The following is a 144,179-nucleotide window of genomic DNA, read 5'->3' as shown; positions in this document are numbered from 1 at the left end:
ATTAGAAAAGGCTGGGGAGAAGCAAGAATGGGCAGACTTCCAGAAAGAAGAGCAGCGTACAGGAGACAGAGAAGCATCTCTTATTACGTACTCATGAAGGGTCCCACCCACACATATGTAAGTGTGTTTATTTGCAGATGAGTGTGTGTCTGGGCTCAAGTCTGTGATACCAAGATGGCGCACGTGCCAGAATGTGCCCTGGATGCTGGGTCTCACGCTAGTTCGTCTCCCCAGGCCAGATTTCCACAGTCAGTGATTGGTTTTCTCAGGTCCTGTCCTCATGCTCTTATTCATTTAATTAACTACCAACTTTTTTCTGCTGTGGGCACTAGTTAAATCACAAATAAATTTGAACTGTTCATCCAAAAGCTGGGCAAGAGGACGCCGATTCTCCCACACTGCAAGTGGATTTCATTAAATGCAAACATGGAGGCCAATGCAGCCAGTGTGCAAGGAGGGGGATTCCTCATTCCGGTCTAGTGCTTTTCCAGAAGGAATTCACCTTTCAGCTTGGCAGCTAACTGCATGTATCTGGCAATACCTCCACACCAGGACACCCAGGCCAGGTGACCCCACTCTGGCCACAACAGCCTGGTTCTGGGCTGGCACCTAACTAAAGCATAGCCCATCGTCCCCATGACATATGACTCAATGATAAAAGAACTGGGACAATTTGATTAATTTCTTAGGAATCTGGAAATGAGAAATTGAGACAGTTTCTAAAGAAGAAGGGTCAAGATGAATATATTGTATTAGAGGACCGGACCTAAGAACCATGAGCGATGTGCTTTTCACAATATGAGAGGGAACAAGTTAAGTGTGAGCTAAGGCGGCGCCATCAGGGAGAGGAGAAGCCAGCAGGCAGACAGAGAGACAGCAATGGCCATCTGGCCTCCGCGAGGGAGTAGCTACTGCCTGGACCCCTGGCCACCTCTCCACTCCAGTTCCCACGTGGCCTGGCTGCGGAGTTCTCATTCACAGGACCTGCAACTTTACAGAACCTCCCCCACCTCCCTTCTTAACCTGAACTAGCTTGAGAGTATTTCTGTTCATCCTGGCGGGGGAACTCCACTGGGAGGTGAAATCGCCTAGGGATGGGGGGGGGGGAGGGACTTGCTGTCGAGGTTTCTCGTTTCCTTTGAAGGATATTTCTGCGTTTATCATAGACTTAGTCATTGGCAGCCCAAGAAAATTCATCTTTCCTTATTTCCCAAGGCTAACAGGAAACAGACTCTTACTAAATTGACACAGGAAGGTGGATTTCTTTAGCTCCAAAGCAAGAATTTATTTCCTATAAGTATTAGGAGCAGAACCGTTGAACTTGAAAAAGCCTCATTCCTAATAAACGAGCAGTTCTTAATAAAACATCTCAAAAGGAACCATGAGGACTTTGGATACAAAAGCAGGACGCACAGAGGGTAACATCTGGAAATAGGCAGTGAGGCCAGAGGGAGAAATACGGCCAAAGACTCAGGCATCCGAAGTAGCTTGAGAGCCTTATGAGAACGATTGTAATGAAATCCTTTCTCTATCAAAAGACAGTATGAAACAGATGACTAGCTATTATCGTTTTAAACTGGAAAAACAAAAAAGTATACTCAACAAACCGACAAAGAAAAAACAAAACAGAAAGCAGTATAAAAAAGAATGGAGAAGACCTGATGGGCACTTACTCTTTTCATTGAGCTTCTGAACGCCCGAAACAGATATGGACTCAAGGACCGGGAATTCACTTTCGCCACAGAGGCGCTGAGGGCTTCTGTCAAGGAGGACTGGTCGTAGTCGTACACGGGGAAACCTAGACACAAGGAAGTGAGGACACGGTGAGACAAGACACACGGGCCAGGGCAGCGCCAATCGTTACGTGCATTGAGTTCCTTACCTGCACAAGACCAGTAGTTCATTCCAAGAGCAAACACAATCAGCATCTTCATTGCCATCTTCTCCATTCTGGGAAGAATAACTTTAATTCAGAGCCAGGGAGGTTGTCTCTATGCATTCGGGGGTGACCAGTCCTCCTGAGAGCAGCTGTTTGTTGATCATGACCTGGTTTGCTCTCTCTGACTGCAGCAGTCTGTAGCTTAAACAGAAACGATTGATCCTGGGGTGAATGTTGACTGCTGGCCTTTCCCATGGAAAGGTGCCAGTTTGAAGCCACTTTTGAAGTTTTGACCTCAGCTTGGGACTTTAGCCCAAGGCTCGGGGCTCAGGCGCTCAGTGTGGGCTGTTTGTTTTTCTCTGTTAATTTCATCCACATGTACTGCTTATTTCTCTTTATTTTAATTTCATTTTTGGGCAGAAGGGGTGTAATCTCATTTTCCACACAATGGCCCATTTTCAATTGTCTGTTTAGTTCCCTCTCATGTTCCTAAAGATTTTGCAGTCGACTGTTTATGAAAATTGTGTGGTTATTTCAAGATTGTTCTGGGAATTATGACTGTAAAGGAGGTGATTTAATCTTTAGGACCTAAAAATGCCAAGCAAGTAAAAGGCTGTGCAGTGAAAGGCTGTGACACACCTTCTCGTCCACCATCCTTCTCCACTAATGGACATTTTTGTGCTTCACCTGGATAATAAGGTGTTTGTATATTGATGATTCTCATGTACTATAAGATCGCAAGTTGGCTTGTGAATCATTAAAAAGGGGGGAAACTTTATAGTAAATAGAATTTGTGTTACGTGCAGGTCATTGTGTTCTCATTCTTGCAATTCACGCATAAGAAGCTGTGCTGTGCTGTGGCTCCGAGAGACCTGGGCTGGACTCTTGGTGCCACACTTGTCAGGCCTGTACCCTTGGCCATGGTACTCAATGCCTCTGAACTTCGACTTCCTCATCTATAAAATGGGCATAAATGGTCAGATGTAGGGTGTATGATTGGCCAGGTATGGAGAGGGAAAGAGAGAGAGAGATTTATTTTAAGGAATTGGCCCGTGCAACGGTGGAGGCTGGCAAGTCCAAAATCTGCAAGGTGGACCCGCAGGCTGCAGACTCAAGGAAGAGCTGCAGTTAGAGTCCAAAGGCCGCCTGCTGGCACAATTCCTCCCTCCTCAAGGGAGGACAATCTTTGTTTATTTAGACCTTCAACTGATTGCATGAGGCCCACCCACATGATAGAGAGTAATCCGCTTTACTCAAAGTCTACTGATTTAAATGTTAATCTCATCTAAAAATTGTCTTCACAGAAACACCCAGAATAATATTTGACCAAACATCTGGGCACCATGGCCAAGTTGATTCATAAAATTAACCATCACATAAGGATTAAAGCACAAACTCTTGGAAACATGCTTGGCAAATTAATCACTCAATAAATGGTAACTGCTAGTAAGAATTCAATAAATATTTTTTAGTATCTGCTATGTATAGGCAACAGGTGCAGAGAATATCTAAGTGAACTAATAATCTGGCTCACCCTGCTTAAACAAGGCAAAGGTAAGTGCCAACAAGGGAAGCATAAATTGCTATAGGAATTCCTGGAGATGGTGGGGACATTGGCAGTTCACTCACTCCTCCTGACCTCGGTTCCCGGGTGGTCGTGTGTCTCTTTGAACTGGGCCTCAACAGCTGCAGAAGCATCTGACAGGAGAGAAGGAGACTCAGGCCAGGAAGAAAGAGTAGAAAGGAAATCCTGGGGAGGGGACTGTAGTCGTTTCACAGAGGATGTGGTGTGTGGAGGTGATGCTTGCCAGAGGCAGGCCAGGCGCTGTTACCCACAAGAAGGAGGAGGAGGAGGAGATGCTGGGTTGATTTAACACGACAGATATGCCCTACAGGAAGTGCAGTAGTGGAAATTTTAAATTACTCCTACTACGTAAAGCGACTTTATTAATCAAAAGATTGCCTCTGTTTCACTTGCCCTCTGCACAAAGGTTTAAAATCATGCTCTGACTTACATGTTGCCCAGATCATGAATATTGACTGTCCTGACCCGAAAAGCCTTCTTTCTACAAGTCTTATTCATGAGCACATTTGCACAAAGGTATATGAAAAATCCCTGGACAATCTCAGCGTCTAACTGCCCATGCGCCCCATGGAGCAGCATCTCTGGGTCCAGCAGCTTCTGGGCTCATCCTGAGTCACCCTATTTCCTTCACTACGTTCCAGCCATACAGTGTCCTTGCAATTCCTCGGGGACACAAAGTGACTTCCATTCCATGGCCTTTGCACATGCTATTCCTTCCAGAAAACAATAATGACATTCCTCTTGCTTTCCCCTAGTCAGCTCTGTTGATGCACATAATCCATAATCAATCTATAAATCAAAATTAGGACGAGTTTATTATGAGCCAAATTTGAGGACCATATAGCCCAGGGCCTTCCTTCCCCAAGGAAGGAAGGGCACCAAAGAAGTGGAGTGTACAGAGAGGTTATATACCATCAAAGAGCATGTATCACATATGATTGCAATGTCCCTTTTACAATAGTCACAAGATCACCCTGCTGGCACAGCGATTGATGGGCACAGCAGGTAGCAGTTCTGTGGTCTGGAGTTGGGTGGTCACAGGATGAGCGCAGCAATCAAATCCTAGCCTAGAGAGAAATGCTTATCCTTAAGGAAATGCCAATGTGGGGCAAGTTGCATCCTTATCTTAAGGGCATTTGTTCTTGTCTTTGGGACGTGGTAAATGCTTAAAGCAGATACACAATGCATGTTCAAATGCCACAAGCACTTTTGGAAAAACAAGATCAGGCAGAATTAGTTTTACACCAAATGGCTTCCTCATATGCTCCAATATATCCTATTGCTTGCCATTTATTTATCAGTTCCTTCCCCATCTCCTCAGAGAGCTTCCATGGCCACCTTCCTAAACTTCTTTCTCCTCTCCCCCTCCTCGTCAGCTCTCTGCTTCCTCCTTCCTAGCACTTATGGTGATGCAGAACAATCTGGCTTGTTTGTTTGATATTGTCCTTCTCTCCTAGTAGACTACAAGCTTCATGAGGCAGGGCGCATGCTTGTCTTGTTTGTGCTATACCGCAGCACCCGGATAGGAACACGATTAAATATTTGTTGAACGAATGAGTGAATGAATGAGTGAGCACACTTGGTGTCTCTGAACCTTAATCCAAGTCTTTCTGTTTGAAGCCTGCACTGATTTCTGGTGTGTAAAAGGTACACAGAGCAGTGTGCTCTGAGATGATACCACCAAGATTTGTAATTCTATTACTCTTAACCTGGTTTGAACTCAAATTCCATTAGAGTCTTTCAGATTTAACTAACTGCACCATCTGGCTCCAAACTCCAGGGTCTCATTAAACGAGCAGTAATAATAAAAGTAATTGCAAAAGAGTAGAGGAGATTAAGGAGACAACAATAAAAGAATGTTGCCAGCACAGGGCTATTGATTTTGCTTGCAGCTTGCTGGTGCGAGAATAGATCATTTTATTTCTCGGATTCACTTGGCTACAATACACATCAGCACCAGGCATGCAGAACAGACCCTGATTAGTGCTAAAAAGCAATGATCTAAAAATGCCTCTGCAGAGTTCCGTCATGTCTGGTAAATCCAGAAGATTAAATATAAGCCATCCCCTGAAATTCAGGCCATAACGATTTCTTTCATTATTCTTTCTCCAATCAGCATTCATTCCAGCAGTTTTCTGCTGTTCCAACAAACATTGTTTAGTTAAGGTATTAAAAATTATGTGGCACTAAGTGAAGAGGGTTGTACAGATTTTCTTATATAGCCCCTGGAAGTTTATATAAAATTCATCACAGGAAGCTTAAGGAGCAATTGGGAAAACACTGAATAAAGATGGTGGATGTCCATCTCATAGACCAATAAGATTCAATCCTATCATCTTTAGTGTTTCTCTTGAGATTGTTTCTTTTCAATTTGGTCATCTCTATAATAATATTATTTGAGAAAAATCACTAAATGTAGAGCAAATGTAAACCAAACCTTCATCTGATCCATAAACCACAAATTTTACAGCTGTTTTCCAATTTCTTGTAAGAGAGTGGTTTCTAAACTCCTGAACTCCATTCTCAAGAGGATTGCCTCAAGTCGCACCTTTCCATGTTCTGGAAATGTCGATATTGTTGTTACTTTTGTTTTATAGGGGATGACATGTTTAGTGGCCAGCAAAGTAGCATAGATCAGAGGTTCTCAGTGTGGTCCCCACAACAGCAGCTTCAGAACCACCTGGGAACTTACTGAAAATGCAGATTCTCAAACCCCACCTCAGACCCACATCAGACACTCTGGGGAGAAGACGCAGCCGCGTGTGTTTACGAGTCCTCCAGGAGACTCTGATGCACACTCTGATTCTGCTTCTAAGCAGTGGTTCTCAGTCGCGGGTGAATTTGCCCCTCAGGACATATGGCGATGTCTGGACATATTTTCAGTTGTCAACAACTGGGAGAGAGAGTGCTAATGGCCTCTAGTGGGTAGAAGCCAGAGATGATGCTGAACATCCTACAGTGCATGGGATAGTGCCCATAACAAGCAGTCATCCAGTTCAAAACATCAATAGGGCCGAGGTTGAGACACCCTGGCCAAAGGAAAGAACATCTGATCAGCAGCCCTCAGTTTTAATCATAGTTTCCTGTTCATTTTGTCTTTGGTGTTTTATGTCTTATAAATGATTTTATTTTTGTTTTAAAGCCACTCCACTCGTTATTGGTTTCTACTAGTGTCATCTTTAGAAGGTCTTCTTCCAGCTCAGAATCATATAAATGTTTACCTGTATGTTACGATTTCCCTTTTTACATTTAATTATTTAATCCATTTGGAATTAATTTTGATAAAATGTGTGAAGTAATGATCTAACAATTTCTTTGTTGTATTAAAACCTGGAATATATAGAGTTGTTTCTATTTCCCGACCAAACCATGGCTAAGAGGATGTGCTTCATCAAAACAAGGGAATTAGCTAAGCAAAAGGAAGGATCAGTTTGAATTAGCTTCATCCTCATGTGACCAAAAATTTAATATTAGGTCAAATAAGACAGAAGTTTATTTCTCACATTTAAAAAAATAAAAGTGTGGTGATAAGCAGTCCAGTGTTTGTTTGGTGACTCCACAATTATCAGGGACCTAGACTCCTTCAAGATACCCTTGTTGTTATGGCCCAAAATGGTGGCTGGACCTCCAGCCATCACATTCTATTCCATGTAGCTTGATAAAGGACAGGACAGAGAAAGGTGAGCCTCTTCTCTTTAAGGACACTTTCCAAAAGTCATGCACAACATTACTGCTTACATCTCATTGGCCAAAAATAAGTTACAGAGCCAATCTACTACAAGGGAGGCTAGAAAATGTGATCCACAAACTGGGAGACTAGATGTTGGGGTAGGAACTAATAATCTTTGCCAGCTTGAGTTGCAGGAACCAGGGGATTTATGCTCCACAGTAGAGACATGAAGGGGATCTCCAGGAAGACTGGAGGGCAACTCTTGAATGGAGAGTCCCAAAGAAAAGACAAAATTAATAGAGTCCCTAGTAAAGAATACTGAGAAGAGATTTATGCTTTTAGTAGAGAGTTCGGAGTTATATATCTGATGGATATAGAGAAAAGTAAGCAAGCTTTTTAAAAGAGGCATTGTTATTTCCAGGAAAAATAAACATTTGTTCAAGAAAGAATTATCAGTTAGGAAAACTTTGGTTACAGTGTGGTAACAAACATCCCCCAAAATGCAGTAGCTTAAAACAACAAAATTTTATCTTTTGCTTATGCTGCTCACTGCTGGTTGAAAATGGGGCTGTGTTCATCATAGTCACAGAACGATCCAGGCTGGTAGAGCACCCATCTTCTTGAACGCTGGTGGTTAGCAGTGCCAGATGCGAAGAGAGCCCTGGAGAATTTCACACCAGCAATTAAACACTCTGGAGGTTATTGACAGATCTAGTCATATGACTCCGTCTAAGTTCAAAGGGAGCAGGAAAAAAGGCATGCCATGTACCCTGAAGGTAGAAACCCAAATATGTGACACAGAGCACGGGTGACAATCGCAGAAGGAAAAGAGCTGTTGCTGTGACCAGCATTTACATGGTCACAATCATATAAACACCCAACAATAACAGTTGGGAGGACGGAGGGTCAGAGGAGTGTTTATTGCCTGGAGGTGGGGAGGGGGAGGTCATAAAAGAACTGGGTCCTCATCTCCCACAGCAGGAAGCCACGAGAATTGAAAAATCAATAACAGTAAAAGCCTGTTATTTAGAAACAGGAAAATAAAAAAGCAGAACAAATGAGCAGAAGACTTTCCAGTGTTTGCCTCTGTTCTTGGTTAGGGCAAGGATTGCTATTTTTCACTGCAAGCCTTGTGGTGTTTTCTGGCTTTTTAAAATCTGTCGAATATTATTTTGGAAAGGAAAGAAATTAAATTTAAAATTTCAAGGCTAGGAGAAAATGCCTCAAATATTTAACAGCGATGACCTCTTTATCTTTTGAATGCACAACACCACCACGTGTCATCCTTTTATGAAGAGAAGGGGGAGATGAAATGACATGCCTTATCGGCATCTTTGCCACTCAGCTCAAACCCTGTGTCTGTTTCCATTTTCACAACCAGCAAGTAAGTACCACTTAAGAGCAAAGAAAACAAAAGAACTCAATCACCCCCAATTGAAGGATAACTGGCAGACTTTTACACTTCCAATAACCACATCCAACCCTGTGCTAACCCCTTGTAAGCACAATAGCATTTCCATGAGAGTGGAATCCAGATAATTGAAAACAATCCACTTTCCTTTTAAAAATGTAAACCAGTGGGCATGTTTGCAGGCTCAGCCCTTGAATGAACTCCAAAGATTTATGTAAAAGCTTCTGTGATGATTCCAAATCCTTGGGGTTGCTTTGTACCTCTCTGAAATTAATAAGAAATACTAAATACGTTTTCTGGATATTTCCAGAACCGTCATTTTCCAAGCATATGCTTGTTTGAAGAACATGGGGAGTAGGGGCTGTCTGGGGCCAGCACGGCTCTGTCTTCCTGCAGGCTTCTGGATAGAACAGGCAACTCCTACTGACTGAGGCTGTTAAACTCTTTTTATTTAATCACATAGATGTACATAATGAAGACAGTCTTGTATCTTCTCACCAGATGCCCTGAATTGCCCTTGTCTTCCTTCTCAAGACTGTGATGAAGGTATTGGTAGGAGAAGACTCAAGATAGAATGAAGAACTTGTAATGCCACCTCAAGACGATGTCCTGCCTTTCAAGGCTAACCTCCTGCTGCCTAATCCTATTACACACATTAGAAACTGAGAATTACTCCGCCTCTCTGCATGATTCTGAGATGTTTCTAATCTCTATTCCCTCCTCCCATCCCCAGGCAGATGGAGATCCTGGGCCAACTGGGGAGATGCTCATGTTCTCAAAGAGGCACAAAAGAAAGTGCATGAATAATTTCCAAAGTAGTCCTCTGATTTTGATGCAGTCACGTGGATGTTTGCCATGTGCCAAGGGCTGTGCCGAGCATTCACATCCCACAACCACCCCGTGAGGGATCGTAATGTGACCCCCTTTGGCAGACAAGAAGGCTGGGCCCAGACTGTATGGCTAACGGTGGAGATGGGTCCATGGGCTCTTCACGGTGTTGTTATACTGCCTTCTGCAAGGTCCACTTGCTGTGGCCCTAAGGTTGATAAAGACTCTCCCCTAGGAACACCACTGTAGGTTTGGGGGAATTGATTGCAGTCGTGGAGCCTGGTAGGTAAGGAAAAGGCTCAACAGGAATTGTAGGGATTTTCTCCTTCCTTTGACTAAAGCCCCCTTCCTGGCTTCTTCATGGCCAATCACTTGCCTGCAGACCCAGCGGAGGCCCCGGTCATCTGCAGGGCTTACTCTGACCCTCTCTTGCTCCTCTGCCCACCCCCATGGGCCCTGCAGTGGCTCTCCAGGATTTCCTCCATTATTGCACCTTTCACACGTGTTAGGAGCTTGACTTCTCTTGTCTGTCTCCCTCATTAGAATGTGAGTCCTTTGAAGGCAGCAATGATGTCATTTATTTCAAACAATTCAGTAAGTGATCGTTGAATGAATGAGTGAGTGAATGAGTGAGTTCAGATGAGAAAACCGGAGTTCCCTGACCTGCCCAGTGTCACATAACTAGTTATGCCCGAATGGATCTAAAAGCATATCTCCTAACTTCTGATCCGGGGCTTTTCCTACCATACTTAACTAAACCTTGAATATTTTTCCTCTTTAAGAGTCCCCTATAAAATTCAACTAACACTGGGGAGAAATTAGTTTAACCATCTAAAACAGAATACAACATAGATTAAAGACCTAAGGGGGAAAAATTACAAAATTAGGAGAAAAAAGAGAACATACAAAAAGAGAGAAAATAAGAGAGATGGTCAACAAAACCATTGCTTACTTGAGATTATCACGTGGAGCGATGGCACGGATGCTGTTTGTCTATGTGGAAGAAAGAGCAGGGCTTTGTACCCAAGGCATCCCCAGGTTTCATTTCTTCACATCTTGATACTGAAATCCAAGAAATATGCAAAATGAATAAATTATAATTACTCTAATTAGTGTTAAGAACTGGGAAAGCTCTGGGATTTCACGAACATGCGACCGCTGTGGATGCTGGGAGAAGACTCAAGACTCCTGTGTCGGAGAAGAAGGACAGCTTATTACTCACAGCAGTGGCCAGAGTAGCAGCATGTTTTCCATTGGTTTCCTGAGCCCCGGTTCCCATAGGCGGCATGAGAAGAACCCGATTGTACCTGCACATGAAGCCAATTATGTCGCAGAAGAAGAACACTGATCTTAGAGAACCCGAATTTTTTCTAAGGGGCAGTAGGCATGTCTGTCATTCTCCCTAGAGGAAGACGTTATCTTTCTTAATGTTGGAAAGGTAGCACACTTGTCCTTTGTTCTGAAGGGAGACATCGTCTTTGTCTTCCAAGGCTGCTCATCATCTGAAAATCCTTGAATCCTGGTGAGAAACAAAGGCAGATGTGCAGAAACATGAGAAACCAATGGATAATCATTTCCCAGGAATCACCTGATTTATTCATTCACCCACCTACTGAACAATATTTAGCAATTACATGCCAGGCACTGAGCTGCTTGCTGGATACACGGCAGTGGACCAACCCTGACATGGTTCCTGACTTCAGGGAGCTTACTTTAGTGGGGAAGATAAGTGTTCATCCATGATCACATAACTGCATGCAAAACAGTGATGAAGAACCTCAATGGAGGGCTGAATGGCACCGTGCAGGTATATCATAGGGGGTGCTACAAAAGTGTGTCACAGGAGAATTTCAGGTAGGGAGTCAAGAAAATCTTTCCCGAAAAGTGAAGCTTGGGATGAGAGTTGAAGAGTGAGCTGGAGTTGATGAGGGAAAGAAGAGCCCCAGGCAGATGGGATAGAATGAGCAAAGGCCCTGGGGCAGGAGGAAGTATGCCATCCCCTGATGGGAGAGGCATAGTTTTCCCAAGACAGTCCTGTTTCATGCCTGTTGTCCCAGACTAATCATTAATAGTACCCCTTTTCCATCTCAATAGTGCCCTAGGAGGAATTGTGGGGGTCAGAGTTCAGGGAGGGGGAACGTGTATCAGATAAGGCTAGAACAGTGAACAGGACCAGAGTAGGCTGAGCCGTGCAGTCTCTGCTAACAACCTCCATCGTTATCCCAGAAGCAAGGGGAAGCTACTTAAGGGTTTTAAACTACAGTGTCACACAATCAGCTTCTCATTTTGAGGAGACCACTTTGACCTAGATGTGGAGAAGAGTTTAAAGGAAGTGAACAGGTGAACAGGGAGGAGGTGGAATCTATTACCGTGGTTTAGGCAAAGCAAACAGTGGCTTAGACAAGGGCAGGAGCAGTAGAGAAGGAGAGAATTGGTGGGATTTAAGAGATATTTAGAGAATACAATCTACAGGATGTGAAGTGAGAGGAAAGAGGGCACCAGTGATGACTCCAGGATGTCTGGCTGGCACAGTTGGTAGAATGGTAGAGTGTAAGTAGAGATGCCAGCCAATTGGATAAGCAGGTGTGGGGCTCAGGTGGGAAGTCTGGATGGAGTTGTACGTCTGGGAATCAACCTCATCTAGACGGTCCCTGAAGCAATGAGTGTGAGCCCGAGGACCACGGGTGGTAGGAGGAGAGAGCCTGGGATGGAGCCCTGAGAAAGCCAACGTTAATAGACCAGTAGAGTAGAATGAGTTGCAAAGATGACTGAGAAGGTGCCATCAAAGATAGGAAGAAAACCCATAGACAGTGTTTTCCTGAAAGCCGAGAGACGAGAGGAAGAAGGAAGGAGGAGGCCATCAACAGTGTCAAATGTGCAGAGAAGTCAGAGGAAGACTGAAAAATGTCATTGGATGCAAAGACACTGAACTCATTGGCAATCCTAGGAAGAGGAGTTTTGTGGGGAATGAGGGCTGAAGCCGACTGCAGAACGCTAAGCTGTGAGTGAGAGGGAAAGAGACGGAGACCATGATTACACGGACAACATCTGTGAGAACTCAGACTATGAAAGGGAGGAGGCAGGGAAGTGGAAAGAAGGAGGCAGAGGTTTTGTATTTGAGGATGGGAAAGGTTTGAGCAAATGGAAATACTTCCAATGGGAAGTACTCAGTTGAGATGGGAAGAGGTTAAAGGAAAGTGGGGAGGAGTAACCAATCCTAGAAGCTTCCTGAGAAGCATGGAGGGGATGAAGGAATTGACTTGGAGAAGACAAGGGGCAGTGCCTCAGTTGCAATGAGAAGGAAGGAGCAAAGTAGGGGTCCAGGTGTAGGGAGGTCCTTAAATCTGGAAGAGGAAGGTTGAGTGAGCACCTGTGGGAATGGCGAGGCAGAAAGTAAGGCTATTTGCCAAGAGTAAAGAAGGAGAAGGTGCCACAGGGGGAGCCAGAGGTTTCGAGGATAGTGGAGGTCTAAAATGGCCACTGCATTTCAGAGTAGGACAGAGGAAAACAAGGAGGGCTGCAGGCAGAGTTTGTGTGTGCACGCACACGCAGGTGCATGTACACACACACACACACACACACACGCAGGGCAGGACCCAGTCTCTCCACGCCTCCTCCACTCCACGCTCCATAAATTCTCTCTCAAATCCAGCCAGCCAGGCCTCCTTTCTCCTTTCGATTGCCTGCCTGGTGTCCGTTCTCTCATTATCCCATTATCAGGATCATTCCCAAAACAAGAGATGGCCAGATGAACCAAGCAAGAATCTCCACTCATCCAAAGGCTGGGGCAGAAGGCAAGGAAGAGGAAAATTGCTAACAATTATCCTTCCATATCTATCCTTCATCCCAGCCCCATGCACAGAAATAAATTCAAAGCAGCCAAATGACCAAGAAGAGAAGGTCCGCCGGTGTTCTCACCAAAGCCGAGTTCCGCTTCCATTTATTCAGGGAGTGGCAAAATCTGAGTGTTTCAGAAAAGAGAGAGCCTGGGTGAGGATTTAGTTCAACTTTTCTTTTTTCTAATGAGGAAGCTGAAGTGAAGGGAGGTTTGGAGATCCATCTCCCCCATGGGGTTTCCGCGTTCTTCAAGATCGTGAAATAATTGCATTAATCTGGGGAGGTTGGATACAGAGGCAGGCAGTGGGTGTTTGAGGGAAGTGAATTTATCTTCCCTTCTCTAGGCTCAAAAATGCTTCCATCGGAGTCAAATGCACTTGAAGTCTGAAGAGGAAAGCCTCCTCTCTTTTTAATAGGCGGAGAAACTGTGTCACTTAATTACAGAGGGATCCAAAGAGGAAAGCTCATAAAGAAGGGATCTGAATCCAGGATTCTGGAAACGCAGAGTGCTCTCAGGGGTGGAAGGAAAATTGTCCCTTGACCTGGAAACAACCCCCATTTGGAATGAGAGTTGCCTGCTTCCAGACCCTCCAAGGCCAGTAGGGGGTCGAAGCCTGCGGCTTTGATGGGCTTGCTGAGTGCATGGGTACAGAGGTGGGAGTTCTGCAGGAAGCAGAGGCTGCTGGTTGGTGTGGGCGCCTGGGCTCTCCCTGGGGAGGTGGGCTGTTAGGGAACCCCGCAGGGGGTGCTGAAGCCCCCGTGCCTCCTTGCTACAGGAGCCAAGAACTAGCGAGTGTCTTCAGTTCTGGGTCACTGAAGGCACACGGCTCGGAGTAAAGCATCCGTAAATCGCCTGATCCGCCTGAAAGAAACTGACAGTGCGGCTTGAAAAGAAATCCATTTCTGGAATAATCCGAGAGCACTGAAGCTTCTGCCAAGCAGATTCAAGGCAAAGCAGAGGGAGCCCGGGGGGATTTTCATTTTGCCGTCATATTGCTCACATCAGGAGGTTTATCCGGAGGACATGAGAGGTGAAATTGGAGGCAAAAGCCCTCTCCATCAACCTAGAAGGGCAGTTTCTCTTTTATTCTTCACTCATCTCCGAGAAAAATTAACTTGACATCAGAGCCATTTGCCAGCACTGAAATGAAAGAAGGGAGACAATGAGGAAGAAAGAAGATGGAGGAAGCTTCAGGGTAGAGTAAAGGGAGGCAGGAAACCCGAACAGAGACGCCTCGCCATTCACTGTCAAGCGAGCTGGAGTTAGTTCTCAAGCCCTAGAAAGCCAGGGCTTGGAAGCATTATTCGTTCTTTCGTGCTTGCATAAAAGCAGTAAGGCAAAATGAGTACATGGAATTTCACTTTCATCCACACAAAATTATTTCAGACACTATTCCCCTACCTCGTGTCAAAAAAAGAAAAAAAAAAAAAGCTATTAAAGTTTTGCATGTAGGAGCTACTTTTTTTGCTTATTTTTAAGATAAAAACAAGCCCTCTACTGTGTGAAGAGTGCACTTTGGGGGTGAGGGTGGGAAGGAGCCAATGAAGATGTGCCTCAATGCCCCCTGCCCATGCCCGGGTCCCCTGCGCCCTTGCAGGACATCCCCCCCCACCCTCTGCCATCATCCTCTTTATACAAGGATGGCTCCGTGGAGGTATTTGGCTTTTTTTCATTTTTCCCTGGCAAAATCATTCCTGACATGTGAGGGGGAATTTCATAGGATAATCACATGCTGAAACATTTTGCCCAGAACAGGGAATTTAAACAAAGTTACAAATTGACCTACAGATACAATAGCTGACATTGTGTGGGATGGACTGCTCTCCAGGCAGGGGTCCAGGCATATTACTTCAGGACTTGACCCCAGGTGAGCCGGTTCAAGACTGTGCTCTCAACTGCTCGCCAGCGTTGAGGATGCCTTCCTGCCCCCTCCCCCAGAGCTAGGCTGGGAGCCCCTCCTACCTGCTGCCCTGGAGCCTTATGTCCCCATCATAGCTCGGGATCTGGGACTTGCTTCTCCCTGTAGACAGTAAGGTCCATGAGGACAGGGTTAGGGTTATATCCAGACACAGTAAGGCACTCAATTTATGCGTCTGAATGTATGAATTAATGAAATAATGGAAAAGAACAGGTCTTTGTCCCACAAGAGCTCCCAATCCAGTGGGGAACAGACTCCTATGCAATGACCATGATACCTTGTAGACAGGCTACGAGGGCTGCAGTCAAGTTTATAAATCGAGTTCCAAACTCACATGGGGAAAGGTGGGTGACCTCTGCCTGGAGGTGCAAGGAAAGGACCGGATGGTGCTTAACTGGGGATGAGTAATATTTTAACCAGCCAAGAAGGGAGGAGAAACAACATGAATGAAGAAAGCACAGGGCACGTTGGAGAATGGTGAAGAATAGTTCCATTCAACCACACACATACCTGCATGAGCTCCTGGAACAGACCAGGTGTTGTCTAGGTCCAGTGAGTCAGATAAACCTGTAAGACACAGGCCCTTCCCTCAAGAACTTCACGGTGCAGTGAGGGAGGGAGACACGTGTACAGACCTTGATGAGAATTGAGAACCACAACTTCTCGTCCAGGATGCCCAACCAGGAATGGGGTACAAGTGTGCCCAGGTGCTGATCCTTCAGTGCCGGCCAGCTAGGTGGGGGTCTGGCCAGGGCCTGTGGTCTCCAGAAGTCCTCATCTAGCACCCAGGTGACCCACAGACGCTTCTGTTTTGTACATGTGCCATGAAGTAGAAGAGTCAGGAAGCTCTCAAGGGACAGAGCTGCCAGAGGCTGCCCTGGGAGTGGAGGATCAAGGCAGGCTTTCTGGAGGAGGCGATGCCCAAGTTGGGCCCTGACAGTAGAGTAAGAGTTCACCAGCAAGAAAGGAGGAAGAGACTTTGGACAACGGAAGAGCTGACAGTGGTGACAATAGAGACAGCTAACATTGACTGAGCAGTTAGGAAGTGCCAGCCCAGACCTAAGAACCTCTCAAGTTATCTCATTTAGTCCTCTCAATCCTCTGAGAGAGGGGTCATTTTACAGATGAGAGAATTAAGGCACAGAGAATTTAAGTACCCTTCCCAAAGTCACACAGCCAGCAAACAGTGAAGCTGGGATTCACACGGAGCAAATTTGTCCCATAGTTCTGAACTACGGCACTACACTGCCACCTATTAGAAAATCCATTGAGGCATAAAAGGGAGGAAAAGAGGGAAAAAATGCAGGAGGAAGGGAGGACAATACGAGCAGTGTGGTTTTCTTGGGACGTGGGATGCTGGGCAGTCAGTGGTGAGAAATGGGTGGGGAGGAGGACACAGCATCTGGCTCAGGCTGGGGGGGCCACACGGGCAGTTGGCATGTAGTCTGTGCCAGGCAGCTGTTTCTGGAGTTTGGGAACTAGGCAGAGAGGCCATACCATGTGTCTGCAGAGGTGGGTAAGGGCCAGTTTGTCAATGTCTCACATGCCATATTAGGGAGTTGGGCAGGATTGAGTAAATAGGGAGCCATTGAATACTCATGAGCAGGGCATGGTATACTCCTTCCTGAGCTTCGGGAAGATAACTCTCAGAGCAGTGTCGAGAATCAAGAGGAGAGATGAGAGCTTTGATGGAAACGTCTTGGAAGGAGATTGCTGTAATCCAGGGTGGCGGGAGGCTGTGGGGGCTCGCAGACATGGCGTGGTCCATGGTCTAGAAGATCACACGTGATCTGCTGCCATGATTGCTTCATGGTTTGTAAATTTCTTTTCTGATGATTTGCACCGTGTCAGGGAGGGGGTCCCAAGAAGAGTGCACTGCTCTCCCCTTAACACACCCCTCCTCGCCTACCCTTTTTGCTGTCCCCCCTTCTCAATGAATCCTCCTCAATCTTCTCCAGCAACTTCAAATGCTTCAGCCCTGCCTGTGCAGAGCAATGAGTGACCATCTTTAGCTACTTGGGCCCCACTCTCTAACCAAGGAGCTTCAGGGCGTTTCTGCCGTACAAATAGGAAAGTGGTCTCCTTGAGAGGAATTCAGGGGAGGCTAATTTCCTCCATCTACAGCACAAGCAGTTGCTTCTCGAATCCTTTCACCCCACCCAGGTATGTCTGTAATCTGCATCCCACTGCCCTTGCAACTGATTCTGTATCTGGGCTACTGCCTTGTGGTGTTAACGTCCTGTTTCTTAGATCAACCTTGTCTCCTCTAATAGGCTATAAGACGGTGGAGGGCAAAGGCCTCCTATTCCTTTCACTTATTTCAAACCATCCTCATTACCCAAGAAGGGCTCATGGTGGACATTAAATCATGACACTTTGCACTTAAAAAAGAATGAGGGAAATTTCTCCTTGTCTAACAAGACTGCTGTAGGGGAGAAAAAACTGATTTTGAAAAGTTGATGTTATAAACATATCTGCACAGCCCCCAAAGCCCCAGCTTGATCCTATACTATGGTTCAGAAATGTCTGCTCAGGTCTGATCCACAAAAGGGGCAGGCCACCAAAGGTTGCTTTTCCCCCAACGACTTCCATCTCCAGGAGAATAAAGGCCCGTCCACTAGTGCCTGGGTTGGGGGGTCAGAGAGGGCAGTGGGTTGTTTGTCTCCAAAATCCAGCTCCAACTTGGCCGAGGTCCTCACTTCTGAGCCTTTTATTTTTGAGACAGAGGCTGTAGGCACAGCCTGTCTCCCTGATGACCACACAGTTTAGTCCCCATGTGGACCGAGAGGAAGCAGTGTGGGGGGAGACACACTCTCCCTGTTCTCCTGGAACAAATGTGGCTTTGGAGCAGCATGACCCCACCTTCAGCAAGAAAAGCGTGTCCCGGGCCGGGCCTGAGCCTCCATCATCATGTGGGTTTGCGGAAGCTGGCCTCAGGAAGACCTTGGGCACCTGTTTATGAGCCCACAGGAGACCCCTGTGGCCTCAGAAACAGCTAGGCATATCTGAGGGTGGTGACATACGGGACTGGCTCTGAGTCAGTGAAGCTGGGGACCCTTAGGCTACGGATGGGTGCCTAACTGGGGGGACCGAAAGATGGGCCATGGGCAAATCTGGCCATGCTGGCAAGAAGCAGAACCACAGGGGACATTCTTCTACTTGCATTCAATCAGAGTGTTCTAGTCACCTGCTAGAGAAGTCAGCTCATGTAACTCTGGGAACCCAGTCTCTACAGAAACGAATCTGACTGAACTAAGGAATTTTCTTTTTTCACTCTCAATAGAATGACAAAAGCAACACAGGACAGTTCCTCTTCATTATTTAATTCGTTGACACACTCATTGGAACCAAGTTGCAGGATCATCAGGGGTTGTGTACAGGTACACAGGACACACTTGGTACCCCACACAAAGACAGCACCTTCGATTAGAGGTACCTTCAATCCAGGTGCTATTTTCATGAGCAACACCTAAAAGAATAACTGCACACACAAAAACCGTGTAGAGTAACCATACAAACACATCGACCAGAAAAGCTGAGCTGAAAACACCAAATAGTTCCTTCTCTAATACAAGTGAACTCGAGTATCATTCAACTTCTCAGTTTTTAGTTTCACTTCTTTTGCTGCTGATACTGCTGTACATATGAACCTATTTCTTTAACAAAAACAGGGTCAGTGGAAATATGAATATATAGACAAACACATTTAAGGGGATCAGCAAATAGTTATGCTAAATTTTGTCTTCTGGGAGGTATTCTTTTTTTTCCCTCTTTTTAAAAATTTTATTGAGGTCATATTGGCTTATAACATTGTGTAAATTTCAGGTGGATGTTATTATATGTCAGTTTCTGTATAGACTGCATCGTGCTCACCATAAATAGTCTAGTTTTTATCTGTTCACCATACATGTGTGCCCCTTTACCCCTTTTGCCCTTCCTCCACCCCCTTCCCCTCTGGTAACCACTAATCTGTTCTCCTTATCTATGTGTTTGTTTATCTTCCACATACAAGTGAAATCTATCTGACTTATTTCGCTTAGCATAATACTCTCAAGGTTCATCCATGTTATTGCAAATGACGCGATTCTGTCTTTCTTTATGGCTGAGTAGTATTCCATTGTATATATATACCACATCTTCTTTATCCATTCATCCATTGATGGGCACTTGGGTTGCTTCCACATCTTGGCTATTGTGAATAATGCTATGATGATGTTTTCAATTTTATTTACTAATTTTCTTCAAATTCACTACTTGAATTTAGGGTGAGAGGTTGGGCTGTTGTTTCTCTCTGCACTATCTAATGTACAATGACATAAACTTCATTTTTTCCAGTCAATATGGAGTTGACATAAGACTCCTCTTAGTGGCCTCAGAAAAGGCAGATATTCTAGTTGCCATGGTGAAATGAAAGTGACATTCTCTCACTAACAGGGAAATTTTAAAAATTCCATTCATTGATAATTTTTGTCATGTAAATTTTCTCCCATCTACTTTCAACATCCAAAACCATGAATTCATCAGCCCTATTGAATAAGATTCCCTTTGAGGCCATTAATGAGATTCGAGTAAAAAGACACCTTTCATTTGTGTTCATTCCCTGCAAACATTGTGAATGCTGTGATCAGTCATTTTAACTACTGCCCAGACAAAATGAAAAAAAAAAAATCCTTTTTTGGTTCATGCCTTTGTAGTTTTTCTAATTAGATGATCTTTTAACAGCTTCCTTCTAAGGATTTCCTTCTTCAGCCACTGAGTTTACAGGTGAGTCAAAGCTGAAAAACCTAACTATGGACACTTAAATTACCTAATGTGCTTCCAGCATATCCCTTTTGGGCAAAGATACCACCACTTTCAGAGAAAGCTGGGACCGGAGTGTTCAATAAGATAATCTTTGTGATTCTATACCAATACCTTCACCATCTGTAACATTTAAATAAGTATATTGGCTTCTTCCTAAACTAAGGATTAAATATCATATTTTATGTTAAGAGTTCTAAGTTCATGTATCGCATATCTTATACTCAAGTTAATAATTCCTATTTGCTATACATTTATGAAAAAGCCTTGTAAATGGTTTGATAATCAGTACATATTCCTGGGAATCCAGCCATGAGAAATTTTCCCAAATGCAGAAAAAGATTCATGCACAAAGACGCTCAACTCATGGACCAACCAGAAACAGCCTTCAATGACCAACATTATAGAAATCATTAGAGGCTGAATATTATGCAATTATTAATATAATGTTTAAGAAGATCACGAATATAAAGAAAACATCTTTCATTAAATATTAAGGGAAAAATCTTATATAAAATTGTATATGAGGTGTGATGACTGTATGTAAAATTTTAAAAGAAATAAAACACGTCAAAAAAAGACACTTGGAAAAACATTCACAAATGTTAGCAGTGATTAGGTAGTGGGACTATTTATAGTCTTTCTACTTTTCCATGTGGTCTAAATTTTCTGGAATATTCATGAATTACTTTTAATCAGAAAATAATAAATAAGAGGGGAGAGAGGAACACCCAGTGAAAACAGGGTCAGTGCTGCCTCTCCAGGTTCCATTTTTCGGTGGTGATTTTTCACGTTATTAGGAATAGGGATATTTCTTTCAGTTGGAGTTCTTAGCGAGTGTTGAGAGGGAAGGATGCTGCTTTATCATCTCCTTTGATAGATAAAAAGCATAAAGAGAAATGAAAATAGTTTCTTCTGAAAAGAGCAGGGTCCTCTTGCTCCAGCATGTTTTAGAACCTGGCCTGATTTGGGAGACTTTTAACAACATGCCAACTAATGAGTCACATAATACAAAAAAAGGAAATAACGGGGAATCAATCAGAGATAAATAACAACACAGGAGGGAAAGTATGACCAGGTTCTCATTCCTAGGAGAGATGTTCTATAAGAGGCATGGGGTAAAAGTAAGAAAAGTGAAGGAAAAAGGAGGATGCAGGAACACACTTTAAAACAATCAACAGCAAGTACTAGTCACTGAGCCTCAAGGTAACAGGGCAGCTTTCAGGGGGATCCTATTGTAGGAAATGTCCTTCCTTTATGTCCATCTTCACGTGTGAAATCAATCACACGTTTTGTTCTCAGATTTGAGCATGCTAGAGTGATTAAAACCATCCGCTGTGTACCCAGGGCCTGAACAATCTCAGTTAGCGGTCAATAACAAATTGTTCATCCATCAGCATTCCTTAAAACTTTCCCATTTAAGATGTCTGAGATGACCTGTGAAAACAGAGAAAGAACATAGTGTTAAGAATTGATTTCCCACTTTCATTCTCAGGATATGATTTGCTTCAAAATATATTGGTGATATACTGGCCATGGGTCCAAATATACTACCAAAAATTGAGAGATTTTCTTTTGGTATTGAACTGGCTACAAGACCATTTTTTTCTCTTAAAGATGTGAGTTCTGTTCAACTTGCTAGTATGAATGGAATGACTACAGTTGAGTGGTCGAGGCACAACTCATTCAGTCTAGATTAAGACCCAAAATGTTTCTAAGGGCTTTATTTGCTGAGTGGCTTCTGCATAAATAAAAGGGTGAGTTGATTATAATAAAGTTAAGAACTGCAATAATTTATCTAAATAGTTTTATGATGACTCCCAAAGGAACCTCAAATTCTTTCACTGAACAAGAATTTAAGAGCAACAAATACAAGAATCAATGGATTATTCTGTAGGTATCAAACAATTTCCAGTTACCTTACTTCCCCCATGGTCCTCAGGGAAGGTGCCCACTCCTAAGTATAAACGTATGAAAAAACAAATGGCTATACTCTCTTCCTGGTTCTTATTTCCTTTCCACCTTAGTGTGGAAGAAAGAAAAATATATGTACAATCATTTATTTATTTCATCCCAAGTTACTGGATCAAAGGCTGACGCAGGGATGGAGAGTCCAGATGGGCACATTGGTAAAGACTTGTCCCAGAGTGTCAGTTCCCTGACTTACCTCCACTGGTGCCAGTTCACTCCCATCTGGGTGTCACTCTCTTCCCTTGGCCCTACCTCAAGGAAAGATTACCCTCACCCCTCTAGACAAAGAAGTATCAAGGAATAACTAGAAGAATAATGTTTTAGCAGCATGTAGCTGGTTGCCACTAAAATTACATTTTCAGAGAACTTCTTAAGGATATGCCAGACAGACAACACCAAAAAAAGAAAGTGGATCTTATATCCAGAAGAAAGTATACAAAAAAAAAAAAAAAATGGACATGCCAAGTTCATTGTGTCTAAAGATATCAGTGCTTAAGAATTTACGTGGTTTGGGGCCGGCCCGGTGGCGCAAGCGGTTAAGTGTGCACGCTCTGGTGCGGCGGCCCGGGGTTCGCAGGTTCGGATCCCGGGCGCGCACCGACACACCACTCGTCAAGCCATGCTGTGGCGGCGTCCCATATAAAGTGGTGGAAGATGGGCACAGATGTTAGCCCAGGGCCAGTCTTCCTAAGCTAAAAAAGAGGAGGATTGGCAGATGTTAGCACAGGGCTGATCTTCCTCACGAAAAAAAAAAAAAGATGAAGAATTTATGGGGCATCTGTTTCCTCAGAGGCTCTTCCTCTCATCCTCTTTCACTCATTGATGGCCCACAGAGAAATGGGCCCTTCTCCCAACACATGTTCATTCACCAATTAATTAACTCTCCATATATTCATAAAAATTTCAGTTTAAGCAAAGGGCAAGTTGATAAGAAGCCAGTCTGTCTGCTCATTTTACTCACAGTCAACACATTTGAAAGAGAACGAGAGGTGAGATTAGAGCTTGAAAAGGTGGATGTTCACATCTCATTTTGAATCTTTTCTGATTATTACACCTTTCTGGTTTTTAAAAATAATTTTTAATTGTTTTGTCTCTTCTTGATTGCTTTTTCTATATTTCAGCTCCTAAATTAAAGAAAATGGCAAATGTTTCAAAACTCAGATTATAATTTATTGTAAGGTATAATATTATTTTCATTAAATACCATTATGAAAGAGTTGAAATACATTCTTCCTAAATATGTGGAGGTTTATTTTCTTGAGCAACTCGGGAGCTATACCCATCTTTCAGATTATATAAAGTATGCATCAGTCTTGCTCTAACAAAGTCCTCCATAATAGAGAGATTTTTAATATGATCTATAATTTTCAGAACCCAAGGAAAAGTACTAAGTGAGCAGAAATACTGAAAGGGACCTGATGCAACATGATCACCCCTATAACACGATCACTCTGTGGAGAGAAATTCTGCAGTTGAGTATTTCGTGCACAGGCTGTAATCAGTGTCTGAGCCCCAGCACAGGTCCCAGCACAGTTCTTGGTAGGAAGGAAGGAAGGAAGGAATAAAGGAAGGATGGAAGGAAGGACGGAAGGAGAGAAGGAAGGAAGTCTTACTTGTGTTTCCATTCCTTGCAATTCACTTTCTCAAAAAATCCTAGTCAAACGGAAGGCCCATTCTGTTTTCTCCTAGCTCCACGTGTCTCTAACAACATTTTTAACATTTGGTTTCAGAATGGAGACAGGTAATGGGACACAATTAAAGCAAATGGTAAGATCATGGAGCCATGTCTTGGGTTCCATTTTGCCGGTTAATTGAATTACATTTTTATTTTTATTTATTTATTTATTTATTTATTTATTTATTTTGTGAGGAAGATCAGCCCTGAGCTAACATCTGCCAATCCTCCTCTTTTTGCTGAGGAAGACTGGCCCTGGGCTAACATCCGTGCCCATCTTCCTCCACTTTATGTGGGACGCCGCCACAGCATGGCTTGACAAGCAGTGCGTCAGTGCACGCCCAGGATCCGAACCCGGTCCGCCACAGCAGAGCGCGCGCACTTAACCGCTATGCCACCGGGCTGGCTCTGAATTACATTTTTATTGTGCAAATGAGCTATTGCTAAAAACTTTGAATGCCTTACTAAAACATTTTGGTAGTAAAAATGTGATCAACATACATTTGTATATTCCATAGTAATAAACATAAATTATGTACCTCGTGAGAACGAGGTACGTGTTTTAGGCACTGATCCGTAAAGATATCCATAACAGAGAGTTAAAGTAAGGAAAAAAAAAAACAAATCTTAGATCAGTGTGACCTTGATTCCATTAATGCCAAAACAGTTGCATAGTTTGCGAGTGCTTTTAAAAGATCCGAAAGGATACTTGGACCCTACTGCTAGCTGTGCTAACCTCTGGCAGGGAGCAAAATTTGGTGGGGAAATTAATGTGAGAAGAGGCTTCCACCTCTTCCTTCCTATATCCCTGTATTGTTTGCATTTTTTACATAATGCATTGTTTTCAAATCTGATAATATGTGAAAATAAAATAACTAATAAAAATACCATGATTTTGAATTAGCCTTAAAATATGTAACTTTTCAGAGAAAAAAAAAAGACATTAAAATAACTTACCTTGCTATAATTAGATTTTTCTCCATCAGAGTCCATGCAGTTTTATTTGATTTTACTAGCAATCTCTTTCAGAAGACCCTTGAGATCATTCAGCTTGGAAAGGGAAAAAAATAGACCTGATCTTAAGATCAATTTTCCAACTTTAAATTTTAAATTACTACTCCATGACTTTTTCATTGGTCTTAAGATCAATTTTCCAACTTTAAATTTTAAATTACTACTCTATGACTTTTCCACTGGTCTTAAGATCAATTTTCCGATTTTAAATTTTAAATTATTACTCCATGACTTTTCCATTACTCTATGACTTTTAAATTATTACTCTATGAAACAGATGCATATATTAAACAGCAAGTATGAGAGATGCCCGGAATAGGGTAGAATGAGTGACATGTGATATTAGATCGTGATGTGATCAGACCATGCCTACGGCTTACTTTCTGAAATTATTTCACTAGCAAATAATCATTAGTACCAATTAGTATTAGCTTTACTCAAAGGCAAATCACTAATGTTTCCACCAAGAAATTATAGATTTTAACAACGCAGAGAAATAATATATAGAAATAATAATGTTACATGTAACTAATACTAATAAAATTATAAGATAAAGTTTTGCTTTGATAGTATACTAATAAAATTAAAATGATATAATACTAATAAATCAAGTTTTTGCAAATAAAGTGTCTCCCCTCACAACAAAGCAGTATAAATAGTAAAACAATTTAAATAAAAGGCATAATAAAATTATTTTTGATACATGCGTATTTCACAAGTTTATTACACAAGATGCATGCAGCTCATTTTAAATGACACGCCATATTGGCACTTTTGATAGAAGCTATGGACATAACGCAATTTCTGTACAGTTGGTCTCTAACTTGCTATGTCACTCAAGGAAAAATCTGTGTTTAACTCGGGCTTACTTCCAGTAATAACCTCTTCATTTAACTCTTTTTAAAAAAGAGCAAAAAGAAGCCAATAAGGGCAAACCACTGCCCAAAATAAAGAGGCATGTAAGATTCCCTACTTACAGACTTAAGGTCAACTGTGAATGAGTCTGTTTTCCGGTATGAGATGGAGAAAGTTTTTATTCACTGGAGGAGCTTTTGGGAGAGCCCTGTGTTTGGCGGCGGTAAAATGACTTAAACAAGCTCTTTAGAGTGGGGTGGAAGACTCCGAGAGCTTGCTCAAGAAACAACGATGATCCCTAAAGCTCCCTGCGGATGGAAAGGACAGACTTCTCTGTTGCTCAGAAGAGGACGGGGAGAGGATGGAGGAGGGAATAAGGAGAGAGAGGGGCAGGGGAGCAGGATGAGAAGGGGCTGGGATCAGGAGAGAAAGGGGAAAGAAGCAGGAAATCCCGTGGGGGACAGCCGGCGGCTCTGTGCTGCGCGGCTTGAGGCTTCCCTGGGATCCGCCCAAATTCTAACACCTACCCAATGTGTGATGTAGGTGTGCTTCTAGGGGGAACCGGCAAAGGGGCTGAGCTCCACAGCCAGGAGGATGCCAAGGGGATTGGACCTGCAAGCACTTCTCAGAGGTCCCCGAGACCCCTGGCTTGCACACATGAGTGGACAGCCTTCAACTATGATTTCCTCAATGGTCGGGACTCCCTCAGCCCCCCTCTCCCACAACCCCACTGCTCAGGCCCACTGTCCCCACCGACGGTGTCGCCCCACTCAGCCCCTCAGTGGTTGGGAGGTCTCCCTGGCCCCTGGGAGTCAGGTCAGCTGTGCAGTGCCCCAGCTCTCTCAATGACCTCTGACCCAGGCCTTACACGTGTCCAGAGGGCCCAGGCTCCTGCCCCGTCCCTCTCTGCCCCATCCCTCTCTGCCCCGCCCATGGTTGCTGCCATCCTGCCCATTGTCTGCAGGCCCCAGAGCAGGGTCAGCGCCAAGGCGTGGCTTGCAGAAGCTCCAGCCCAACCCCTAAATTGACTTTCCATCAGCTGCCTCCAAAGCCACCCCAAGTGAACTCACAGTAAAACAACACAACAAAACAAACAAAAATTGTGTTCTACAAACACAACAACCTAGACAAGTCCTTAGCACCTCTATTCCCCAAACCAAACTGTTTAAGCCCCTCTTATGTGGCCACTCTGATCGCTCAGAGGGTTCTTTGAAAGGAGCATGCCAGATATGTCCCTCACGGGCTAAAACTCCCCAGAGGCTGCCCCTGCACGGGAATAAAATCCAGCTCTAAAGAGGCAGCAAGTTCCCGCACAGGATGACCCAGCCTCCCCACTTCCTCCCACTCAGCACTCCCTGGTTCACATGGCCCCTCCTTAGCTGCCTGGAACACGCCATGCTTCTCTGGACTCAGAGCCTTCACAGCTGCTGACCCCGCTCCCAGTACTGCAGACTCGGGCAATCTGGAATTCGTGCCCGATACTGCAGAGGAAATCCTTATTGCTGTTCAATCCTACATAATTCAGCTTGAAAATGCTCCTATACCCAAACCATTTAACAAAGGATCCATTCATGAAATTTGGGGGCCACGTCTGCTTTGATGGCACTTAGCCCAATGCCTGGCATGTGACTGGTGCTCACTAGATATTATTGCTATGTGGCCGAGGCACAGTTGCAGCAGACAATATATTTAAATATAAATATATGTCATGGAAAAAGTGAATAATCAGGTAAGGTTTTACATATATTATACATTACATATTATATATGTCTAATATAAATACTCAGTCTTACAGTACTACACCTTATTGTTCCTTTTATACATTCTCTTAATATTCTTTAAATTTTCTCTAGTCTTTAAAAATATCCAGCACTTTTCTTTTCCCTCTCCACTGATTGCAATCACGATATACATCCTAGCACGATCGTTCATGAACAGATACTCAACTCTAATAACATAGGAGTCTTCCCAGCCCCTCAATTAAAAATCAGCAACAGTACATCTGAATGAGAGTAGCCGTAACAAGATCTACTATTGTGTGACAGCGTGTCTCCAAAGACGGCTGCCACCAGTTCCTTTCTCCCCGTACACACGTGTCACTCCCACATCACGAGAGGGGTTACTCTTCCCCCACCTCAGTTGGGCTGGTCGGGGACGGCTTTGATCAATAGACTGTGGAAATGACATCATGCCAGGTCCAGGCCGAGACTTGAAGAGCGCTGGCAGTGTCTGCTTCCTCACTCTTGGAAGCCAGCCACTATGTAAGAAGGGGGACTTCCCTGAGACCACCACACTGTGACAAGCTCAAGCCATGTGGATCAGACATCACACGTGAGAGAGAAGCCACTTTGCCAGACCCTGGCCTCACCACCAGCTGAATCCAGGCCAGGAAACCCAGCTGAGAAAACGCGAAGCAGAACTATCCAGCTGAACGCTTCCCAAACTCTGATCCACAAAACAAGAAGAAAATAAAACGGCTGTTCGAAGCCACTAAAGTGTAGGGCTGTTTGCTATGCAGCAACAGGTAACTAAAGCAAATTGTGACTGAAATATTCGATTGTCAGTGCAGAATGGACCATCAGGCTGAGTAGTTGACGCCAATGTATACAGCCCGCAGTTCCAGGGGAAGGGAAGGAGAGGAAGACTGGGGAAGGAAGAACAGAGCTACTCGGCGGGGCAGGGGGAGGCAGGAAGGCACCAGGCATCGACCCACCAGAATTCAGGAGGTGAAGCCCATGAAAACAGCCTTGGTTTTCAAAAATGCTGATGGTAAATAACACATAAATAAATCAACAAGAAATTGTGAACTGTATAAATTCTTATGTTGGAGCTCCATGAAGGGCACCTTTTGTTCATTTATTCATTCAACAAACATTCATTGAGACCCTCCTATGGGCAAGTACTGGGTGCTGGAGATGCTGCCACACCAGACAGGGTATTATCCGGCAGTCAAATTCATAGCACTGGGAGGGAATACGAATGCCACCATCCAGAATACCATTCTCAAAATACCGTGATAAAACAGCAGCTATCATCTCCTCTTCACAACCTAACAGGGATCCAGCATTTATGAATCGATTATAATTTTTGCTGAATCTAATCATAATTTCTGGCTTCCCAGCTCGGGGTGGAGGTGAGCACGTTCTCCCTATGCCTAACGCCCAAATGTGTGTTCATGTATTTGCAATGCCCTTTAAATTAAATAGGTTACGAATTAGAGTGGTACTGAAGACTAGCATAGAGGCTCCCAGGCTCCCACACTGCTCCTCTGAACCTCGCTAGTGTTCCCTATATTTGCAAGCATCTGACACCTGCCTCTACAGCCAAGCGAAAGAGAAGAGGGGTCCTGGGTTAGAGAGAGACAGAAAAGATTCTAGAGTTCATGGAATTGGGACTTCAGCACTATTCCCCGTGTGGGCTGGGAGCATCTGAGAAGCAGTTCCGTTCCAGCACCCAGACCTTACGCACTGAATGAAGAAAGCTAAGTGTGGAACAAGGTCACACCTATTTTTTTTTTTAATAATTAAATTTTTTTATTGTCAGACCATAATCACTGGCCTCTAGCTGAGAGCTCAAAGATAACAGAGATAAAAAGTATATTTCCCAAACTATTAACAGGACTATACCTTTGTATCCAGCTGTCTAAATCGATGCCTCATTCTTCAAGGAAATTAAAAAAAGAGAACAAGAGACCAAGAGAGAGATTGAGAAAGAGCTATTAGTCATTTTACAGTCTTTTAAAGAACAAAATACAGATCATTTTCACTTTCAACTAAACCTCAGCTGCATTTGTCTTTTTTACTTTCTTCCTAATACCCAAACGAGGCAGAATTCGCCCTCTCGCCAGTTAGAAGTGCAGCAAACGGATGTTACCTTGGCTGATGAGGTGGTGGGAGATGACCTGTAAGGTCCATCCTTCCCCTCCAAAATCTAGATCTCCGAGTCTAGGAACGGAGAAGAGTTTAGGGCATCTGCTTTGTTACTCAAGGAGAAAAAGTATGCCATGCGTCCCATGGGTCCCAATAGCTGTGTTGAACCTAACGAAGGGATTTGTTGTGCTTACATTTACTCTTTTTTTGTTAGAGTGAATTTTGAGGTTTGTTTGGAGCTCTGACTGTTAACCATGTTAACCGCACAATAAGAAGGGCATGCTCCAAGACTCCCTGCATAACACATTCCTTGTGGACCATCCATGGATTTAGAGACTTATCTAGTTCTATGGGATGTTTATAACAACTCCATGTGATTCATAAATGACGCTCAGGACTTCTCAGGGACAGTCTGCAACAGATCCACCAGTTTTACCATCTTCCGATCTCTCTTCATCTTCATCACAGAGATACATGTGCGGCACTTGCGAGATGGTGCCCATTGCCCAGGATCTGTGGGTCTTCCCAAATCCACCTCTGCAGCCATGGCAGAGGGACCCATGCCCTTGTTACCTGGTTCCAAGGCCCTGCCCTGCAGACTCCAAATACCTCTTTCTTCCCGAGGGCCTTAAAGGACAATCAGGATGGTAGGTGGGTGGCTTTGCCCTTCTTGAAAGGCTAATACACGCTTATGTGTTTGTCATCTTCAACTCCCTGGGTAATGTCTTTTTGGTCTATTGCTCTCTGCTGTAAATTCTCTTTATAGAGTTTGCTCAAATAAGCTGCCTACGTTCTGCTGGCTTACATATACAAGGGGAGCCTTGCAAAGCAGAAATGAACGACTGACATACTCCTCTGACGTGTCATTGGCTTTGGTGTTGATCTTGACGAGGTAATTTTCTTTCATGACACCCTCCCATGCCAGAGTCTCGTTGTCTTCATTTTTGAAACCTTGAATAATGAGACAAAGAAAAACATTCAAATCATTTCATTTGCCCCCATCTCCTCAATCGACACCTGCCAGGCATTTTGTGATACTCCGAAACCAGGAGAATTCGATTCGTCTTGCACAGGCTGATCTGACCAATGTTACTTTGTTACTTACTAGTGACAGCAGCAGAGCGATGGAATATTAATGAATTTCTCGGTAACAATGAGGAATTGCAGCTGCCTGCACGAAATAGGAATGCAATCTTTACTCTAAGTGGAGATCAATCTACAGCCTGTCTGTGTGTTCCGTGACTTAGCAAAATCGTTTCACTAATGAATTTGGTTCTTACATTTCATACGTGCTCCTCATCCATTTTAATGATAAAAAATGCTAAACCGATCATTCAGATAGATAATCACTGATGGATTGCCTGCTCTCAACCTAAAACTGGGGTAGGAACTTCGGAGGAGAGGCAAATAAGCCCTGGACTTCGTTCCCCCCTTCTTGAAATACGCAATCTGGGTGTGGAACTCAAGGAAATTTCTCACGTCTAGTTTTCTCCTTTCACCTAAGCCAGGGCACGCCGTAAAACTGGACTAGGGCATGTTCCAGCAAGATTCTTAGTTCTATTTCTTACAGTTGCCTGGGCCTTTCCAGTGGCAGAGCAAACAAAAGAACAGATCAACAAGACACCTGCGTTGCAGGTCCTAGTGCAATGGACAGCAGCCCTCCATATGAATTCACGGGGAAAAGAAAGCATGTACGTTCATGCAGGTGTCCACTTGGAATCAATTTATCTAGTTTCATTTTTAAATTATCTTTTAAATTTGTTCATCGACATGTTAGAGTTTAGGAACAATTATAAGATCTTGCTGGATTTAAAAAGAATTAATTGGGAATCAAAGACAGAGCCATATGCTAGTGACAGGATTGAAGCAAATCCTACATAGCAAATACGGATTTATTTTTAAATGGTGATTATTCACTTTAGAAAATAATTCCTAACTGAATTTCTTTCCGCTGTATTTTTCCTAGCAAAGTTGTTTCCAACGTCTTTTCCTCAAACTAAAATGTACGTAGAAGCCCAATAAGAATATTTAAAAATCAACACAGAAAGGACAGACGTTCCTGAACACAGATGGCCAAAGAGAAAGAATGACAACGACCAAGAAAAAATAGCCAACGTCTTTAGCAGCCAAGGAAATGCTGGTTGAAAAGGTAACATAGCATTTTCAACAATCAAATTGGAAAATTAGCAGGGTCTACAGTAATGACTATACCCTGTGTTGGCAAAGAAAACTCTATAAATTGTTACAGCCTTGGAAGATGGGGGATAAGAAGGTGGAGAAGGGGGTGGCAGACAGTATCAAAAGACTTAAACGTGTACATACCCTTTATCTAGAAATTTCTCTTCTAGAAATAACTCAAAGGAAAAAAATCACTGATGTGCTCAAAAATGAATGCATACAACTGTTTATCATAGTGTTATATGATAACAAAAAAGTCAAAACAATCTACATGTTTAACAACAAGGGATTAGTTAAGTTAATTATGGTACATCCACACGATACGGAATACGGAATATTCCGTATTTTAATACAGAATATTCTACCGTATTAAAAATTGTCATGTAGATTACTATTTATGGTTATGGAAGATGGTCACAGTGTATTATTATTAGTTAAATGAACAAATTAGATTATGAATGTGTATGCACAGAACAATCACATTATTATACACCCATACAAGAATGATAGAATAAATACCAGCACGTTAACAGTATTTATCTCTGGATGGTGGGTTATATATGCTCCTGCTCTTTCTTATTTGTGCTTTTCTATATTTTTCAAATGTTCTATTAACGAATATAGATTACATTTTCAATCAGGAAAAACACAAAATTTTATGAAAATGCAATTACTGGGTAGCATACTTTTTTCTTATTTGAAGATGTCACCAAAAAGTACCAAAAGTGGAAGCTTGGATTCTACCTTTTCTGAAAGTTATTTGAAAAATCTTGCATTTTTCTCCAAAGAGGGGCAATTTCAAGCTTAAATTCCATGACTTCCCCATTGTCGGAGGCCAATGCAAAGTAAATTTAAGAAATGAATTATCGTGAGAGGCTCTGGCAACCACAGAGTGCTGTGGTTTCTTGAATTAGAGGTCTCCAAGGAGAAACATATGTGCGGGCGGTGACCAGGCACCTTGGGATGTGTCCAGTGAGTAAAGTGGACTCTCAGCTTCCTCTCTCCTGTCATTACTGCACATTGGGTGGAGAAGGAGCCTGTCCCTCTGTGGTCTCCCATTTCCCCCTCTTCTTGGTTTCTTCCTGAGAATAAGAACTGTTTGAAGAGGGAGAATGTTGACGGCTCACACTGTCTGTTTCTCCACTTGTTGTAAGATCATCACTCTCCCACGGCCCTCTGGGGGAGATGGGTCGAAACTAAGATCATTCATTTCTGACCTGTTTACTTCTTCAAGCTGAAGCTCCTGTCCATTTGCTGGCCAAATTGGGGGATTTATTTCCATTTTTACGTTCATATTGTGCCTAAGTATTAAATAAGTTTTGGGGCAATGTAATCCTGAATCTGGAGGACTGATTTGTCCTTACTTATACACTGAGTTTCCCGGTTCCACTGATCCTGGACTGAGCACAATGTACCCTTGGAGAGCGGACCTTCATCCCACATAGCCCCTCCATCTGTCCATCCCCAACTGGAACCTGACTAGTGATGGAGAATTCACTACCTCACAGGACTATGCAGTTTTTTCCCAGATAGTATTAATTGTTAGACATTGTTTTTAATTTATATTGAGTCAAAATCTTCCTCCCTGCAACTTTTATCCATTGTTTGTTTTTCTCTGGAACCACTCAGGAAAATATATACAACTTGTTGCCAGAGCCTTTAGTTGCCAATTCATTTCCTTAATTTACTTTGCATTTGCCTTCAAAACTGAAGGCACAGATTGTCCCCTGAGCCTTCGCCACAGGTCCTATAGGCACTCATCTATGACAACGCCCAGGACAGTCAAAGACAGTTCTGAGACGCGTCATTAAGTGCCTCTGATCTTTGGGCATGGTCTTTGAGTACAGTTAAATTCCAGGTCTCAACTTCCAATTCCCTTCTCTGCTACAAAGAATTTTCATTAAAAATGACTCACTTTGTCTTCTAAGGCAAAATGATGGGGAGAAAGACAGCAACTTATCCAAATTGTCAAAACACTTTTCCTTATTAAGAAAGGCAATTACACATGTGTGATAGCTAATGACATCCCAGAAGTGATATTTAATGTCTTGAAATAACGTTGTTAAAAGAGTTGACTATGAGGATTCTTTAAACTGTGACAAGAGTTGGGGGTCGTTGGCACACTTAGATTCTGAAAAACCAGACATTATGGGATAGCACAGAAGTTTGTTATGACCAATACTGAAGGTCACATTCGTGAGTATCTTGTCTCCATCTCTATGTAGTTAAGGAATTCCACAAAAATTGATGGTTCTTGGCAAGTTAAATTTTTCTTAATTACCAGTGATTATCATGTCTATGTTAGTAAAATTCGCATTTTTACTTTCTGAACCATCAAAATATTTGGGATACACTAAAGGGACAGGAATGATTGGCCCAATATGGAATGTGAATCCAATGATGACAGTCAGTAACCATTCTATCAGGTTCAATAAAGAAAAGACCCAAAAGCAACACATAAGAACACACCCAGTAGCCACTGGGAGACACACCACCTGTGAATAGTAGGAACAAGGCACAAACAAAGGAAAAAATCTCTAACTCATCCTGGCAAAAATCAATATGGAAACAAGAACATATTCCTTTAATTATTTGTACTAGATTCTTCCTTAGATTATCCTCTTCTCAAATTGCCCTCAACACTCATTTTTTCCGTTTAACAGAGACTTTTTACCAGTAGTGCTCCAGTGGGGGGACACATGTCAAGACCCTGCCCCACCCCCAAACCCTAAACTGACTGCTCTTCCCCAAGTCACGAGAATGAGCGTCAGGATTTGAAAGGCATCATTTTACATGGTGATCTGAGGATCTCCAAAATGGGCCCTGGGAGTTTCTTTGTTCACTCCCGCCTTGAGGGAAACAAGTTCATTGGCAAAGGGGTATAGTAATGTATGCTTCGTGATGTATGTCACCATTTCTTGCACTATCATGTCTTTGGTCTACATTTTGTCCTTCTCCTGAGATTCAGGATGGTACATTGTCACCATCTGGGGCTGGGGGCAGGAGACAGGGGGACTGTGTGGAGCTAGAATCTGGCTGTGGGACATGGCCCAGGGTCTTTCATTAGTCCCTCTGCAGCCCTCCACCCCCTTGACCCCTTTCTCCTCTCATCTGACCTCTATAACTTCCTCCTGTCTCTGACCACTCCTCACTCTGTGGTCCCCTCCCAGCCCCTGCCCCTTTGCCTGGCTAATTCCAACTCATCTTCTGGGGCTCAGCTTAAAGATCCCCTTCCTCCAGGAAGTCTTCCCTGACTCACTCTAGTATACAGTTTAAGTGTCCACTGCACATGTGACTATCATGGCGCCCTGCACATTCTCTAAATTAGCCCTTCCCACACTTCTTAATGAAGGCTTTTTCATTTTTCTTCTTTTCCTCTAGATTATGAGCTCTGTTCGAGGTTAAGTATAGCTTCTATCTTATTTAGCATGGTATCCACAGTGCCTGGCTGCCCCATGGTGGGTGCTTGACATGTATTTGTTGAATTAATGCTCCCAGGCGCCCTTCCTTCCTCGCACAGCAGGCTCCGCCTGACGCTAACTGCCTCATCCCAGGTCTGGCTCCCCACCAGGCTGTGGCCCATGAGCCCAGCCTCGTAGCTGCAGCCTCAGAATGGAGAGTTAATATTCGTATCCATTCTGAGCCCAGCCTCAGACTGGATACGTCTGCTTTTATAGCATTTCTTTCCTACGTGCTAATGTAAGGTCTAGCCCTTTCATGCTTCACTTTTCTTGCCTATGTACAATGTCCACCCACTCTGGCTCTCCCTCTATTTTTAAGCCCAGATCTGCAGTAAATGTGAGGTGGGTTCTACAAAACTCTTCCAAAGAGGATCATGGCAAGAAGTGAGGTGGGTGGGCTCTTGCTTCTGGAACTTATAAGAATTCAGTGATTTTCCTTTCTAACTTTTATCCTGCTATTTAGACATTTTATGAGAATTTTTTCACTGGTTCTTGGTGGCTGTCTAGAATATAAGTGATAAGACTTGTTGAAGAATTCAACCCATTTCTATCCCAAATTGCTAAAGTTTATTTTCTGGAACCAACTTTGTGCATTTCTATAACAACCACATCAATCACAGAAAAGGTCTTTTCAAGACACGAAAACCTAGACAGTATTCAAATGACTCATGAAAATATATCAGTTTTAGAAGAATGGAAAAGGAAAATCAGCTAAGTACTGAGAAAGATGAAGAAGCTATTTCCTAAAGATCTGTGTTCATCTGCCTAAGCTTGGTGAGGATCAAGAAAGTTACAGCAAATAGGATCATAAATGTACAGCACGTCAGCCAATGTACTGAGCGTTTCCTGATGGTAAATGCAGTCTTAGCTGTTATAGTGTAGAAAATTTTATTTTAAATTAAGGCATCAAGGATGATTTTGGACTGCTCAGAACTATCCAGCTAGAGAAATGTTTTCATTTCTAGCATGTCGAATCTAAATTGAATACGGCGGGTGAGTTCATGAGAGAGAAGCTCCCGTCCTCACTGCTCATTTCAGCTGTGAATGCAGGGGTGGGGAGGGCTGTGAGCAGTTTGCCTTCTTCTGACAGGCCAGCGCTGGGGGGGGGCGGGGAGGGGAGGTGCTCCCAGGGGATCAGCACCCACAGCCTGTTCTGGGGAAACCTGGTGTGGTAGATGGCAAAATAGGGCCACAGATTCTTCCCACCCCTGTGTCCTGGCTGCTCTCCCATTGAGAAGTGGGGCCTCCTTCTCCCCTCCCTTGATTTGGGTGGGCCTGTGACTCGCTCTGACCAACAGAACCTGGCAGAAGTGATGTCATCTGATTTTCTGAGCCCAGGCCTCAGAGGCTGTGCAGCATCTGCCTGTCGTGGGAACCCAGCCACCCTGTGTGGAAGCCTGAGCTGGGGGACACTGAGGCTCCCCGCGACAGCCCAGTCGACCCCACACATGTGAGGGCATGTGGACATCGGGACCATTCAGCCCGTGGCCCACCTGCCAACTGCCAGACGCCACGAGGAGCAGAGACCAGCCATCCCAGCGGATCCCTGACCAAGGACTGATCCACAGAATCATGAGCACATAAATGGTTGTTTCAGGCAACCAGGTTTGGGGTCGTTTGTTACACAACAATATATAACAGATCTGCTCAGGGACCTAATGTGACCCATCTTTGCTTTTTCCATAAGAAGGAGACTGAGAATGGAAATCCTGCAGCTACCCAGGCTGGGCCCAGCCTGAGCCACTAACTCTACATCCCTTGTCAACACACGGGGCCATTTCCTGTCTTTTGTGGGCCAGGAGGGTGACCTGCAGCCCCTGAACTGACGGGGTTCCTGGGATGCGTGACATGCAATTTTACAATTGAGACAGTCCCTGGCCAACTGAGACAAGTTGGTCACCCTAACTGGATGTCCAGAAGCAGGACCTTCAGAATAAGAAGGGGACGTCCTGGGCAAACCAGGGCAAGTTGGCCACCCTGGGCCCTCGGCACTTTCGCCATGGCGGGCCCCTCCCGAATAAAAAAAATATTAAAAACATTTTATGACTGGGTTGGTATAAAGACATTTCTTCTGATTTTTAAAAGAAATTAAAAGATTTTCGTGGACCCTGGAGCACACGGGCCCCGGCGCTGTGCCTCATGAAGTCGGCCCTGCAGCTGCTCCCCCACCCTACCTCAGAGATGGATCCCCTGGCTTAAGTCTGAGGTTAGAGGGCAAGGTGAACTGGCTGGTGGTGCCTTTCTATCTTTTCCTTTGTGTCCAAACATCCAGGTGAATAAAAATAGGCCTGTCCCTCCTTTTGTGCTGAGTTTGGTTGAAACATATCTATGGGCTAGGAAAACTTGTCTGGGTTAGTGGCTCTGGGATCAGGTGTTAAGTAAACCGAGCCTGACGCAGAGAAGAGAGCTGGATGTGCACTCCCCGCAGTCAAAGGAGACGGTGGACCCGGGTGTGACTGAGAATCCAACCGTGAGAGGTTCTGGCTCCCAGAGCAGGCAAGGAGAGGGCTGGGTGGGGACCCGCGTGCCCAGAGTTGTCAGGGCTAAGAAGGCAGATGACCACATGAGAGAGAGAACAAACTGACCTGCAGGCACGTTGACTCCTGCCTTCTAGAAGGAAGTGGTCCCCATCAGGAACAGTCTGGAAACCAGAGGCTCCCAAGGAGCAGCCACCAGGGAAACCATTGCCAAGTCCCAGGTGTTGTGGGTGGAGGGGCCCACCAGGGAACTGCTGACCACCCACCAAACACCCGCACAGTAAAGGCTCAGTTTTAAACACGTGTCGGGCCAGAGAGCATGGAGCCAGCCTCGAACAACACCACTGTTTCTAGAAAGGACTTCCTGCTCATTCCCCTCCTTCCTCACTGTGCTCCAACCCACAGAGGGTCTCTAACGCAGCTGGTAAGTGGGAAAGAGGGAGTAAGAAAGAGAAGGAAAGCCCATGGCCCACCCTTCCTGACAAGTCTACCAGCTGAGAGGGGGTGCAGTATAAGGTGGGGGTCTCCCCTCTGAATGGTCATTAACGGGCTGGTTAATATACTGGACCGTACGTTCTAATTTCTAAATTGAAAATGTTTTACCAAGTAAAGATTTTCTATTTTCCGAAGGGCAACCAGAAAACTCATGAGCCGTGCTGGAGTCAAGGCTCAACATTTCCCAGGGAATAAATTCACAGAAGCAATGGAGAGCAAAAACAAAGGCATGTTTTGACACTTTCTCCTGAATTACGTTTGCTCAATGTACTATTTGCATTATTATTACGTCCATCCAGAAGTTAGTCCCCCACAATAAGGCTATCCTGGCAGATCTACAACACTCTCTTAGTCTGCTCTCCCTCTTGAGTAATCCATTGGCTGGCCTGATGCCTGATCTTTACAGATATACAGATGTGAGTGGTGAAATAACTGAACAATTCCTTCCCGTTGAGATAGGGACCGGGCATGCTTCCCTGAAATTAAGCACCGCGTTGACCCCCAGCACAAACGGATAAGGCACTCACAGCAGGCGGAAGATCCCACGTGTTTCTCTTTGCAGCAGCACTTGAAGCACTTCTTCAGCACCCTGTAGAAGTAAGCGAAGACGACGAAGGGGAAGGGGATGTTGAGGCGGCTGCAGTACTCGTGCACCAGGAAGTACCTCTGGAACTTCCAGACCTGGTCGTTGTTCTCCTGGACGGTGCCCACCGTGTAGCTGGGGGAGGGGGGAGAAGGTCAAGCCTTAGCCTTCCACACGCCTAGTCACTTCATTGCCAAATACGGTAATATTGCTCCTCAGCAATCACTGTAATAGCTTAAGTCCAGATGGAAAAGAAGAATCCATACTGGTGTCAGGCCCAGGACAACTCAGCACCAGGCACTCTTCAATTCATGCTGGGCCAAGACCGTGTCTGGCTTATGTTTTTTGTTGTCTTCTTTTTAATTACCAAAAAACTGTCCAATGAACTTCAAAATGACTTTTATTTCAAGACCTTTCAAGGAGTCTCTTTTTTCGTTAGTCTGTTATTGTGTTGATGCATAGAGGCCCCAGGTGACGACTGTCTTAGGAATAATTTCCCCCTCATACATGGTTTATGGGAGTTTAATTGTAAACAATCCAGGAAAGCGGTCTGTTAATATTTATCAAGGGCCTTACAAATGTTCATCCCTTTGACCCAGTGACTTACATCTGAAAATTTAACCTAAGACTAAGGAGACATTAAGAAAAGAAAATATATGAATGGATATACACACATGGCCGTTTGCCACAGCACTGTAAGTAACAGTTGTCCCCGCCTGCCACTCCAACAGAGTGGAACAACCAAAATGTCCAACACTAAGACAATGTGTCACATGTTATGCTGAAACAATAGGATTACATTATGCGGCCATGCTGTGGTGGCGACCCACATACAAAATATGTGTGCCATTATGCAGTCATTAAAAATTATGTTGATGACTAATGTTTATACTTTAGGAAAATGCTTATCATACATGCTAAGTGAAAATAATTAGGCTCACAGTTGCACTTACAACATAATCTCACTATGTAAATCACACTTCACAGGGAGCAGTAGACCCCTCGTGAATGGTGGTCGTCTCTAGTATCACATTATGGGTGCTCTTGGTTCTCTTTCTGTTTGCTTTCCGAGCACTGCACAATGAGCATGAAGTACTTACATCATTAGAAAAATGTCTGTTTATTGGGAAAATGTCTGATTAGATCATTGATTTCTCAGTTACAAGTTAAACCAAGACTATAAAATAGCTAACACTTATTATGTACCAGACTCTGTTCTAAGCAGCCTACTTAGATAAATGATTTAATCTGCAAACAACTCTCTGTAGGATGTAAGTCCTATTTTCATCTATGATTAACAGATCAGGAAACTGAGGCACAGCAAGGGTAGGTACCTTGTCTGAGTTGCCAACTAGGAAGTGATGAAGCCAGGATTTGGACTCTGCAATCCAGCCCAACATCTATTTGCTTCACCACTACACGATACTACTTCACAGAATGGAGCGTGAAATCTTTTGAGCTATGCTCTATTTCAAAAGGATTTCCTTGAACTACTTAGTAAAAGATAACTGTGAAGTATTTTACCATTTGCAAATTTCAACCATCCAAGACCCTTTTATCGCTAATATCAAATCACCCCTTCGAGAGCCAAAGAAGCAGCATGAACCCTTTGAAATCTCCTATAAGCCAATCCTGAGTGGCGAGGCATTCAATTCTCCAAATTCTGGGTAAAAACTTCAGACCCAAAGTAAATGAGGTGACCAGGCAGAGAAACTGGATATGTTGTTGCAAGACCTCATTCTTCCCCCTTGGCACATTACAATCCAAGACTTCAATATCCTTAGCTATGAGAAGATCATGCACACATGGAAAACCTACACAGATAATGGTTATGGCTTTGGTTATGAGCTTGGCTCTGCTTATGTTGGAGTTTACTGATAAACTGCACACCTCTGAGGTCTACACCAGGTCCTGGATTTGTGCAGGGCAGGCTTTTGCAGCAAGTGCTCCTGCCATACCATGTGGTCTTTAAAGGGAAGAGAATTAATGTTTATTGAACATCTAATTTTTTTTTTTTTTTTTTTTGCTGAGGAAGATTCTCCCTGAACTAACATCTGTACCAATCTTCCTCTATTTTGTATGTGGGTCGCCACCACAGCATGGCCACCAACAAGTGGTGTAGGTCCGTGCCCAGGACCCAAACCCGGGCCGCTGAAGTGGAGAGCGCCGAACTTAACCACTAGGCCACGGGGCTGGCCCCCATATTGAACATCTGTTATAGGTAAGCTCCTATGCTAAGCATGTAAAATGGTCACTTGACTGATTCTCACGTCAACCCCACGTGGTAGATTTGTTAGGTGAAAAATAGACAGGACTGTGATGTATGAAAGTGCAGCAAACTGAAGCCAGCAGTTAGCCTGGCATTTCTTCCAAATGTAGGTCAGGTTGCTTTGAGACTAATACTAAGCATCATTGTCCATCCTGGCTAGTCCCTGCTGGTTCTACGTCTGCCAAGGGCACTGCAGACTTCTGTCGCTGCAGTAAGAGAAGGCAGTGGACACACCCAGGTTGACGGAGTCCAGGCTAAGAACTTGCCAGAAATCAGTTTACTATTTTGTGCCAGAACAAGGATCACCATTCAACGTATTGTCCCTAGGAGTGTCTTAAAATCTTATGTATCTAGTCAAAAATGGATTCTACTGACTGCTCCTTCCATGCATAAAACTCAACACGCCAACACAAAGAAGCAACAGCATCCGTTTTAATGTAGCAAGTGTCGTACTCTGAGGTGTTATCCAAAAGGAATTAATAACGCCTAGTGAAAGGAGGAATATTTATGATGCTGAGAGCAGAGGAAGGCATTCTTTCCGGCAGGTGGGCCTCCCTCCCTTCCTCCGCAGCTCAGAGTGGAACTGGAGCTGAGAAGGGTCCAAGTAGGAAGAGATTCACATCTTGGCTTAACTGGTCACTCAGAGACAGTAAGAACATCTCATATCTTCTGGGTCATCTAGGAAAAGGATTGGCAAATTGCAACCTAGGGGCCAAATCCAACCCCTCATCTGTTTTGTAGGGCCCACAAGCTAAGATGGTTTTTAAAAGCAGAGAGGTGGGAATGGGTGCCTCTGGCCCAAGTGAAGACCCTGGCTGGCCCTTACAGAAAAAGTTGCTGATCCCTGGTCTAGAATGTATTTAGGCCAGTGCCCATAAGGCTTTGCATTTGTGTCATGCTTTATTTTGAAGAACTCTGCCTGGTATCACTGTTTCATTTGTTCCTCAGAACAACCTAGTTGGCTGCAAGGAGCCTCCTGTTGGAATCTCCACTTCCTCTGCACAGCAGGGCACAGGTAGATCCAGCAAGCAGTGCTCCTTTCCTGGGCACACAGTAAAAACTCTATCTACATCCCAGGGGGTGTGGGTGAGATAGCCGATTACTGGGCATTAACACCCAAAGCCACTTCGCACAAATAATGCATTTCCGGGGCTGACCATGCTGAGGTTTATTTACTGAGGTCCACCTTCCCATATGGCAGCAGCTTCCAGATTGTTCTTTTTCTCTCAAGTCAGTTCCAGACTCAGACAAAGACACATGAGGGTTCCCCAGGGAAGGGTGATAACTGAGCACAGCTTCAAACTGCTTTGCTAAAGTAATTTTCACGTTCTTTAGACATTGGTTTCCATTTCTATAGGGGATAGGCTGAGTGCTGGTGCCAACATGTGCATACCACACTCAGCAAACTCCAACGTCCAGAGCAGCCTAGAAACTGTCTCTCCCATCCAGGCTCTCATCCACCACAACTCAGGTGGTTCTCAGAGTCTCCCTGCCGACCACTGACCATCCAGGGTCTTCCCCAAGAGGAATTCTGCTCTGTTCCCTTTGATGCTACATCTCCAATGATATCTCATGCCCTGAGCTACCCAGCTGGTGGGAGATTTGTAGTGATAACTGAGCTCTGTCTCTTAAGAACACCTAAGCAGTGGAGCAGGCAAGGAGGAGGAAGCAAGGGCCCCCCCAGAGACAAACTTTCAAGTTCACTGAACTTGAAAATGTTACCAAGAGATAATAAATGTTTGGGATTCAGATAGCCTCATACACAAATGAAATCCAGCAGTGTGTTAAAAGAGTAAGATGCCATAACCAAAGAATAGAAGAATGACTAAAAATTAAGATCATTTATATAATTCATCGTTTTTACAATACATCATAGATCAAAAGGAAAAAGTATCATTTCAATAGCTGCTAGAAAGTCTTCTGGCCACATTCAACATCCATTTCTGATTAGGAAAAAAAAAAAGAAGAAGAAAAAGAAAGGAGCTTAATAAATAAGAAATAGGAGGACCCTTCCATGACATGACAAAAAGAAAAACAGAAAAGAAAGAATTCAGCAAGGAGACTTGCTCCAAAATAAATAAGCAAAACTTTAATAGCCTTCCTACATATCAAAAAGTGGTTATTAAAAAAACGTAATAGAAAAAATATCTCGCTCATAACAACAAATGGCTAGAAAAAATGTAACAAAAAATCTGCCAGGTCTATATAAATAAAACCATAAAACTTCACTGAGAAACTATATATATATTTGAAAAAATAAAGAATCACATCATTTTTTGTGGATGGTAAGATATACGATACCATTTTTTTAAAGATGTCAGCTTTCCCTGAATGATTCTACAAAGTTAACATCATCACAATAAAATTCACAAGATATTTTTTTTTTTTTGGAAAGGGAAAGAAAAAAGGATTTCAGAAGATAAGCCCTGGGATCCCCCATATGATTAAATTTACAAGAAAAGCCAGGAAAGTTTTGAATAAGAATAATGAAGGGGACTTGTACAACAGATGTTAAAATGATTTTTAAAAAATCAGTAATTAAAGCCATTTGGGAATAAAAACTAAAATAGAAAGACTGATCCACAGAACAGAATGAAAAATCTGCAAAAAATTCACGAAGAAAAGGTAGATGCTAAAACAATGGCAGAATTTCAGAATAAATGGAAATACAAGAAACTTGCCAGCTAGATTTCAATCAAACACCTCCTCCAAGCTTTTCACAGATTTCACACATTTTCTGTTTGTTATTCCTTCCCCAGCACACCAGCAATATCTAACCAGTGCCACCCCATGACCCCGGGTCACCTTGACTTTTTCCACCCTCGCAGCTCCCCAGCATACATGTTACAATGTGCTGCACATCCCTGTTCCCCTCTACTTCCGCAGCATCAGAAAAGCAGGTTCAAAGCCAACAGAAGCCAACACAAGAGACAACCAGCGATTTCACTGCACTGATTTCTGAACTGATCTCTCAATATCGCTATCAGAATAGCACACTGAGACTGTGCCATACGCCTGTGTAAAGACCCATGAATCTCCCTTCACCTATAGGAAAATGTCCAAACTCTTCAACATGGGTAAAAGACCCTCCATAACCTAACCCCTGCCTACTCTCCCATCCTCTGAGGCTGCTGACTCTCCCGACTGGTTTCATCTCCTCTGCTCCTCCCTCTCTGGCCAGGCTCTGGGCTCCCCACCCCCAACATCTGTCACAATTCATAACCCCCCCGGGGAACCACAGCCCTTTGTAAATAGCCTTTTAAGCTGCTTATATTATATTATATTGTATTATATTATACCATGTTATATTATATTGCATTACATTGTTATATTATATTAATATATTTATGTGCCCATTAACTTCCTTAAGAGCAGGTTAAGTTAGAGGTTACTGCCTCCAACTCCTCATTTGTAAAATGATAATAAAGCCACACCTACCCCAAAATGATTAATAATTGAATAAGGTAGCACATCTAAAGCACGTGGATGTGCTCAGCACTGAAAAATATCAATAAATATTAGCTATTATTATTATTGCAATTATCTACTCTTTTTTTTTTTCTTTTCACCCCATTTCAACAGCCTTCCTCATACTGCTCAAGTAGCACCCAAAACTTTAGTTGGTACCAGGGGATTATTATCATTTTTCTACTTTTCTGCGTATTCATAATGAACATATATTAGTCCTAAAAATATTTTATTCTTAGAAATTATCCTAGATCTGCGCATGTTTGCTGAGTCCTCTTCAGAAGAATGCACAGGGTGGCTTTATCTTCAGGACACGGCGCCTGGAAGCGTTACAGCCCCGTGTGAAGATGACCCAGAGTCATCTACTGGTTTTAAGTTCACTTCGTGCCCCTGATAAGCCACACAGGGCCTGTGAGCAATCATATGAATGTAGAATAATCGCAGATGTTTGCATGCATTTCCTTTCCCTGTGAACACCATCTAGAGAGCACTCCAATACTGCTCTAAAGTTCCCAAGTGTGCGTTTCCGTTACATCATGAGGAGGCCGTTGAATATGGTTAAGCTTTCACATGAATATTTTGATATGGTGTCAGACAGGGGTCACAGCCTGGGGCCGTGGGCTCACAGAGCAGGCCCAGAACAACTGTGACAACCATTAGAAAGAGTGTCTGAGGATTTAGCCCAAGGATGGCAAGGGGGCCATGCTAGCTGCCCTCAACGCCCCAGACAGGTGTCAACAAAGAAAAGGCCTCTGGTTTAACTCAGGGACTGATCCAGGAGGTCCCCCAAGGCAAGGGATGTCCCCAGGTTGTCACACTTAAGCACTGTAGGGGGCGACAGTGGGGTGCGGTGCAAGGGCTCTGGACTCATGGTGGGGAGACCTGCGTCCCAGCCTCGAGTGGACACAGGCAAGCCGGCAGTGGTGTGGCCAGGGCCACAGACGCTGCGTTGCCCGACTTTCATCTCCTCAACCTGAACATTACAGGCTGGGCTCCAGTCCCTCCCGGCTCCAAATTCTGTCGCTTCAGGATTGTAATGCATACAATAGGTTACAAACATGACATGGGCCTCGAGAACAGGTCCTTTTGTGAACAGCTCAGAGCACACAGTCTCAGGAAAGCTCTGAGTAATATTCTACTCCGCGCCTCCCTGAGACTGACTGAACTAGGGTAGCGCAAAGGTTATGGCATTGGGAGCTGTCGGCCCTTTGGTTTAATTTCTGTAGTAATTATGTTCACGGTCGGTTTTCACAGGGATTATCCAGTGTTCGAGGTGAAGGTTGATAGGATATGTCACTGTAAAATAGGACCCTAAACCATCCCATTTCCGCCCAACTCTTGCTTCAAGTTTGGAAATTGGTCCTCCTGTCCCTGCCCTGGAGTGGACACATAATCACCCTTCACCTGCCACCTCTCTCTGCAAGCTCAGACTTGGGGACCTCTGGCAGCAGGACATTGTCTAGCTTCCTGTGAGTGACACAGGCTTCCTGACTCCTGAGACCTTCCCTGGTCAGCAGTTAGGGGTGGTGATGGGGAGGTTGCACAGTCCCTCTTTAAGGCCGCCAGGGACCAATGACCACATGATCTTCGTGGCCTAGGCACCTGGCACAGGACAGATTTTAGGCATCTATGACATGAATCCCTTACTGGTCTGTTATTCACCATTGACACTTCTCCATAAATAACAGACCTGGAAGCTAAGCTCATAACTGATGGCTGAATAATGAACTAAACATGGGAAAGAGCCCTGTTCTCTTCATTCATCCAACAAACCCACAAAGTGCTAGGTGCTGAGACAGGCACAGTCTCCATCCTCCAGAGCTTACTGTCCAGCAGGAGAGAAAGTTGTCACTGTGCAAGGGTCCTAAGGAGCCTCTATGCAAAGTGGACAGGGCATCAGGGACCACTGATGATGCTTGACTCATCAAACGGCAAACAGAAATGGGGCAGAAGACCATCGAGATGGAACAGGTAAGCCAGCAGAAGGACCAGCATTTGCAAAAGCATCAGGCATGACAGATCACCCTGTGTAGAGACAAACACTTAAGTGCCTGCCAGGGACAGACAGCAGGGGTCAAGTTTGAAGATATGCTCAAAGACCAGGTCACGGACGGCCTGGAGGGGAAGTGGAGGAACCTGGAATTTACCCTGAAAGCTGTGGGGAAATACTGAAATGCTTCCAGAATTTTAAGCAGAGCAGTGACATTTTAGAAACATCCCTGTGGCCACAGCGTAGACGTTGGACTGGAGGAGGACTTCTCTGAACACCGGAAGACCAGATGGCCACTTACTGCTCAGCCCCGTAGATGAGTGACGTCCGCAGGGCACGTGCCCCCACCCTGTCCCCACAAAGGGAGGCCACTGACCCTCATCTACAATCCTTGTGTCTCTTGGAACCTCAGGGCTCCATATGACAACTGTCTGTTTCTTTTTTTCTTTTCTAAATTACAAAAGTAATATGTGGTCATTGTAACTAGTAGAATATAGACTTAATATTTTTAAATTTCTTCTTTCTTATTGTAAGAAAACAAGATCATACCACAAAAACTAAGTGTGCAATTCATTTTTTATATTTAACAAAATATCATCCTTCCAAGTCAATAAATATAGATCTAACTTTTTCTTTTTAAGAGCTGCATGAGATTCTGTAGTCTATGACATGCTGTATTCGGTCATTCTCCTATTAATAGGCATCAAACAATGATCTAATAAACATCTTTGTACCTATATCCTTAGGATAGATTCCCAGATGTGAGGGAGCTGTGTCAATGGTTTGCGTATTTTTTCTTTTAATAGCTATTTTCATATCACTTTCCAAAGAGCTAGAGGCAATTCACACTCCCAGTAGCAACGCCCACTTCCCAACACCATCCTCAACACAGGGTCCTTTTCATTTTTGCTCTTCTAAAGGGTCCTAAACCGGCATCTCAGTGCTGGTTCCATCTGACCTTTTCTATCCACAAGGTTGAGCCATTTTTCGTATGATTACTGGCCATTTGGATTTTCCTTCTCTGAACTGCATTTCTTCTGTCAATTTTCTACTGGGTCAGCTTTCTCTTATCAATTTGCAGGAGCTCTTTCTAGATTAGAAATTAAAAGTCTCCACTCACCATATGCCAACATCTCCTCCCGTCTCCTTCACTAGGAGACTTCATCTGAGGCATCCTTTATCTTCAACACTTGTGTTATGAAATCAAATGTGCTTATCTTATCTTTCATAGCTACTCGGTTTCTGGTTTTGACTAAGGGTTTGTCTTCCACCCCAAGGTTTAACAAATAATTTTTTTTAATTTGTATTTTGTTGCTAATTTGTCTGTCTGTCTATGTGTGCCAGGATTTATATGCTCAAAATGACCACCTACCATAAAGCAACAGCATAAAACTAAAGTAATCCCACTGAAACTATCCCATGGGACTCTTGGTAACCCTCCTAAGGAAGATGAAGGAGAAACGAAAAACATGATTTTCTAAAAGTATTAAGGAGAACGGCCAAAGGCAATAAAAATATTTTAGAATCAACATCATAGTCTCACTCAGCTTCATTAGACATGAGCCCCAAAGGAGAGTCAGTCTCCTGACTCTGCTCTTTTTATTTGTAGTGAAACTAAAAAATATAAAGGACTAACCAACTAAAGTCTGAGTCCTTTAAGCCCTAGGATCCATCCCACTGAGTCCATAGAAAATAAGAACCTTGGAGATGAGTCGAACTGTACTGCAGTCACCGTCATGTCAACGTCATGGCGCTCCAGGGAGACTGTGAAACGGATGCTCAGTGTACAGCATTTGAACGGCTGTTACAAGGGCTTGTCTCGGTGTCAAATAAACTTACGGCACAGCTCACAGGGACACACTGTGCTTTTAACATAGTCCCTTTAAGGCCCCACCCAGTCTCGCCACGGGTCCCCCAATCTCTGCCACGACCTCCTCGAGGGCAGACCATCGCTGCTTTGCTCCCGGTTCCCCCGCGCCCCCTGGCGCAGCGCAGACGCGGTGAGCGGACCCAGCACGCACCCAAACATGGCGACCAGCAGGTTGACCAGCAGGATGTTGGTGGAGAGCATGTAGATGCACACCAGCGGGATGGTGATCCACTCGGGGAACCGGGGCAGGTTGTGCTCGTCCAGCTCCACACACAGCGGCTTTGACTCGTTCCCGGTAAAGGTGCAGTGGGAAAAGTCGTACGTGGTGCCTGAGGATGAGAAACCAACAGACACAGTGAGGGCCCTCTGGAGGGGACAGTGCCATGGCACCTGATGACCATGGGATGTGCTGGGCACTGTTCTAGGGTGCTTTATACAAACTAGGTAGAATCACCTGTTCACCCACTCAGCAAGTATTTACCGAGCAGATACTAGGAGCCAGGGACTTCACTAGATCAGAGATAAAAGGAAGGGCACGGTCTTTGCCCTCAGGGGGCTTCCAGCCTCTCTGGGTAGGCAGATAATCAACCACATACATTGAAATTTTCAGCCCATGAGAAGTGCTAAGAAGGACATGCACAGTGTGGTCTGTGGGTGTAAACTGAGGCAGCTCATCCAGGAACAGCTTCCGCAGGAAGGAAGGGTCTCTGAACTGAGAGCAGAAGGACAAGCAGGAGCCAATTACATGAAGGGGAGAGACGGGTGACTAGAGCATCCAGAGAAGGAACAGCACATGCAAAAGCCCTGTGGTAGGGCGTTGGAAACTTCTGTGGCAATGACAGAATAAGATGTGCAGTGACCAGATATGTTAACTTTTTATGTTTTACTAAAAACAACGGGTAGACATTAGACTGCTATAAGCGGAAGAATGACATATCAGATTCTCTCTATTAAAAGATCATTCTGGCTGAAGCACAGATCGCAAAGAGCCAGAGGGGAACATGAAGAGGTTACACTAAGAGCCACACAGGCAGGCGATGAAGATGGCTTAGGGTGGTGGTGGTGCAAATAGTAAAAAGCGGTTAGATTTCAAAGACATCTAGGAGATAAAATCAACTAAAAGTAGCTGATAAATTGGATGTGGGGGATGAAATCATAGGAGGTGTCAAGAACGTGACATCGAGGCTTCTGATTGCACAACTGTGAACAATGGCAATAGAACATCAATTGGGGGCCTTGGAGGAAGTCGAGTCTGGCAGGGAGGATGGAGAGCGTTCCTTTGTGCGTGCTGAGCTGCACCTGAGACATCTCAGAGAAGGCAGCGGAATAAGTGGCTGGCCCTCTGAGAGTTGCTCTGGGCTAGAGATCCTCCTCTGACTGTGTGAGTGAGGTCGTGCGGTCAGTGAGACGCCCTGCAGGGAAGATGGTGCTACGCTGATTTTACCCACAATGGAACTGAGAGTCAGAGAGGTCAAGTCGCTTCCCAAGCACATAGCGCATTCACGGCTGACCAGGATTTGAAACTTTGTCTGCCACTTGCTCTTTAGGTTACCATGAGCTGCCTTACATAGGACTAAAACCCCTGATGTGTAGGGTTGTCACGCGGATGAAATGAGCTCACTTATGCAAAACAGCATGTGCAGATGGGGAATAATAATAACAAGGTGCCTTTCCATTGCCGCGTGGAAAAAGCTGTTTCTAAGATCTTGGAAGAGGCTGCAGCGGAAGAGGCCAGAAAGACTGCGTGAGGCCACAGGGATAATTGAGAAAACACCAGGGAGCTGAGAAATACGACCAGTAGGGCAGGGTAGACATCGGGATCATTTTATCGTGGCAGGATAGAACATGACAAGTCCGGAATATTGTCAGCATCGCAAAGATGCTTTAAACAGCTCATTCAAAACACACACCAGTTTGCACACGCCCCACGCCTTCCTCAGGTAAGGTAGGTGTGGACAAATTAATGCCATCTGTGTCACCATTAGCCTGTCCCCACAAGATAGCCAGCAGGGGGTGAATGCTGGAAGTTTAAATTCCAGGTTCCAATGCAAAATTTTCAATATTGCCTTTTTTGAAATAAATGGATGCCCGGTTACATAGGAGAGTACAACTCACAACTCTCATTTCTAAACTAGTGAGGCTTGTTGCTGTCAATTGCTCAACTGCTGTTGAAAATATGAGAAACAATATTTTTAAAAGATTAAAAACTGCAGGCCGAATTTTGGGCACCATCCGCAAGGAAATAAAATCCTGCTCAGGCACAAAGCAAAGGTTTTGAGAGTTAGGGTTCACCATGTACTTCTGAGACACCCCAAAAGATCAGAGCAGGGAGCGCTGGAGGCTGGTTCTGGAAGCGACTGCCTCCTGCCCCCTGTCCCCACATGGGCCACGTCAGGCTCACCGTCCACATCACTGGGCACTTGGCCAAACATGGCCAGGTAGGGCTCATAGATGACGGAGCGGAATATCCACCTCCAGCGATGCTCGTTTTGCCTGAGGATCCCTTGCCTGGCCACCCCGAAGGCCACCATCCACACGGCGAAGAGAAACAGGAAGAAGAAGACGTCGATCAGCTGTCGAGGGAGGACACGGGAACGGAGTCAGGACCGCACCACGGGCGGCTCGGCCGCTCAGCCGGCCACAGAGAAGGGCAGCAGTTCCGGGGCCCGGGGCACCTAAGTCACCCAGCGTTCCCTCCCTAACTTTAAAAAACGGCCATCATCACCTTTGGGTCTTGGGACATCTGTTTTCCAGAATCAAAACTAACTGATGCATTTTTGCTGAGCTGGTCTCCAAACCAGCTCAGCAACAGCAGCTTTCTGAAGGAGAGACCGGCTTGAGAGCAAGAGGGGGACCTAGCTTTGGAGAACTTCTCCTTCTCTACATCTCATGGTGCTCACCTTGTTTAAATCCCTAAACTATTTCCTTTTTTTTTTTTTTTTACAGAAAATAAAATCTATCCTTATTAGACAAGAATACACAGTTGAATTCTTTTTAACTTTCTGCACACACAGCATGACTTCATGGTGACTGGATGCCTCAGATATGCTTTGAATTAAAACCACAAACTCAAAGAACCTCAGCGTTGGAAGGGAACCTCCAGATGAGCTAATGCAGATGCCCATCTGATTTACAGACAGAAGCACGGGAGGCTCGGGTCATCTGGAAAACAAGCTCAGTAAGGCAACTTCATCAGTGTGTAATTCTCTTTCCGTTATTTGTTTTAGTGCCATCGAGTGGATTCCGATTCATAGTGACCCTGTGGACGGCAGAACAGAATCCTGCCCAGTCTTTTTGCGCCATCCTCTCACCTTCTGGCGCCCTATCAGATAACACTCTGCTGCTATTCACAGGGTTTTCATGGACAATTTTTTCTGAAGTGGGTGGCCAGGTCCTTCTTCCTAGTCTGTCTAGTCTGGAAGCTCTGCTGAAACCTGGGTGGACCTGCTGGTATTTGAAATCCCAGTGGCACAGCTTTCAGCATCACAGCAACACGCAGCCGCCACAGTATGACAACCGACAGATGGTTAGTGTGGTTCCCTCACCGGGAAACGAACCTGGGCTGCAGTGGTGAGAATGCCAAATCTTAACCACTAGATCCCATCTTTCTGTTGTACGTCCCTATAAAATGGGTCTGGTAACGCTCATTATATGGTTTTAAGGTTGACGTCAAAGCCTCGCTATGCTTCTAGCTCACTGCGTGTCTCTAGACAAACATATTAACCTCCTTGGATCCGACTGTCCACATCTATAAAATGGGTATAAAAGCCCCCATCCTGCCTATGGTCTTAGTGACTTGTTAAGACTCAAATGAAAGCACTTGGTAAAGTGTAAAATCTAAATAGACATAAGGATTGAGGTTCTTTATTGGCAACGCACTGAGTTACACCATTTGCTTCTCACGGTCATCTTTTGTTAAATTTTAACCCGGGAGAGGCCCCTGATGAAAACACATTGAAGAAAGCAAAGCTTACTGATTGCGAAATGCAACAGTCACTCTGTGGCCAAAACCCCCCCATCAACAATTAAAGGAACTCTGGATACAGCAAGAAGAATGCCGGCTACAAATATTCTTCGTTCTTACCATCCTCTGCAACATGATGATCTTCGGTCCTAAATTTCTGCTTACGGTGAAAATGTGGATCAACCTTAGCGTGAATATAATGTAATCCAGGCAAAAGATGACTCGGCCGGAATACAAAGAGGTTTTATTAGAAGCGTGGAGCCTATGGAAAGAAGGAGAACAGAATTTGTGAGATACTGACAAAACTTCCAAGTTTTGTTTTAAAAATGACCAACGTGAAGCAACAGCTGAGAGCTGGGGGACTGAGTGAGTGGAAACAGGCCAGGGACACCACCCATCTGTCAGTCACTGAAGACCAGAGGCTACGGTCTTCTGCCCTCGTGGAGTCCAGTGGAGGCGAGGACGCCACATAAAACAGAGCTTTCAGAGGTGCCTGCCACTTTCGTCCTTCATCCTCAAATACTACTGCAGGAACCCAATCACGTCAGCGCTAACTTCCTGGCCTGCAGGCTTCTACAGCAATCCCAACGCCCACCCACCCCAACCCCCGGGACTTAACCCTGCCAGGTTCCCTCTAATGAAACTTACCTTGTTCGCACCAGATCATTTGATTAGCTGACCACCTGCTAATGTGTTAATTGAAAGCCATATGTGCTTTCTAACTGGAATGCGCTAGAAATCACGGCCAACCAACTGTGATTCAAAGGCTGGGCCTTTAACCCAAGCAGAAAGGGAGGTTATTGAAGGAGGAAATTGAGTTCTTCCTCCCTTCAAATTGTGAAGTGAGCGCTCATGATAAACCATCTCATTCTGGGTAGGTACAAATATGAACCGTCAGGCTTCTCTGCAAGCGACTCCACGTGGACTGCTCAGATTTAACCACAAGCTCTACCTTGAAGCTACTGGGGGAAGGCAGGCCTGGAGAGAGGCAGCATAGGCAATGGAGCTATAGTTGGGGCGCACCTCAATTTCTCTATCACGTGGAGTGCACACTGCCTTTTGCCTTCAACCGTAATTTTAGGTTGGTTTTTGTAATCATAAGCTCTGGCTCTGGGATTGAAGAAATATGGTTGTAACTGGGAGGGCAGGCTCCACAGCCAGCATTCATTTTGAAATTAAGTTCATTTTAAAAGATTATATGTCCCAAAATGAAAAGGCTAGGCAATATTTAACATTCTCATTATTGTCTACTTTCCTCAATTTCTAATGATCTCTCCCCAAATTCTATAAGCATGAAGAGAAACACAGGGAAGCAACCCTTTTCAATTACAGATCACCAGGAGGGGGGAAGAGAAGAGACACACGTTATGCCAAGCAAGCTGTGTGCTGTGTCTCCAACAGGCAGAGACAATGGTCTTTTGTAATAATCTCTAAATGGAGAGGGCAGGGGCAAAGGGGGACAGGCTTATCTTGGGCTCGAAACACCAAAGATCTTTCCTTCACCTTTTCACCCAAGAGAATCCAGAAACACCCGAAACTGGGAGAAGTGGTGCAGGCTACTTACCGAAATGCAATTCCTGCTATGAAGTAAAAAAGACCAAGAGTGTCCATAACATTCCACAAGTCAGTAAAATAATTCATCCCATTAACGTACCACTGCAGCACAGAAAGGGACAAAGAGACAACATGAGCAGCTTGGAAACATCGACCGCTTTCAGATTTCTAATGTGCACACATTTTTTTCCAGATCCTTTTTGAGACAATGATCTGCCAAGTGAGCCCTACCACATGCCCCATGTTATTCCAGGGGGATTGGAAAGGAGGTTGCACGTGTTGCGACAAAGTCAAGAAAAATGACTCACGTATCCTTACTGGTTTTTACAGATGAACCAGCAGAGAATGAGTACAACCTGTGTGGGCAAATGTTGAACACCCCAGCCACCATGTACGATGGCTTAGGCTGTGCACTGCACAATTCCAGAGGATATTATCCATACCATCGTCATAATAGATTTGTGTATTTATTGTAAAAATTTTCTGGCACGTGGCAATAAAACATCTTGATAAAAGGAACCTTCTTTGTTTTTCTTAATTTGCACAGAGGTGCTATATGTGGCACCCACGAGGACAGATGTGGTCACAGAAATAACTGACGGGAACAGTGTGCCTCAGAGATCCTTTCTTCATGATTTGTATATATTGGTCATGATTTCTCGGAAGAAAGCATATCAGGAAAACACTGAGATGAAGAGGAAAAGGATTATCCATTTAGAAGACTGTATCTGGACAGCCTCACTGGCGATCCATGTGCTGGATTTGGGTTCCCTAACATTCAGTCATCCATCTATTCAAAACATGTTTACTAAGAGTCCACGGGATCCCAAACACCTGTGCCGGGCTCCTGGGACACACAGACACGGGATTAGGTGCGATGCTGATTCTCAAGGAGTCCACTGGCCCACGGGAAAGACAGACATTGAACATGTTTCAAATGAAGCATGATGAGGGTTGGAGGGGAGGTGAGACCAAAGGCCCCAGTGAGCTCAGACAAGGAGACCACCAGACCCACTCATGCAAGGCAGGAAAACAGCAGCTGAGAAGTGTCATCGAAGGAACACGGGACTTTTCAGCCTTACTAAATGAACTCGCCAATATGGCTCCGTTTGATATTCAGATGGTATATTTCCTATTTTGCACCTGAAACCAAGGCCTAGAAAAAGAAGCTAAGGAGTTTGTCCAAGGGCAGACAGCCAGCAAGTGGAGGCCTCAGGGTTCTGGATCTCAGCTTCCTCTCTCCAGTGTCACGTTGATTCTTTAGGGCCCACAGAGCTCCTACAACTTTAAACTTGGAAGGGAGTCAAGAAACATCATTGGTTTCTCAAGAAGTACTTCCTTTCATTCACTTAAAAACGCAAATAGCAATTTTAGTGGACAAAGGGGGAGAGGACGTTACAAAATCAAGCACCAAAGAAATACTAAAAGCTCCAGACTTGAACAGCCCCGTTTTTACCACATTCCACTGTAGGATGGCTGAACTTGTGGGCTCAGAAATGGAGTCATTTGGGTGGTCCCAGTGACAATGGTTGCCACCAACAAGAACCATTTGCAAGACAAGGTGGTTGGGAGAGGCCCCATCTACCACCCGCTCCCCCTTCGAAACCCTGGTCTGGGAGGTGAGTAGGCACAGGGCAACCCATCAGCCCCAGCCTGGCTCAGCTCTGCCCACAGACCTTTCAGAATCCTGGGCTGAGTGACGGGAAACACCCTGAGTAGATCAGTTCCAGGGCTCAGGGGCACCACTGGAACGAGAAAACATTTTTTTCAAATGAATAGAGGCCTCTTTTCTGAATGGAACGTCAGAGATGGGCTATATTCACAAAACAGCAGGACCATATTTCGTCATATCTTTCAGGACTTGGGGACTCAATGGGCCTCAAGATTGAGCAGTGCTTTCCATAAGGGATGATTGGATTTATCTCATTTTACAGAAGCATCCACAATCTGTTTAACAGACATTGGCACTTACTGACTGTCATGGTTAAAAATGCCAATTTAGCAAATCAACATCTGCCCCCAAGGAAGGAGACATGGGGAGACACTGAAGGGCACACTTTTTGACACCCAGACACAATCTAAAATAGGCAACGTCCTGTTTTGTTTTGTTTTTTTCTAACAAGTGTGAATTAGATTAATTAAGACAGCACCAGGCCAGCAGAACTGAGTGTTAGAGGAAATCAAATTGAGGATTCCAAACGCAGGAGTCTGCAGATAAGAAGAGAAACAGCGACCCCGAGTGTCGGCTTCCTTTAATGACAAGGATCTTCAAGGCCGTGTTCTGCAGACTCGCTCAGAGACCGCAGAAGCAGAGCTGTGAGCTGGCAAAGATCTCGATGGCAGAGCTGGACTTGAACCCACGATCCTAACCCTAAGCAAGCACAGGGCTTCCCATATCATCGCCTTAATACACAGCACTGCTGAACTAAAACTGGCCCACTCAAACCTAATATGTAAAATGAAAGAGAAGAAACACTTGGACAAAGCTATACATGCTCATTATCACCCTCCGTATCAAACACCACCCACTATGAAGGCAGGCATGATAGCTGGAACTCGGTCTGACCCTGTGGGCATCACTTCCTTCAGGCAGGCCCCGGGAATGACTAGCACCTCCACAGCCCACTTCCCTCCCCCGAGGTTCCTGCCCACCATCCACTCCCACTCAGAGTCCTGCTCTGTGTCCCTCCTGGAAAACACCTCACCCTACACCTGCCCAGGGCCCGTCCTTCTCCAAGCACAATGCACCTGCCCTGAGTCTCCTTCCTGAGTGACCCAAATAAGTGACTTAGTACTAAATGTACATCCGAATTTGTGCGTGGAGACGTTTTGTGACTTAAGGACTTCAAGTCCTCTGGGCCACCCTCCAAGTAAATGTGAGACTTGCTGATTCAGTGCCGCTCTCCCGTCCTTGAAAGCTCAGGAATGACCCTGCCCGTCATCGCTGACTGGTAGCAAGCTCCATCAGGACCGAGATATTTGCCTGTTTGGGTCAGTGCTGAATCCCAAGTGGCTAGAACAGTGCCTGGTACTAGTAGATACTTAATAAATATTTACTGAAAGAAAGAATGCGTGAATGAAGTATTTGGCTTAAGCCAAGCTGTGTTTCCCTGCACCTTCCATCCACACCAGGCTCTGCTTTCCAAAGCAACCCAGAATAATCCGTTCTCTAGGCCTTCTGGCTTCCTTAGATGCCTGGAGGAAACAAATAATGTTTGGCCTGGAACCGCAGCTTCTGCGTCTTAATGCAACGGGGGAAGAAGGGGCAGAGACGTCACTGGTGGAGAAATGGTATGGAGCATGAGTGAGGAGCGGGAGGAAGCAGGAAGAGGACGTTTTACTTTCTACCAACCATCCCAAGAAGTAGCCACCACCAGCAGCCTCTGCCCAGGAAGGATACCCCCGGACCCCTCCCCTTCTGCCCAGTTCTGGCCCCATGAGCCCCTCTCTTGACCCCCCACTCACTCTCAGTCACGGCCCAGCTCTGGGGTTGAATCATGAAGACCCTGTCTCATCAATTCATTTCTTAAAAAACACACACATGCTTCCCAGAAACCCACAGACCCCAGCTCCTGTGCTTGCCCCTGAAGACCAAATATGGATAAGAAACAGACATGTGAATCAGGTCATTTCCATGTCACCCAATTCTGGGCCACAACAGAGTATGTGAGAGGAGCTGGAGAAGCAAAAGGAATTCCCCAGGGGAAGTGAAGCTGGATGAGATGTACGAGGCCACCGAGTCAGGCCTCTTAGCCTCTCGTTCTTCTCAATAACCTCTTGCAGTAGGAATGATGCCCATTTAAGGATGAGGATCTAGATGATTATAGAAATTAAGTTACCACTCTCTATTTGCAATTCCTGCTGGTTTTTCCCTCTTCCCTCCTCTTCTCTCTGTCTCTGCTTATTCACGCTAATGACTTTTCTCCCCACTGGGCTATGAATTCACTGTGACTTGATTCTATTTAGTGACTTCATTTAAGATGTCAGGCTGGTCACCTGAGGTGAAGAAAACAGAGCCGTGATGTGTGTTGCTCAAGTTCGCACAAAACCCATGCCTTTTCTGATGCCCTCCACTGCTCCCCTGTGATATCCACTAAAGCCCACAGAGCTCAGGTCCCTGTGTGTGACTCAAACCACCAGGAGCCCCTCAGAGTCCTGTGTGACCTGCCGGGTGGCCTCGCTGCCCCTGCCCGGAGCAGGAGAGCTGTCCACTGACTTCCACAGACCAGTCAAGATCCTTAGGCACAGAGCCCACTACTGGGAGGATACTGGAGGCTAAAAGGGCCTCCCCTGCCCACAGAGGACGAGAGGTCTGCCGGCCTCTCAGACAGGATGAGATTCGGGGCCCTCCCTCCTCCAGTGTGGCAAAGCCCTCCAACCTCACCCTTTAGCCCCTTCCTCTGCAAAAGCTAAACTGAGAATGCTGTCTCTTCCTCTTGGATGTCCCTTTGAAAGGTGGTCAGCTGCACCTAGGAGGGAAGGAAAGGGAGGAAGCCAGGGCCCTGGAACCAACCACACCATTTGAGGAGAAGGGAACACGTGACCTCGTGCAGAGCCAGCTCCTGCAGCGACGGAACTCAGGAGGTTCTTAGTCAAAGGGTTCCCAGTTAACTTTCTCATGTTGGCCTGGGCCCATTCCTGTTTGAAATGCTGGCTCTCCTTCCATCTTTCTCTGCTCTCCTCAAACAGGATATTTTCACCCCTTGCTGCTGACACACAGTAGGTCAAAAAGAGAACTAGCAAGTGAAAGATGACAACTGAGAGACAGAGACTATACGAGAGGTGTTGTGGCTGAATTGTGTCTCCCCCAAATTCATCCATGAAGTCCTAGCCCCCGGGACCTCAGAATGTGACCTTGTTTGGAAATAGGGTCTTTGCAGACGTAATTAGTTAAGATGAGGTCACACTGGAGTAGGGTGGGCCTCTGATCCAATATGGCTGGTGTCCTTACGACACTGGGAAATCTGGACACAGACAGGCACACAGGGAGAATGTCATCTGGACATGAGGACAGGGATCCAGTGATGCATCCTCAAGCCAAGGAATGGCAAAGATGGCCAGCAAATCTACAGAAGCTGGGGGAAAGGCCTGGAAGAGATTTTCCCTCATGGCCCTGAGAAGGAGCCAACCCTGTTGACAACTTGGTCTCGGACTTCAGGCCTCCAGAACTATGAGACAAGGAATTTCTGTTGTTTAAGCCACCCAGCTGGTGGTGCTTGGTCACAGCCACCCTTGCAGACTAATACAGAAGGCGTGACCTGGACTGAGCTGTGACTGTATGAGCCAGTGCATGGGGCTCCCACGAGGCTGATCTGAAGTCACAGACATCCTGTGCACATCAGCACGATGCTGTCCTGGGGAGAGTTGCTGGTAGACAGAAAGCCTGACAATCTTGCCATGCTCAACACTGACTTCAGTCATTTATGTATCTCTTCCTCCACCTCCACCCCATCTCCATCCACATCTGTCCCTCCCACCTACTAGGTAAAGGAAGGCAGATCCAGGGCCCTGGTGACAAGACTCCTCCTACCACTCGCACCCATGGCAGACATCACTAATTGATCAAGACGCTCTCCTGCTGAGAACAAACAGAGCCTCAGAATCTTTCTCAACTCAGGACTCCTGGAAGCCACAAAAAAAGTCTCAGAGTTGACATGGTAGTTGAAACCAATTTAGGATTCCTATCCTAGGCAGCCACTCTGTGGAGTCAAGAACAGCACTCTTTGCCCCTCCAAATCTCTTGTTGCACTTGACATAGTATCTTATAAACTAGAAGCACTTTGGCCACACTTGTTGAATGGATATGGTGTTGGATTTGGGCTCAGAAGGGACAACAGAAGTGACAGCAACAGTAGTTCTCAAATAATTTATAAACTATTAAGTCTGAAAGGATTTTCTGGTGTGACCTTCCATAACGGTTTAGGGACAGCACCGTCCTTCACCATCAATATCTGTTTATTCAACAATCACTAACTGAGCGCCAGCTATGTGCCAGACCTGGGTAAAGTTTTGGATTCGGTGGTAGAGAGTGGATGCCAAAAAATGAAGATCCCAAGAAACTGCTGAAAAGCGCTATGTATAATTCACATGCACTCCCTGAAATCCACAGGGACTTGTATGACTTTCCAACACCGTCACTCTGACACACTGGGCATTAAGATGCTCTTATCTGTAAAGTCCTCCCAATCCCCCTGCCACTCATGGTGCTGCCTCCCCTGGTGACGGTAACGTCACCAGAACACAAATGGCTCCCGATGACGGGAGTGGGTTTACAGTCCAAGGTCAATTTGCTCTTTGAACACATCCCTGGTCCGGAATAATTCATCTCCATCAATTAACATTAACCAGAGAGCAAAGAGTGTGCTTGGTGCTAAGAGATCTCACTGTAGTGTTGAGATGCTGAAAATGCATCTTCATGGGCTACCACCTAACAAGAACATTTATTTTGGGAAAATAATGACTTTGGAACTTCAGAAGCAACTTCTGCTCCTCCTTGGCGTTAGGAAGATGCCACCCACTGAGGAAAGAAGGAGGTGCCTTCCGTGGGGGCTGTCCTACCTGTCTCATTTCATCACAGAACAGAACAAAGACCAGCGCGTAGAGGACCAGCTCAGGGGCGTGGGGCACAGAGTGAAAATCCATGAGCAGCACGTAGGCGAAGAGCAGGAGGAAGGCGATATAGAAGACCACGTTCCACGAGAAGACCACAAAAGGGGAGGTGAAGAACGCCACGAAGTACCACAGGAGCTTTTTGTGCCTGTCAATGGGCTTCTTCTTGGACCTAGAGGTAAGAGCATCGTCACCATCCTTGGAAACATCACTGCATGGACTACAACTCTCCTTCTGAACATAAATGAAAATAGACCCACAACTGTGGTGGCGGGGATTCGGGGGGAGGTGGTGTCAAAATTGTGCTCTAAGATCCACCTGGCCAAAATTCAGCCCTTGGCATTTCATGATGAAAAAATCCAAATTCTGCCTCGAGATTGAAGACACGACCCTACCTCTACCTGTTTGAAATCAAACCCAAGGAAAGCCAGAGGCGGTCTCAGACCTAATGTGTAGGCACTAGAGCAAACATCATAAGTTCTAGGCCTTAGCATCCTGTACAGGAGGGCACACACACACGCAGGTGGATGCATACACACACACACACTCACAAACATGATTATGTGCCTTGGTTTCATACCTAAATGATACAAAGCCACAGCCAACCAAGGGTAAAATGAACAGACACAGGATAATCTTCCAGTTCTTGGTGTCTCGGGAAATCTCTCCATACCACTGCTTGGAGAGAAAATTCTACAGGAAAACAGAGACAAAGGACACGGGTCCTTATTAATGCAATGAAATACGGGATGGTATGCACCCTTCCTTTCCAGCCCTCAAACCTCCCCAAAATAAAGAACTCTCTGAATTAAGGTCCTTATTCTTTTATATTAGTTACCTGGATTCTAAGGGTTCTGATAAAACAATTTAAAATTCTGTTTGATTTTCAGTCCTTTCCTAAGTTGGGTTCTGTAAACTTTACAAGAGAGGTTGTATGAGTCCACATTCACTAAACCTATAAATTTTAACCAACTCTAATTCTTATTACGTAAGTTTAAACAAGCGTCCTTCTAGCTCCTTTCTCCTCAACAATTGCAAATTCACACACACGTCCAGTGCCACCTGCGGTCCCCAAGGATTCATTTCTGGAGACAGACAGGTGGGAAGGTAGAGACCACTGGTGTCTCAACATCGATTCGAGCTGGAATACATGAAAAAGCTTTTCCCAGACTGTACTGACCCCTGACAGGTGGGGCGGGGGCCTCCCATGAAGGTGGGAGTTAGAGAACTGAGGCTGCCTCTGAGAGCTGCATTTTCAGTCAACAGGAAAGGGGGAGCATAGACTGGATCACATCAAAGGAACACACAGGTCTCAAAAAAGAACACGTTGGAATGAGATTGGTGTGTCTCGTGGCGGAGCAAGGGGAAGCCTGAGGCCTTCCCAGCACTGGCCGGTGGGGCTAGGACCAGCGCAGCCCACCCACACCCTGGGCACTTCTTTCTAAGAGAAGACAGCTTCTCCTTGGAGCCCTGCCATGCTCTGCCTGGGCTGCCGTGGCCGGGCGTGCGCTTGGCCCATGAGGGACAGCCCCCAACAAACGGCAAACTGCAGTTGGTGGGTAAATGCCAGCTTCTCTGTGTCAGATGGGGAACACTGGGGTAGGCTCCGTGCAGCCCTCCAAAGTCTCCAGTGGGGTTGAGCCCTAGTTGTGCACAGTGGCAACTGCGTCCTTAGGACGCCGTATCTGGTTCCTTCCCTTCCCCATCTCACTGCCCCCACTCTGCTCATGTGCTTCCTGGGCTCACCTCCAGAACAAACTACTTGCATTCAAATCCTTGCTTTGCAGTCTGCTTCAGGGGTGGGGGACAGGGGACAAACAAAGACAGGTAATGTCCAGCCTTCCTCACTCTCATAGTCCTGCCAGGGTGATGAGCACAGCAGGCCATCACCACTAGGCCCCCGGTCACAGAAAGCTCTCTGCTAGCTTGGGTTCCACAGCCATCAGCAACATCTGACCCCACACGGCAGCCTGCCTACAGGAAGCAAACTCCCCAGTCCCATGGGCCTGGCGTTCTGTGAACATCAATAAACTGGCATCTGGTTGAAACTCTTGGGACTGGTGAACTTGGACAGGAACATGAGGCAGTCTTCCCAGGGCCCACAGCTCTGGGACACCAATAAGGTGGGGTTTGGGGCCTAAGATGCTGTGAGCAGAGCATGGCCACCCTGGCAGCCAGCCAAGTCTCCTAGGCAACCCTGACCACAAGGGTGGGCTCACTCCAGCCCACAATGGTGCAGGGGATAAAACAGAGCAATAGCAAGACTCCTTCTTTGTGTGTTCCTTGTCGTAGATGACCACACTCATTTAATCCATCCTAGCTGCAGTAGCAAAACGGATTTTTCCATAAACACTGAGCTAATTATTGGCTGCCTGGTATAATGGAAAGTCTATAAGATGGACAATCACCATGGGATCAAATCCCAGCACTGCTACTTCCTAGCAACCTGAAGAACATTCCAGAACCTCTCTGAGCTACTGAGTCCTCATCAGTAAAATGGGATGACATCCACCTCCGTCCATGCTGTAAAGATGAAACATGATCACATGTGTAATGGGTGTGGCAGACAGGTGTGAGTCCGTCCATCTCTTCCCTACCCCACTTCACACCCAGACCCCTCCCACTGGGATTCTGGGTGCAAAATCTCCCCTCTGAAACCTGAGACACCGAGTGCAAACCGCTATTAATTTAATTCAGTGCAGAAAACCTCTACCCTGGCTTTACCCATTCCGTACGAGTTTCTTTAGTTCATTTCTACTAATAATAGCTGTAATAGTCACGGCTAACATACAGGGCTTGCACCTTTCACATATGATCTCATTGAATCCTCATAGGAGCCTTTCCTTTAACCCCTATTATGCCCATTTCACTGATGAGGAAACTGAGGCTCAGAGAGCTTGTGAAACCTGCCCCACCTAGTTAGAGATATAGTGAATGGAGACCCAGGCAGTGGGATCCAGAGACCGAGCTCATAAGTACGGTGCTGTACTGTTTGCTTTGAGAAAACTCAAAGAATATTCTCTCTCCTGCACCATCTCCTGAAGCAAGGATTTCTACAGATGTCTATACACTGCCATCTCCCGTAACATCACCCAACTTCTCCCGCTATGGCTTTCATATTGGAGGAGGAGGTTTGTTTTTACTATTATATTTTTTTTATGCTGCTAACGGCATCTGATGTAAAAGGCCCATTTCTGGACGTGATGTTGGTGACCGCACGTTGTTTACCTGGACCCCAGGCTGGGCAATGAAATGCTGGTCTGTTGCCTCCACCGCCAGCTCCAAACAGTTGCTTCCACCCCAGGCTTCGCAGGAATAGACCAGCAGTTGTTCGGCCAAGTCTTCATCGTTGCTGTAACACTCTGTGAACAGCTCTACAGTGACATGATCACCAGAGAGGGGGAAGCTGGAGGCAGGGCTGGCAAATACACAACACTGTCCTGCCCCCACCGCCCCCCCAACCAAGCCCTGACTTCAAGAAAAATCTGGGAGTGAGCGTCCTGGTTTATAAAAGGCATAGAGAGCGCCAGCACAAGGTAATTCTTTACTGAACAAAGGCATTTTCTTTAGGCACACCATACCCAGCAGATGTCAATAAACACTCATTAAATTCAACTGCATTGAACACTGGGGGCCCCCCATCTTTGGCGGGGCTCAGCCACTGGGGAGGGGATCCAGACCCTCTGCCTCCCCTTAACCAGAGCAGCCCTTCTCCATCTCATTAACATTCTGTGCTTTCTTGGTGAGGTTTCTTTGCAGATAAGGCACAATAAAAAAAAAAAAAAAAGGTGTAAGAAACGCTGACCTGTTGCACCAAGGGTGTGCTTACGTTTCAACACCTAATGACAAAGAGATTGGAGTGTAGATCCTCAGAGGAAGTTTTTTAAAAGTCAAAATATTAGGAGCCATTGCCTCGTTGAAGTCAATCAGAAATGAACATAATATCTTCAAAATTTTAATATATTAAAAGAAATAATTGGACATCTTTTTTACAACACAGAGAAGTTAAATTCATGAGCATTTTTTCATTTGCTAAGACAACAGACAGATATGCGTGCATTATGCAATGGACCACACTGCAAACTTAAAACGACCAAGTGAAAACGGGAAAACCTGAGCAAGCCCAAAACTCTCTGTTGTTGGGAGCCAACTGTTCCTGGATTTCTTACATTCTCACACGGTCCGGGCCTTCTGAGCAAAGGACACTACAGCTTTGTTCAAGGACCGTTGAGTAGCAGAGGAGAGACATTCCAGGAGGATAACACTTAGCAATGCTTTTCCCATCTTCCATTCCAGGTAATGAATAATCTTGCCCTGGAGGGGAGCATGTGCAGGTCACCTGCAGCCCCATAGAAGCTCCGAGTCTCCTAACGCCGGGGAGCTGCAAGGCAGCAACACCAGCCCTTATTCACATCACCTCGTGGGGAATCCAGATATGGGGAACCAACCCAAGATGCTGCCTGGCTGCTGCCTTTGCCGTTAGTAACAAACCTTCAGGGTCCCTGACCCAGAGGGCTGGGGTCTTCTCATGTATGTGAAACTGGCAGGCTAACTTATTAGCTTGCAAGTCAGATAAAACCTCAGACCTGTCACAGTTTCTTAACAGCATCCCAAAACCAAACACTCTAAAGCTCCTTGTGGCACTGGGTTACTTAGGCCTGGCCTGGGTGTGGCCATGGGTGTCTGTGGGACTAGAGGGCCCACATTTTCCCACTTGTGTTCTTGGAACATCAGTAAGTGCCAGGACCAAGGGGCCTCTGGCTTCTGCCACGGCATGTGTACCCTTGACCTCATGATCTGCAGCACTCGAATCAGGCCAGAGGGGGGAGCCTGGACATGCCACTGACCTCCACCACCTGGCCTGAGAGCGCCACGGGGGCACGTAATGTGGCATGTGGCATCCCACCCATGGAGACTTACCCACTGCGCGGGTCTCATACTCATTTGCCAGCTCCTCCGACTCCCCGGCAGCATTGATGTCATTCTTCACCTTGGCCAGAGTCTTCAGAAGCTTGCTGGCTCCCAGGGCTGCCAGAGTACAGCCCCTGGTCTTTCGGAGGAGTGGAGAATGTTAAGGTTAATTCATAATCCCTTGAAGTGGTCGAGTCCACATTAATGTCAGACCAGGACGAACTCATAGCAAAAGCAGGAAATGGTAAAACCTGAATTGTTCGTAACAATTCAAAGTAAAAGATGCAATGTGCACAAGATAGTCTTGAACCTGAACATACTCACAGTCTTGAACATGAAATTAGCACATAAAAAGAAAACATCAAGATAAATGCCAGGAGGAACTGATAGGAAGACTATGACCATGCGGGCCTGACTCCCCACTGTCATACCACATCAGCTCAGAGGGAAAAAGTGGACAAGGGCGTGGAAGACCTGACAAGCTAGATAGTAAGACTGTCTGTGTGACTATCTGTGTCAATACTCAACACCCAATTTTGTACTCTAAAAATGGAGAATGTAGCTTCTTTGCAACTGTCCATAAATCATTTACAAAAGTCATTATGTGCTAAACCACAAAGAAAAATCTCAATGAGTTTCCCAAAGCAGAATTTGTATAGGCCCTACTTCCTGTCCATAATGCAGTAAAGCTAGAAATTAATTTTTAAAATTAAACTGAAAAACCTCATCCACTTGGAAAACAATCACACAGGCACACATGGCTGCGAAGCAGGTGTCTACCAGATTGCCCACCCAGCACAGCTACGTTCCAGGGACCTCCTCTTTCAAACACACCTCGGTCAACGTGGAAACAGACACAACCGTATTCACCTGACAGCAGACATTCCATTTTATCAGTGAGAGTTTAGATTAGGCACGTGAGTTTCGAGAAGGTCAGAACAACCACAACAAAGCGGACGTTTACCTGTTCCCAAATGACTTTGGAGAGCTCCTTCTTGTTCTGAAGAATGGCCCAGATGAAGAGCGCCTGCAGAGGGTGCCGAGTAATAGGAGACACGTCCTGGGCGGGGTTAAGAGAGCATGAGGTCAGCGTGTGCAAATGGTACATCACTGTAGTAGACGCAGCACTCTGAGAATGGAAACTGGGGTCAGGATGCCCTAGGAGAGCACCCCATGTTTGGAGGGCTCCCTAACTTAGCGTATGAATCCATTTTCACAGCACCGTGATGTGATTTTCACCTCCGCCACTCACCGGGTGGTATAATTTGACACAAAACCTTTTATCTATCATGAAAGACAACGCGCAACTAGATGGAAAGGTACAAAGAGTGAAAAAATGTGCTGACAGCAATTTAAAAACTGAATGACATCTCGCAGGTTGAAGAGAAAGCAATTCCTTCTCATGACCTGAGTCTGTTTCTTATATAGAAAAATTGTTCAGGCTAAATTCTAACTTTCCTATAGTTTAAGTTCAATTATCACAATGTAAATCTATGCTTATTTCTTTGGAGCGTTATTGAAAGTTTCGATTCCTAATACATCAATTGGAATCCCAGCTCATAGTGAGCATTGCGTGTCTTCCAGTGGAACCTTTTCAGACAGAAAACAACTAAATGTATATATTCTTTTTAAACTTCCTTAGAGGTTTTGCTAAGATCCAAACTTCTTAAGGCGTGGTTACAGATACTGCAGAGGGTTTTAACATAAAGTCAAACAGAAGTTTTCTATACACTTCCAATTCCTTCAAATACCTAGTTTGTTTAGATTTTTGCTACACACACACATATTAAAATCCTAGAACTACAAAAGATAATGACCTAGTTTGAGTTTCCCCAGAAGTGATCAAGGATTTGAGACAAATAGTTTATCTGAAAGGTGATCCCAGAAAAACCAATAGAAGAGTGAGAAAATATGATCAGAAAAGAAAGAACCAATAAAGGTGCATTATCAGCAAGTTGTCATGGTAGGTAACTAGAGATTAATCCCACTAGGCAATCCCAGGAGCCAGTGTAGAACACATGTCTCAGAATTATCTCCCCCAAGCAGGGAGGGAGCTGGGGTATTTATACACCAACATCTGGCAGTCATGGGTCCCCAACCAGAGCAAACCTTCAGCAAAGAGTTGCAGGTGCTGGTAGTTAGATCTGAGCCTGCCTGTACTTAAAATAGCAAAGCTTGAGAGAATAGAGGTGGTACATCCACAACATCCTCTCAAATGGAAACCTGGATTATTCCTTTGGAAATATTTACCACCCCTCTAATTCACAAAAGAATACTTGGCAGGTCTTCAGTCCGCTACGTGGGCAGCAGAGAACTGTTTTAGGCAGATCATGTCCAAAAGGCTAAGACAGGAGCAGGCAGCCATTCCATTGTCTCTGTTCCCTGTTAGATACCTTCAGAAAGTGTGTGTGCCACACCAAGTTTTGCAATTAAGAAAAACTGCAACAACTAGTTTGAAATATAGCATGAAGCTTAAAGCAAGACATCAGAAAACTCACCAGGTAGGCTCATTATCTTAAGTAAAGGCAGTAGCAAAAATTAACAATGCCAACACATTACCTATGTTATGGCAATGAGGTAGGGAATGGGAAAGATGGAGGTAGAGAAATTTTTTGGAGAGAGACTCAAAAACCCAGAGAATTCAAGCAGACAACTGTCCCAGTACATACGTGAAGTTCTATGTCTATCTCATCCCTGCTATTTCTGTCTTCCTTCCGGAAGCCTCTTCGGAAGTTAGCCACCAGTTTCCAGACGAATGTGAGGAGGGCGTCATTATAGGAATTCTTGGCAATCTGCAGATTCCGATACACGAGGGTGCTGAAGTGATTGGAGAAGAGCTCGGTGAGGACGTCGTTGGTGAGAAACTTCTGCAGGTTCAAGCCATTCTCCAGAAAAAGGCGGACGAACTTGGGTCTGTCCTTTATGAGAGCAGTAAACATGACTTCTTGAAGGTCAGCGGACTAAAGAGAAACAGCAGAGAGAAAACTCACACCCTAAGTCCAATAAAGGAAACCCAAGTTGTTTTCCTTCTCAGCCACACTGAATTTCCAGACACAGAGTAATAGTATCTTCAACTTGTCCTTCAATTCTGCTTTGGGAATAAAATTTATCTTTTCAATTGTACACAATATTGGATTCTAGTTCAAAGATCTAGGCAGGAGAAGCTGCACAATGGAATCTTTGAAATCAGCCAGATGTGGGCTCGAAACTGACTTGGCCTCTTGCTATTGTAAAGTGCAGATAATTACATCATGTAGGGATGATGTTGGTCAAGAAGGAGCATTCAGTTAGGGGGCAGGGGGCTAGCCGTATAGCTTCCACCATTTCTCTGGAGTCTACAGTAGACACCGATTGTGAGCCAACCACCAGCCACCTTCACTCTGTGCCACAGAATCCTCCTGCTGCCCTTCACACACCACCAAGCAAATGCCTGTTATGTTATGTCATGTTACATAACAGTAAGTCATTGGAACACTTGGTTATTATTCATTTTTATCTCTACTTTCTGGGATCCTGATAAAACTTATCCCACAGAAGCTTATTGAGAATCTTAATAAAGATAATTCATGTTGACTTCAGACACAAACCAGTGGTCTACAGGCCACACCAGCTCTCAGATATGTCCTGTCTGTCCTCTATAGTATTTCTTACAATGTGATTCAGTTGCCAACATTAAAAATTAGAAGGTTCATAAAAATCCACATTTCCAGCATTAAAATCTAGATTTACGAGTGAAGACCAGAAGCTCTGACAAGATGGGGAACCATCAGCTGGAGCCAAGTGGCAGATGCTCCTGGAGCCTGGGCTCTCCCGTTCCCAAAGTCCCCTCCACTCCTCACTGCTATCCAACTCAGTGGGCAACTTGCCTGACCCCTGGTTCAGGGGAGTACTCCTCGCCAAGGGCAGCATTAGTGGTTTCTGTTTCTAATATTGATCTCATGGGGATCACACATTGCCTGGAGAGGGAACTGTCAAGGGTCCCTTGAGCCCCCACGCTGTGCCTCCAGGCGGGATAGGGAGGGGAAGAGGTGGCTGCGCTGGGGAGGGCGGCAGCTGCCCTTTCTCCTCTGTCCTCACAGCAAGTGTTCCTCGTGCCCAGTGTTTCAAGTTTCCTTCTACATCCATTTGCCTTGTCCTTGGTCACACATTTGGTAGCACACGGCAGTGGTTCTCAAACTTAAATTAAAATCACCTGGAGGGCTTACTAAAACAGGCTGCTGGAGGTAAGCTCAGAATTTCCGCTTTAGCAAATCTGAGGTAGAGTCTGATCGTTTGCATTGCTAACAAGCTTCCAGGCTACGTCCATGCTGTCACCGACCCAGGGACCACACTTTGAGAACCACTGGCATACGAGAAAGAGAAAGGCTTTGCAGCCAGACATATCTTTGTTTCCAAACCTTGGTTCTACCATTAGCTAGACGTGTGACCTAGAACAAAACTGTCTCTGAGCCTCGGTTTGCTCTTCTATAAATAGGTGCTGGGGGGGATGAGATGAGATAACACAGGTCAAGATGCTTTCAGAGGTTCAAGCTCAGAGCAGGCCCTCAAAAAACCATCAGTAACTCCCCCTCCTGTGGTACCCATGGAGCCCTGGCTTATTAAGCAGCAAAATGATGTAATCCCTGCTATGGGTTGGTGTGAGGGCCAAGTAAACTAACACAATGAACCTGCTTTGTGCACTATAGAAGGTTACACAAATACTGCCATTATTCCAAAGATTTGTATTTATTTTTAAACAAAGACTTATATAGTGCTTAATATGTGTTAATGTTCTAAGCACTTTAGAAACATTATCTGATTTAATCATCATAACAATCCAATGAGGTAGGCCCTGCTATTATGATCATCTCCACCTTCAGATGAGCAGTGGTGTGCTGGTAAATGTTCAATAACCAAGTCTCTGGAAGAAAATAATAAGCCCTAATTTGTAGTATTTGCCAATTCCTATGGCGTGTAAAAAACAAACAAACAAAAAAAAAAAAACAGAAGACTGAGATTTGGAAGGGCAGCAATGAAAGAATTAGAAAGATCATCAAGTATAAGGAAGTATCGTTAGAGACCAAGGCCAAGATTATCCACAGCCTCATATTCCCAGTTACTATGTACGGGTGTGAAAGTTGGGCAGTGAAGAAGGCTGAGAGTAAAAAAATGGATTCATTTGAAAAATGCTGTTGGAGGAGAGCTCTACGGATACCCTGGACTGCCAGAAAGATGAACAAGTGGGTCCTAGAGCAAATTAAGCTTGACCTATCGCTGGAGGCAAAAATGACAAAACTGAGGCTGTCCTACTTTGGGCACATCATGAGAAGGCAGGATTCTTTGGAAAAGACAACAATGCTGGGAAAAGTAGAAGGTAGCAGGAAAAGAGGAAGACCAAATATGAGATCGGTTGACTCCATAAAGGAAGCCATAGGCATGACTCTACAGAGGTTGAGTAGGGCTGTTTAGGGGACAGGACATTGTGGACATCACTCATTCATAGGGTCGCCAGGAGTCAGAGCCGACTTGACAGTACATAACAATAACAACATGGTGTAAATGCTCCCACTATGGCCAATTTTCAGCTACCAATGTGACATCACTGAACGCAGAACTGGGAATAGACATGAGGCAGCACACCACTGTGTAGTATTTCCAGCATGCAGATACAATAGACATGAATAACTTCCAGAGTATAGATCATAGTAAATGTAGTAAAATAATTAGAAAATGATGAGTTTTGATTATTTACTACCTTTGTTTTTAATACAATTTATTTAGTTCTAAGTTTACTTATCCAATTTTTAATAATGACTGTATTTAACAACCAACTCACAAAACCCCTAACAATTTAGCAGTCTGCTCTTGCTAAGGCCAGTATGAACTGGCTGCAACACACCACTCACTGTATGAGGAAATTGAGGCATAGAGAGATTAAGTAACTGGCAGAGGTTAAGTCATGCAGATGAGCTGGCTCCAGAGTCCATTCTCTTAACCATTACGCCCTCGCCTTTAACTATCTTTAGCTGAATTAATAAATCTAAATGTACCATTCAATATGTGCCTGGGTTTATGTTTATTTGCACCATCTGACCTTACTTAAATAGGACATTTCACACACAGGGATTCATTTATGAATCAATTAACTAGATCTACTTAGAATTCTATGTTCCCTTGGCTAACTAAAGGCTTGCAATGTGTGATAGGGTTCATTACACTGCAAAGACCAAACACAAGATAATGTTTGCTAAAGGAATGAATAATTTAAAAATCCATAAGCCATTACTTTATTTGCATTCCATTATTAAAATTGACCACATGTTAACATAAATTAAGTCTTCGTCTTTGATTATATAAGTGGCCTAAAAGTGTTTTCTGAACCTGACTGCAAAGGATGAAAGTTATGAAACATCTACACCTTCAAATCTATACATACATGTATAAAATGACATAGATTTTCACTGCCCAACAACAACTTAAGTTAATTCAGAAGAGCTGAAAACAAAGAAGCACACGGCCTTGCAGATTCAAGTGTGACGGCTTGTAATTGTCCCTACCAAACAGAGATCCTAAGGCTGATTTAATTTTAGTTGTACACAGAGGGATACTACTGGAAAATGTGGTCCCACAACTCAGATCAGATTGAAAGTGAGAAAAGTCAGTCCACTGGGAAAAAATACAGTTTTTGTTGGAAATACACTTCCATACTGGAGGTGCTCATTTGACTGGGGGAGTCCTGATTTGCTAGCTCTAAGACATTCATTGCATGTCTTCAATCTACTTATTCCATTTTTCCCTTACGCATCTCACTGCTGACAATTCTTTCATCAGAACTTGGCCAGGCAGGTGAGGCAGGATGCAAAATGAGTACTGCTGTCTTGATTTTTAGTCAAACTACTTCTGAGAAACTCCTTTCAATCATTCTGCACATATTTTCCTTATATACTTCTGCCCATCTGCTCCCAGGAGGATATCTGCACCTCTACACCCAGACAAAGAATCACCTCTCGCATCATGGCTGAAGAGCTATAAACTTTGGATGGTGTTGACGGACTGATCTTATCTCACTTTAGTGCATTTGTTTTCATTATCTCTTCACAACAAACCTATTAGGTCAATGTTATTATCCCACACTACAATGAAGAAAGTGAGAGATGGCAACACTCATATATTAGAAGATAGTAATCTTTTACAAGATTCACCACTGAAGACTTTGTCAGAAACGGACCAGATGTGACAGTGGAATAACCCAGGAGGGCTTCTTACTTACCTCCCATCGGCGATCATTGGTGAAAATCTCATCGTTGGCTAGGTCCAGCTGGTTCCATTCCAGCAGAAGCTTCAGCTGCCCATTCCAGTTATCCTTATCTTGTTCATTGGTGCTAAAGGCTGTCAGAGGACAAGATAACAATCAATTCACCAAAGGCCCAGAAATAAGACAGTCAGAACCATTTCATATGGCCAATTATCAAAGCCATTTATCAAAGGAGATTCTAAGCATCTCTCTTACAATCAGACAATCAGAACCATCATTTCACTGTATTTTCACTCATTCTCATCCATATTCTGCATGTCTCAAAGTATATAATGAGGATCAGTTCAGGTGTTAACAATATCTTTCCATTTCATATCCTAACAGTGTAACTATGCTATATGGATATTTTTCCATAGATTCAGATTCCATAAACGTTACATTTCAAGGACCACATCTGATTTATCCTATATCTAAATCTGTGAAATAATGAGCCATATTATAACAATGCTCTACTTGTCTTTTCCAGAGCTAATATTTTCTGGATCGACGTATCTCTACAGATATAATCCCATTTTAATAAATATCCTTACAACCAAATTTCTGACAAGCACAATAAGAATGATTCTAATAAATAGCTAATGCTTAAATCGCACTTCCTAAGTCCCTTGCCCTACTCTGCACAACTTACATATATTAATCAGGAGGCTCAACTCTAGATGAATCTTTGCCAAGGATCTATTTACTTCAGGTAATATCCACCTTGATGGAATTCTAAGACAGCAGAGATCACAGACAAGAATTTTAAAACTGAGGTTCATTCATAAGCTTCAGGAGATCTGTAAACCCCTGAAACTGAATGCAAAATTATTTCTTCATGTGAAGCGTGTGTGCGCACGGGCGTACATATATGTGGAACCTTAGGACAAAGGCCCATAGCTTTTATCACATTCTCAAAGGAATCTGAGACTCAGATAAAGATTTTAAACCACTATTAAAGACAGCTCTTTGGAGAGTGCCGTGATTGTATTTGACCAGTACTTTAATGACATAAAAATTCTTGTTCTATTAAATTCATTCAACCAAGGAGATTTAACTCAGCGGGTCAATAATAGTTATTCTAGCTTCCAATCTATGATCATCAAAATTAAGTGCAAGATTATATTTCAATAAAGCTGTTTAAAAAAAATTAATGCAAGCCATTAAAAGCCATGGAAAGCAACACAAAGCTGAAACTTCTAAAGGAGCTGTTTTTACTCACCTTTGTACAAAGCATAGGAAATAGCGTTGCTCACAATTTCGTCCCCAGCTTCTTCCATTTTAATAACTGTTAATAGGTGAGAACTTTCAAGAATTTCTTTGAGCTGGCAAGATTTAAAGAGCAGAGTTGTTAGCCAACTGATTTTAGGCATGAGGAGCCGAAACTTCTCTCTTCAGGTGAGGAATCTTTTATTCCTTTTTTTCCCCCCCAAGCTGCAGTAGATAGTTGTGTGTCCTAGCTGTACGTCTTTCTAGTTCTTCTATGTGGGATGCTGCTTCAGCGTGGCTTGATGAGTGGTGTATAGGTCCGCGCCTGGGATATGAACTGGCGAACCCTGGGCCACCGAAGTGGAATGCACAGACTTAACCACTACACCACCTGTCGGCCCCAACCGCCATTTTTTTTAAGGAGCCCCTATTGGTTGTTCCAGATCTCCTTTGCTCACCTATGGCACCTGTGCTTCTCACGTCTAATTTCTAAATTGGGATAATGAGTCCTTGGCCACAATGAGAATAAAGTACTGATTATACAAGGACACACATACCAAAAAGATGAGAGATTCATTGACTAAGGGTGAGTGTGCGTGTGCATGTGTGTGTTTGTGTGTGTGACAAACTCTGGCACATGGTAGGCACTCAATTGTTGAATGAGTGAATAAATGAGGAAAGGGCACCAGAAAACCACAGAAATGGTCCAAGTCTGGTCATAAGAGCTTAAAACATAGAAGACAAGTTCAACGTGAACAAGATCCAAGAGGACTTGGTGATTAGACAAAAAGATAAGGAATTTTCTATACTATCCTTTGTGATTTTCTGTAATGTTTAATTTTAAAACATTTTGTAAAATTAAAGAGCTGGGATGGGCAGAGCCCCTGATTCCAAGGTTTCGGGCATTGGTGCCCTTGGTGGGGGCTTGGTGAGGAAGCGCACCTTCTAGGGGAGGAAGCGAGTCTGGTTTCGGTTAGACTACATCCGAGGTGTTGGTGGCTTTTCCTGGCAACATTTGGAAATGAGGATCTGGAAGTACAGAGACAGATCCAGCCCAGACAGAGAGTCTCTGCTGGGCAGGAGAGGGACGTCTGAGGTCAGGTGGGAAGGGTGAAAGATACGGACCAAGAAGCGCCCTCGGATTTGGACATGAGGAGGTGACCTTCAAGGCTGTGATTTCCTGGGAAAGGTGGTGCTGGAGGCCTTAGTTCAAAGGCATCTAATGGCGATGAGGAAATACATGAAAACTGCAGGAAAACGCTAGTGGGTTTGATGGAGAGAGTGGGAGGGGCGTAGCATGAAGGGAAAGGCCCTCTCCCCATGCTGGCAGCCTTTGTTCGAGCAGAAGGAAAGGGGTCCAACTAGAAATAACAGGTGGGGAGGGGTCCAGGTCCCAAGATTCCAGGCACAAGTAGGAGTGGGCAGTACAGAGGGGCTGAGACATCTTTTCCTTTGAAATGAAAAGGAAGGAGGAAGTGAATATGGATACAGGGCAAACAGATGGGACCCAGAGACGGCTACAGGGGCTCCTGAACTGGTCTCTCCTCCTCCACTCGTGTACTCTGGCCTCCTCCAGTCCTGTCCCCCCACCGCAACCAGCGTGAGCTTTCCTGAAAGCAACACTGATCACATTCTCACCCTGCTTCAAACCTTTCAGTGACTTCCCATTACACTTGAACAAGACTAGAACCTCAAAACGATGTTCAAGGAGTTCCCTGGTGTGGGATCTTATAAGCTTTCCAGCTTATACTCACAATATTTGCTCTCATTGCCATCTTTTGGCTCCTCAGGTAGGCCATGCTTACCTCACACCTCAGGACCTTTGCACTTGCTGTTCCCACCACCACAATCCCAGCCCTCACCCCTTTAACTCTACCCATCCTTCAGGTCACAGCTTCCACATCACTTCCTCTGAGAAGCCTTCCCCTGAAAGGCCTTCCATACCAGGCCATGCTCTCTTGGCTCAAGCTCTTCTGAATCTATGTTACCTTTCTTCAGAACACCAATTTCAGTTTGAAATTATACAATGCATTCTATTGTAGTCACTCAACATGAACTTTTTTTCAATTTCTGTTTCCTCTATGAGGACAAGGACTCTTTCTGCTGTGTATACTATTCTTTCTGAAGTGCCTATTCCAGAACCTGGCTTATAGTATGTGCTCACCTAATAAATATCAATTGAATAAATGAATAGAGGAAAGAGTTTGAAATGAATGAATGAATGGTATCTGGGTTGGCTGATGGAGTGGAAGATTGAAGGGTCAAGTTCTTGAGAAGGTGAGGAGTAGACATAGGGGAACAACTCTGAGAGAACCGGTAGGAGAGAAAGGCATGACCTCAGGGAGAAGTATATGGAGTCTCTTGAAAAGGTTGAGAAACTGTCAGTCCAGACAACATGGGGCTAGTTGTCCTCATGATCAGTGAGGTCACCCACGATTACCCTGGGAGGTTGCTCAGTTAATATTTGACAGAATGTATGCAGTCATTAATTAATAATTCTACTCTCGAGCTCGGTCTTTTGGGAAATCTGTATCAATTGCAAAACCTCATATGAGCACATAATTAAAATGCTAGACTAATTTTTATTAGTGATGTATGTCTTCTGACTGGCATGATTATAATTATGATATATCATTAACATATTAGATATGAATATGAATTAAATATGAATCCCAGAAAGGATAATATATTCACAGAAAGCGAAATGTGTCTGATTTTAGCCTGCTTCAGATGAGTTACCCGTAATGGTTTTCTTGAAGCAGAAATCAAAACTCTTCATAAAGGGTATGGGGACCCATTAGGTAGTATGGCCCTTTGGACATGACCTGGTCCTGACTCTACAAGCCAACATGCGCAAGGAGTAAGAGGAAAGTCCTGGAACAGACCCAGGGCCATCTTTAGTGGGTAAGTTAAGAGGTGTCAATTTCTTCCTCTATGAGCATACTTGAACTGGCCACTACATTTCCTCCATCCATGACAGGAAATCACCTTGAGTACAGAGCTCAACACACAACGTCTTACACTGATATTTACACTTGGGGGTTGCTCCGTTGATATGTCTGGAATTGACTCAGACGGTTAGGTCTTTATATCTGGAGAATTGAAACTACATAACCACTCTGGGGAAGGAGGACTCCTTTTCCTCACCCACATATTTCCATGCAGAGTGAGCTCCGTCCCTGTTAGGCTCCTGGATGTTCTCCACCCCTTCGCTTACTGCTACTCAGGGCAAGGAAGTGACATATCAAATTGGTGACTTTGGCCTTGCCCGGACAGTTCTTTCCTGCTTCTTTCCTTCTTTCATTGGGATCTGCTCCTTGCAGAGTGCTAGTGCTCGAGTCTGCCATCAGCCACATGCCTAGCCTGGCGGGGAGGCCAGCAGTTATCCAGGGCCGCCTCTGTCTGGGTTGGCTCATCTGTCTCATTCTGGGGCTCAGCATAAGAAGGCCCATTGTGGCTACAACCCCTAAGCCACATCTTTCAACTTTCCTCCATCATCAATGAAGCTGATATTTTGATCTCCATTCCCCTGATTCTTGTGTGTGTCTCTCAACTGGACTTGGCCAAGATACAAGAAAATCCCAGCACAAACTTGCATATAAAACCAACAGCTTTACATTTTTTAGTAAAATCTGCAAAATGTAACATCTCAAATAGGAATATCATATAAGCATTTGCTGGGCAGGGCATCATTTAGCACCAACATTGACTCTCTGTCCCGGGAAGAGGATGCATCCATGTTTTTAAATTCTGAATCTTAGGTAACGAGGCTTAACCCAGAAGGGACTTGCTTTCTGATCACTTCGATCCCTCTGCACCTCATCAGATTATCAGCTAACTGCTCACTCATCTGAAATTAAATAAGATCAATAGTGTCCCAGGGTGTGTTAATTTACCACCGAGTACCTGGCAGCCTAGAAGTCTGGGTTGATTTTTCTCATTATTTACAAGAATTTGGTTTGTCCGGGCTTGACTTAAATAATGACAAAGGATACCATGAGCAAGAAGATGATCTTCACTATTCCAGGATTTCAGTTTCCTATATTAGGTATTTTGAGGTTCTTCTACAACTAAATGCCGTTGTAATGCCCATCTAGTTAAAGAATTTTTTTTTAATTTATACTAAATCCAACCTTCAACTCTCATGATGAAATGGGCTCTATGACTAAAATAACTCTGATTGTCTACAGCCTGTTATTTCCTTTACGGAAAAATTTCCAAGTGGCAGTACATGCTCCTAAAAATATCCAAATATCGAAGGTCATTTTTGAATGAGCTGATGGGAATGCACCTGCTAATATTAACGTGAGCTTTCAAACGAACCGAGAAGTCAAGAAAATAAAAGTCGTTTTAAGTCAACAGCAGTCATGAAACAGAGAGAAAAATGAGAAAGCATAGCATTATGTTAAAATAAGAAGCATAATAGATATTCTGATAAGTACACATTTCTTACATGATCTAATGAGCAAGGTGAGAGATTCTGAATTGAGTCACAGGCCAGTTAATTTTGAAAGGCAATTATTCTGTAGTAACAACTTCTCCAACAGATGTAGACCCAATTTAGAATCTGCATTACTAAAGCATCATTATCAGGGATTTCTTTCCTCCCCACTGCTGATACATACAAACCACAGAAGCTCAACATTTGTGGACGTCATGGCGTAAAAGAAGGAGCACCAGCTTTGCAAACAGACAGACTTGTGTGTAAACCCCATATGCTGCCCCTTATGCGATATGGAGACCTGGCGAGTCATTTAACTCCTGTGAGCTTCAATTTCCAGCAAGAAACATGGTTTGGGCCAGAGTACAGTTTCAAAGTCACTAAGAATGTTTAAAACACCCTCAGCTGCTGGGGGAGTCGGACATTCAGGGTTTCTCCCTTCCCATGAACTTGGCTCCCCTGCAACTCACCCATTTGATCCAACTCTCAGTCTCCTCCTCAGGCAGCCGAGACACTGTGCGGGGTAAGAAGCGCACCAGCTTTTCCTTGACAATAGAAGATGTCAGGGCATCCTCCGCCTCTACCAAGCTTGCGATCACGTCAGCAATCTGCCCCGAGCCTTCCACCACCACACAGGGAATTTTACTTTTGATGGAGGTATTGATGGCCTGGGAGAGAGGAGAGACAGTGGGCCTGATGGGAGACACTGATGATCCACAGAACCCAGCTCGGGACCAAGTTCTAAATCAAGTTGGTTAACCGAACATATGGACACATCCTGCATTTTTTCCTTTGGGGTTTTATTTTCAATCAGAAGCAAACCAAAAGTTTGCAATTGCTTTATGAATGGGAAATGTAAGCCAGTTGTATTGCATCCTGTGCTAATGCCAAATTCCATAGTAAGAACATATATGACTACCTTAAGTTTTCCATAAATAAGTGCTTTAAAATATCCCTATATACAAAATCAATCACTCCAAATACTGACATCATAGGTTGGAGTGACAACTCTTAAGATGGTATTCAATGTTATTGTTGATAGCTTATCTGATACAGGTTAACAATATTCATCCTTTTAAGATATGAAAATACCTTCAAAGCAGCAGCCACATATTTTGTATTATGTTGACTCACATATTTCCTCCTCAAATAATTTCCCTTGCCCCTTTTATTGAAAGAGAATAAAAATATATTTGCTTCCTGGATAAACACCTACCACATTTTTATCTCCTTTATGAAAACCACAAAGGCCAGCATAGGGGCATCAGGTTTTAAGAATTTAATCACTTGACAGCAAGACAGCAATCTACACACAGAGACAGAAGAAACTGTGAAGCCCCTTCCTCCTGCCAAGAGCAAATGTCTTCCTTAGAGAAGACATTGCCCATAAAGTGTGTGGTCCCCTCATCAGGGCAGGCAGAGGGCTGGGATTCCGTCTGCACCTCACTGCCTCCACTAAAGGTGGGTGTCCGGGCTGTGCTGTGGTGGCGGGGAGGGGGGATGATAAGAGAGGGAACTGAAAGATGAGAGGATAGAGAGATGAAGACATGCTCAGCTGGTAGCTTCTCCTCCTTTCCCTCCTCTCTCCTATCCCCTCTTCTGTGAGTTGTGAATTGGCTGAGCAGACACTTGTGAAAAATGCTGTAGAAATTCAGCACCCTACGCCTGCTGGAGCTCTCTAGAAATCTAAATTCTAAATCTAAAATTTGAGAGAGAGAAAATAAATGTAACCATCTTTTAATTATGTTCTCTCCATCTCTCTTCCTCTTTTATGTGGCTGCTACCTCAAGCATTCACATCCTGACAATTTCACATTGAAAAAAATCTCTATTTTAGGGGCTGGCCCGGTGGTGCAAGCAGTTAAGTAAGTACGCGCGCTCCGCTTCAGCAGCCCGGGGTTCTCAGGTTCGGATTCCAGGCGCGCACCGATGCACCGCTTGCCAGGCGTTACTGTGGCAGCGTCCCATATAAAGTAGAGGAGGATGGGCATGGATGTTAGCCCAGCGCCAGTCTTCCTCAGCAAAAAGAGGAGGATTGGCAGCAGATGTTAGCTCAGGGCTGATCTTCCTCACAAAAAAAAAAAAAAATCTCTATTTTAATTTTTCCCTGAAAAATCTTTCCCTGAAAGACTTTTACCTAATAATGGTCTCAGTAGTCGATCTCATAGCAGGTACTCAATAAACACCTCTTGATGGATAAATAAATAAATGAAAAGATCACTGTTATATGAAAGAAGAAACACAGGGAAGTGCTAGATTATGATTCCAAATAACTTTGCCAGAAATTACGTGTAACTCCAGGAGTGTACTCTGGTAAAGAGAGAGGAGAAGATCAAGAATCTTGGATATGTATGCTCTAAGTGCTGTGTTAGAGTTAAAACAATATAGGAAAAATGGGGAGAAAGGCAAATCAACACAGAAATTAATTATAAGGAGTTAAAAATTACTTTCTTGTAATGTCCTATTCCTAGAAAAATAAGATCTTGAAAATGATGCTATGCCTTCAATAAATGACTAAAATGCAGTCACAGGGATGGTTTTTAAAAAGTCAGACAGAAGCCTGGCTGCAGGCAAGATGAACCCAGTAACAGCAGAATCTACACGCATGGGGTGGGAAGCAGAATTCTTGCTCAGTTGCTCAATGTTGCAGGTGTAGAACCATTCAAGATTTCCATGGTCTTAGAATCACCTAGGGTTTGAGATTCCTTCATGTGGGTGGTGCCCTTGCAGGCTGAGGAAGCACATGGATGAGCTTTAGGTGGTCTGGGAACACCGATTTGGGGGCAATCTGTGTGTACATGATCACAGCTCATCTCCATGCAGATGGGGCGGCCATGGTTTTCCAATATACTTACATCCTTAATTCTCATGAGTTAATGTCAACCCTTCTCTTTGGCAGGTTGACGGCCAAAGCCAACACTAAGTATACAGGCTATTCATGTTGCTTCAAAGTCTCTTCCTAAATCTTCTCGGCTGAAGAAACAAACTAAGACAATTAGGGGAACATTCTGTGGTGGGAAAAATGCTACCTACTTGCTGCAGTAAAAGAAATTAGTCAGGTTAGATTAGTTGAGCCCCAAAGCCCTACAAATATACATTTGTTGAGTAAGCTTATTGACCGATCTTCTAGAAAACCAAACCAAGACTCACTTTCAAAGTCTCTTTTCCACCTCCTTGGGCAAAACACACAATGGGGATCTTGCCACCATAATTGGAATCTGTAAAACATAAGACGTAAAACTTATTTTGGGCTCATTAGAAATACTCGCTTACCTCAAGGAAGAGGTGGACCAGGAGCTTCTGCCCCATGAGCCCAGGGTGTGGGGTGATGGCTGCAGATCTCAGACTTGACTATCTACCCACTGGTCACGATGGATGCATCTCTGTGCCCCAAACCAGTAAGAGCATGACACTGGTCATGTTGAAATTTGTTACTGATATTTAAAGGGCTAAAGTCTGTGAATGATTTATTTTTGCTAATAGATATTGACCAGGTTCAAGTTTATCCTTATAATAATTACACTTTCACTCATTTGCATAATGCTGTGATTTCGTGAGTGGGTGAAAAATTTGCATAACTGTGTGATCTCTCAAGGGAGAGTATTGCATATATAAACATCTTCTTTCATGTACATCTCACTGAGAAAGGAAAAAGGCCGTGAACTTCCCCAGCAAGTCCCTGTTACAGAGTCTATCACTACATCATGAGGTAATCTGGTTACACAACAGGACACATCTCAACACCAACATCTCAACAACAGGAAGAGAGTGTCACTTTCCACAGCAAATAATGGCTCTCACTCAACTGCTGCATTCTCCCCTTGAAATCAATGTTTTAGTTGGTTCTATTGCACAAAAGTAGCCAAGATTCAAAGAAGTAAACCATCCAACTATTCAACTAGTGGGTTGGTTTTTATCATTTCTACCCTAGCTAATTGCATCGCTTCATAAGCTCATATTTGCCATCATGGATTTTACTTGTTCTTAAGTGTTGTCTAGCAGAAGAGACAGCAGATGTTCTATGCTGACAAACCATGGTAGGACAAGCCAGCATGTGCCATTGCTCCAGCACGTTGAAGGGTACATATCACAGTGACTCAGGCAGAGGCACTCCTAGTGTGTTAAAGAAAGAAGAGAAATAACAGCTCTTCTTTGGGAATAGGACCTAATCACATGGGTTCATCATGCTTCACTCAATAATTGGGAGCTAGTGTTGTTGCTGCTGCTGCTCATGTTATTGTGTGTGTCTGATGTCCTGCTTCCTAAATACAGACCTTGAATAGTGCGCTCGGAGATGTACTTCTCTAGCTGGTTCCGGAGCTTTGCTTCGACTGTGGGGTGTCCATGGCAGCCGTTGTCCACCAGCAACAGGTGCGTGTGATTGCTGTCCAGGGTGTACAGAGGGTCTCTCTTGAAGTCATCCATAATGTACTGAGCTGAAAAATACTCCTGAAAAGCACAAAGAAACTTGTCCTTGAGATTTTATTTGTTGGCCAAGATACATGATGACATTTTTATATGTTCATATGAAGGCTAACCCTTTGGGTTCGACTATATTGATGTCTCCTCCCAGATTCCTAAGTTCAGAGGGGTCTTAGAGAGCCTACAGAGCAGGCTTTAATTTTAAAGCTGAAGAAACGAAGGTTCAAAATGGTTGGGTCACTTGCCTATTGTCACATAAACGGCTAGTGACTGTGTAAGGATCAGATCCCCAATCCAGTTCTTGTTCCTTCTCCCGGTGCTCTTTTGTATAAATTTATTGAAACAGCATTCAGGAAAGTGTGTAGGGACATGTATATATGGATATATATATCCAGACACACAAATATATGTGTATACACATACACACATATTATATATATGTACGTATATACACATATATATGCACACACACACATATATTTGAGTGTGTGTGTCTGGATACAGGTAAAGGAAGACGTTGATATACACACATATATATTTGTCTGGGCTCTGTCATATGCCAAGAACTGTGCCAGGGTCTGTGGATTAAAAAATGAATAAAATAGAACCTTCACCCTTGCAAAGCGCATAGTTACAGGACCACAAAAAGAAGTAACTAAATAGGTACCTTGTCCTAACACTTAATAGCAGAGAATAAAAAACTGCTGTGGGAATATAAAGAAAGGAGTTCATGACCCATGTCATGTGGGGTCATTTTCCATTGAAAGTGTTTAGTTTTTAAAATATCAGGGTTGTATTAAAAGGTGTTTCAACCTGAACTCCAAGAGTATAAGTTAAGTTGAAAACTCAGTGAGGAGAGGAAGGTTATTGACTCTCTTAATGACGTGTCTATATGATCAGAACAGAGGCAGAATGAAAAGTAAAATTCAGATGTTATAATTCTATTCTCTAGGTGGCCCTTGCCCAGTCAGGAGCTCCAATCAGGAGAGTCCTGGATATGGCAGATGAGATAATATTTGTAACACAGGCATCCAGTCGTTTGATGGAAGAACGTGACAAACTTTTCTGGAACAAATAATTCCTATTTCATTTACACCCTTCCAGAACACAACACTGATTCAAAAACCGTAACAAGGAAAGAATCACAAAAGGAAAAGCCAAAGACCAGGCTCTCTAACGAACAAGGACACAAAAGTCCTGAGACACCATTGGCTAATTAAACTCAGTAGGATTATTAAGGAACAATTAGTGTTGTTTCCAGGAGTTAGTCCATTAGGCTACGGTTTAAAGGAGAAAAATAACCCAACAGAAGCAAAAAGATAGTTTGTACTCAACATTCATTGTCAATTTAAAAAATCACAAACTAGAAATAAAAGGATGCTGCCTTATGATACTTCTTAAAAATATATATATATTTAGCTAAATCCTATTTACTGGTGAAATACTAGTCTCATTCTCACCAACTACCTACCTGCTGCCTTCACTGTTATTTGGACATTTTAGCCAAGTCAACAAGATGAGCAAAAAATGCAAGGTATAATTAAATGGAAGTGTTATTTTAAAAAGTAACGATATTTACCAATAATATGGTTGCAAGCATAAAACAGCCAGAGAATCTACTGGAAAACTATTAGAACAAAGACAAGAGTTCATAAAATGTCTGATTCAAAACAACAAACAGGGGGCCGGCCCGGTGGCGCAAGCGGTTAAGTGCGCACGCTCCGCTGCGGCAGCCCGGGGTTCGCTGGTTCGGATCCCGGGCGCGCACCAACGGACTGCTTGGCAAGCCATGCTGTGGCGGCGTCCCATATAAAGTGGAGGAAGATGGGCACAGATGTTAGCCCAGGGCCGTCTTCCTCAGCAAAAAAAGAGGAGGATTGGCGGATGTTAGCACAGGGCTGATCTCCTCACAAAAAAAAAAAAATTACTATTTTTATAGGTACCAGCAAAAATCAATCACTTCAAAAATTACATCAAATAAAGACCCCATTCACAACAATAATAAAAATATAAACTCTCTAGAAATAACATTAAGAAGAATTAGGTAGGAACTAATGAGGAAAATTGTAAGTTTTCCTGAAAGACACAGACTTGCATAAATTGAGAGACATGGCATGTTACTGGACGAGGACTTGATATTATAACAATTTCAATTTTTCCTGCAGCAGCTTACAGGTTTAATACGATTCCACTCAGTGAGGGTGAAATTGTACTGTGTTGTTTGCCTTGTGGTTGTATCTTCACAAAGGGATTTTAAAGTTCAAATAAGAATAATGAGTAGAGACTTGAGCTATCTTTTTTAATGCATGGGTACTGCAACAATAAATTTTAAAGTGTAGTACTGACTCAAGAAAAAACACCTGATAGAAGATGAGAAAAAATCTTGCAAGAGAGCCTCAAAATCATGTAAAACTGTAGTGTTTGTGAAATACAGGACTGTTTCAAGCTAGCTAAATCTAGGTCCTAGCATAGCCCCATGGTAGGGTTTGTAATGAAGCTGTGAGTGGAAACTACATAGGAAGAGATCACCAACAAAGTTATCATGAACAATTATTAGATTCATCTTATGAAAAGACCAAACACTGTTGTTCAGGGAAGAAAAAAAACAAGGAAGTTGACCACAAGATCATATGAGTTTGCTACAAAATTACTCTAAGTCACTCAAGAGTATCATTAACAGAAACATAAAAGGAATAATAACTAGCTCTATAATTTGAGTATCCAAAAATAATCCATGCTTATTGTAAAAAACATGGAAAATGCAGAAAAGCATGAGGAAAATTAAAATCATGCTCAATTCCACAACTCAGTGTTAGTCACCGTCAAGAGTTGAGGGCATTTGTGTCTTTTCCAGGCATTGATTGATTGACATACATTTCATAATTTTCTATTTAAAATTGTAAACATTTTACATGCTATCAGAAAATCTTTGGAAATAGTATTCTAATGGCTCCACAATTTTCCCTCATGTTTGTACAGTAATCTACCTGAAGATTCTCCCGTTATTCATATTGCTAGATACTTAGGTTTATGTAAATTCCTGCTACTATAAGAAATATTTTAATGATATGGTTGTCCAAATATTAAATTTCCTAGTCATGTATTTATAAGTGTGATTACTGGATATATGTTAGGAAGCTTTCATGCTCTTGATATGTATTTCCACATGCTTTTCCAGAAAGAGCACAAACTTGTTCTTTCTCCAGCAATTTATAAAGATCTCATGCTTCTTCATGTGTTGGAGACTATAAACATTTTTGAAATTAGCAATTAATAGACTTTTTAATTGCTAGGTGAAACCATCTGGCCCAGAACAATTTTGGAGGTAATTTTCTATTTCCCTTTAAGCTCATTCATTGATAATTCATCTAGTCATATTTTCATATTCAAGTTCTTCTTGAATCAGGTTTTTGCTTTTGTTTTTTTGAGGAAGATCAGCCCTGAGCTAACATCCGAGGCCAATCTTCCTCCTTTTGCCAAGGAAGAGTGGCCCTGGGCTACCAACCGTGCCCATCTTCCTCTACTTTATATAGGACGCCGCCACCGCATGGCTTGACAAGCAGTGCATCTGTGCGTGCCCGGGATCAGAACCTGCCAACCCTCGGGCCACTGAAGCGGAGTGAGCACACTTAACCACTACGCCACCAGGGCGGCCCCTTGAATCAGTTTTTTTGTTGCTTTATTTATTTATTTTTTTTTTTTTTGAGGATAATTAGCTCTGAGCTGACATCTGTTGCCAATCCTCCTCTTTTTTTGCAGAGGAAGATTGGCCCTGGGCTAACATCCATGCCCATCTTCCTCTACTTTATATGGGACGCCACCACAGCATGGCTTGACAAGCAGTGCCTCGGTGTGCACCCAGGATCCGAACCTGCGAACCCTCGGGCCATTGAAGTGGAGCGCGTGCACTTAACCACTACTCCACTGAGCTGGACTCTTGAATTAGTTTTTTAAAAGTTATAGTTTTACAGAAAAATATAAATTCTAACAAGATTTGCAGATTTATTGACATACAGTTGTATGTTGCATCCATATTTTTCTCAATATTTATTATTATATTTGATTTCTTGGTTTTATTTATTCCTTAAATTAAATTGTTAAAACTATTTCAGAGAATAAAGAATATTTTTATTCTTTCTTTTCTAATTATTTCTGATTGAATATTATTTTTTCCTCTTGCTCTTTTTAAGTTTTGTTCGAGTCATTATTTTTCAAATCTATTAATTTGCATACTTGAGTGGTTAAAGGACTATGAACCATGTCTCTGCCACTTACTAGCCATGTGAGTTAAGGAAGTTTCTTACTTTCTCTATGTCACAGTTTTCTCATCTATAATGAGAGGTAATAGTAGTACTGAACTCATAGGACTGTTGTGAAGGTTAAATGAGTTAATGTACGTAAAACACTTAGAATGGAACCTAATATATAGTAAGTGTTAGTAAACAAATGTTAATTACTATTGCTATTATTATTATTGAATTTTTTTTATTTTTAGTAATAAAGGTATAGGACTATGCATTTCACTCTGAGTGCAGCTTTGGCCACATATCATTAGTCTTAATATGTAATGTTTTCATTTCCATTGCTTTCTAAGTGACCTGCAACTACAGTCATCCCTCGGTATCCCTGGGGGATGGGTTTTAGGATTCCTCTCAGGTAGCAAAATCCACAGACGCTTGAGTCCCTTAGTTGGCCCTTTTCATCCTCAGATTCAACCAACCATGGACAGTAAACACAGTGTGTAAACCACTGGCAGTTGGTTGAGTCTTCTGCAGGTGCAGACTCTGCGGGTGCTGTGGTTACAGAGGGCCAACCATATATTTTTGAAAGCTCATTTTTGACCCAAAGTTATTTAACAAGAAGGTTGTTTGATTGTTTGGTTCTTAATTTCCAAGTGATTGGGGTTTTCTGTTTAATCTTCATAGATTCATTTCAAGTTTTATTTCATGACAGAGAATGGGTCCTCTAAACTGCCGCCAGGGAAATACTAAAGTCTTTTTGTTCTTGTTGTTCCAATTCAAAGGTAAAAATACATACTTTACAGGGTTGTTTTTGTGATGCTATGAATAATATACGTAACGTATCCACACGGGGGTCATGATTATACAGCACAAGGTTAACTCCCACGTCCATGACAAACATCACTAACAGATACCAGCATTCTTTCCTGCTCAGCTTGCCACTGTCCTCAGAATCCTCCCCCAGGCCACTCTCACCTCTGAAGTTGGCATTTGATGTGAGACCATTTTGCCCTCCCTAACTGAGCATCTAGTAATAACAATAAAAGCTACCATTCACTCTGCACAATTAATTTATCCCATAACAATACAAGGTTATTATTATAAAAACTCAGAGAAGGGATCGCGCTCAGACTCTGCACTTATCAAGGGAGCAGTTACTCACACCCACACTTCCCTGTCTCCAAAGCCCATCCTCCAACCACTCCACCGTGCTGCCTCCTGGGAGACACTCAGGAAATGCCTCCCCACTCCCCTCTGCCCCTTATGAACCCAAAAAATGGTAACAGACACAAAAGTAAAATAATTTAAAAAATAAAAATAACCACAGTGATTCCCAGAATCCTGAACATTTACTGCCTAAACTTCTAAGGAGGACCAGGTGGAAGACAGTGTGGAATAAATTGGGATTTCTGAGCATCTGGCCCAAAGCTTCTGGGTAGAGAGCACGTGTTGCTTAAGGAGGTCCTCATCTCACTAGAAATGCTGTTTTCAACATTCCACACATGATGCAAAACCCCATCTGTCTACCTTGTATTTTAACAATGAAATGCGTGTTTACTATCTAAATATGTTCACAGGAAACTTTGGAGGCAAGGGTGTCTTAGAGCCCTCTTGGTGCCGAATTAACCAGTGGCCTAGGCATTAATTTCAATTCCCATGAGTGTGGCCAAGCAATAAAGGCGTGGGAGCCAGGGCTTGAGCCCTCTGGGGATGGAATCAGGTCATTGTTATAAAGAATAAAAAACCTGATTCTAACACAATTTGCTGGGAAAAATTTTTAATGAACAAAACACATCCATTGGCAACTCCAGTGGATGTTCTTCGATTATGTCATCCTTGTCTTTAATGCCTGAGGTTCCAAAGGTGCTCCTTGCAAGGCTGACTTCCCTATGAGCTGACTGCATCACAAAGCCCCATGCCATAGGCTTTCTCCCACGTGACCCCGCAGAGCTCCTCCTGACCCGCCCTACCTCAACATCGCAATTCCTGATGAGGGTGTCCCTGTTGGAGACCATGCCCCAAGCTGCGATGCCAATGGCCACGATGTTCTCCTCTGAGTTTCTGCTGATGGTGTTGTCTCTCACCACCTCCCCGATGTACTTCATCAGGCCATAGTGGGTGCCTCCAGTGAGAATCCAAGCGCCTGTCAATGAGGGAGAAGAGCACATGTTCAGCTGGCTCGGATTCCTGTCCTGTGCTCAAAGACCCCTAAAGAAGACCCCACTCCGGGAGCAACAGGACACTGCACTGCCACCACACTTCAGAACGGACCTCACCTGTGACCGTATGAAAAGGAAGGAAAAGAGGCTCTCAGCGTTTCTAAGCGATGCTGGATAAAAAAGAATACAAATTCTCGGCCCCTCTCTAGATCTACATCATCAGACTCTCTGGCAGGTGGACCAGGGAGCCTGCATCTTTAGCCAGCCTCTCAGGTGAATCTTTTTATGGGTAATAAGTGCCTGGTCTGAGCCTCTGAGCAAGTTAGGCAGCACCTCCATGGAGAGTGGAGCACTTGCCCTGTGCTCCCAGGCCCCCACCTCGGTGGATCTGTGTGACCTTCCTGGCATGATCCTGGTGCCTACAATTTAACTTTACTTTATAATTACACAATTTTGCAAACTAGTATTTTAAGGTTTGCATTTGATGATCTTCACAATGTCAAGGGTTTTGTATGGTTTTTTATTTTGTTTTTGTTTTTGTTTTTCAAAATTGAAGTAAATAAAATACCTACAAAATATTATTTAGTATAATAATAGAATCTAAAGTTGAAAATGACTCTGGTCTAATATGCTTCCCACGCAGGAATCCAGCCTGAGGGATGGTCCCAGCCTCCCTTGATTAGCTCTGGTCGTGGAGGCTCAGGAGTCTGGAGGCAGAGCCCACTCCTCCAATGGTCAGAAAGTCCTTCTGTCCACTATTTGTCTCCGTTCTCTAATTTTACTACTGTTTTCAGCAGTGAGGAACAAGTTTAGTCAGCTCCCACATAAAAGTACTTCCAAGATTTTACTTCCAATATTTTAAGGTAAATGTGATGTAGTCCTTAGAATTTTCATACCTGATTCCTTCGCCAGTTCTCACAGGATGTGACTTCCAGACCCCTCCATACCCAGTGTCCTTCCTCTAGACAGATTTCAGTTGTCAACATCCCCCTTCAAACTGAGGCACTGGAAAATGAAGTAGCTCTCCCTCTCCCATGGCCAACGCAGAGCACAACAAGATTATTGACTTCCCAGCTCTGGCCCCTCACTTCATCTAAGAAGATATTCCAGGCCAGGGACTTCTGTCTGTTTTGTTCTGCCATACTCCCAGCACCTAAAACAATTCCTGACACATAGTAGGCATTTAATAAGTGTGTTCAATGAGTAAATGATGTGTGTTCAGGATTTAGTAGTAAGGAAGCTGAGTTACTCTGTTTCGTTACAAAGTTACTACCCACAGTGGGCCCCCTCTGGTTGGTCAGGAAATGAGAAGAATAAGTGGGGTGAAAAAAAATCTCAATTTCTTCTTGACATTAAGGAAAAACTCATATCTAAACTAAGACACTAAATTCCTTAGTGCTGTCAATCAACTAATATTCCTAATAAAAAAGTTTTTAAATATTAGGCTTAGATCAACTGATTCCAATCATGAGGAAACACCAATCAAACTCAGACAGAGACAGTCTGCAAAAATAATTTGCCTATAGTGTTCAAAAATGTCCTGAAAGACCAAGAAAGGCAAAGAACAGTTCCAGATGAAGGAAAGCTTTTTAGTTTGCTATGATATAAAAAGCTAAATGTCTTGGAGTCCAGATGGAGGAAAAAAAAAAAACTTTTTTTTTTGCTCTAAAGGACATTGTCAGGATAATTAGCAAAATTAAAATAGGACTCTTTTTTAGGTAACAGTACTGGTCAATGTTAACTTTGGCGGGTTTGAAAAATGTCTTGGGTTATGTGAGAGAACACCTCTGTTCTTAGGAGATGCGTGCTGACATACTTAGGGGCTACGGTTGTGATGCCTGCAATTTACTCTCAAAAGATTCAAAAAAAAATATCACAATATGTGGATACGGAAAGAGATGACAAATGTGGGAAAATGTTAACAATTGGTGAATCTAAATGAAGGGTGGACAGATGTTCATTGTAGTATTCTTATAACTCTTCTGTAGGTTTGAAATTTTTCACAGTAAAAAGTTAAAAAGAAAAAAAGGTTAAGCTGAATATTTCAAGTAACAGAGCCACGGTTATTTATTTTGATCTCTATCAAACACTACCGTTGTCCTTACAAACTGTCAGGCACTGTCCCTATTTCCAAAAGCGCATCACTGACCTCAAAATTAAAGAGCAAATTCAACTTTCCTTTTTGATTCACCAGAAGATTAAAAGAAACATAAAATTACCCGCAAGGAAGCACCTTAACGCTGATTTTAAAGCTACTTCGTGAAACGCCCCCCGATCCGCCAGAGCTCCCTGGCTGTCCATTCATTCAAGGATCTTGCTTCTAATAAGATAATGATTAATCATCTAGTTGCAGAGCGTCTGGATTGTGCGCAGGACTTGCATACGGGAATTTCTGTCTCGGAAGAGGCTGCGCAGCCAGGATGGCCTGACCCGCCGCGGGTGCAATTCCCGGGGACCGCGGGGACCGCGGGGACCGCGCGCACCTTTCGACTGCGCGATGTAGATCAGGCGGCTGAAGATCTTGCGCATGCGCGGCTTCAGGGCGAAGTTCTTGGCGCCGCCGGTGACAGAAATGACGAGGTTGGGCGTTTTCAGGTGCCAGTGCTGGGTCAGCAGCTCGTAGAGGGTTTCCGCGTCGGTGTCACAGGACAATCGGATGTACTGTGGGGAAGAGGGAAAGCATAGGGTCGGCACTGTTCACCTGACCATCGGATTTAGCCCCTGCCTCACCTGCCCCTGTGGGAGGGCGTGAGGAGAGCGCATCGCAGCTAAGGAGGGTCCCAGGAAGGGGTGGTGCCGAGGTCCCACGGGGAAGTGGAAGAGAAGCAGTAGACTAAGGGGATGTGGATGCCACTGAAGGGTCTTCCCAGCCAGCGGGAGAGCTTGGGACTTGATCCTGCAGGCAGTGGGGCACCTGTGAGGGATGGGATTTACATCTGAGGGAGTCCTCCAGCGGTAGTGTTGACTACAGTTTGCGGGACCAGACAGGTAGAGAGAGCTGTGGAAAGGCAAGGGATAGTGGTGGCCCATCTTGGGGCAGGGACCCTCGGAAGAGACAGCAGTGGACCAGCAGGGTCACCTTCCAGGGCCACAACCACTGGGCTTCAGGACAGAAGGAGTCAAGGCCCAGGCTTCCAGTTAGCTGTGGATAGTTCAGCCATTGAGATGGAGCACAGAGGAGGATTTAAGGATATGCACTTCCAGTCATTAAACTTTGTTGTAAAACCCCGTGTAAAAGCCGGCTATGTGGGTGTGTAGAGGGAAATGCCACCTTATTCAGGGCCATATGTATTCTCAAGAATGCCATATGCCAAGCTAAACGGGACAATTCACAAAAGTGTTCATCGGGCCTTTTGTAGCAGTGGGCATCAACGTGGATGTTACATGAATGCCGCAGTGTGTGCGGAGAAAGGCCGTTGGGTGATCATCCAGTCACCATCTGTGGAGTTCTCCAGATGCACGTAATCCAATCACAGCTTTTGACTTTTACAAGGTTTATCTTTTTCTGCAATAGTTTTTGCATTGACTGCCCATCTCTCCCGCCTCCACACTATTAGACAATTCAAAGTAGCCCAAGTTGTGTTGGTATATGAATTAGCTAGTTAAAGTGGAAAACCACTGGTTACCTTCCCTTTCTTCCCCAGGGTCTCAAACTGAATATCCCCAAAGGCGTCAGTTGGAAATTCCTTGGTGTGTTTCTTGTAATTCCATTTCTCGTTTTGGTTGATCTGAGTGCCTTCGATGTGCTGGCTCTGGGCATAGCCACACTTGCACACGTTTTCCCTGAGCAGAATAATATTCACAGGAAGGAACAGGTTTCATTAAACCTACTTAAATAGTCTGTCACATTTTTAGAATAAGTCACACATCATTAGCTTAAATAAACACAAAAAGAGATTTGACCATCAGGTGTTATTTTCAGACTATTTTCATCATCTCAGTTGGCTGTTCACAAACTATCCTGGTGTTCTATCCCTGTTGTCTGTTGTCCGTCTGCCAGCAAGCTGGCTCTGTGCTGAGACATAAGATATAAGGAGAGCAGACTCTGCCCTCGTGGAGTCTATCATCTGCGCAAGTAGCCATGAGGTTATTGTGGGATTGGGTCTTAGAAATCTGGAAACTGTTTATTCAGCTTCCTGCGTGATTCGTGACACACAGGAGCCCTGGGGCAGGGCTCAGTGCCTTGGTGCCAGCCCCGCCAGTTTGCCCAGCTCTTCTGAAGTGAGGTGAACCCTCCCCATGGGCTCTACTCCCTGGAGAGAGGTGGTCCCCTGGCAGGGGCCCACAGCATTCCAGAATGTAGAGAGACCATCCTTTCCGTGCTGGACATCACCTGCTTGGGAAACTTTCAATAATTTGGGCTAGACAAGGATAAACTGCAATAAATGAACACCATTTCTTCCCATTAAAGGTGCAATAGAACTAAATTTAATTGTTTTTTAAATGACATATGCATGATACGAAATTGGAAGAGGATGAAAGGATAGTAAGAGGTGAAGCCTCTTCCCCTTCTCCTTCCCAATGTGCTGTAATTGTTCAGCAAACATGGATGGAAAATCCACTCGGAGTCAGACCTGGGCTGAGCTCCATGGCGTCCAGAGATTACCTGGATGGGATTCCGGGTCTTGGGTTTCTTGTGATCTCTCGGGAACAGCTAAGTACAACACCTGGCAGAGTGCAGCGAGGAACAAACAGAACACTTCCTTTTATCCTACACAGTCCTTCTCTTGTTGGGCTTGCTGAGACGGTTGGAAATTATGCAGAGCATCCAGCTGGACCCAGCACACAGTACGCGCTCTATCAAGTGACTTTAGGTTATGGTGGTGCCATACATGCAAATCGAGGAATAGCAAAGGCAGTGGCAACAGAAAAGAAGCAAAAATATAGTAAAAAAAAAAAAAAAATCTAAAAATGCATGCCATGACTGCTTGGCCCCTCTCTCCAGGGCTGTGTTGGATTCTGAGGGTCATGGTCTCCAAAGAGATGAACAACAACCACAGCAAAAATTCTAATGTGGCCAAAGCAACTCTCCCTAGGGAGGCACTGCTCACCCTCTTCCCGGTTTCTTTCTCCCTGTCTCACCCACATGGTTCTGCATCTCTCCTTATTTCCTCTCCAATCAGTCTCTGGACAAGCTTAAGGAGGGTGCTAGGAATTCAAGGGGGCCATGGCCAGTGTAGAAGGAGAATGAAGAGTTCTGTCCCAAGGAGGCTGGAGAGCAGCCTAGTGAGAGACATATTTGGCCACTGAAAGAGGCCAGAGGGACAGATGTCTCCTTTTTCTGAGAGAGCAAAGACAGTGGAACAAGACAAGGCCACCACCAGTGGGTGACAAACGTCCTGATTTGTGCACGACCGTCACAGTTTATACTTTGTTGCCCAAGCCCTGGTAGGACCAGTGCCTCCGTCTCTTATCAGTGTCCCAGGTTCCACAATAGTGAATAAATACATTGATTGGTCTTCTTGCAAGTCGTTTGTATCCTCATCCATCCTGAGTAATTTTGTAAAACAAGTATTTTTGCCTTCCAGAGGATAGGCTTAACTGTACATGGCTGCCATGACCAGAGAAGGGCTCTCTTCTCAAGGTCTTCCTCACTGTTGAGCTTATTTGACAGATGGCAAAATGTATTAATTCTAAAAACGCTCTGTGGTGGAGGATCACATTTTCATTTTACAGGATGATGATAGTGATATGCATTTCTGTGACTATTTCTAAAAATATAATACGAGCAGAAACTAGTTGCTTTGTAGGCAAGTTTTATGACTGCACCAGAAGCAGATGGATTCCAGTTGTGGCCAAGATTCTACCACCTGGACACAATTGGCTTTGATCATGTTACGTGGACCTGGAGTTACTCTACTGATAGAGATCTTTTTGAAGTACTGGAAGCCCAGGGTAACTGCCAAAGCCATTCAACAAAGAGATTTTATAATGAGGAACAAATATATCCCAGTGGGAATCTTTGAAAGCAACTTGCTCTCCTATGGGAGAGCCTGCAGATAATCCATCAGTGTGAGTCCCTGCTGGAGATTACACATTTGATGTGGACCCCCGTGGGACTCTTCACTCTTCAACCTCACTCTTCAACCTCAATGACACAGTTGGATCAAGACAAGCCTGTTCATACAACTGAATCCTGTGGAACTGTCCACAGTTGATGGGCCCAGAGGTAGGAAGTCAATCCAGAATTGACATAGGAATCCTTTTCTTGGGAATTTGGAGTTAGGACCAAAAGAGCTGTTCCCATGTCTCCAGGTCTAGACCTGAGACATGGAAGTTCCAGGCAACACAACACAATTGTGTCTACATTGATAAAGAAGCAGGTGTGCAGGGAGAGGTGGAGATAAAAGGTAGACAGAGAAGACTTCTTGAGTCCCCACATGTTCCAGCCATGGCCCTAACCAGCCCAGACACCCAGCCACTTCTCTCTCTTAGGTTGTTTCTGGCATTCCTGTCTCCGTATAGTACATCCCCCCTTTTAGGTTAAGCTACCTTGCATTCTTGTAACCAAAAGTCTTAATTACTATAGAGTATGGAAATTATCTGTTTTCAAAATATATGTCAGAACATTCAATATTTTCTGGATCTGTAAAAATTGAGCTAGAGCTTGGATTCAAAATCACGCTTCCAGTGGCAATCTTGCCTCCAAAGGAACAGTTCCCTGGGGCATCACTCAGTGTGGCCAACAAAAAAAAGTCATCCAGAATTGATCACAGTTGCCTCAGTCATTTCTCTTACTAAGTCCCAGGGCATTTCCTGAGCCAAGACTGCTGCCCATGGTCTCAGAGTCCCACCCACTAGGGTCCAAGTTGGCTTCCTCTCCCCTCTCCTTAGCTACTACCATCCCCCTATCCTTTGGGGTCTGTCCATACCTACCCAAGCTCATTGCAGGGTGGGGAGAGAATTCCCTGCCCCACCCATCCTTGCTACAACTGAAGACAGATTCTTGAGCCCTTTTCCCTTCTAAGAGTAGGGGCGTGTCTCAGGTGACCTTGACACAGAGAGTTGTGTGGCTCCATGTTGATGGTCTGTGGGCTGAGCTGGTAGCCCTCTAAGCATCAATTTGCATGAATTGGTTTACAAATATTGAAGAGGCCAGAAAGGCATTAAGAGCTCAGATACCTGGAGGAGGGATAGGGGTGACAGAGAGGAGAGCTGAAGAGGACAGGAGAACATCAGGACCCTAGTTCTACCTCTCAAGCCAGGTCTGAATCCTATAGGGCTACACTGTCAATAAGGTAGTCACTAGCCATGTGTGGCTATTTAACTTTATATTTAAGTTCATCAAAATGAAATAAATTCAATTCACTGGTTACACTAACCACATTTCAAATGCTCAATAGCCACATGTGGCTAATGACTACCATAATGGACATTGCAGATATAGAATATTTCTCTCATGGCAGAGAGTTCCATTGCACAGAGCAGCTATAGCGGAAGTAGAGTTCTTCTAGTTTCTACCTGGAACCCAGCATGGCTGAGGCAGTGAGAACTGAAGAGAACAAAGCCAGATCAGGGGCTTACAGCCTCAGGAGTGCCAGTGGACAGCCACTAAACTGGGCGGCAAAGTCTCAGAGGGCATCCAGCAACAGGGACAATGGTCAAGCATCACTCTCCAGTGACTGCTCAAGAAATAGACATCCACAAGGGGTTAGGGTGGAGAGACATGAATAGTCTGGGCTTAGCACATATGACGCAACCCCAGGGATTCTCTGGGGAGACTTTGGACAGCCTATGTCAGCTGGTGTGGCAAGCAGCAGCAAAACTGGGGTAGAATATTAAGAGTCACTTCATCTGATTCGCTTGTCTGATGGGAAATTTAGATTACACAGAGTATTCCCACTACCTATGGAGAGATAAAATAATAAATATGGAGAAGCTCAAAGAGTATAGAGTCTTGACCCTGGTCTACAACCTTGTGTCCCTTTGAGATGGGAACTGGAAGACTCTGACATCTTCTTGTCCTCTACTTGTGTTGTTGAGGGTGGGGCTGCTCACCACATCTCCCTTTGTTCCAGCCAGACTCAAGCTGAATCAAGCATCTAAGGTGGACCGCTCCAGGCTTCCCTACCTTGCATCCATTTTCTCTTCTGCTGGTAGGACCACCTGGATTTCCCTTTGAGGAATCATCCCTTTCCACACTGGGTCCATGTGGACACATAACCCAAGCCTGGCCAATCAACATATTCCATCCCCCAGCCCCAAGGATTAGCTCAGAGACAGGCACACGGCCCAACCAGGCCAATAAGAGCCATGAACATCAACCCAGGACTTTTGGTGGAATTGCTAGGAATGAGGCCCTCTCTCCTGCAGTGGTAAAATGGTAAGCTGATAGCATGTAAGCCAAAGATATGGTGACCATTTTGACACCACTTGTGAAGAGCCTGGCCACCCAGAAAACAGCAGAAACAACAGGTAGAAAGAGACAGGGTCTTGGTGAAATTGAGCCCTGCATCTGGCTGTGCTTTTCAGTCAGTAATGGGACGACCCCCTGTCACCTAAGCCAATTAGATTGAATATCTGCAACTAAGAAATTGCTGATGAAAATGGTCTGCCTGAGGCATAGAAAGGGCAAAAGCTGGGGATAGAAAGAACGCACAACCTAGGAATCAGAAAACCTGGGTTTAACCCCTCATCTATCTCCCACTGGCCACGTGATGGGTAAAATACTGAAGACCCCTGGGTCCCACGTGCCTGGTCAAATGATAGTAGCAGCTACCTTGCAGAGGGGTTATAGAATTAGCAATCAAGTATATAAAGTCCCCGTGACATAGTAAAAGCCCAATACATTTTTTTTTTAGAGGAAGATTGGCCCTGAACTAACTTCTGTTGCCAATCTTCCTCCTTTTCTTTTTTCTCCCCAAAGCCCCAGTACATAGTTGCATATCCTAGTTGTAGGTCCCTCTAGTTCTTCTATGTGGGATACCGCCTCAGCACGGCTTGATGAGTCCTGAGTAGGTCTGTGCCCAGGATCCGAACCGGCGAACCCCAGGCCGCCGAAGCAGGACTCGAAAACTCAACCGCTCGGCCACCAGGCCAGCCCCACCCAATAAATATTTCTTGAATGAATGAATGCATCCAAATGGTGTTTTCTGTCAGTCAAACAAATATATTAACAGCAAAATCTTTCAGTGAAACATAGGGGAGATAAATAGCTGATTCATAGAGTTTGACTCATAGAGTCAAAATGACTCATGATGAATACATTTATACCAATGACAAAGTAGAGATCTCTTAGTGTTTCTGATGTTCATTTTCTAATTCACGTGAAATAAGAGAACACATTTATTGGGAACCTTTTAGGCTCTGAGGCACTGTGGTAGGTATTTTATGTGTTACTTCATTGACTCCTTCCCACAACCCATAGGTGTGCTTTTCTAGAGTTTTAGGATGAGAAAATTCAGTTCAGAAAAGAGAGTAATTGGCTCAAGGTCATGCAGTGAGCAGGCAGCCAGGCCAAGGTTGGACCCAGGGCAGATTCTAAAGCTTCTGCTCTTGCTCATTCTTACATCCTTCCTCTGTTCACTGCCTCTGCTCAACAGAGGGTCAATGCTGTAATTATAAACTACAGCAACAACTATCCAGTCAATTACTAGCTAGACTTTTTCTCCTATCGCCAGCAGGCAAAAGAGAGGGGGCAGAGAGGAACAAGATGAGAGGGAGGTGGATTAACATTGTTTCATTAGATCTAGGTGCATCTGCTGTGGGAGAGACCAGCAGTCAATCCATTCACTCACTCACTCATTAGGTAACATTCTTTGAGGACCTCCTGGGTGCAGAGCTGCTGGAGGCTGCTCCCCATGGCTTTTGTAACCCAGCCTTGATTTTCTAAAACACACGAGACTCAGAGCAGATGAACACCCAATAGATGGGAAGGCTCAAAGTCAACAAAAGGGCATGACAGCCTGACAGAGGAGCAGGTCAGATTGCCATGTGTGCACACACGCTTAGTGTCACCTGCCATCTGCTCTAAAACAACAACGTGCACTGCCATGGCCACTCAGGTGGGCTCCCAGGCTCATGGGACTACTGAAGGGGGAAGCAGCCTCTTGGAGCCTTTACCGACTATCGCCATAGCTAAATATCAAACAAAATGAAGTCGCTCTAGGGACCGACTCCAAGCTACTTGCCAAATTCTTCCTGCTCGCAGACCATTTCTGAGAAAATTCTTCCTGCTCACACACCATTTCTGAGAATGGCAAGATGAAAACAACTTTAATAATGAACGAGCAAGCATTTGTTTGTTTGTTGTAATGGTTGTTGATAATTTATCTTCAGACGTGGAAGAAAAACGGAGGGAAAATAGTTGCTTACGTGGCCTTGGAATCTTTGGTGAAGAAGATACATTCCCGTTTCTTAAAATTTGCTTGAATAAAATTCACCAAGTCCTTTGGAGAAAGAACATTGGACAACACATTACTGATTGATCCTCACTCCTTGCTGTTATTAATGCATACTAAATATGACGCAGCCTACTCCAAAGGTTTTAAGAATTTACCATATATGCAGAGCATGCAGCATCTGTTCACGATTTTTAGAGTACACGGTTTTTAAAAAGAGGCATACGTTTAAATTTTTATCATTAAATGCAAATTTTTCTGAAAGTTACTTGGAGTTATCTTGTAATAAATGTCATTATACACATACAAATGGTGTTTTCCATCTCTAGGGCTACCAGGGGAATACAACCCTTTGTTGACAGTTTAGCATAAATCACATCTCAGGGCCGATTCCCATTCCTTCTGTGCTTTGCTTTTCAAAAGAAGATATATTCCAAAAATTCCTTCTTTGGTTGTATTTGCTCCCCCTTGGGCAAGGTGGGAAGGCATATGCGGGACCCAATTCTGACAAACCACCAAAAACCTTTATAAACCAAAGCTTCCCTTTAGCTGGCAGAAGCAAACTATTTGGAAACAGATGAAAAATACTTTCAAAATATCTACACTCCTCAAAGGGGAGAAGATATTTGCAACATGTATTAATATGATAGGATGGGTAAATAGAATATATAAAGGACTATAAATCGCCAAGAATAAGACAGACAACCTAATGGAAAAGTGGTAAAAGACATTGAATAAAAGAGGACACACAAGCCATAAATGTGTGAAAAACTCAGCCTCCTCAGTAATGAGGCAGATGTGAAGGGAAACCACCATGACATTCCACTGCATGCCCGCCAGGCTGGAAAAATTAAAAAGGCAATTGACACCAAATGTGGGTGAGGGGCAAGGTGCTGGGGCCTCAGGCCCGCTGTGGCTGGGTGAGTGGATTGGTACGACCACTCTGGAAAATTGTCCACCGTTGCCAGTAAAGTTGTACCCCTAGAACTAGTACCTTATGGAGAGAGAGGTAGGGTTGTCCCGTGAATGATCCATCAGCTCAGAATGCCCAGCATTGGGTTGTCAGCTTTAGGGGGCTGCCTTACGCTGGGGAGGAGGGGCTGGAAGCCCAAATCCACTTCCCTTGGGTCACCGGGCACTGGCAGCTGCAGTTCTCAGAGAACTTCATGCAAGTTTGGCCTCCCAAGTCAGGCCACTGGCACCAAAGCCAGCCCTGACTCCTTATCCCCTACAGCGAGGCAGTCACCAGCCGTGTACCACAGAAAGGGGTGGGGGCAGTCTCTCTCCTGGAGCAAAGTCCACAGTGCATTCAGCAGTCTTCCCTCTTGCCACCCTTCCATACGTCCTGAGACATCAGAGAACAGGGGCCACATGCCTCCTTTTCTCAACCCTTTGAACGGGTTTCCCCATAAATCCTCATAAATCCTATGTCTTAAACCCAGACATGGACCTCATCATGGCATGAGGGAATGGTGTTCCCCTTTACCCACCTGGCCTCAACCCAAAGCGTGTTTCCCAGGGAGCCCGGCTCACACGTCCGAGTGTTCAGAGCGGCATTGCTCCCGGTAGCAAACCAGAAACCCACATGTTCACCCGCCTCAGGCTGGATAAACATAAGCACCCGGTGGAGAGCCACACAGCGGCGAAGTGAATCAGCGCCTGCTGCACCTGTCCACGTGGATGAATCGCAAAGACAACGGCGTCAAGAAACAAACTCCCAAACGAAGACGGTGTGTAATTCCATATATCAAAAGCAGACAAAAGTAAACAACGTATTGTTTAGGGATACATATGCAAATTGTAAAATTATAAATAAAAACAAGGAATGAGTAACACATCATTCAAGACAGTGGTCATCTCTGACCAGAGGGAGGGACCCCAACGTGCAGGGCACGTGGAGGACTGCTGAAGTCTTGTTGATAGCCTGTTCCTTAGGCTGGGGGTGAGTACAAGAGCGTTCATTTCACTAATCTTCCTTGAGCTGAAAATTTACATTTGTACATTCTTTTCCAATAAAAATGTAGAAAGCACAAATAATTTCTACACTAGTTCCAATGCAAAAATTTTGAAAACCTGCGATGCCCTTTCTTCCTGGTAATAGTCTCTCTCCTCTTAACTAATTTTAAGTCTGCTTAACACAAATGAGGAAAGCTCAACAGAGGTATGAGCTTATGAAATCAATGATCGTGGGGGAGGGGTAGAGATAAAAATTGCTTTGTTGCTAAAAATTTCTGCTGAAAATATGTGTTCTCAGAGGACAACAGGAACCCCTCAGAACTGAGACGCCCGTGGGCGGTCTCAGAAGATCTACCCCCGGGGCCGCCCGCATCTCTGAGAGGTTGAGAAAACCCTCCAGGATATCCAGTGGGAGCCCGTAGGAGCTCAGCAAGAGAGTCGGCCTTTGTCCATCTCCCAGAGGCACCAAGGCCTGAGTCCATGCGCCATCTAGAAAGGCCTTTTCTGCCCTCCCAGAGGTCTTTCATTGCTTGAGGCTAAAGGAGGACAGCACGAGGGGGCAGCATTGAAGAGGCCACCACCATCTTTTGCCCACAGTTTATTTCTTGCAGGGTCAGGGCTAAGTTCAGACCAGGTGCCGTCTCCAAAATCTAAGGAGATGCTCAGTGTCCAGAGTGGGCAAGTTCAGGGACGGTCTCTGAGAGCCGGAGCCTCCTTAAATACGCAGGGTCGGGGGACAGAATTTTTGGCTTGCTTGTTTGTTTTTTTACAGCTCACTGATGGATCACGAAGTCAGCCCCCACATAACCACCAGTCAGATCAAAATCCTGATGTGCCCAGCACCCCAGAAGCATCCCCACTCCCAACCCCTCCTCTTTCCTTTCTTCTGAAGCCAGCCACTATCCCGACCTAACACTACAGTCACGAGGGAACCGTGGTCGCAGTCTGCAAGGTCGTCTGTATTTCCTGACAAAGGAGAGTGTTCTCGATGACCTGCTAGTGAGCAGAACACCTGTGGGAACTACCCAGGTGCCCGGAAGGACAGGGATGGGAGAGGCAGCCACCCCACCCCCAGGCCAGCCCATCCAGTAAGGGCTGACTGGGTGTGTCTCCACGTCCTGAAAGCAACATGGTGCCAGCTTGGAATGAGACAGGTGGGCACCCCAGAGAACAGGAGAAGCTATGGCGGAAGCAAACGTGGACCCAAACTGAGGCCCCAGCTACAGGGTTGAAGAAAAGGACTCAGACTCAAGAATCATTTCTGAGGTGAGCTGACGGGACTGGAAGCAAGAACGCCAAGCATTAAATAGTAAATGAATATTAAAAGTGCGGTACTTAAAATTTCATAACAAATGCATTATTTAATCACTTATTAAGGTTACTTTAACAATCTTTAAAATAGGAATGCTGGAAAACGGCACAGACAAGGAAATGCTTCTACATTTGACAAAAATAACTCACAGAACAAAATACTATATGTTGAGATCTGATCTTTTTAAAAAAAGAATATTGGTCCCCAAATATTCCTAACTGTGACACGATGGCGGCGCTGCCCGCCTCGACTTACGCCCTCACTGTAGGACACGTCCGTGCTCCGCGAGGCGCTGGAGCACAGGGTCCGCGTGCTGTCCAGCATGCCATTCCTCCTGTTTCTCATGCTGAGCCTGGCGCTCTCAAAGGACATCTGTTCTCCTGTGGAGAATGGGGGAGGGACAAGTTTGGGTTACAAACAGTAAAAGGGCTCCATTCAAAGCTTGATCACGAAGCCCCTTCCCTCCACCTTTTCCCCTTGGCCATTTGCAGAGCGTCCCATGCTCCATCGGCCACCCCCGTGGAGTGACTGTACCCCTGTCCCTGCTCTTCTCGCCTCCCTCCTCTTCATCCTCCAGGACCCAGCTTGAGTCTCCAGCCTTCAGTTACTCTTCCCTGGTCCCTCACGCCTCGGGTAGGGCCCTCCTGGGTGCCCTCTCTCCGAGGTGGGATCACAGACCACCACACACAGGAGGTTTGCAATAGCTATATCTAAGTTAATGAATCTGGAGTAAAAGAAACTTGCAGAACAAACTGTAACTTGCAGCTTTCATGGGCTAGAGGATGAGAGGACAGGGCCATGAGCAGGGGAGAAGGATCCTGGCCCTGATCCAACCAAGCGAAGGGGGAGAAGGACCTTGAGGGACAGTGGTGTAGGGCCTGAGGGTCAGTGTGCCCCAGATCACCCTTAGACTCAGAGCTGGCACATCAGTCCCAGGGATGCTGGCAATTCCCTCCCAGGCTCCGGAGCAGGCCATTAGCCAGGGCATCACAGACACCTCAGTTGCCATGGAAACGTCTCCTGGGCTGCCCCCTGCTCTTCTCAAGCTCAGACCCTCCCATCCCGAGCTGCAGGAGCTCTATGTCCCTCTTGTCTCCCAAACATTAACTCAGACCCAATTCCCAAGCATCAGACAAAAACCACCCATGGCCTACAGGACATCCCGTGTTGTCCGCAGACGCAGTAAACATGACATTTCTAGAATGAAAGCATCATCCTTCTCCTACACTCTTGCCTCCTTGTGTCTCCATGCTTCCTCTTGGCACCAAGCTCTCCTAGCTGCCCGTGACCGTCCCCCCACCCTGTCACCACCACATCCAAGTGGCAGTCCCACCTCCTTCGTTCCTCGCCCGCCTCTCCAGCAGCCCACAGTTGCCACTTAGGCCCTCCTCCCAGCCTGACAGCACACACCTCCCTCTCCCTCTGGGCCCTGCTCCTCACATGGGCCCCGCCTTTCCCATCTGCAGCCCCACCTTCTGTCTGGAACCCTCTTCCTCAAGGCCCCTCCGTCTGGTTATCTCCTGGTCATCCTCCCAGCCTCACTCGCACGTCATTTCTTCAGGGAGGTGCCCTGTGATGCCCAAGGGCAGGTGCCAGGTTACTGCTTTGGCAGCATCTTCTACTCCCCACCAAGCCGTGAGTGTCCGGACCTGATTCGTGACCTGTCTGGCCCTGTTAGCTTGCTGAGGGCAAGGGCCAGATCTCCCTTGTCTGGCATAGTGCAGGGAGTAGATCTGTACAAATATTCGTTGAGTGAACAATTTAAATGAATAGGTAACACCCCTTCCCACCCTCCAAATCCTCCTTCGGTTTGCAAATTACTTTCCCGCTGCATTCCATAAGCCCTGGATGTGGGGAGGCCTAAGACTCACGGCTCAGCCATACTGTTGCTGAGCCCTCAGCCCAGTGGGCCCAACCCCTCTGTCCAGATCGCCCGTTCCAGGCCAGGCTCAAAACTCTCCCACCCCACCAAGACCAGAAGCTTCTTTAAACCTCCCTCGGAACAGTCGGTCTAGGCTGTTTAAAACACAGAGTGCTTCCTTTACTTCTCTCCCCAGGCATTTTAAAGAGAGGCTCAGAGTATTAACTGCTACTTTACATACATTATGGTAAAACCACAAATCGATCTTGCAAGGTATTTACTATGATCCCCATACAGCAAATTGCTTCTGAGTACGGCACTGACGGTCAGGAAATGATTTCATTTGTCTCACGATGAAAAACAGCTTATTGCACTGCAAAGGAAAAACTGTATTTTTACTTTTTAATCACATTCCGGTTAAACAAGAAATGAGAAAGCCATGTAAGATGTGCAGCAAATCTCCCTGTTCTGACATCTCAAATGCCTTCATTACGCATTAGTTTCTAACTGGTTTTCTGAAGCCAGTTGCATTCACATTGACTAATTATGAGTCGAGGTGTTCTTTACGACGTCTTTCACAATGGGTATTCCTGGTATCCGTTTATCAATCATCTAAACACATTCAGGATCTGAGGCTTGGGTGTGAAGGAAGATGGGGCATTAGGAGAAGGGATGCAGGGCCAAGGACCAAGGGAAAAGATCAGAGAGGCCCCAGGGAGGGCCTGGAGAGAGAGAGGAGGTCCAGAGGGGACCCCCAGAACCTTGGGAAAGAAGACTCTGCCCTGAAGGGGAGTGCACTGGAAAAGTAAGACGACAACCAGTAGGAGGAGGAAGAAATGAAAGGTTCACCAGGGAGAAATCAGTCGAATCATCACATGCTAAGGAATACTAACAAAATTGTAGAAAACTGGGCAAAGGGCTAGAATCCAAATCCACCAGACGAGGGAACACAAATTGCTAATAAATACAGAAACATGCCCAACCTCCTTTGTAATAAAAACAACAAAAGTCCATCAACCATGAAACACCAAGGGGCCATGTTTTCAAATGATACTGTTTGATGGTGGGAGGAGGGTGGTGGGACAGACACTCTCATGATTGGGTGGGGGTGAAGATCGTTTTACTGCCTGCCAAGCAGTGTGGCAGTAATGTCGCAAAGCATTTACAATGATCATTGTTGACCTAATGAATTGGCTTTGGAGAATCTAGATAAAAGAAATCATCAAAAATACATAAAAAGTTATACTCAAAAGATATTCATTTCATAGGAAAAATTAGAAATGACCTAAATTCTCATCAATGGGAGAACATTACACCCAGAAGAAGTAAGAGAATGGTGCTGTGAAGGGGGTGTATTGTATTGACGTGGAAAAATTACTGTGATTTATTGTGACTAGAAAAAAATTAGGACGTTGGGGACGGCTCCATGGCATAGTGGTTAAGTTCACACGCTCCACTTCAGTGGCCCGGGGTTCACAGGTTTGGATCCCAGACACAGACCTACGCACCGCAATCATTGCTTATTTATATGGTGGCATCCCATATAAAGTAGAGGAGGATGGGCACGGACATTAGCCCAGGGCCAATCTTCCTCACCAAAAAAAGAAAAAAAAAATTGGGAGGCAAGAAATCCTAATGATTAAGAACTCTGGCTTTAGAGGCAGTCAGCTTGGGCTCAACTGTAACCCTGCGACCTTGAGTGAGTCTTTCACCCTCTCGGCTTCCTTATAAAGGTGACTCAGCAGCTGACGTGTGATGCACCTGCAGGAAAGGAAGCTATGGCTGCGGGGAAGTCAATGCATTATGTTTAATGTGTGTAAGGCCCATGGAAGTAAATACACCCACATGTTAACCATTGCCATATGTGGGGGATGGGACTATGAGTGATTTTCATTTTATTCTTTCACTTTGTACATGTACCAAAATTAAATATATTCTGATGTCATCTAGAAAATATATTTAATAAGTAGGAAAAGTATCTAGAGGCTGGGCAAGGTGAAGATAACCAGTGACCTCAGCAATACTAGTTTCAGAACTGGGAAGTGAGCGTGAAGACAACAGTGCAGACAGACCTCTCCTTCCAAGGAGAGTGGGGTCTAGAGGGGAGGAGAGAGTCAACTGCTGACTTGTTTGCTCTAAAGAGGTGAGATCATGTTTAAATCTTGGGGGAAGAAAACTAGCAGAGAGGGAGAGAGAAAAGTACAGGGCAAACACAATAATTATGATAATAACAGAGCATAGAGTAGAAAGATTTTTGGGGTAGGCAGGAGTGGGGAGGTTTTCAGCACTAAATGATATATTGAAGACAAATTGAAGTTAAATAATAAATTGAAGATAAAAGGAAAAGATAATGAACAATAACATAATAAATACTGATGAAAAACTTTGATTTTTTTTTTTTTCCTCTCTCACATCATATTCTTTGAAATCCTTCCTGGACGTGGAGCTGATTTCCTATCCCACCCAGCACCTTAGTCTTCTCTGGACTGACTTACTCCAGAGAAAAAATGCCAGTCTGACCCAGAGCAGAGGCCTGCTGGGGACATTGCCTGGGTTTTCAGGGCTTCACTCAACAGACAAGTCTTGAGCAGTGGTTTAAAAAGCGGGTCTTCAGGGTACCACTGGTGTGAGGGGCTCAGGGACTTCTCCCCACATCAGTGGGAGTGGTGCTGCCTTTATCAGATTTACATCTCCATGGTCCTAGAAGGTTCCCTCTGAGGAAAGGCTTCTGTTGCTGAAGAGCAGCTGGAAACATCAGCTCTGGAGCTTTGGTCTGCTCTGCCCATTTGCTCCCCGTCACCTAGCTACACAGGAAGTCATGGGATCCGCAGCTCCCGTCTCTTGGAATGGACAGGAGAACCACCACTTTACTTGAAGAAAAATAAGGTTTACCAAGTTCTGAAAGTTAAAGGTAGTGGACTTTCTCACTGTAGCCCCCAACAGTTAGGAGTTGGAGTTTCTAATACAACTTGGAAAATGTGATTGCGTAACTACAAAACTATAACACGACATAAGATAATCTAACATGGTATAACCATGATATATAAATCTTATGATCTTGAAACCCCACTAAAACTGCCTGTCAGACATTGCTTCTTTCTATGGATCAGATTTGCAGTATTTGGCATTCACATACAAGGGGTACTGGCATTCCACCCATTTGGAGGGCAGTGGAGTATATTGCTTAAAAGCATGAGTTTCAAGTCTAGGACCGTCCTCTTGCTTTATCTTTAACTCTATCTGAGTGTATTTCTCTAAGTTGATGGAACTCTCAATAAGAAGTGGGAAAATGAAGTCAAGAAAATTGTGGTGCTCAGTGCAGACTAACCCCACCTACGGGACCTCCCCAATAGGAATCCACTAGTAAATGCCACCAAGCCCGCGCCATGATGTTTAATACGATATTTGACGAGGATGATTTCATGTGACTCACAAACTCAGTTCACTATGTTATTCTACTTGTGAAAAATCGTGGGGTTGGGGAATGCGCCAGGAAAGTTCTAGCATCATACCACAGGCCAAAAATTCAAAAGTTCAGGCAAAAATGAAAGAAGGATTTGTCTTTAATAATGAAAAATACAATGTCATGAGGGATTTAAATAAACACACCAAGAAACATCTATCCCTATAATCAAACTTGGAGGGAAACGAAGACTGTAGTGGTCCAGAAAAAACAAAACAAAACAGAAGCAGGGGTTTGGGAGTCCGGAAAACCAAGTGTGAGGCTGGGCTATACCACAGACGGGCACCTCAGCCCCTTTCGGTCTCAATTTCTTGATCTCTAAAAACGTGTCTCCCCTCATGGACTTGTTGTGAGGATTAAATAGGACAAGCCGACAGCAGGCTTGGCAAGATGCTTGAGTAGTATAGTTAGTGCATTTATCATTACTACCATTACCAGTCTTGGGGCTTATCATTACTGCCATTACTAATATTGGAGCTTCATAACAAGGGCAAGTAAAAGCAACATGGTGTCATGGCCCTCCCCCCTCCCTCACTCACTTTGGAAACTTATGTTTTATCTGCTCAGCTCCTAGGCCGCGTGGGGGGTGAAAAATTGGGAGTAGCCCAGAGGAGCTAAATAGATTTACATTCAAAAGGACCCAGAGACAGACGCAAGCCTATTTGTCGGGGGCTGCTAGAAACTGCACCCTAATCTTGCCAGGGGCCAAAGCCAAGGGATGAACATGATCCATTGCAAGCTTCACAGTGTCTATAAAGCAAGGTCAAACCCAAGTGCTCTGAGGCTGGTATACAAAGAGCTCCTGCAGGTAGCGGCAGGGGGTAGGGAGGATGGATGAGACTACAAGTGACAACGAGGGGAATCTTTCTAGTTATGGGACAGTTTTATAACCTGATTGTGATGGTTATACAAATCTACTCATGCTAAAATTGCATAAAACGTACACACACACATGAGTAAAAGTTGAATAAAGTCTGTGGATTCTACCAAAGTCAATTTCCTGGTTTTGATATTATCCCTTGTTTACACGTGATAGGACCATTGGAGGAAACTGGGTAAAGGGTGCACAGGACCTCTTGGCACTAGTTTTTCAACTTCCTGTGAATCTATTTTTATTTCAAAATAATAAGTTAAAAGGGAAAAAAAACTCCTCTGTGAAAAGAACACTAGGCCACACAGTGGGAAACACCCATGACATAACTCTGCAATACCTACAGCACCAAACTGTGTGGCTATTTCTTATGAAGTCTTGAAGGCAAGTTGAAGATATGTCACCAAGGTCAAATTCAATGAAAGCCATTCTATGGCAGACCCAAAGGATGGGCCCCCAGTACAGAGATAGTTGGGAGTTCTGCCAGATCTAGGACCTATTTGTTTAATGATGTAAAATCTTTGCTTTTATATTTTCACCAATATCTCAATTATTTTTATTTGTGGTCCTTACTCTCAAAGATTGCAGATGGGTCTGGTGAAATTAATGGAATCTTAACACCCACCACGGAGGTTAACGCAGTAAAAATTAAAATCACAATGAACTCTGAAGCACCATTCGCATTTCTCAGACTTCACAATAAATGAAGATGTCAACTGTCATAGGTATCAGGAGGGACAGGAGTCCCATGCTAAAGGCTGACAGCTTCTCCAGTTTCCGACTCAGGGACACACGTGATCGCTCGGAGGGCTGCATCACTGAGACATCCCCAAAACTCAGATTGCTGGGCCCCCTCTTGAGTACTGACAGACCTGAGGTGGGCCACAGGTTCTGCATCTCTAACAGGTTTCCAGATGCTGCTGATGCTGCTGGTGGGGGGGTCCCACTTTAGAGAACCAGTGGGCTAAACCGGGATGCTACAAATAACACCAATGTCTTAGGTGTTATTTGTCTTAACACCAATATCTCCCTCATCTTAGGCTGCAATCAAATTTTTTCAAAGCTTTTAATCAAATCTTTTTAAAACACAAGCATGTAATTGACAGGATGCTTAAGAAGCGGTATCATATAAATTTTGGCTTACAGTTCCTCTGGGGTTACACCTTGAATTTATGAACAAGACAAATTTGTCCTGCTAGCACATGAAACATGCATCTTCATCAGGCCAGGAATAGTGCCCAAATGCCAGGAATAAATAACAGCTAGGTCTTACGTAATTCCCACTATGTGCCAGTCACAGTGCTAAGCTCTTCACATGTGTCAACTCTTTCAATCCTCCTATGAGTTACATGAATTATTATTTTCTCACTTAAACAGATTAGGAAACCAAGCCACAGAGGAGTTAAACAATTTCCCCAAAATCATGTAGCTGATAAGTAGAGGACACAGGATTCAAACACAAGCAGGCTGGCCTGAGAGCCATCCTTAAACGTTAAGCTACTTTGTGCTACTTTAATACTTCTTTGTAGAAAACCAGATTATCATTTTTACTATATTAATACACCACGAAAATTTAAATAAAGGATTAGAAACCTCATGTTGTGGATTGAGGCAGAGATTGGCCTAATGTTACTTTTATTATTGATGCTCATGAATAATTTTAAATAATCTAGAAGTCACCCATTAACAGAATACTCTTGTGTCCTGTAAGCCCAATGCAAAAGGAAAAAAAAAAATCCATCTGCTATGTTATCGTCCTAAGAGACAAGACTGGCATTTGGCATATTTTTTTTTTTTTTTTTTTTTTTTTTTGTGAGGAGATCAGCCCTGAGCTAACATCCGCCAATCCTCCTCCTTTTTTTTTGCTGAGGAAGACGGCCCTGGGCTAACATCGGTGCCTATCTTCCTCCACTTTATATGGGACGCCGCCACAGCATGGCCCACCAAGCAGTGCGTCGGTGCACGCCCAGGATCCGAACCAGCGAACCCCGGGCCGCCGCAGCGGAGCGCGCGCACCTAACCGCTTGCGCCCCGGGCCGGCCCCTGGCATATTTTTAAAATTACCTTTTAGCCCGCCTGTCGCTGTGGTCAGATCGGTCCTAAGATGTCATTTTCAAGTAGAATGTATAGTTCTAAGTCTCTTTATGGTAAAAAAGGATAAATAAGAACTTCTCCTTATATAACACTGAACGAGAGAGGAACTGGATTGTTCATGCTCTGATGAGAATGTTCCAAAGGACCCATATCAAACCCCAGCCATCTCCACTCTTCACTCCTATCAATTATTCATTGTAATGAGTGTGACACTTGCAGAGGCTTCAAATATAAATGACACCATCAGGAGAAATGTTCTCGATTCCCATTTTGGCCAGAGGCCTGCGGTGGTGCATGCAAGAGTTACAGGGACCCTAAAGGGTTAATGTTCACCTTCACCCCCACGTCTCACTCACCCCTAGAGAAGAACTGAGATTTGGTTTGTTACAGGGATGATGCTGTTTGTCTAACTGCCACATTTTTGTCAGCCACAGTTTTGAAGTTTGAATAGATGGGTGAAAACTGGGAAAATGGCAAAAGCCAACAGAGGTTTCTGAAGTCATTGATCCCGATGTATCCCACCCCAATGAATAGAGGTGAGAGACAGAAGGTAGGACTCAGGCAGCAGACGATGCTTGAAGGTGCTATTTGCTGAGAGTCCCCCAGAATACGGAGAAAGGCAGGGGGCCCTATGATGCCCTATTGTCTTCAAAGGTGCCAAGAATAACATCAGTTCTTAAGAAAGACAAAAAAATTAATAATGGGTGATAACAACATTGTTCCAAATTTTAGAGTTATAAATCCAAAGTCACAACCTTGAAAGAAAGTTCTTTATGCTCTCAAGATATTGACAAGCTAAAACTCCTATCACGATCAGTATATCTGTATCAGCACATATAGAACAGACTTAAGGAATAACCATTTCTTTACTTTCAGCTTAAGAATCTTCACACTGAAAAAGTCAGCATTGGCAATAATGGATTCAAAACTAAATAGAAATAAAAGCTTTAATTATTCATCCAACCCCTCAGTCTTTCTCTCCTGCTTCTAAATAATACAAGTGATGAACATGTTTCAGAAGCTGAAAAAACTAAAGGAACCATAGTATGTAAAAATAAGTCAAATACACTTTTCTCCTTTTATTATCAAAGAATATTGACTATTTGAATAAATTCTTTCTTGATGTTAATTTGTGTTTCGCCATGGTCTTGATTTAAGAAAAACTTGTTTCTTTATGGTCCCAAAATGTTGAGAACATAGGACTGGTTTAGATAGCCAGTTGCAGAGTTAAGATGCCAGCGACTTTATTAGTAAAGCTCACGTGAGGAAATTTGTGACTCTGTCAATCAGGAAAAGAAAAAGCTGTAATTATATTTTAAATCATTCAAAAATCTAGGAAAGATTTCTAAATAAATCCAAGTGAGTACGAAATATATTTGTGAACTGGCATTTTGCTTACCCCCGCAGCTCTTTGAGAAATTTCAAATTTTGCCTTCCTTGAATTTCAAATCGTCATAGAAAAACTAAACAAGCCCTTCTCAAACACACTATACACATATCAATTCTACAAGTTACGACAATTGCAACATTTATAGAGAGACGAAAAGCAAAAGTGGATAACATACCGGTGGAGGTTTCTGAAGCAAGATTTGCTTTCAGTCCAAAGACACTGCATGTCTCCTCTTCTTGCTGGAGGAAGAAAGCTTTTATCACTTGAGCTCTCGCAGCCCCGCCTTCTTCTCTGAGGTTCTTTTAAGAGGAGGAATGAGAAAACTTCAGCCCCTGGAAGAAGACTCTGAAAGCCACAGCATACGGTAGCAATTTAGCAATTGAATATGAGTGAGGAATGCATAATTATAGAACATGACATTTTAAATGCTCATAAAGTAAGAATACAAAATTCCCACTCTTGGCTTGCCAATAGTATCATAGTATTAAATCATATTAAAATTTAATTTCTGCAATTTGTGGCACATTTTGAAAACCACAAATGAAATAGGAAATGTTCATTACAGGAAGTAAGGACAAAATTAATTAATAGGTTAGAAGCTTTTAATTAAGATGAAGAAAAATGCTTAAATAGAGGAAATTTAACAAACTGTGTTTTTTGTAGATTTTGTTAACTTTCTCCATACCTATGTATATTTGGTATTGGGCTAGCTAGGCAGGGGTGGCAGGGGTGGCATGCAGGCTCAGCAAGGCTAGCTTTATTAATTTATGTAATTCCCATGCTCCTTTTAAACTATATTTTGTCTTTGTGAAACTCCTCTAGAAGAGATAAAGTAATAATTGCCAGTAGGCAACTTTCAGTCATTTTATTTAAATGATGTATAGCTAACATTGTTATAGCTAATGTTCCTTGAGTGTTGGCTATTATTTATTTCTATTATATATCTTTGTATGAAGTATATGCTGCAGGCAAGTAGAAATAGGGTATTATAATTTTTAAATTGATTATACAGGACATACAAATGCAAAGGAGTTAGAGATTATACACAATGAGTGTCAAGGGACAATTTTGTAAAGGCAGGGGGATTTGAGCAAGATCTGAAAGGAGAGATAAGATGCAATTAAGTATATTGGTAACTTCTACAGAGAGTATATTCAGTTCAGAGAGAAAATCCCTTTGACAAAGAGAAACAAAAAATTTAAGATGGGAGTCACAAACTCAAATACTCCAAGGGTCAGACAGTCATGAAAATGAATGGAGTGACCAAGCATCAGGCAATGGGGAATGGTAGGGACTGTGGAAAATTGGAAATGACAGGTGCCACATCTGAATGAGGACCCATATGAGAAAAGATCTAGCCAGAAATGTAGAGACAATCAGAGAAACCTCAAAACCACCCTTCATACAGATCCTAGAACTAAAAACTCTCATACCGCTATGATTTCCTCCCCTACACCCCACGCACGTGCACATACAGACAGAACCAATGGATCCCGGTCCTCTCTCTCCTTAGCCCGCAGTCTACACAGCATCCTTCCAGGTGTTTTCAAAGATATAAAGGAATTGGAAAGCAGAACCTAAAACCTAGTTTGAAAACCAAAAAATGACCTGGAAAAGACTAGAAAGCCAGGACATTGCGGAGACTGAAGAGCAAACAGCCTTCTTAACTGCTACGAAGGAATACTCCTTGTGGGAAGTGACAGAGCAATGATCCCAGGCTGGCAGAGAGGAAGCTGATAGCAGAAGGGGAAATGAGCGTGAAAGTGGGAACGACAGAAACAGGGCACAGAATGATACTTTCAGCAGATGAAATATTATAGAGCCGTTAAACGTTTTGATTTGACCTATATTTCCAGAAAAAGGTTCAAAATACATGTTGCCAAATGATGGGTGTAGGTTACAAAACAGGGTGTACAATTTCATCTTGGGTTTAAAATATACCTGGAGGGAAAGAACCAGTGGATAATGAGGCTGGCGTGGGAACTTCGGTAGAGGGACTGTGTTGGGAGAATCCAAGCTGGGACTGGAGGATGTCGTGGCACTGAAGAATAAAAGAATGACAGCTTTGAGTCCTAGGCTGGGAGATTCAGCCTTGATTTGATGGGTGATTCCCTGTAGGTCCTCGATAGTGAGAGTGAGAGATGCACGTAGGCTTAAAAATCACATGCGGCATGAACTGGAGGGATCGGTGCTGCAGGAGAGGAGAGTCTCCAGGCAGATGCAGTCCTGTGAGGTCCTGGAAGAGCCGGTGCCTTCTGAGCGTGAAGAGGAGAGGTTCAGACCCCAGGCCTGGAAGCTGCGCCTACTGTATGCTTCCTGTGACCATAGCTCAGTCTTGCTTCCTCCCACAGAATGCTGGATTCGGCACCTGTTATGGGCTAAGCTGTGACCCCCCCCAAATTTATATGTTGAAATACTAAACCTCAGTACTTTAGAATGCGACTCTATTTGAAGATAGAGTCTTTACAGAGGTAATCAACTTCAAATGAGGTCATTAGGGTGGGCCCTGATCTAATATGACTGGTGTCCTCATAAGAAGAGGAGATTAGGACACAGACACACACAGAGGGAAGACCATGTGAAGACACAGGGAGAAGGCAGCCGTCTGCAAGCCCAGGAAAGAGGCCTTAGAAGAAACCAACCCTGCCAACTTGATCTCCGGCTTGCAGCCCAGAACTGTGAGGAAATACATTTCTGTTGTTTAAGCCCCCAGTCTGTGGTATTTTGTTGTGGCAGCCCTAGCTGACTAATACAGCCCTCAACGTTGGGTGGAGACGGAGTTGTCGACCCCTCCGTCGGGACAGCCAGGACCACGACCAATACCCAAGGGAAGAGCAGAGAATTCCCATGGGGGCCTTCGGCACCTTCCCCTCCCCCGTGCCTCGATTTTCAGCACTGCACAGCCGAGTGGGTCCATCTGAGGAGCCGCAAAATGGGCTCAAATGCCCAAATTCCTGTACCAAGGCAAACGCAAGATTTCTTTTTTTCTAAAAATCTTTCAGTGCTAGGTTGCTGCGTGATCTTTCAGTGCCAGAAGCTGGCTTCCCTGAGCAAAATCAGTGCCTGCAGTGGAGACATTTCATCCCTCTATGTCCCCCGACATGTTTCACAGGCGAACAACGATATTGGCCCGGCGTCTTCCTCCAGACCCTCCTTTACCCCACTAAGATAAGCAGAGCCCGTCAGCACGCTCCCTGCGAAATTTGCAGACCCAGGGTCTCAGCTTTGCTTTCCTACTTTTTGTGCTGTAAGAAAACATGTCAAAATTGAATGCACTGGAAATGAATGGTCGTGAATATTGCACTACAATGTGAATGCACAGAATGCCACTGAACCGTACGCTTAAAAATGGGTACGATGGTAAATTTTATGTTCTGTGTATTTTGCCACAATGAAAAATAGTTTTTGAAAATATTGAATGAAACCTCTGTGGGTTTGAACACCGGCTCTGAGCCTTTGCTCACTGGGGGAGTTCAGACAAACTCAGCCCCCAGAACCCCAGGTCCTGCTCACTCAAATGGGATCCTGACGCCTGCATCTCAGGCTGTGTCGGGATTTAGGGGGGGACATGAAAGGACCAGCCATGGTGGATGTCCCAACCATATTAGTGTCCTACCTCCCTTCAATCTCTTTTGTCCCTCCAACTCAGCGTCCAGGTGTTTGGCGTTTCACTTTACGAGGGCAGGGGGAAGGGGCCTTTCTTCCTGTTCCCCAGCCCCCACTGAATGAGTGAGGAGCCAACCCCTCTATCGATAGTGCACCCCCATGTGCTTCCACGAGTGTTTCTGGGTGAGTGGCCCGTGACCACTTGCATCGGCATCTCAGGGGCGCGGCTTGAAAATGACGCTCTGGGTCCCACCCTAGACCTGTCAAACCAGGATCTCTGGGTGGGGTCTGGGGAATCTGATGACTCTCAGGTTCGGCAGGTTTTGAGAAACGCAGCTGTGAAGAAACAGGTGCCATCAGAAGAAACGCCATCACTCGGCAGGAAGAAGGAGAAACAGCCTGCTGGGCGGTGGTGAGTGTGCTGCCCTGGGACAAGGACAGCTGGCAGGAGCTGGGCCACCACATGGAGAAGTGACCTCACTCCCTGATCTCACCCCCACGGCTCCTTGTCTACAAGGGAAGGAAAAGGTCAACACAAGCACTTTTCCCCCAGAGCTTGGGTTCCTCCTGCAACATACTGGCTCTCTGGTTACGGAGAGATTTCTTGGTCATTTGTGCCTCCAAAGACCCCCTCTTGAAAGCAGTGCCGTCCTGCCCACCTCGAGCACATGGGCAGTCGCAGAGCTAGGCGGCTGCCACCCTCTAGCCCTACAGGAGACACACACAGACTGTGAAATGGAGCCCAGACATCAGCGAGTGTGCAAGGCACTTGCTCCGGCTCCCTTCCGTCTCCCCAACCTGCTCGCTCTCATTTCATCTTCCCTCTCTAAACTCCCAGCTTCCCTGCCCACTAGGCGTCACCTCCTCTCCAGGCACTCAGGCCAGGCTCTCCCCTCCCCTGGAGATTGCGCACAGCCTCCCATGGCAGCCCTGCCCTCTGGCCAAGTTTGCGCCACTGGAGCCGGCTGGAAGGAGGCGGCCTCTGGTCCAGGATAGGGAAGGCCCACTTGGGCATTACATGAAGAGTCCACCCTTAGTGTGGAGGCTGCACTGGCAGCTGTCCATGAACTTGCGTCCCCACCCCGGATGGTCTGCATGAAGTTGGAGTCCCAGGTGGGCCCTGGCCTTGCCTCCTGACCGGGAGCACAGGCTTCCCCCAAGGCCTGGGAGAGAAGAGAAGCCTCAGGTACTAGTTGAGTGGGCACATGGCCTGGGGCACTGGCCCACACTGCAGGAAGAGGCTAATTCCCACCTCTAGACACCCCAAATCAGGAAGCCGGAGGGAGGACCAGCAGGGCCCATTCTGTTCCTCCCACTGAATGTGAGCCCCGGCCAAGCAGAGGAGAGAATTGAGCACACTGGTAGCAACTGATGGAGGTGGAACCTGCCCCCATGTTAGAACTCAGGTTGTTCAAGGGCATTGGTGTTTTCTAGGCTAGGCCTGTGCAGGAGGCACAGATACTCACCTGACATGTACTAACTCCTGGGAAGACAGGTGCAGCTGATGAACACACTGAATAGGAGACCCATCAACTCACAGATCCTCCCCTCCCTGGTACAAGGGTGGAGGAGGTATTACTCTTACCCTCATCTCTTGGCCTCTCCTGGTGGGAAACCCAAGATCCCGCCTTCTGCAGGAGAACTAAGAGCTTGCCCTTCACTTCTGCAGGCTCCATGGCTTCCACTCGCCTGCATCCTCCAACCATCCCTGCCACTGACCCTCTATGAACTTTGAAATATGCATAGCTCATTAAGAAAGAGAAAGGTTACCACGACACCAAAAGTGCAAATATGTGATAGATCTGGTGACAAGACCCGAGTCCTTCCCAGTGAGTGTTCACTCCAAACCCATGGACTGACCACGCCAGCTCATGGCTTCCCAGAGTCACCCTGGGAAAGCCCTCAGGGCCACAAGCTCCACCAGTGGGGCTGCCGAGGAAGCCTGCACACGAGTGCTGGACCTTCGCTTTGGTGGACAACTTGGACAGGTCCCAAAGCATGACCACGATCCACGTGACCCACACACTGACAGTCAAGCAGAAGTCAAATCCTCAGCTACACTTCCTACATCAGCATGGCTGGTCCACTCTCTCACCAGCTCAGAATTGCTTATGAATTAGGCAACTCCTCCATCAAGAATGCACTGTTCCATAGGAATTATGGATTCCAGCCCAACTCCTCCTCTGAACCACAACAATTTTGTACCTGGAGGAATTTCTAGCCAACATCTAGAGATCCACAGTACCCTCTAGCACACCCACGAACAGGACAAAGAATGCATTTACAGGCCCCAGAAGCAGCAATGTCATGGAGAGCTGCTAGCATAAGTGCACCTTCCAACATGCATCACCCACGACTGCAAAAAATTATGAAACCCTCCTTAGGCCACTCAAGAGACCAGTCCCAATACAAACCAAATCCGTGCATCTGCACCTATCTTCCTTCTGCCCTTAGCCTTCCATTTCACGTCTCCAGGGGTTCTGCAGTGGAGTCATATAAAGTAGCACTTCTCAAAGTCTCATGTACACACGAATCATCTGAGGATCTTGTTAAATGCAGATTCTGGTTCAGCAGATTTGGGGTGGGGCCTATGATGCTACATCTCTAACGAGTTCTTTCCAGGGGAGCCAACGCTACTGGTCCACAGTCACTCTTTGAATAGTGAGGGCCCAGGAAGAACCAGATTCTTGCCAGCACCATGGTTAGCTCCAAGGCTGGTAACAATGAGAAAGATAGGAGCCAGAAAACTGATCAAGAGAAAATGCCACTCACCTGAAGATGGTCCCCCAGTTGAACTCAGGGACTATCTGTGCCTAGGGGAAAAGAGGCCCCTCTGGATTTGGGGCTCTTCAGACGTCACCCCAGTCCTCAGAGCTCTGCTCTCTTTGACAGAATCAGGTGTATCCAGCTCCTTCAGGCACTCGTCTCTCCTCTGGTCTCAAGTGAGAAGCTTCTGCTACAGCCCTGAGTTCAACGTATCTGAGCATTGGCCAGCCTCAGCCTGGCTTGCCCTGGGTCCCTTATTTAAACTTTGCACCTTCCCAAATCCATTGCAGGTGACCTCACCAGGGAACTATGGGCTCGATATCTCTTTGGAGATCAAGGTTTTATTGAGTGATTTGTTAAGACGTAGGAGCTTGAAATTTCATGCACGTAGGGAGACTTCCTCAGTTATGCCAGACATAAAGAGGGTAAATGAAGCTCCTCAATGATTTTTCTATGTCAAGTATCCAAGTTGCTTTGCATATGAGAACCCACACTAGGCCTGGAAACAAGAACGAACAGTAGTTGATATAGGCAGAAATGGAGATGGAGAGAGAGATGACGAGGATGGCAGTGGAGATGGGGATGGAAATGAGGATGGAGGTGGAGATGGAGATGACGGAGGTGGAGATGGAAATGGAGATGGAGATGGAGATGGAGATGGGGATGGGGATGGGGATGGGGATGGGGATGGGGATGGGGATGGAGATGCGGATGGAGCTGGAGATGGGGATGGGGATGGGGATGGGGATGCGGATGGAGCTGGAGATGGGGATGGGGATGGAAATGGAGATGGGGATGGAGGTGGTGATGGAGATGGAGATGGAGGTGGAGGTGGAGATGGGGATGGAGATAATGGGGATGGGAATGGGGATGGCGATGGAGATTTGGATGGAGATAGGGATGGGGATGGAGATGAGGATGAAGGCAGAGAGAGACAGAAATAAAGGTAGAAATAGAGATGATAGAGATACCAAAGTGACAAGGACCAAGAAAAACTCAGAGTCAGAGATCAAAGTATTTGATGTTCACCATCATAAATGTAAATAATGATAATTTGCCTTATTCTTTTGCAATAAATCGCTCAGAATAAGGTAGAATACCCTAGTCATTATGCACTCCATCTCTGGTAGACAGGCCTGGATTAAAGTCCAGGCTCCAGGGCAAATTGGGCAAAGGTCCCCAACCTCACCTCTAACCATAAGACCACCTATAAAGCTCTCAGCTCAGGTGCCACCACACAGAATAAAGAATCAACAAATGTGCTCTGCTGAGAGATGAAGCTCCTCATACACGACTGCAGGCTCTCTAAGAGCAATGCACAGACGTTCCTTGACCACCAGACAAGCTTGTCAATGATGTTGGTGAACAAGGAATTAGAAAGAGGATTCGAGATCAGAGGAAACTGCATTTAAAAATCTGCAATTCGAATAGACAAACCAAATGGGGTGGTGGTGGTGGGGTGACATTTGAGGAAAGATTTTTACCCTAACTCCAGCCCAAATGTGCTTCAGCTCCTGAGTGTGAGAGAAAATGAAACTACTTTGTGTATTAAATATTCACATAGTAGTCAATTTGGCCTATCTGACCTTGCTCTATCCCATTTCAGAGCTCTGAGCAATAAGAACCCATTTCTCCAATTTTATCCAAATTACTGAAACTTCGCTTGAGGAGATAAAATAAGTTCTGAGTGATTTCTGACCACTTTTATGTGGTAACACCATGGGAAGAAAAACACATTCCAGGCCCCCTTAGGTTAGCAGAACTGCTCCATCTGCCTTATGTTTCAGGGGATGAGAAACCCACCCCAGGACGGGAGGGATGCTTGAATGATACTTAAAAGCATGATGGCTACGGGGAGGAAGTGTAATGGAAAAAAGAACATGAAAAGCAGTGGACAATTAGGATTATTAGAAGTATTACCATCCCACAGAGTGGCCCCTGAGTGGAAAAGGGTTCAAATGTCAGACACAAAAATAGCCAAGAGACCCCAGATAATAACTGAATATTTGCCCCAAAAGTAACCTGACGGGAAAGACACTTTCCACCAGGAGAGTGGGCACCGCAGTAGGCTGGCCCCTAAAAGCCCATCCCCATGCCTCAAACCGGTATTGGCTGGTTGCCAGGCCCTGGGCTAGGGGCTGCAAATTCAACCATGATGAAAGCAAAGCCCCCACGCAGGAACTCAGTCCAGTAAAAACCATGTAAGGTAAGGAAGAAACAAGTGTCTATGATTGTGGGATTCTGGTCCGGTTTGGTGAGGCATTCCATCCAATGACCAAGGATAGGCTTTCTGTTAAGCCTTTTTCCTTCTATCCATTCTATAACAATGCTATCTCAAGTAGGAGAGTATTGGACCATTCACCCAATAAAGAATTACTTTTTTTAACAAGTTGCAATCATAAACTCTCCCCACACTGATGTGCACGTGTATACGCTCACCTGGGACACTAGCTAGCATTGACTGAGTGCCAGTCCTATGGCAGGCACAGTCCTAAGTGCCTAACATGTGCTGACTCATCAGACCTCCCCACACACCTGGAGGTAGGTACCACTAGGATAGTCATCGCCATTTTACAGATAACACAACTGGGGCCCAGTCGGGTTAAGTAACATGCGCAACGTTACATAAGTAGCACATGGGAAAGCCAGGTTTGAAATCCAGGCTGTCTGGTACCAGGGCCCTTTGGCTTAACACACATGTACATAGAGACATGCATACATACAAAAACATACCTACACACACAGATATGCACACAGATATGCACACAGATACACACAGACACAGAAAAATGCACACACACACACTCAGAGTTACTCAGTTAAGAGGCACAGGGAGGCTGGTTGGCTCCAATAAAACACAAAGAAAGGTCAAGACTGTTTCAGCCGCCCTTTTCAGCCTTACTTTTGTGGGACAAGTTATGTTTTCAGAAATTTCTAAGGATTTCCTTGATGTCTCCATTTACATGTCTAACAAGCATCTCAGACCTAACAGGTCCCAATCAGAGTGTCTGAGTCCAGGCCACACCTACCCCCTAACCTGCACCTTCCGCATAGCAGCTTGTGACCCCATCAACCACCACCCTGTTGTCATCTTTGGTTCTTCTCTTTCCCCCATGACCCAACTCATCAGTAATTGCTGTCTGCTCTGCCTCTAATTCTGACTCCGTGTACCCCAAAACTGACCTTTTCTCTGGTCACTGCTGCTACCTCCTGTGTTCAAGCCACCACCATCTGCTTCCTGGAAGCTGGCCGCAGCACCTAGCTGGTCTGTCCACTTCCACTTGAGCTCCCAGGATCCATTCTCCACCCTCTTCCAAAGCCGTCTCGTCAAAGCACTTGTCAGATCACATCAGATCCATTCTTAGAACCTTCAGGTGGCTTCCCACTGTAGCCAGGAAAAAACCTGCTCCATACAATGGCTGCAGCAACCTCCTGACTTCATCTCCTTCATCTCTGCGTCTGCCCTCTTGGCCCTCCTCAGCCTCTGGGTGCTTTCCATTTGCCATACCTAGAACGCTCTTCCACCAGATCTTCTAGCACACAGCTGCTTCAAGGATTCGTAGCGCAGAGGTGAAGAGCTCAGACTCCAGAAGGGATCTGCCTGAGTGAAAATCTCAGCTCCACCATTTCACCTGTGTGACCTTGGGCGAGTTTCTTAACCTCTCTGTGCCTGGTTCTTCATCAAGAAAATGGAAAAGATAATCATAGTATCTACACAGGGGTTCTTGTGAGGACTAAATGAGTTAACCCATGTACAGGACTTCGAGCAGTGCCTTTCTCAAGCAATGTTCACTGTTATTATTATTACCATCACTATCTTATTACTAATTATTAACTGCAAATCGATTATGAGCTTGGACTCCGGAGAGTCAGACCACCACTCACTAGGCTGTGTGATCTTAGAGAAGTTACTACACCTCTCTGTGCCCAGTTTTCCCATTTATAAAATGGAGATAATAATTCCACCATCCTCATAGATATTTCGTGAGGATTAAATTAGATAATATATGTAAAGTGCTCAAAATAGTGCTTGGCACTCAGTAAGTGTTCAGAAATGTTCCTTATCATTGTTATTATATTCTCAACATCATTCTCTTCTTTGGAGTCTCTGTTCAACTATTCCCTCATTTGAGAAGCCCTCCTTGATCCCCAATCCCCGTCGCTCTTGGTCATATCACCCTGTCTTCTTTGTCATCACTGTATGGACCACTACTTGATCTTAGCTTCATTGTGGTGTTGCGTGTTGCTGGTCCTCTCTCTCCCCCTCCAGCCTGTAAGCTTCACCAGGACAGCAGCATTGTCTTATCCACCAGTGTTTCCCCAGAGCCTGGCACATGGTAGGACTCAATGAAAGTCACGTGGGCAAATGTCTCAGAAGTCAATGTTGCACGTGTGGGAATGCTCCATTTGTGCGAGGTCTCTCTTGGTTCCCTGGGGTTCTTATTCTGCTGCCCCCATTCATGACCAGCCATCCCCGCACCTCAAACGTTGATGGGAGGTCTTGATGTTGTATTCGTGAGTACATTTTGCTGCTCTCCGGTGGCTGCCGTCTGAGCAGCTCTCTACATGGAGGATGAGAAGTTCAACGGCAGTTCTTCCTTGGCACAACAGCTCAGACACACCCTCTGATATTTACCTTCTCTCTTTACTCATTGACTCCTTCCTTTATCCATTACTTGATTCATTCATCAGACTAACACTGACTGAGCGCCAACCACATACAGGCCAAATGCTGAGCACTTAAGTCACTAAGGCTAATATGACCTGGTACCTGCTTGTAGGAGTCGCAACATAGCCCTGGAGGAAGATACAGAAATGGGTAACTGAAATGCCAGAAGGGCAGCAACACAGCCTACGAGAAGGAGAAAAAGCTGCCCCTCCACCATGTTCCTACAGAAGCATGAATCAAAACACAGGACGGGAATCAGCCAAAAGACGGGTGTGGCTGGAGTGTGGAATAAAGGTGGGGGCTGGGGGTGGAGGAGCAGATCTAGCGTGGGAGGGGCCTTGTGTGAGCCTGGAAGTGCAGTTCAGAATTTCTCTTGTGAGCGTGCAGGCATTGAAGGGCTTTATCACAAGGTCCTCGCCAGATTTGTGCTTTAGGAAGATCATCCTTGAGTCTCCTCAGCAGTCAGGTTAAGAATGGGAACAAAGGAACGACTTGGTCCCAACAAGAGATGGGAAGAGTGATAGCGATGATGGAGAAGAGGGATGGATTTTACAGTATTAGAAGCCTTGAACAATAGGATATGAGAAAGAAGAGGAATCAACCAACCTGTCCAGTTCTTACCTGGGGAATTACATGCAATGAGTTCTAATTCACAATCACCGTGCTCTTTGCAATTGCCTTAGAAACCCTCTTATCTGGCCAGCCCCGTGGCTTAGCGGTTAAGTACGGGCGCTCCGCTGCTGGCGGCCCAGGTTCGGATCCTGGGCGCACACCGACACACCGCTTCTCTTGCCATGCTGAGGCCTCGTCCCACATACAGCAACTAGAAGGATGTGCAGCTATGACATACAACTATCTACTGGGGTTTTGGGGGAAAAAATGAATAAAAATTAAAAAAAAAAGAAACCCTCTTACCAACACCATCAGAACTGGTACGATATTAGTTTCTTTGAAGAGTAGCAAGGATTTAAAGACTCTTGAGAAGCATTCAATTAAAATTGCTATGGTAAACAGAATCATGGCCCCCCCAAATATCTCCATGTCCTAATGCCCAGAACCTATGAATATGTTAGGTTACATGGCAAAGAGAAATTAAGGTTGCCAATGGAATTAAGGTTGCTAATCAGCTGACTTTAAAATAGGGAGATTTTCCCAGGTTATCCAAGGAGGCCAATGTAATCTCAAGGGTTCCTTTATGGAGAAGAGGAAGGCAGGAGAGTCAGTGTCAGAGAAAGAGATGTGACGAGGGGAGCAGTCAGAAAGGTTCTACAAGGCTGACATCAAAGATGGAGGAAGAGGCCATGAGCCAAGGAATGTGGGCAGCCTCTAAAAGCTGGAAAAATAAAGGAAATGGATTCTCCCTTAGAGCCTCCAGACAGGAACACAGCCCTGCCAACACCTTGATTTCAGCCCCACAAGACCCATGTCAGGCTTCTAACATACAGAATCGTAAAATATGAAATTTATGTTGTTTTAGGCCACCAAGTTTCTGATAACTTCTTACAGCAGCAAGAGAAAATTAATACAGTTCCATAGAAACAGCAATTCAATTTTCACATACATTTTTCATCTTTTTATGAAGTATTTAATTTACATCATTACAACATCAAATAAAACTGGCAGAAACAGAATTCGGGAACAAACACATCTGACACTTGCTTTATCAAACTCGTATTATATTGATTGTGATAACAAAGAAAAGATGGGAAATGTGGTGGATCTCCAGGCAGCATGGGTATATTCTGTTGCCAATGGTATTTCTCTGTCGAAATCATCGGTGAATGAGAGTCAGAAGACCTGAGTCTGAGCGCCAGCTTTCCTCTTTGCTCTGGGAGTCACAGGACCACTCTGTACATCAGTGCTCTCAGCTGTGCTACAGAAACGTTAACACCGCCCTGCCTGGGTGTGGCTGCCTCAGAAGTCAATTTTCCATGTATGGAAATGCTCTATTTGCACCTGGTCTCTCCTTGTTCGCTGGAGTTGTCATTCTGTTGCCCAAGTTCATGAAATAATGCACCTGGCACGTGGCGGTGCTGCTACAGGTGGAAGCTGCTACAGGCAGCTCTCCCAGCATGCACCGGAGGATGCGAGGAAGGGGGCCAATGCTGCCTGAATCAGTACCCAAGATGCTCGGGCTGCAGACAGCTGGAGCCACAACAGGAGGCAGAAGAAAGCCTTGAATTTTCTTCTGAGTACATCATCTTTGATCAATTGCAGACTGTGGGTTAAGGATCCTCTCCAATGTATACATCGTTAGCCTTTACACAAACAAGGTATGACTCTAACAACAACCAAAACTGGACACACATCAACCTGGAGTCTTGGGAACTGTAGGAGCATTGGTGTGTGTTTTTACTTTTTTGGCCCCTGACTAAATTTTTCCTAATCTTGGAAATGCATAAATAGTCCAGACTCAAATATGTTCAATGCCTTCTTGTTCATTTTCCCATAAACCAGAAACAAATGGAAAATTAGTTCCTATGTGATATGATATCTCAGGTGTAAACAGCCATGGGCCTCAGAGAGGGTGGCGACCAGCACAACACTCGTGCCTCCCATGATTCCCGGCATAGCCAGTGTGCGATAAATATTGGTTGATTGATTGATCAAATCATCTGCATACGACCAGGGCTATGTCAAATGGCCATACTGTATACTATGGTTTGAAACTAAGATCACATACAGGCACACTGCCCGTGCTTCCACCTCCCTAGAACCTTCATCTGAAGGTAAGAAGCCTGCTTTATCAGGAGACTCTTGTCTACAAACAACTCTATTTCTAAAGTCAGGTAATAGAAAGTCATCAAATGTGGACTAACAGGCCCCACCTGTACATGCTACAAGGTGAAATGGAAATACGTATGAGGACTTTTCTTCACAACCTGATTCTTTTTCCTTGAAGGGTATTTTCCTTTCTCCCATCCTCTCTCTCTCTCTCTCTCTCTCTCTCCTCTCTCCTCTCTCTCTCTCTCTCATCCTTTCCTACTCCTCCTTTTGTACCTTCTCTTTCACCAATGTGTTGGGATTCTTGCCAATTCCAGTATAACCACTGAGCCCAACCACTGATACTCAGACTTGGAAGTTGCTAGGAGAAATTTATTCACCATATCTTTTAAAGTGAGCAGCATATCTGTTTGACTTTCTGTTGCAAGTAAATGAAAACCCAACCCAACCCAAATTAGCTTTAGTAAATAAGGATCCGTTGGCTCAGAAACCTGAAAGCAACAGGGGCATACCGTCTTAAGGAGCAGCTTGGTTGGGGGCTCAGATAACATCCCTAGGACCTGTCCTCTGTCTGTGTATCGTTTGGTTTCAGCCTTCTCTAATTGGGCTTTGTTCTCAGACATGGTTTTCATTCATGGATGCAGGATGGCCACAGCAGCAAGCTCTAACATCAACTCTTGTGCAAGGAAAATGGGGAAAAGAGTATGTCCACTTCCCAGACCACGCAAACAGAAGTCTCAGAATCGAAACTTTAGATTTGATTGTTCTGAATGAGGTCATGTGTCTATTCTTACCAATTACTGTTATCAGTGAATACAAGCCAACGATTGGCTTGAGCCCTGGATCACGAGCCCATCCCTGGGGATGTTGTAGAACAGGGATCACCAACTGGGAGCCAGTGGGCTGAATCCAATCTACATTCATTTTCTGTTAGGCCAGCACCCATGTTTTAAGATCGTTTATAAGGACACGTTTGGCTGATGTCTCCACTCGTAGGTTTCCTGTAAATCCTGCTCAGCCTGACTTACACATTTATATTACTGCTTGGTCCTGGCAGAGAGTTGACTTTGGACTCTATTATAGATGGAATTCAAGAATTCAGTGTAGCTGAACCAAATGACCTTTGAGGGCCAGTTCATCTTATGTCCCCAATACCTGGCACAGTGCCTCACACAAAGAAGGCCATGCAAAAAAGCTCATTGAATTATACTCATCAACCTACCAATGAACAAATGAAAGGTGCCTTCTTAATCAGAGAGTCTATGGGACTTGGGGACCTTGATCATGGCCTTGGACAAATCACTGTGCCTCAGCAGGCTACAATGAGGATATAATGGGTGTGTGTGTGTATGTGTGTGTGTGTGTGTGTGTGTGTGTGTGTGCAAGTCCCTGGAGGCTATGTCTGTAATAGTCAGGGCAGGCTAATTACTATGACAAGCAACCCCTACTTCTGAGGACTAATGCAAAAAAAAAGTCTGTTTCTTGCTCATGTCCAAGTTGAATGTGGGTGTTCATCAGGCAGCTACCCACACGGTGTTCAGGGACCAGTCCCCTCCATTATGTGGTTCTGCTGTCCCCTGGGCCTCAGAGTCCTCTGAAGATTATCTATTAATCCATCAGACAAGAGGAAAAGTGGCAAATTGTCAGGCTGGTCCTGGAAGTGACAAATATCACTTCTAACTACAATACACTGACCGTAACTCAGCCCTGTGGCCACACCTGCTTTTCAGAGAGGCTGGGAAATTCGGTATAGCTGTGTGACCAGGAAGAAAAGAAAATAGGGTCTGTGAACAAGTAGCCAATCTCTACCAGAAGCTATAAATCAAATGAAGGGTCTTATTCACTTTGATCATAGGCTCCACATCTTTTTTTTTTCCAGTTTTATTGAGAAATAATTGGCATACATCATTGTATCAGTTTAAGCTATACAGCATGATGGTTTGATTTACAAATATTGTAAAATGACTACCACAATAGGTTTAGTTAACATCCATCATCTCATACAGATACAATAAAAAGAAAAGAAAAAAATTCTCCTTGTGATAAGAACTCTTAGAATCTACTCTCATAACGACTTTGCTTTTTGTTTGTTTGTTTATTGCGCTAACATTGGTTTATAACATTGTACAAATTCCCACATCTTTATCCTGGTGGCCTCCGTATAACACTTAACACTTCATGGCAAAATAGAAATAAGAAAAATTCCCTTTCTCGTCCTAAGCTACTAAAGGTTCAATTTCCCAGGCCAATCAGGAACAAAAGAACAAAAAGGAGAGGGGTGAGGAAGAGGAGGAGGAAGAAGAAGGACAAGAAGAAATACAAGTGAGTTTATGCCCCAAACACTTGTCTTCGGGAATTCTTGCTGCTGTTAACCATGAGCCAAATGCTCGGGCTAGGGTGTAATATTGGATGGTGCCCAGTACATGTCCTCACTGATAGGGAATCGTTTTTAATGGTAGCAAATAGGACTTTCCAATGTCCAATACTTAACAGAAAATTTGCAATTTGTATGTTCAAAAAGACATCAAAAGAAAAATGCTAGATGAACTAGTTCTTCCTTGGTAAGTTTGATTATTAAAATTTTCATAGTCTTGGGCCAGCCCAGTGGCATAGTGATTAAGTTCGTGCATTCCACTTTGGCAGCCCGGGCTTCACAGGTTCTGATCCCGGGCACAGACATATGCACCACTTATCAAGCCATACTGTGGCAGGTGTCCCACGTATAAAGTTAGAGGAAGATGAGCACAGATGTTAGCCCAGGGCCAGTCTTCCTCAGCAAAAAGAGGAGGATTGGCAACAGATGTTAGCACAGGGCTAATCTTCCTCACCCAAAAAAAAAAAATTTTCGTGTCCTTTCATGGTTTGCTAAACTTTCCAGAAAGCTTTTACTCTTTATTGCTCTGGACCATCTGGACCCATGGACACATGCACACTTTGGAGACAGATCTTTTCAAATGATCAGTTTCAGTTGTCCTGATTATCAAATACCAGCTTTTAGTCATACTCCCCAAAAGCTCTAGATACATCAGTTCATTTAATCTCTAAATCACCCCATGGGGTGGGGATCATTATTCCATTTCACAGATGAGGTAACTGAGGCTCAAAAAATATTAAGTCACTTGCCCAAGTTTAGCTGATAAGTTTCAGAGTCAGGAATTGAACTTCAGTTTGTCTGCCTCCAGAAACCATGCTCTTAATAACAAAAGTCAGCCTCCAGAGCAGGACCAGGTTTTTCTCCTTATTGTTTTGTCTGAATGATTGTTTTGGTGAAGTTAATTCAGAACACTAGCTGAAATTTCAATCACTGCTTAAAAGGTTCATTTCATTGTGGAATCTTATGTCTACACTGTACCCAGTGGAACTGTTCATTTCATTGTGGAATCTTATGTCTACACTGTACCCAGTGGAACTACCAGTTCGTTGGGCTGTAAACTCACTCTCATGCTCAACCCTGGACCTATCTTCTGCTCCCGCAAACTTCTGAAGCAATGACGTTCCCCCTGAGGCTCTGTGGGAGCCATAGTCAGAATGATAGGTAGCTGAAGTGTGCCCACAGGTGTTCCTGGTCATTCCTTCTTTGGCGACCCCATTCCAGCTCAGAGAGTCAGGCAGAATCAGAAGGTGAGGAAAGGAACACCCAAATCACCGACTTCTCTGATGCCTATATTGACAGAGAAGCTCTGCCACTGAAAGCAGTTGAAAGCAATTATTGAGAGCAATTTAAATTCTAAATACACTGAATTTTAGAGAAAAAACTGCAGTGAAATGACACTTTTATGAAAAATATATGAGGTTGCTTCCAGTAATTATAGATCAACGTGGATATGTTTCTTTCATTGGCCATTAATTTATATCAATTATTTATCCAGTCTTGTGATGCTGTGTGCCTAAAATCACTTAGGACTGCGGCCTTAATGTGTTCTTTAAAGGGAGAGATTATGGATTCCACTTCAAGATTTTTTTTCTCTCCTATGACTGACGTGAAGGAAAGAATGAGCTGTTGGGATCAAAATCAACCTGCTCCTTACAGTGGAGTTACTTCCCCCACTCTCCACTCCCTAGAGTGACAGTGAGAATTTTTACAACTTTTTTTTTCCATTAGCTTCCCCAATTCCAGAAATGATGCTGTTCTTGAGAACATCCTTGGTGGTCTGAAATGATGGGAATCTTAGGAACTGTCCCAGCTCAGGTATATTCCCGATTGGATGACTCATTGGGTGTCCTGGTCACACCCATATTATGATCAAACTTTCTCCAGGTTTCTTCATGACATCTGGTCAACCGCCTAGGCAACACTAGCTCAAAACTCAGGTCCAGCTGATTATATTTAATATACAGCTGTTTATTCTCTTCTCTTTTTACTTTTGTGCTGCCTTCTGTTCTTGGATCTCTAATGATAACAAAGGTGCCTGCTCTATACAGAACGGAAACTTCCTGAGTGTCAGGGAAGAAGAATTAGGAAAAAATGGTGACGATGGCTCAAAGATAGAAGCAGTAGCGTTGGCAATGTTAGGAAAGGTTGCTTCGACTTCAAGATGAGCTCAGTTGCATGGGCCCACTAATTGGGAACACTATTTGCCAGACTGGTTCAACGTATTGAATTCCAACCCACCTTACAAACTCCCTTCAACCTTCCTGCTGTGTTTGAATGTGAGCAAGCTGTCTGGCCAATGCATCTCTTCTCTTTTCACAACTGCCTTTGATGCTCGTGCTCCCATCAGGCTGAACGACCGTCGGTGCCCACAGCCTGATGCTCTTTCTCTCCTCCGTGCTTGGCACGTTGGCTTGCTTACCCAGGCATTTTCTCTCCCACCCTCCTTGCCTGGTTAACTCCTACTCTCAGCCTCAAAGGGCCCAGCTCGAGTACTTCCTATTTCAAGAATCTTTCGCAGTTGGCACCAGCATCTTCCTGCCCTTTGCTTCCCTGAGTCGTATGTCATGCGACCATCACCACCACTTCCTTCGTCAGCCTCCCCGCTGAGTTGGGACTTCTAAGAAGGTAGGGACGATGTCTTCTGCATCCTGTGTTCTCAGGGCATTCTTTTATTCCTAGAGCAGTCAGATAGAGAGAGGGTGGTATATGTCACATAATTAATGAACCTCACCAAAAACTAGCGAACAAACCAACCCTAGGTGTACCTGGAGGAAACTATTCTTGTTGACAAGCTTAGAAATGTCTCATTGGTTTCAAATCTTAGGATTTGAATTCTTTTCATCCATATGATTCACATGCTGGATTCCTTCCCCAAATATTCTGACAATTGCAGTTTTATTTCAAATGTAAATAGTTGGTAAAAATAGCCTAGTATAAGAAGAGTAGATTTGAAGACCTTATTCATAAAAAAGAATGAAGGACCTGGTATTGATCAAATCATAGATTTCATTCAGTAAAAGAGTAAGATTGTAAACAGGAAATGATATGACCAGAAATAATAATTTCTCATATTGAAATAGTTCCTTATCAGTTATAAAGTACTTTTGAATATACCATGCCTTTTTATTTACCCATATTTCATTTAAGTGCTAGACTAGATAAAATTAAACTCAGGCATCTGGCATTTCAGTCTAGCACATGAGCCATATAGATCTAGCTTAGGAGGGTCCACTTTAAAGCCAGTCTGCACGTGTTCCAATCATGTTCATCACAGACGAGCTGTGTGACCCTAGGCACGTTGCTTAACCTCTTTGTGCCTCAGTTCCCTCACCTATAAAATGAAGAAGATACTTGAATCTTCTTTCTAGGGTTGTTGTGAGATACAAAACGAGTTAATGCTGTGGTTCCCAACCTGGGCTGCATAATAGTCACCTGGGGTGAGGAGGGGCTTTGAAAAAACACTAATGCCCAGGCTATCACAGACCAACGATAGCAGGATATCTGGGTGGAGCCTGGCCATCCAGATGTCACTATTTTAAAAGTCCCCCAGGTGATTCTAATGTGAAGTGGTGTTTGGACCCACTGAGTTAATCGATGGAAATCTCTTATCACAGTGCTTGGCACACATTACGAAATGCTCGGTATATGTGGCTGTTCTTCTTACTCCGTTTCATTACCAGCTGGTTTACCTGCATCATCACAGGATGGGGCTTCAGGATGACCTTCGACTTCACCACTTTACTGATTTTCTTTTATTTCAGCTATTCTTTAAAATGAAAACTCTTTAAAATGTGCTGCCTACTTTCCCACATTCTTTTTCTGTTAATAAATTTTTTAGTTGTACACAAATAATTAGAAGCTAGAAAAGAGCAAGACACAAAAACACATTTAAGTCTCCTATAATCCCACACAAGAAAAAACTACTCTTCACATGTCGATACATGTCCAGATTTTAGTAAACATGTATATGTTCCAAAATTGGATCCTTCAAGGAGTTCTATTTTGCAACCTGCATTTTCCACTTTAACACCACATGAATATTTTTATTTCGATAAATGTATTTCCAAGACTTATTATTCTATTTTAGAAACCACCATAATATTTTTAACCATACCCCTCTCTTTTTTTTTTTTAACAAATAAGCTGTTTCCAGTTTCTCTATATCATAAATAACATTGCAATACACATTCATTCATGTGTTTATTCATTCTTTCATTTAACAAAAATGACTAAGTGTCACCTTGTGCCAAGCACTGTTCAAAGCAGTAAGGACACAGCAACAAGCAAGAGAAATCCTTGGCATCCCTTGCAAAGGGGAAATTTATTTATTTGACAATAAACAAATAAATAAATACATAATATGTTGGTTGGTGACAAGGGCTATAAGGAAAACCGAATGAGGGCGGGGGAGATTGGTGTGTTAACTGGGTGAGCAGGTAAGGAGTTGACACCTGAGCAGAGAAGTGGACAAGGTGAGGAGAGAGCCAAGCAGGTCCCCGGGGAGGAGCATCCCAAGAGAAGGAACAGAGTTGTCAAGGCCCCAAGGTGCTCGAGTCACAGCAAGAGGGTCCCTGTGCTGGGCCTGGAGCAGGCAACGGGCAGAGTGATGGGAGAAGCAGACCGCGTAGGACATTGGAGAACACGGCCAATACTTGGGATTTGACTCTGAGTGAGATGGGAGCCAGGGAGGGTTCTGAGCAAGGGAGGGACAGGACCTGAGCTGCATTCTTCGTAACAGCTGCTTGTGTTATGTCGTGTTTTACATGACTGGCTGCTTGAGGAGAGTGGACAACAGGAAGGCAAGAATAAAACATGGAGACCAGTGGCAAGGCAATGCAAAACCTGAGGGAGAACCATAGTGGCTCAGCCAAGGGTAGGAAAGTGGAGATGTGAGAAGTGGTTCTCGCAGCCAAATCTTTGTTCACACCTTCACTTTCTGCTATGGCTTGAATTGTGTCCCCCGAATATTCATATGTTGAAGTCCTAACCTCCAGTACCTTAGACTGTGACCTTATTTGGAAAGAGGGTCATTGCAGATGCAATTAGTTAAGATGAGGTCATATTGGAGTAAGGTGAGTCCCTAATTAGATATGACCGGTGTCCCTATAAAATGGGGAAACTTGGAGACAGACATGTACACAAAGGAGAAGGCCATGCAAAGATGAAGGCAGAGATCAGGTGATGCTTCTACAAGCCAAGGAGCACCAAGACTGAGAGCAAACCACTGGAGGCTAGGAGAGAGGCGTGGTACAGATTCTTCCCTCACAGCCTCCAGAAAGAACCAGCCCTGCTGACACCTTGATCTTGGACTTCCAGCTTCCAGAACTGTGAGACAATATATTTCTCTTGTTTAAGCCACCCAGTGTGTGATACTTTGTTACAGCAGCACTAGCAAACAAATACGCCTACCTCAGATAAATTCCTGTGATGGAATTGCTATTTCAAAGGAAACATGTATTAAGGTTTTTGATACACATTTCCATCCGGAAGGGGTGTACCTATTTACATTCCAAACAACAGCATCTACAAGTGCCCATTTCATCATATTCTTACTAACAAAGACAATTGGGATTTGTTTTGTAACATTTCACAGTGTAATAGGTAAAATTATCTGTTTTATTGTATTTTAATGTGCATTATTTGATGCCTAATACCTGCACATTTTTATATGTTTATTGATTTTTTGTGTGAATTACCTGTTCTCATCCTTTGCCCATTTTTCTACTGACCAACTTGCTTATTTTTATTGATTCATAAGAACTTTTTATACTTTAAGGATATAAACCCTTTTAATAAATAGACACTGATACATACACAAAGTAAACACCATAACTTTCAAGTTTTCATTTGGCTTTTAATTTTTAATAGTCTATACCTGTGTTGTCTATTACAGTAACCTCATGTGGCAATTGAGACTTAAAATACAGCTATTCATACTGTGCTGTGAGTATAAAATATACACCAGATTTCAGACTTAGCATGAAAACAAAGAATATAAAATATCCCATTAGTAATTTTCAATATTGATTACATATTGAAATGATAATACTTTAGATACATTGAAGTCAATAAAATATATTGTTGAAATTAATGTCACTTGCTTGTTTTCACTTTTTTAAATACATCTACTAGAAAGTTTACAATTACATATGCCACTCACATTTGTGGCCCATGTAGTATTTCTGTCAAACAGAGCCATTCTATATTACAGACTTATGATGTTTTATGCAAATAAATTCTTAATTTTCTTTACTAAAGTAAAATCTATCTGGTGTTTCCTTTGTGGTTTTGGCCTTCAGTATCAGGCTTAAAAAGTTTTCCACAGCCCAAGATTATATTAATTATTGTCTATAAGTTGTCATAATACATTTTACATTTAAGTATTTACTTAATTTGAAATTTATCTTTTGCTTACGGTGAGAGATTGGACTCTAACTTCAACGTTTTTTTTGAATAGTTATATTGCTTTGTTTCTGAAACTTGTTGATTTTTTCATGTTGTAATCATTATAGCTTCGTAAAGTATTTTAACATTTCATAGGACAAATATTCCACATTGTTCTATTTCAGAAATTTCTACCTAATCTCATACATTTATACATCCAGATGTACTTTGTATTCCTTTTATAAATGAAAAAATATATTAGGATATTTATTGGAATTATGATAAATGTATAAACTATTTGGTCTGTTTGTTTGCAGTATTTTTAATAACAGAGAATAATGACAACAATGCTCAAGAATAGGGGAACATTTATGTAAATCGTGGTACAGCCCGACTGGATTCTCTGATGGTGTGGCTGTATATTTACCTGGCCTGGAAAGATGTCCATGACATATTATTCAATGAAAAATACAAATTCTGAAACATGAAGTTTAGTATTATCCTCTTAATGTAAACTCGTTAACATGGATCTGTGTCATATTCAGAGAGACTGGTCTGAGAGGGTGTTAAAATAGTAACAATGATTACCTCTACATGATTCTATTCAGCTCATTTCTTTTTTCTTTGCGCTTTTCTACGTTACTTGACTGATTTTTTTATAATTAGTCATTTTTTAGAAAACAAAAGGCTATAGTTAAATAATTGACCAATTAATTAATTAATCCTGAATTAGCATTTTTACTCTACTGTGTCTAGCCATTCAAGAACATGGTATATCTCTCAAGTTTTTCAAATCTTTTGCTTCATTCAGAAAAATTTTGCAGTTACAGTCATATAGACTCTATATTTTTCTCATTATGTGCATTCCTATTTTTCTATTTTTCCACTGTGTATTATAGTTAGTGTTGATGTGTGGGAAAACTAGAGAATTTGATTTATATATTTGTTTTTTATTTTCAGCCACTTAATAAACTTCCTAATTAATTCTATATGTTTCCCAGTTGACTTATCCTCTTAAATGTTCTCAGTGGACAATCGTATCATCTGCAAATCATCTGTCTATTCTTTCCTGATGTTTAAACTCTTTTCTTTTTTACACCTAATACACTGGACAGTTCTTTATATTACTATTGAGTTATAATGTTATTAAGACATATCCTGGTCTTGTTCTCAACCTAAACAGAAATACCCTGCTATTTTGTCATCATCCCAGCTGTAGGCTTCTGGCTCCTTCTGGAACATGCTCCCTTGATGTTGCAGCTCTAGTGGACCCAGTGCAGTCCTGGTTGAGTTTTGGTGTAACTAAGCCCTAGTTATAGCCAAATAACTATGGAGGGGTTGGGAGCAGAAGCTGGGAGAGCACATGTTGTCCAAAGAGGGTAAAACCTCTGCATCATCTCCAAGTAGAAATGGTAGGGGTGCTAACTCTTATAAGGAACAGTGGGCTATTTCTGAAGGGTCTGGGAATTCCAGGTTGCTGGAGACACCAGTTGGGCCATCCCAACCCATGAGTCAGGGTCCTGTTCTTTCCCAACCAGGCCCCTGACCTGGGCAGAGCAGACCTGCCTCATTTGGGGATCTTACCTTCTCTGGAGCTTGGCCACACTGAACATTCAGTCCTGGACCTGGGCCTCAGCCCTCTGTGCCTTGGATTTAGGGTCCACCCTAATCCGGGATGATCTCACCTCAATATCCTTAACTTAATTACATCTGCAAAGACCATTTTCCCAAATATAGTTACATTCACAGGCCCAGGAGACATATCTTTTTGAGGGGCCACTGTTCAACCCACTACAGGTGATGATATAGTGTTTGGGACCTGTCCTGACGGGAGCCAGGTACAAGGTGGAAGTCCAACAAATACAATGTCCTTTCTAGGACCACTCCAGGAACCAACTGTCCCAAGTTGGTTTCCTCAAGAAGCAGACTCTGAGATGGAGTTTGAGCACAGGATATTTATTAAAGACTGCCCTTGGGACTAACGTCTGTGCAAGGAAGAGTGGAGAACAGAAGCAAGATTGGGCAGAGGGTTGAGCTACAATCAGGCCCAACGACAGCCTTGGCCAACCTATGGAGTCCTTCAGAGTTGCCCCAAGTTGGGCCACAATGATCAGTCATGAGGGTGGGCCATCCTGGATGGGCGTGCCCTTGGGTGAGGCAGCTTTCTGTAACTGAAGCAGTCCCTGGAGGCACTGACAGCTGAAGGCGTCTGCCAACAGCGCTCCCAGCAGCTGGGACATCAAGCTCTTCCTTGAAGAGGAGACTAAGTGGCACATCAGTCTCCAATACAGCTTCTTTGGCACAATACTGTTTTGTAAGATTCATCCATGTTTTTCATTGTGTATAGTTCAGCTGTTTGTACTGCAATCGATTTCCATTGTATGAATAGGCCACAATTTATTTATTTATTTTATCCATTCTCCTGTTGATAGGCATTATTAGGTTTGCGTTATGAGATGAATTGTGTTCCCTCCCAAAATTCGCATGTTGAAGTCCTAACCCCAAGCACCTCAGAAGGTGCCTATATTTGGAGATAAGGCCTTTGAGGAGCTAATTATGTTAAAATGAGGTCATTATGGTGGGACCTAGTCCAGTATGACTTGTGTCCTTGTGAGAAGAGGAGATTAGGACACAGACACACAGAGGAAAGACCATGTGAAGACATAGGGAGAAGACAGCCCTCTACAAACCAAGGAAAGACACCTCAGAAGGAACCAACCCTGCCAACACCTTGATCTCAGACTTCTACCCACCAGAACTGAGAGGAAATAAATGTCAGTTGTTTAAGCCTCCCAGTCTGTGGTATTTCGTTATGGCAGCCCCAGCAGACGAATGCAGTTTGAGTCCAGTTTGGGGCTGCTACCAACATCCTTGTACATGTTCCTTGGTGCACATGTTCATAAGCTTCTCTCGGGCATATAAACTTCTCTGCGGTGTGTCCTCCTTAGACATAAGTAGAATGGTTGGTTGAAAGTGTGTAGACAACTCCCAAGTGTTTTCCAAAGTCATTGAACTAATTTGCATTCCTAGCAACAGAGTATTCAAATTCCAGTTGCTCCATATCCTTGCCAACACTTAGTATTATTACCAGGCTTTTAAGTGTTTCCTGACCCAATGGTACAAAATGGTACCTTATTGTGGTTTTAATTTGTATTTCCCTGGCTATTGACAATGCAGGGCACTTTGTTACATGTTTAGAGGCCATGTAGAGTTCCACTGTTGGGAAGGGCATGTTCAAATCTTTGCCCATTTTTCTATTGTATTGTCTGTCTTATTTTTGTTGATTGATTTATATTGATCTGGAATATAGTATTTAGTATTAATATATATTATTATATATTCTGTTGTTTAAGTTGCAGATGTCCTTCCCCACTCTGTTGCTTTACTTTGTGGTGTCTTTGATGAATAGTTCCTAATTTTTAATGTAGTCAAATGTATCCATTTCTTTTTACAGTTAATATTTTCTGTGCTTGGCTTAAGAAACCCCTTTAGCGCCTCCACCTCTTTCTCCACTCAGCTCTGCTTCTCTCTGAGTGATGCCCTCATTGTCCCCTGCTGTAGATGGCTTCCTAGATGCCAGAGGGGGAGAAGACTGGGAACATCTGGGCCACCGGGAGCGTTTGTCTTTGGAGCTGGCAACTCCAGAAGAAAGACGGCTTCTCTCCCAGTATCTTTACAAAAAATGCCTGGAAGGAATCTCATTGGCCCGATCTTAGGTCACTCCCTCACCTCTGCAGTAGAAGAGGTGTGGCCACATGATTGACAGCCCCATGGGAATGATTTCATTCTATAAGGATGAGATGCTGATCCTATCCACTAGAACCAGAGCATTCAAGAAATGGAAGAAAACAGTATGGCTGGAGAATTCTAGAAAGAAAAGAGTTGTGTGAGATGAAGCTGGATATGTAGGCAGATCCATATCACACAGTGTCTCATAGATAATGTTAAGGATTTTGGACTTTTATCACTAAAGCAATGGGCTAGACCATATCTGTATGATGACTTGGGCCAATGTACATTAACAGAGCTGTTATCAATACATTCATTAATTAAACTATTATTTGAAGTTCTGTTGTGAGAGGTTGTCTCTGGCTCAAATGAGATGACTTGTCTTTCTGAACTCCATTATCTTGAAAATAAATCATTAGGATAACAAGTTTCTATTTCATGCCTAAATCTTGGATTAGTACCACGAGTTTACGCTGAAGCACAAAGATGTGGTCCTTGTCCATAATGCACTCAGTCTTATGGGGAGATAATAATGTTAACACTCCTGAGGCATTTAGAAAGCCAATTCTTACTGAGTCCGAAACTTTCCACATCAAACATTGTGATGAAATTTAAAGCATGTCCTCCCTTGCTGGATAAGCAATACTGTCTGCTTCTCCTTGGAGATCTCACTTTAGACAAGTAACAATAAATGAGACTGAATTATTAGTTGTAAATATAAGATCACTAATATATACCCTTCCAAGTTGTTATGAGTCCTGGTTTAAATTACAGATTCCTCTGTTATTTGTCATGATGAATTATCTAGAACAGCACTGTCCACTAGGACTTTCCATGATGATGGATTGTCCCATATTTGCTCTGTCCAATATGGTAGCCACTGGCCACATTTGACTATTGAGCACTTGAAATGTGGCTAGTGTGACTGAGTAACTGAAATTTTAATTTTATTTCATTTTAATTCATTTAAATTTTAATTTTAATATTCACACGGCTATATGCAAGAGCAATGGGCAGCTCAGGTCTACAACATGGCCAAGAACCCAGGAAGAAGCAAAAGTGAGCCCTCAGTAGTCAAAATGGGTGTTACAATATGTGTGTACAGAAACCATTTAACCCATTAAAAATTACCTCAGACTCTTGTGGAGAATGTGAAGACTCTATGTATGATTATTTTTGACACTGTTCTAATAAGTTTTGTTATACAGTTTCCACTGCACCAAAAAAAATGGAAGGTGCATATTAAAAATGTGTGACAAAAGTCAGCATGATGACAAAAACAAGAAGTGAAAATTAAAATAGCTAGAGAAGAGACAAAAAAATGAATATTTTTTAGTATTCCTTAGATTGTGTTCTGCAGGACACGAGGGTCTTACAATTTTGAGAAGTGATAAATATGTTAGTCCCTCTTAAAGATGCAGTTAGCATACAAATGCTCTGAGAATCTTGTAAAGAAAAAGGTTTAACTTTAGTTTAAACCACTGTTTCCAACCAGGGAAACTTGTTTTTTAAGATTGTGCAAAACAAGTTTCCCATGAAACAGTTCTAGAAATGAGAAACTTAAAAGAACTAAGCAGGAGATATTTATTACATGTTAAACATACCCCAAATCTCACAGAAGCTTTACCAATTTGCTAAACAAATAACTCTCATGTTATTTACACTGTTTAAACACACACACACACACAAGAGATGGAAAGCTTCCCAATTTACTTAACAAAACAAGCAGTTGCTAAGACAATGAAAACCTGAATGAGATAACACAAAGAAAGAAAATTATGGATCAGCCTCACATACGATGATTAATGAAAATAAAATCCAGCAGCAGGAGAAGGAACGAAGCTCTTGGACCAGGTGGGGTATATTCTGGGATTATTAACCACTGGTAAATTAATGAAGATAATCCATAATACTAAATGGGCAAAGGTGTAAAACAACACAAGCACATTGATAGATGCCAATATGGCAGCTGATAAAATTAAAAATCAAAATGTTTAGTAAAATGAGGGGGTGAGGAAATTTCTTAATAGAATAAAAATAATTATCTGGTGCCAAAAGCAAATGCCACCCTCAGGGACCGTGGGGGTGGTGCCATGCTGTGCTGCCCAGACTTGCAGCACAGGACTCACGTGGGCTGCTTTAGGACTTTCCTGAGCCCTAAGTAATGTCACCTTCACGGGCCTTTTCCTCCATACATATATATTAAAATTTATATTTTCATGACTGTGTTGGTATAAAGGCTAATATAATTCAAGCTGGGCTACATCCACTTTTGTTTATTTTAAAAGAAATTAAAGAAGAGTTACATCAGTGGTATGGCAGAGTGAGTTGTTCCTTTTGCCTCTCCCCCACCAAGTTACAACAAAACTGACATTCATTAACTGGCAGAGGATTCCCTGCACAGCACAACAGGACTTCTGAGAGATCCACGCAGCTATACATCTGAAGGTGGGTGGACTGCATACCTGGGACACAGTGGAACTAGGAAAGTGCACCCCTTCCCCTTCCGGTGTCAGGGAGCCAGGTTGCAGATCCTCACACAGTGGCTGGCACAACTGTAAGAAGAGGCAGGAACAGCCTGGCCCGTGCAAATGCTTTCAGAGTTGCAGCCCGGCCTGCAGAAGCACCCACTGTGCTGCAGTGGCACTACTGGTGGGAACGCTCTACAATGAGTGACAGCGGCTCAGCTGCCATGAAGACACCCACCCTCTGAGCATGGCAGCTCGCAGGACTCACCAAGTGGTGGCTCAGGCCCCACCAAGTGGTGGCTCAGGCCCCACATGGGTGCCCCTTGCCCTTAGCGCTGTGCAGGCAAGAAGGCACCCCACCCACTCAGAAGGTACCCTGCCCAAGGAGCACAGCAGCCCACAGGACACTGAGCGGTGGCTCAGCCCCCACATAGGCACCCCTCCCACCTAGCATACAGCAGCTCAGCTGGTCCCCTGCTGAGCACAGAGGCACCACCTATGGTGCTCGACTCAACCACCCAGCACAGAGGACCTGCTGACATGAGTGCAACCTGCAAAGAGGCTGCAGCCAAGGTGCAAACACAGAGCAGCCCTACCCACAGAACTTCCAGCAGACAGGGCAGAATCAGAAAGCACAGCTCCTGCTCCCCTCTGTCAGCCGTGGCAGGTGGAATCTGCCACCTGATACTACCACAAATGCATCAGCAAAGGATCACTTCACCAAACACCATGAAGAACTACAGTTATATTTCAGAGCAGAAGGAAAATGACAAGTTTCCAGAAACAAATCCTGAAGTCACAGAAATTTACAATCTAAATGACAAAGAATTCAAAATAATTGTCATAAAGACACTCAATGAGATACAGAAAACTCAGAAAGACAGCTCTACGAGCTCAGGAATAAAATTAATGAGCAGAAGGAATACTTCTCCAAAGAGATTGAAACTCTAAAAAAAAAAAAAAAACCAAACAGAAATTCTGGATATGAATAACACAATTGATGAGATAAAAAATAATCTATAAACCATAAAAAACAGAGCAGATGTTATGGAGGACAGAATTAGTGAATTAGAGAACAGAAATATAGAAATGCTATAGGTAGAGGAAGAGAGAGAACTAAGATCCAAAAAAAATGAAGAAATTCTTCAAGAAATATCTGACTCAATTAGGAAAAGCGATATAAAGATTATAGGTATTCCAGAGTGAGAAGACAGGAAGAAAGGAGCAGAGAGCTTGTTCAAAGAAATAATAGCTGAGAACTTCCCAAACTTGGGGAAGGAACTGGACAAACAAGTACATGAAGCCAATAGAACTCCTGATTATATCAATGCAAAACGACCTTCTCCAAGGCATATAATATTAAAACTGGCAAAGTCAATGACAAAGAAAAAATATTAAGGGTAGCAAGGCAGAAGAACATAACCTACAAAGGAACCTCTATCAGGCTTTCAGAAGATTTCTCAGCAGAAACCTTACAGGCTAGGAGAGAATGGAATGATATATTCAAAACACTGAAAGACAAAAAAACTTTCAGCCAAGAATACTCTATCCTGAGAAACTATCCTTCAGATATGATGGAGAAATGAAAGCTTTCCCAGATAAACAAAAGCTGAGGGAGTTCATTGTCACTAGACCTCCCTTATAAGAAATAATGAAGGAAGTCCTCCTACCTGAAACAAAAAGGCAAAGGTTTACAAAGCTTTGAGCAAGGAAATAAATAGACAAAGTCAAAAAATTGCAGCTCTCTATCAGAACAGGTTAGTAAACACTTAATTATAACATAAAAAATAAAGGGAAGGAAAGCATAAAAAATAACTACAAACACTTCAACTTAGTCACAAACTAACAACACAAGAAAAGAATAATTTGTGACAACAATAACTCAGAAGGGGAAGAGGAAAAGGATGGAACCTGCTTAGACTAATGGAGATAAGAGGCTAACAGAAAATGGACTATCTCATCTATGAGATCTTTTATACAAACCTCATGGTAACCACTAAATAAAGAATCAGAATAGAGTCACAAATCATAAATAAAGAGAAAACTGAGAAAACTACCACAGAAAACCACCAAACTGAAATGGCAGTTAGAAATACAAGAGAAGAGAAACAATAGGAATATAGAACAACTAGAAAACAAGAGATAAAATGGCAATATTAAGCCCTCATATATCAATAATCACTCTAAATGTAAATGGATTGAATGCATCAATCAAAAGACACACAGTGGCTGGATGGATTAAAAAATAAGACCCAACAATATGTTGCCTCCAGGAAACACATCTCAGTTCTAAAGACAAACATAGGCTCAGAGTGAAGGGGTAGAAGATAATACTTCAAGCAAATGGCAAGCAAAAGAAAGCAGGTGTTGCCATACTTACATCAGACAAAGCATATTTCAAGATAAAAAAGACAATGAGAGACAAAAAGGGGCAGTATATAGTGATAAAAGGGACATTCCACCAAGAACACATAACACTTATGAACATATATGCACCTAACATAGGAGCACCAAAGTATATAAAGCAACTACTAACAGACCTAAAGGGAGAAATTGACAGCAACACTATAATAGTAAGGAACCACAACAGCGCACTTACATCAATGGATAGATCATCCAGACAGAAAGTCAACAAGGAAACAGTGGCCTTAAATGAAACACTAGACTGGATAGACTTAATAGATATATAAAGAACATTCCATCCAAAAAGAGCAGAATAAACATTCTTCTCAAGTGCACATGGAATATTCTCAAAGATAGACCATAATTTGGGAATCAAGGCAAGCCTCAATAAATTTAAGATTGAAATCACATCAAGTATCTTTTCCAACCATAATGCTATGAAACTAGAAATCAACTACAAGCAAAAAGCTGGGAAAGCCACAAATATGTGGAGACTACACAACATACTACTGAACAACAGTTGGATCAATGAAGAAATCAAAGGAGAAATCAAAAAATATCTGGAGACAAATGAAAATAAAAATACAACATACCAACTCTTATGGGATGCAGCAAAAGTGGATCTAAGAGGGAAGTTTATATCAATACAGGCCCACATCAACAAACAAGAAACATCTCAAATAAGTAATCTTAAACTACACCTAACAGAACTAGAAAAAGAAGAACAAACAAAGCCCAAAGTCAGCAGGAGAGAAATAATAAAAATTAGAGCAGAAATAAATGAGATAGAGACTAAAAAAACAATAGAAAGGATCAATGTAACAAAGACCTGGTTCTTTGAGAAGATAAACAAAATTGACAAACCTTTAGCCAGACTCACTAAGAA

At 44.0% G+C, this 144,179-nt stretch overlaps 2 protein-coding genes across 2 annotated transcripts in view; both read right to left on the bottom strand.

Annotated features, from left to right (window-relative positions):
* The window catches only part of SPP2 (secreted phosphoprotein 2), a 16,911-nt gene extending 14,962 nt beyond the window's left edge, over positions 1 to 1,949 (bottom strand). Inside the window, exons 1-2 of the mRNA XM_058533259.1 lie at positions 1,883 to 1,949; positions 1,674 to 1,798 (exon numbers count right to left, since the gene is read on the bottom strand). Of these exons, the coding sequence (XP_058389242.1) occupies positions 1,674 to 1,798; positions 1,883 to 1,949 (192 nt within the window). The remainder of the gene's footprint in view (positions 1 to 1,673; positions 1,799 to 1,882) is intronic.
* A 22,625-nt stretch (positions 1,950 to 24,574) lies between these two features.
* Positions 24,575 to 102,863, bottom strand: TRPM8 (transient receptor potential cation channel subfamily M member 8). Its single transcript, XM_058533258.1, has 24 exons — positions 102,747 to 102,863; positions 99,198 to 99,271; positions 92,510 to 92,666; positions 91,367 to 91,544; positions 88,695 to 88,867; positions 82,336 to 82,510; positions 81,212 to 81,279; positions 78,533 to 78,730; positions 73,635 to 73,737; positions 72,392 to 72,510; positions 67,812 to 68,102; positions 66,107 to 66,202; positions 65,152 to 65,281; positions 63,460 to 63,605; positions 60,812 to 60,924; positions 60,181 to 60,403; positions 53,633 to 53,724; positions 52,189 to 52,330; positions 50,506 to 50,677; positions 48,256 to 48,433; positions 38,452 to 38,642; positions 30,165 to 30,264; positions 29,071 to 29,104; positions 24,575 to 24,625 (listed from the first exon to the last, which is right to left on the bottom strand). Exons 1-24 carry the CDS (start codon positions 102,861 to 102,863, stop codon positions 24,575 to 24,577), a joined length of 3,321 nt encoding a protein of 1,106 aa, XP_058389241.1.
* Positions 102,864 to 144,179: the final 41,316 nt, after the last annotated feature.

The sequence above is a fragment of the Diceros bicornis genome, chromosome 37, assembly GCF_020826845.1.
Source record: "Diceros bicornis minor isolate mBicDic1 chromosome 37, mDicBic1.mat.cur, whole genome shotgun sequence".
In the NCBI taxonomy this organism is placed as follows: Eukaryota; Metazoa; Chordata; class Mammalia; order Perissodactyla; family Rhinocerotidae; genus Diceros; species Diceros bicornis.
Note: the sequence above shows the minus strand (reverse complement) of the source record. Positions and strands in the feature narration are given on the sequence as shown.

What these genes read in the sequence shown, in the direction of transcription:
- TRPM8 (XM_058533258.1), bottom strand. Translation starts at nt 102,863, where the DNA reads ATGTCCTTTGAGAGCGCCAGGCTCAGCATGAGAAACAGGAGGAATGGC. An exon ending in GTGGAAAAGAGACTTTGAAA is followed by an intron (nt 78,731 to 81,211) that starts GTGAGTCTTGGT and finishes CCTCTCTCCCAG; the next exon opens with GCCATCAATACCTCCATCAA. An exon ending in TTAGACAGCTGGATACAAAG is followed by an intron (nt 24,626 to 29,070) that starts GTATAGTCCTGT and finishes TCCCTTTCCAAG; the next exon opens with CTGAATGATCTCAAGGGTCT.